We start from the raw sequence: 144,179 nt of genomic DNA on the forward strand, positions 1-144,179 counted from the left end.
GTATATAAACTCGGCCCGCCCGTGGCTCGCCACAGATGCACGCTGAGAGACATTAGGGAAAGTGCTGTCTTGCTGTAGCTGCTATAGGGAGAGTGTTAGGCTGTTATATTTGTCTTCAAGAACCCTAACGGTCCTTCTTAGGGCCACATCTGACCGTGAGCAGTACTGTTGAGGCTGCTTTTAGCAATTTTGCTTATTTTTTTTTTTTTTGTATATCGGGCGTGCAGACCATAGTGTCCTCAGTCTGCAGTCATTTTACTGAGTATAGGGGCAGTACTGGTGAGGCAGGGACAGTGGTAGAGGGAAAGAGGTATACTGGCTATATAGGCAGTGGTCTTTTTCAAAAAAATTGGAAAAAAAATCTTTGGGCTGCCTGTGACTGTGTTCAGTTTACTGCGTGTCTGCTGGGGGTAGTAGTCGCTCACTTATTACCCAGCTAGGTGTTACTGCAGCCTTGCGCATAATTTTTTCTGGCTGCACTGTGCTTTCAATAACCACAGTCATCCTCCAACAGGGAAATCCATATACAGGCTATATAGGCAGTGGGATTTTTCCCAAAAATTGGGAAAAAATACTATATTTGGGCTGCCTATGACCGTCTTCAGTTTACTGCGTGTCTGCTGGGGGTAGTAGTTGCTAATTAATACCCAGCCAAGCCTGTGACCGTGAACAGTTTACTGCATGTCTGCTGGGGGTAGTAGTCGCTCATTATTACCCAGCTAAGCGTTACAGCAGGCTTGCGCATAATTGTTTCCTGGCTCTGCTGTGTCCGTTACATGATCGCCATCATCCCACCAGAGGGAAAGAGTATACATATATACGCTGCATACGGTGTCTGTCTGGTTTTTCACCTCACCATTTTAAAAAATTAAAGCAAAATACTTAAGGCCTACCACTGGCCTTTGGCCACTTGACTGGTTCTGCGCTATGAATTCCAGTAGCTCAGTCATACGCACCTAGGTCTCACTACAGGCTTGCACATAATTGTTTCCTGCTCTGCTGTGCATTCTGTAAGCGAAGTCAGCCTCCAACCACAGGCCAATAAGCGGCACATTTAATTACAGCGTTCCATTTTCTGCTCTACTCGTAATACACTATGCTGAGGGGTAGGGGTAGGCCTAGAGGACGTGGACGGCGGCGAGGACATGGAGGCCCAAGTCAGGGTGTGGGCACAGGCCGAGCTCCTGGTCCAGGTGTATCACAGCCGACTGCTGCGGGATTAGGAGAGAGGCAAGTTTTTGGGGTCCCCAGATTCATCTCACAATTAATGGGTCCACGCGGTAGACCTTTATTAGAAACTGAGCAGTGTGAGCAGGTCCTGTTGTGGATGGCAGAAAGTGCATCCAGCAATCTATCGACCACCCAGTCTTCTACGCCGTCCACAGCTGCAACTCTGAATCCTCTGGCTGCTGCTCCTCCTTCCTCCCAGCCTCCTCACTCCATGAAAATGACACATTCTGAGGAGCAGGCAGACTCCCAGGAACTGTTCTCGGGCCCCTGCCGAGATTGGGCAGCAATGGTTCCTCTCCCACCGGAGGAGTTTGTCGTGACCGATGCCCAACCTTTGAAAAGTTCCCGGGGTCCGGGGGATGAGGCTGGGGACTTCCGGCAACTGTCTCAAGAGCTTTCAGTGGGCGAGGAGGATGATGTTGATGAGACACAGTTGTCTATCAGTGAGGTAGTAGTAAGGGCAGTAAGTCAGAGGGAGGAGCGCACAGAGGATTCGGAGGAAGAGCAGCTGGACGATGAGGTGACTGACCCCACCTGGTTTGCTAAGCCTACTGAGGACAGGTCTTCAGAGGGGGAGTCAAGTGCAGCAGCAGGGCAGGTTGGAAGAGGCAGTGCGGTGGCGAGGAGGAGAGGCAGGGCCAGACCGAGTAATCCACCAACTGTTTCCCAAAGCGCCCCCTCGCGCCATGCCACCCTGCAGAGGCCGAGGTGCTCAAAGGTGTAGCAGTTTTTCACTGAGAGTGCAGACGACCGATGAACTGTGGTGTGCAACCTTTGTCGCGCCAAGATCAGCCGGGGAGCCACCGCAACCAGCCTCACCACCACCAGCATGCGCAGGCATATGATGGCCAAGAACCCCACAAGGTGGGACGAAGGCCGTTCACCGCCTCCGATTTGCACCACTGCCTCTCCCCCTGTGCCCCCACCTGCCGCTGAAATCCAACCCCCCATTCAGGACACAGGCACGACCGTCTCCCGGCCTGCACCCACACCCTCACCTCCGCTGTCCTCGGCCCCATCCAGCAATGTCTCTCAGCGCTGCGTCCAGCGGTCACTAGCGCAACTGTTTGAGCGCAAGTGCAAGTACGCCGCCACGCACCCGCACGCTCAAGCGTTAAACGTGCACATAGCCAAATTGATCAGCCTGGAGATGCTGCCGTATAGGCTTGTGGAAACGGAGGCTCTCAAAAACATGATGGCGGCGGCGGCACCGCGCTACTCAGTTCCCAGTCGCCACTACTTTTCTCGATGTGCCGTCCCAGCCCTGCACGACCACGTCTCCCGCAACATTGTACGCGCCCTCACCAACGCGGTTACTGCCAAGGTCCACTTATCAACGGACACGTGGACAAGCACAGGCGGGCAGGGCCCTATATCTCCCTGACGGCACATTGGGTGAATTTAGTGGAGGCTGGGACCAAGTCAGAGCCTGGGACCGCTCACGTGCTCGCAGCCCCCAGAATTGCGGGCCCCAGCTCGGTGGTGGTATCTGCGGCGGTGTATGCTTCCTCCACTAAACCACCCTCCTCCTCCTCCAACGCCTCCTCCCCCTACGCAACCTCTGTCTCACAATCAAGATGTGTCAGCAGCAGCACGTCGACAGCAGTCGGTGTCACGCGGCGTGGCAGCACAGCGGTGGGCAAGCGTCAGGAGGCCGTGCTGAAACTACTCAGCTTAGGAATGAAGAGGCCCACGAACTGCTGCATGGTCTGACAGAGCAGACCGACCGCTGGCTTTCGCCGCTGAGCCTCCAACCGGGCATGGTCGTGTGTGACAACGGCCGTAACCAGGTGGGAGGAGTCTACCCAGATGGTGAGCGGCGATGCTGCAATCATTAGCGTCACCATTCCTCTGCTATGCCTCTTGAGAAGTTTCCTGCAAAGCATAAAGGCAGACGCTTGGCGCTCGGAAACGGAGGCGGGGGAAGACAGTATGTCAGTGGATAGTCAGAGCACCCTCATGTCTATATCTCAGCGCGTTTTGGAGGAGGAGGAGGAGGAGGAGGGGGAGGAGCATGAGGAGGAGGGGGAAGAGACAGCCGGGCCCACTGCTAAGGGTACCCATGCTGCTTGCCTGTCATCCTTTCAGCGTGTATGGCCTGAGGAGGAGGATCCTGAAAGTGATTTTCCTAGTGAGGACAGCCATGTGTTGCGTACAGGTACCCTGGCACACATGGCTGACTTCATGTTAGGATGCCTTTCTCGTGACCCTTGCGTTACACGCATTCTGGCCACTACGGATTACTGAGTGTACACACTGCTCGACCCATGGTATAAGGAGAACCTTTCCACTTTCATATCCGAAGAGGAAAGGGGTTCGAGAGTGATGCTATACCACAGGACTCTGGCGGACAAACTGATGGTAAAATTCCCATCTGACAGCGCTAGTGACAGAAGGCGCAGTTCCGAGGGCCAGGTAGCAGGGGAGGTGCAGAGATCAGGCAGCATGTACAGCACAGGCAGGGGAGCACTCTCCAAGGCCTTTGACAGCTTTCTGGTTCCCCAGCAAGACTGTGTCATCACTCCCCAGTCAAGGCTGAGTCGGCAGGAGCACTGTAAAAGGATGATGAGGGAGTACGTAGCCGATCGCACGACCGTCCTCCATGACTCCTCTGCTCCGTACAACTACTGGGTGTCGAAGCTGGACACGTGGCCCGAACTCGCGCTGTATGCCCTGGAGGTGCTTGCTTGCCCGGCGGCTAGCGTCTTGTCAGAGAGGGTGTTTAGTGCGGCTAGCGGAATCATCACGGATAAGCGTACCCGCCTGTCAACTGACAGTGCCGACAGGCTTACACTCATAAAGATGAACAAAGCCTGGATTTCCCCAGACTTCCCTTCTCCACCAGCGGACAGCAGCGGTACGTAAACAATACGTAGGCTGCACCCGCGGATGGAAGCATAGTTCTCTATCACCATCAAAAACGGGGACTTTTTAGCTTCATCAATCTGTGTATTCTATTCATCCTCCTCCTCCTGCTCCTCCTCCTGAAACCTCACGTAATCACACCCAACGGGCAATTTTTCTTAGGCCCACAAGGCTCAGTCATATTACTTTTGTAAACCATGTTTATACGTTTCAATTCTCATTAAAGCGTTGAAACTTGCACCTGAACCATTTTTTATTTTAACTGGGCTGCCTCCAGGCCTAGTTTCAAATTAAGCCACAGTAACCAAAGTGATTAATGGGTTTCAGCTGCCCTCTTTGTAGGGCATGGGCAATTTTCTGAGGTACATTAGTACTGTTGGTACACCAATTTTTTTGGGCCCTTGCCTACAGTGTAATCCTAGTAATTTTTATGGGCTTCGCCTTCACTCATGGTACAGCAAGGTGTGTGGGGTTGGCTTACACTTTTGCTACATAAATGTAACTGGGGCCTTGTCTATACTGCAGCTACTGAAATGTTATCTCCCTAAACTGCTGCAACGGGAATGTTACTGGGGCCTGTCTAGACTGCAACTACTACTGAAATGGAATTAATACTGTGCTCCCCCTATACTGCTGCTAGTGATATGTTACTGGGGCCTGTCCAGACTGCTACTACTACTGAAATGGAACTAATACTGTGCTCCCCCTATACTGCTGCTAGTGATATGTTACTGGGGCCTGTCTAGACTGCTACTACTACTGAAATGGAACTAATACTGTGCTCTCCCTATACTGCTGCTTTGGAATTGTTACTGGGACCTGTCTTGACTGCTAGCCGGCTAGGCCTCGGAGAACTTTTAAATGAGGCGAGTGTGTCCGCGATTCTGCCTGCAGTCCTGTCCACGAACATTCTACGGGCAAGACTGGTGCCACGGTTGCTACCCTATGGTGGAGAGGAGCCATCTCTCCCCTGGATTATAATTAATCAGGCCAACAGGGTGGCCCACGCTGTTATACCCCCAGGGTTGCATCCTTTCATACAGGATTTTGAAGACCCCAGGGTAAAGTCTTTTTCCAGGCCCGTGAACATTTCTCCCGTTTGAGGGAACTGCACCCTCCAAGGTTGACTGCCATGTTAGATACTGACAGACTTTTTTCACTACGCAACTGCATACGAGCCCCCATTGCTTCCAGGTTCTTCTGTACTTCTTTCCATACCCCCTGCAGTGTATCTGTGGTGGCAACAGTTGCAGGACAGGCCGACGCAGTAGAAATAGCTGTTAGGAAGTGAGGATACTGACCATATACGCAAAAGAATGGAGGCACCCCAGTGAAAGAACAAGTACGGTTGTTCAATGCAAACTCTGCCAGCGGCAGGTATTCTGCCCACTGATGAGCCTTTTTGCTAGCAAACAACCGTAAATATTGCACTAAATCCTGTTTTTTCCACTCAATCTGACCATTAGTTTGCCGGTGGAATGCAGATGAGAAGGAAAGCGAAATTCCCAGGTTTCTACAGAAGGCTCGACAAAATTGCGCAACAAACTGAACCCCACGATCAGATACAATGTTCTCGGGAACCCAATGTAGACGAATGATTTCTTTTGCAAAAATCTTGGAAAATTCTATCACAGAAGGTAGCTTCTTTAACACCACAAAATGGGCCATCTTTGAGAAACGGTGTACAACAACTAGGATAGTGTTGAACTTCTGAGACTCAGGTAAATCAGTGATAAAATCCACCGGTAAATGAGACCACGGATGAAAAGGCACCGGTAATGGTCTCAGAGGCCCCTCCGGACGCCGACGGCTACTTTTACCATGTACACAGACAGATCATCCCTTAACAAAGTCGTGGATCTCCCGAGACATGCCTGGCCACCAGTAGTTTCTAGTACAAAGATCCAGAATCCCCTGAGCCCCCGGATGGCCTGCGAGACCAGATGAGTGAGACTCTTCAATGACTCTGAGACGCAAGGTCTCTGGCACAAACCATCGGCCCTCTGGCACCCCCGAGGGAACGTTCTGCTGACAATTTTGTAGATGAGGAACAAGATCAAATTCTGCAGCTGCCGCCACCACCCCAGGTGCCAAGATATTCTCGGGAGCCACTATCTCACTTTCCGGCGAACTGAAACTCCGTGACAGGGCATCTGCCTTCATGTTCTTCTCCCCTGGAATATATGTAACGACGAGGTTAAACCTGGTAAAAAACAACGCCCACCTGGCCTGACCAGTCGTGAGTCTCTTAGCATTGGTGAGATATACCAAGTTTCTATGATCAGTACACATGGTAATGGGATTCCTTACCCCCTCAAGATGGTGACGCCACTCTTCTAGAGACAACTTAATCGCGAATAACACACGATAACCCACATCGTAGTTACGCTCCACCAAACTGAACGTTTGCGAGAAGAATGCTCATGGACTATACCCATGTCTCCTGCTGACTTCCTGAGACAGTACAGCCCCGCCCCCACCTCAGACGCATCGACCTCAATGAAGAATGGTCACCGCGTGTCAGGCTCTACTAGCATCAGGGCAGCAGTAAACACACTTTTGAGATGACTAAACGCCTCTAGGGCCTCAGGCACCCTTCTTGGTTAGATCGGTCAGGGGTAGAGCAATAACAGAATAATTCTTAATGAATCTACGGTAGAAATTTGGGAAACCTAAAAACCGCTGGAGAGCTTTCAGGTTATCTGGTCTGACCCATTGGGGGATTGCTGCCACTTTACCAGACTCCATTTGAATCTCCGTGTGTGAAATCATATAACCAAGAAAAGACACTTGTTTACTACCAAAAATGCATTTCTCCAATTTGACAAAAAGTTGGTACTCACGCAAACGGGTCAGAACCAGCCTCAGGTGCTGCACATGTGAGTCCTAGTCTGGGGAGTACACCAGAATGTAACTGAGACATATGACCAAAAATACCCACAGAAAGTCTTGAAGGACCGCGTTCATATATCCCTGGAACTCAGCGGGGACATTACAAAGTACGAAGTGCATGACTAAACATTCAAAAGGTCCCAACGAGTTGTTGAAGGTGGTTTTCCACTAATCTCCCTCTCAAATGTGAATTAGATTGTAAGCACCCCTTAATTCCAATTTGGAAAACCAGTGGGCTCCTACAACCTAATTCAATAAGTCAGGAATCAGGGGCAAGGAGCACTGGTTCTTCACTGTAATTTTATTTAAAGCCTGATAATCCACACAAGGCCTCAATGTCCTATCCTTCTTCTCCACAAAGAAGAGACCTGCCCCGGCAGGGAACTTGGACGGCCTGACATGTGGTTTTGCCAGAGACTCTGAGATATAGGACTTAAGGGCTTCGTGCTCACGCCCAGACAAATTGAAAATGGCTCTCTTAGGGATGGGACTGTTGGGGATCAAATCAATACCACAGGTCCACTCCCTATGGGGAGGTAAAGTCTAAGACAGTGTTTGGGAAAATACATAATGAAAATCAGACAAATACTCAGGAATAAGTATGGTATCTGCTGAAGACCCAGAAATAGTAGCTAAGTGACTATGACAGGACAACTCCTAATGTGTCAATTCCCGAGTGGACCAATCAAATCAGGGATTGTGCAGTGCCAACCAGGGGATACCAAGCACTACATGAACAAACATCCTTCCCATTACCAAGAACAACAGATTCTCAGAATAGAGAACACCCACAGTGATCTGTAACATAGGAGTCCTCCATTGTACAACCCCTGCAGATAGAGGGGTAGAATCAATACTAGTGAAGCGTATGGGAATTTTTAACGCTGAAAATTCAGTCATCAGAGTTCTGACAAAACTTAAACTAATCAAATTGGCGGCAGCACCCGAATTAATAAAGGCTGGACCGGACCGAGTGAAATTCCGGAAGCCAATCTGACAAGACACCAACAATTTAGGGAGTACCTGTGATCCTAGGCGATCCTCCCAAAGATCGCCTAGGATCTGAAGTTTTCCGTTGGTTCAGACTGATGTTATGGATGTTTCTGAGGACAGGTCACTACCCGATGTCCGGCTTTCCCACAATAGAGGTAGAGGCAATGAGTCATCCTGAACCGTCGCTCTTCCTCAGGACTTAGCTGATCCACATCTATAGGCTCGGCACCATAAGTTGACATGGGAGAAGGAGGACGAGCCTGCCGGATTCCATAGCCTTATGGGCCTGACATTCCTCTTTTCTAGATCTCAGCCTCCTGTCAGGGTTGATCACCAGTTTCATTGTATCATTGAATGTCATGGGGGCGGGATGAGAAATGAGTAGATCCTTGACAGCGTTAGAAAGACCCAACAAGAACACATCTTTAAGGGCGCTTTCATTCCAAGACGTTTCACCTGCATACAGTCTAAATTTAGAGCAATAGTCCTCTACCCACTGCTGCCCCTGACAGAGAGACATGAGATGAGATACCGCCAACCCCGCACAGTCTGGCTCATCAAAACTACCTCCAAGTTCCTGAAAAAAACAAGTCAACTGACTGCAGGCAAGCTGATCTTTCCGGCAAGGAGTAGGCCCATGTCTGGGTGGGACTCCGAAGTAAGGACATAATCAATCCAATTTTCTGGGATTCTGAGCTGGAGGAGCGGGGCTGCATCCTAAAATACAATCTACACGGCTGCTGAAAAACAAAAAAACTGCTCGTCTCCCTGAAAATACCTCAGGAGGAGGACACTTGGGCTCAGGAATAGAAGGGGCAGTAGAAACATGCACTAACTCCCACTGCTCCTGGGCCATCATACGACCGGACAGATCTTGGATCATGACCACTAAATCCTGCAACTGACTTGCGAGGGTACTCATGGCCTCCATTGGAGAGCAATTTTAAGGGCCAGTTATTATGTTATGGTATACTATCCTTGATATGCCAGCCCGGGTGCCCTAGATCTCACCCGCAACCCCTGTCCCTACCTGCTTACCTCCACCCCTGGCTACCTCCAGGCGGGCAACTGGGCGGCAGTCCCTACTTTCACTAGGGAATGAAAAGGGACATTGGCGTACCTGGATGGAAAGGGTAGAATAGTGACAGAAAAGGCAGATGTAAACAACCAACACAAACAATACTAAGCAGAGCTGAGGCAGATGGAAGAACCTTGCGGACAATAGCAAAGTATAGCAAAGAAGATGTCAGAGGCTGTAGATCAACAGAGGCAGACTAGCTAGCACTCTGAGGGAAACCAATAACTGCCAGTGATTGCAAATTTCTGCCCGACCTTTAAACAAAAGCCTCCACCCGGAGGCAGAGAGAGGGAGACTGCCAACTCCCAACAGAAAATAATAAAAGGGAGCTCGTGCACGGCAGCTGCACTTACAGGTGCACGCGTGCACGGTGCCGCGCACCACGCCGGCCGGGCACCTGCACCCCCGGCAGCTGGACAACAACCTGAGGGGACGCGCCTCGACCACGGGACCCCACATACCGCCGCTCCGGGAGGACCAGCAACCGCCCAATGGTAACAATTAAAGTAATGTGCAGGAGGATGTTTAACACAGCACTTATTGTTTATTGCACCTGCTAAAGTCTAATTCAAAGTAATATATTCTCCTATAAATTTAATGTACTAATGTAGAAATGTTTAGCTTAGATATGCCACCATGTGCATGAGACTGTATGTATGGTATGTATGATTTATGTGTATGACTGGAGCTTTCTTAGGTCCCCTATGTCATGTCATAGTGCTGGCTGTCCCGCAGACAAAAGTAGAAAAAGCAGCAGCACCTCCCTGTGTAACACCGCTGGTGCAAGGTATTCGTTCAGATGCAAAGCCCAGAGAAGGAACCGGACTCCAGGTATCAAATAGATCACAAGTGGGCAGCATCAATATGTAAAAGAAGTTCCTTTAACCCCTTGAGTGGCACACCCGGAAATTTTCCGGGACGAGCTCCACTGCTCATAGCGACATAGCCCGGAAGATTTCCGGGCTATGTATCACTATGGGAGCTGCAGAGCACACTACCACAAGTTGTGGCAGTGTGCTCTGCCTGCACAGACCCACACAGAGCAGTGCAAGGGCTTTGAAAAACCAGCAGAAGATATTGCCGATATGCCGGGTATCTCCTGCTTTGTTTACAGGTTGCCATAGAGACCATCGGCTTGTCAGAAGCAAGCCGATTGTCTCTGTGGCAGGGAGAACTTGGTGCTTGGCTGTCAGAGGACAGCTAGGTACTAGCTCTTACAGCAGAGATCAAAGAAAACCTCCGATCCCTGCTGTGTTAACCTTTTACATGCTGCAGTCTATGTGACTGCAGAATGTAAAGGGCTGTCACTGCAGCATGTAAAGGGCTGTCACCATCGGACCCCCGGAATGTGATCAGGGGTCCTGATGGGTCCCTGTGGAAGTCCCCTAAAGGGACAAAAAAAAAAAAAAGTAAAAAAAATTATAGACACTTGTCTCCCTTTACTTTGTAAAAAATCAAAAATACAATCACACATGTGGTATCCATGCGTCGTAATGACCCAGAGAAGGAAGTTAATGCATTATTTAACCCCTTAATGACATGGCCCCTTTTTTTCTTTTTTCCCCATTTCTTTTTTTCCTCCCCCGTTTAAAAAATCACAACTTGTCCCGCAAAAAACAAGCCCTTATATGGCCATGTCAATGGAAAAATGAAAAAGTTATGGCTCTTGAGAAGCAACTGCAAAATTAGTTGAAATTCAATGATTAGACCATTTTAAAAAACCTGCCCTGGTGGGCACGACAGGGTGGAAGGAAACCCGCCACTCAAGGGGTTAATCGTCCATGATAGGAGGGGATGTACAAGCCATATATCAACCCCACACGGGTCTTTGTGAAGCTCATCACTACTAACCCCCACCCATCCTTGAATATGGCACACAACCAATCACATAAAAGCACAGACATATAAAACAGGTGTAGAGAAACACTCACCCATCGGTCTGCTGTAGAGGCAGACTGTTCTGGTCTCTACAGCAGACCGATGGGTGAGTGTTTCTCTACACCTGTTTATATTGATGCTGCCCAGCTGTGATCTAGTTGATAACAGTGCTGGCTGTCCGTCTGGTCTGTTCCAGCTAGCAGGGCCTTCCTTTCTCCTAGTTCTACTTTTTCATGGAGAATGATGGTCATTCCACTCGTCTCTTGTTTCTCTTTACTGCCAGTTGCCCCCCTCATATTTTTGTAGTTTGTTTTATTCTTCAAAAGAGAAAGTGATGTTTATTCCACTTGTCTCAATTCTTTTGTCTTTAGGGGAAAGAGTAATGAATAACCCTCATAGCTATACTAGTATTCCTGAATTCTGTTCAGCCTAGTAGAAATTCCTTAATGTACTTGCAAGTCATATTCCTGACATGCTGTCATAATAGAAAAGCCATACACAGAAATTACACTTCTAGTAGTCTCTGTACACCTGGAGTGGGTTGATCCTTAACATTAGTAACTGGGGGTAGGACATGTGTTTATCGGTTTAGCCTTGCACACTCCATGACTGTGCAGAGGTAAATAGGAAGTCAAACACTGAAGATGACCGGACTCTGGATTCACACACTCTGTTAAGAATAAGCCGCCCCTGCGCCTCCTAAAGTATGTGGGAAAACTGTAGTGGCCCAGTACATCATCCTGTCATCTCCGTAAATGTCATACATGTCATGTCTTATGTTGATGCACTGTGCAAGCCTGTCTTGTCATTCAGTTATGTGTATTGCACAGCTGCAGCAAATGTAGAGTTAAAGTCTGCAAAGTGTGAGCTGACTGTGAATGTAACAAATTCTATCCTGTCAAGTGGCATGAGTGAAGATATAAATGAGTGCCTGAGAGCAGGAAAGGGTCTGGTCCATGTCTCCTGGGTTTCTGCTTAAGAATGCCAGCTACACGGGTGTACCTTTATCCCTCGTGTAGTGAAAAATGGAAGAGGTAGAGAGTAGAGATAAGCGAGCACCAAAATGCTCGGGTGCTCGTTATTCGGGACAAAATTTTTGCGATGCTCGAGGCCTCGTTTCGAGTAACGAACCCCATTGAAGTCAATGGGCGACCCGAGCATTTTTGTATATCGCCGATGCTCGCTAAGGTTTCCATTTGTGAAAATCTGGGCAATTCAAGAAAGTGATGGGAACGACACAGCAACGGATAGGGCAGGCGAGGGGCTACATGTTGGGCTGCATCTCAAGTTCCCAGGTCCCACTATTAAGCCACAATAGCGGCAAGAGTGGGCCCCCCCTCTCCCAACAACTTTTACTTGTGAAAAGCCCTCATTAGCAATGCATACCTTAGCTAAGCACCACACTACCTCCAACAAAGCACAATCAGTGCCTGCATGACACTCCGCTGCCACTTCTCCTGGGTTACATGCTGCCCAACCCCCCCCCCCCCCCCCGCCCGCACGACCCAGTGTCCACAGCGCACACCAAAGTGTCCCTGGGCAGCCTTCAGCTGCCCTCATGCCACACTGCCCTCATGTCTATTTATAAGTGCGTCTGCCATGAGGAGGAACCGCAGGCACACACTGCAGAGGGTTGGCACGGCTAGTCAGCGACCCTCTTTAAAAGGGGCGGGGCGATAGCCCACAATGCTGTACAGAAGCAATGAGAAATATAATCCTGTGCCACCGCCATCAGGAGCTGCACACATGGGCATAGCAATGGGTAACCTATGTGCCACACACTATTCATTCTGTCAGGGTGTCTGCATGCCCCAGTCAGACCGCGTTTTTTTATAAATTGTCACAGGCAGGTACAACTTCGCAATGGGAATTCTGTGTGCACCCACAGCATGGGTGGCTCCCTGGAACCCACCGGCTGTACATAAATGTATCCCATTGCAGTGCCCTGGACATCAGAGCTAACGTCAGATTAAATGCAGGTGGGTTTCGGCCCACACTGCATGCCCCAGTCAGACTGGGGTTCTTTAGAAGTGGACACATGCAGTTACAACTCCGTGTGGACCGACAGCATGGGTGGCTCCCTGGAAGCCACAGGCGGTACATTAATATATCCCATTGCAGTGCCCTGGACAGCAAAGCTAACGTCAGGTTTAATGCAGGTGGGCTTAGGCCCACACTGCATGCCCCAGTCAGACTGGGGTTCTTTAGAAGTGGACACATGCAGTTAAATCTCCGTGTGGACCGACAGCATGGGTGGCTCCCTGGAACCCACCGGCGGTACATAAATATATCCCATTGCAGTGCCCAGCACAGCTGAGGTAATGTCAGGTTTAATGCAGGTGGGCTAAAAATGACTAGGATTACACTGTAGGCGAGGGCCCAAAAAAATTGGTGTACCAACAGTACTAATGTACCTCAGAAAAATTGCCCATGCCCTACAAAGAGGGCAGGTGAAACCCATTAATCGCTTTGGTTAATGTGGCTTAATTTGTAACTAGGCCTGTAGGCAGCCCAGTTAAAATAAAAATTGTTTCAGGTGCAAGTTTCAACGCTTTAATGAGCATTGAAACGTATAAACACTGTTTGCAAGAGTTATATGACTGAGCCTTGTGGGCCTAAGAAAAATTGCCCGTTCGGCGTGATTACGTGAGGTTTCAGGAGGAGTAGCAGGAGGAGGAGGATGAATATAATACACAGATTGATGAAGCTAAAAGGTCCCCGTTTTTGATGGTGATAGAGAACGATGCTTCCATTCGCGGGTGCAGCCTACGTTTTGTTTAGGTATCGCTGCTGTCCGCTGGTGGAGAAGAGAAGTCTGGGGAAATCCAGGCTTTGTTCATCTTTATGAGTGTAAGCCTGTCGGTACTGTCGGTTGACAGTCGGGTACGCTTATCCGTGATGATTTCCCCAGCCGCACTAAACACCCTCTCTGACAAGACGCCAGCCGCAGGACAAGCAAGCACCTCCAGGGCATACAGCGCGAGTTCAGGCCACGTGTCCAGCTTCGACACCCAGTAGTTGTAGGGGGCAGGGGCGTCATGGAGGACGGTCGTGCGATCGGCTACGTACTCCCTCACCATCCTTTTACAATGCTCCCGCCGACTCAGTCTTGACTGGGGAGCGGTGACACAGTCTTGCTGGGGAGCCATAAAGCTGGCAAAGGCCTTGGAGAATGTTCCCCTGCCTGCGCTGTAAATGCTGCCTGATCTCCGCGCCTCCCCTGCTACCTGGCCCTCGGAACTGCGCCTTCTGCCACTAGCACTGTCGGATGGGAATGTTACCATCAGTTTGTCCGCCAGGGTCCTGTGGTATAGCATCACTCTCGAACCCCTTTCCTCTTCGGGTATGAGAGTGGAAAGGTTCTCCTTTTACCATGGGTCAAGCAGTGTGTACACCCAGTAATCCGTAGTGGCCAGAATGCGTGTAACGCGAGGGTCACGAGAAAGGCATCCTAACATGAAGTCAGCCATGTGTGCCAGGGTACCTGAACGCAACACATGGCTATCCTCACTAGGAAGATTACTTTCAGGATCCTCCTCCTCCTCCTCCGCCTCCTCAGGCCATACACGCTGAAAGGATGACAGGCAAGCAGCATGGGTACCCTCAGCAGTGGGCCAAACTGTCTCTTCCCCCTCCTCCTCATGCTCCTCCTCCCCCTCCTCCTCCTCCTCCTAGTCAGAGGGTGCTCTGACTATCCAGCGACATACTGCCTTCACCCGCCTCCGTTTCCGAGCGCAAAGCGTCTGCCTTTATGCTTTGCAGGGAACTTCTCAAGAGGCATAGCAGAGGAATGGTGACGCTAATGATTGCAGCATCCCCGCTCACCATCTGGGTAGACTCCTCAAAGTTTCCAAGGACCTGGCAGATGTTTGCCAACCAGGCCCACTCTTCTGTAAAGAATTGAGGAGGCTGACTCCCACTACGCCGCCCATGTTGGAGTTGGTATTCCACTACAGCTCTACGCTGCTCATAGAGTCTGGCCAACATGTGGAGCGTAGAGTTCCACCGTGTGGGCACGTCGCACAGCAGTCGGTGCACTGGCAGATTAAACCGATGTTGCCTGGTCCGCAGGGTGGCAGCGTCCAACTTGGACTTGCGGAAATGTGCGCTGTGCCGGCGCACCTTTCCGAGCAGGTCTGACAAGTGTGGGTAGCTTTTCAGAAAGCGCTGAACCACCAAATTAAAGACATGGGCCAGGCATGGCACGTGCGTGAGGCTGCCGAGCTGCAGAGCCGCCACCAGGTTACGGTTGTTGTTACACACGACCATGCCCGGTCTGCTCTGTCAGACCCTGCAGCAGTTCGTGGGCCATGTGCCTCTTCTCTCCTAAGCTGAGTAGTTTCAGCACGGCCTGCTGACGCTTGCCCACCGCTGTGCTGCCATGCCGCGCGACACCGACTGCTGGCGACGTGCTGCTGCTGACACATCTTGATTGCGAGACAGAGGTTGCGTTGGAGGAGGAGGAGGAGGGTGCTTTAGTGGAGGAAGCATACACCGCCGCAGATACCACCACCGAGCTGGGGCCCGCAATTCTGGGGGTCGGTAAGGTGAGCGGTCCCAGGCTCTGACTCGGTCCCAGCCTCCACTAAATTCACCCAATGTGCCGTCAGGGAGATGTAGTGGCCCTGCCCGCCTGTGCTTGTCCACGTGTCCGTTGTTAAGTGGACCTTGACAGTAACCAAGTTGGTGAGGGCGCGTACAATGTTGCGGGAGACGTGGTCGTGCAGGGCTGGGACGGCACATCGGGAAACGTAGTGGCGACTGGGAACCGAGTAGCGCGGTGCCGCCGTCGCCATCATGCTTTTGAAAGCCTCCGTTTCCACAAGCCTATATGGCAGCATCTCCAGGCTGATCAATTTGGCTATGTGCACGTTTAACGCTTGAGCGTGCGGTTGCGTGGCGGCGTACTTGCGCTTGCGCTCAAACACTTGCGCTAGCGACGGCTGGACGGTGCGCTGAGAGACATTGGTGGATGGGGCCGAGGACAGCGGAGGTGAGGGTGTGGGTGCAGGCCAGGAGACGGTAGTGCCTGGGGGGTTGGATATAAGTGGTATGTTGGGGCACAGGGGAAGAGGCAGTGGTGCAAACCGGAGGCGGTGAACGGCCTTCGTCCCACCTTGTGGGGTGCTTGGCCATCATATGCCTGCGCATGCTGGTGGTATTACGAGTAGAGCAGAAACAGAACGCTGTAATTAAATGTGCCGCTTATTGGCCTGTGGTTGGAGGCTGACTTCGCTTATGGAACGCACAGCAGAGCCAGGAAAGAATTTTGCGCAAGCCTGCTGTAACACTTAGCTGGCTGCGTATTAATTAGGACTACTACCCCCAGCACAGATGTAGTACACTAAGGATGGTCACAGGCAGCCCAAATAGAAAGTTTTTTCCCAATTTTTTTAGGAAAAGCCCACGGCCTATATAGACAGTATATCTCTTTCAGCTTTTTCACTGCCCCTGCCTCACCACTACTTGCCCCATACTATGTAAAATTACTGCAGACTGAGGACGCAATGCTCTGCATGGCCAATATACAAAAAAAAAAAGTGCAACACTGCAAAAAGCAGCCTCAACAGTACTGCACACGGTCAGATGTGGTCCTAAGAAGGACCGTTGGGGTTCTTGAAGCCTAAAATCACTCCTAACACTCTCCCTATAGCAGCTCCAGCATCAGCAGCACTTTCCCTGAGCTATGTCAGAATGCATCTGTGGCGAGCTGCGGGAGGGGCCGATTTATATACTCGGGTGACACCTGATCTCGCCAGCCACTCACTGCAGGGGGGTGGTATAGGGTTGGAACATCACAGGAGGAAGTTGTAATGCCTTCCCTGTCTATTGGCCAGAAAAGCGCGCTAACGTCTCAGAGACGAAAGTGAAAGTAACTCGAACATCGCGTGGTGCTCGCCTCTAGTAACGAGCATCTCGAACACGCTAATACTCGAACGAGCATCAAGCTTGGACGAGTACGTTCGCTCATCTCTAGTAGAGAGGTTTCCCGGAGTGCTTGTGTTGGTAATGATGGTGGAGTGAGGCGCCCCCCAAGAGAGAGAAAGTGAGCAACAAGTGAGTGCATTCTTCCAAAGCCTGGTGCAGAGGTGGTTGGGTAGGTAGGAGAACATTCATAATTATTTCAGACCCGTGCGTCCTGAAGTCTGGGACCGCCAGGTGGAGGTATTCTACTTTCATTGCTCATCCTCAAGCGTCCTGAAGTCTGGGTCTTGCTATGTGGAGGTGCGCGTCCTTTTTAGGTCAATGTGTGATTGTTCTCAGTGAGAGAAACCCAGTAATCTTGTAAATATGATACATTTCAATGGCTTACAAAAATGCATGATGTTACAACAAGTTTTCAGGGATATCTTGCCCCCTTCGTCAGGCTATTGAATGAAACTAGTTTGGATGACACATAACTATAACATACAGCTGCAGAGGGTGTCGTAGAATTCCTTTGCGGAATCACGGCTTACTCAAGTTGGAATGTTTACACCCTTCCATATTATTTCTGAATTGATAATGCGCATAAGAAGTTTCCACACTGACACGAGGTTCAGCATGCATAGCTTCCTCAATTCTAACTTTAATGATCGGCGTGTAGCCTATTTTAAGAGTTTAACAACTCCACCCATCTGGGCAGGTCAAAGATTACATAGATACAACGTATTGTTTAATTATTGGATAAGCATCTTGCAATTCTTCCATCCTCCGGTCATCTGTGATTGGCCATCAGGTGGTGGATGAAATGAGTGGGTTGTCTTGGAGCCACGTGTGGTTCCTTCGATATGATTGGATGTTACATCATGAACTATAATTTGCACAAACCTCCCATGTTATTTGCATACGTTTCCAGTAAAAGTGCTTGGGTAATTTCTGCGGTAGTTGTTTCAGACTGTGGTTGTCCGTCTGAGTTAACTGTCCTCCAAAATTGCAAAACAGATGGAAAATGAAACATGTTTATACTATATATTATCTTGTCAGCGTTTTGAGTACAGAAGTTTCATGTTGCCTTCCCCATGTCAGCAGAGTTATAAAACAGATATTTTCATATGAGCGGAAGTACCTATTGCATAACTGTAAGAATATTATATTTGTAGCAAGACAGAAAGCAAATATGTATACCGAATGTTAAATTGACAACTGTCTACTGCCAAGGCCCACCGATCCAAAATATAGAAATACTGGACTTCCACCACAAGGGGAGGAGAACAAATAGCTATTGATCTAAATAAATGTTCACACATAGAAATTTAAGACTGTTTTGCACTCAAAACTGAAAACATTAGACAAACAGAGCTGAGAAATAAATCGTAAATCAGTCCACTGAGCTCAGGACAGTTTTATGATGTGTCTTATCTCTCCTTCAACCTGCACACTGAAGGAGATGCAGCACCACCTATTGGATGGCAACATTATTACAAGTCAAGTTCTGAATTTTTGGAATTTTTAAAGAGAAAAGAAAAAAAAGTAAACAATTATTAGGTCACGCACACACAGCCTAAAGTCTGGGTCTCCCACTTTGAGATACTCTGGCTTATGTAATTCCTGCACTTTCCAACCCTGACATTTGTGCCTTGTCTATTGCTAAAGTTACCATTAAGTAAAGTTATTCCAGGACTTCATCGTTCCTGGTGACCTGAGGTATGATATCACTGTCTGTGGCTCCATTACTTCCCCGCCGATGTTCATGCCAGTAGGTACCAGAACTGTGGCGTCATCCGTGACAGCCCTTGCACCTTTTCCACAATCTATTGGGCATCCCTATGTCGGGGGTGCCCGAAAGAGGCCCAACGCTGCCCTGGCCAAGGGTACATGTGTCCCACTGGGAGGGAGCCTGGTAAGTGCCGCTGTAACAAGCCAGCATCTAACCCTCCCTTCTAAACATTTGCCCCATGTCCAGGGTCACTCTATGGGACACTGTACAGAGGATACAACTGACAAAACTTAACTTATCTCCTATTTTTCGGAGAGAATGGTGTCATCCCTATTGCCGCAGAGTGAGCAGATCCAGGAATTAAGAGACGAGATGCGTTTCCGCTGTCAGGGTTGTGGAATGTGTAAGGGGCACCGTGTAACCCAGCAATTAGTCTGATGGGGTGGGAAGTGGCGAGGTGCCATGCTCCTGAAGAGCTGCTGATACTGGCACAGAAAACACTGATTTTATGGGAAGTAATGAAAGAAAACCAGTAATTTGTCATTATCGGAGTTTCTGCCACTAGTTTTTGCAGCTCTCCAATCCGGCACCATAAGTCTAGTGACAGATTCCTTTTACATATATTGTGTGTGATGTAATTTATTATACTAGAGGTAAGTAGTAACATTAATGGTACTGTGAGTGGTGCCTTTTATACTGGAGGTAAGTGGTGACATAAATTGTACCATATGTGGAACCATTTATTATACAGAAGGTAGGTGGTGGCATTGAATGTACTGTAAATGATACCATTCATTGTACTGCAGGTAAGTGGTGACATTAATTGTACCGTGAGTGGCTAAATTTATTATACTTGAGGTAAGTGGAGACATTAATGGTACTGTGAGTGGTGCCATTTATACTGGAGGTAAGCGGTGACATGAATTGTACTGTGAGTGGCTCCATTTATTATACTGGAGGTAAATGGTGACATTAAATATACTGTATGTGGCGCCTTTTATTGTACTGCAGGTAAGTGGTGACTTTAATTGTATCACGAGTGGTGCTATTTTTTATACTGGAGGTAAGTGGCCATCTGTGATGACTGACAGACCCCTTGTGTGCAGGGAGGTAAAGGAATGATTTAGGTCTGTATGTAACGTGATTTCTTTTTTTTTTCAGGTTACCTTAGATAGCCCGGCATTCGCTGATGTTCCAGGATGTTTGCACATCTACTTGAATCTTCTCCTCTATCTGTTTGCACAGTAAATATTTACAGTAGTAAAAATATTATTAGAAACCTTAAGGACGCCTCATCCAGATTGTAACGACAGAATCAAGACCTTTTACTTCTGTAACCTTTCATGACCGAGGTATTTTTTTTTTCTGTTAGTGTGCTCCTCGCCTTTGTTCGGCCTTAAGGCCTCATGTCCATGAGGAATATACAGCCCGAGCGGATATTTAATGCAGATTTCTGAAGCAGATGCACTGTGGATAATCTTTAAATTTTATGCTGCGAATTTCGAACCGTAGTGAGTAGTCACCCTAAAAATGACAGGTCATTACCAGTTTGTTTGGTAAAGTTCGTGTATATATGTAACTAGCTGATATACCCGGCTTCGCCCGAGTTAATTTGGTACTGGTGTTTATCTGGTGTTCACACGGAAAATCTTATGAAGTCGTCGTTACTTTAGAGATACCAAGGAAAAAAATATGTTCACCATTTTGCATGGTTCTTTGTGTTAACCAGGAAACACCACGTGGAGGCAACCATGCGACATTTCCTTTACATAAAATGACATCAGGAAGTGAGAGAATTAGATTCCGTACATGAAATTTGGATATTAATTCTTTTGCACTTAGAATTAAATTATCGAGTTGGGTCCCATTAGCTTTTCCTATTTATGACATAATCTATGCTCGTGCCAAATTTCATCTTTCTATGACATCGGGAAGTGAATTAGATTACGTGCGTAAAATTTGTACGCTAATTCTTTTGCGCAAAAATTGAATAATCGAGTTGGGACCCAATAACTTTTCCTATTTTGGACATAATCGATGCTCGTGCCAAATTTCATGTTTCTACTACATCGGGAAGTTGGAGAATTAGTGGCCAGTCAGTCAGTGAGGGCTTTCGTCTTTACACACACACACACACACACACACACACACACACACACACACACACACACACACACACACACACACACACACACACACACACACGCCAACATTGTCTATCACTACCGCGCCATCCTGAACCTGTGTCACACATGACGCTTGCTTCACTCTCTCCTTTCCCATCTTTTCCACTCCTGCCTTTGGCTTATTCTTTACCACACTTAGGGCTCATGTCCACGACTGTGTTCTCACCACATATTAGGCATGTGGTGCAGGCATGAAACTTGGTGAATGGAGGAAATGAATGTGAATGGACTTACATTGATCCATGCACCCTGGCGGTGGACACTGCTTATCAATACACAAGAGAAATAAATGGCAGTGTGAGCCCTATACACTTGTATAGGCTGTGTATGATATGTTCTCCATACTCAATAAATGGACAGTCTTCTCATACACATCCAGGTCTGAAACAGCAAGGTATTAAATAAAAAAAAAAGAATCACAATGCTCATGTCCGTGTGATACCTGTGCATGTGATATGTGGGCATGCGTAATGCCATATGCAGCCGTACGGGGTCGCTGCCAGTTCTCTGCTGGCAAAGCATATATTTGTCAAGTGGGCAAAATGCTGTGCGGAGACCCGCAGTACATTACACATACACCCGTGGGCATGAGCCCTTACTTTGCTGCTTGCTCGGACCTGCTGCCTGATTTTACAGTTATGCAAGATTTCCACCTGCTGTGTCCTCGGCTCTGTCTTATGACTATCCATGACAGGAGGTGAAAGTTTACCTTTTCTTTACTTATGCCATTGGATAGCGACTATCACGTGACCATGAAACGTGTACTGCGGCCCCAGGTCAAATCTTCAGGCTCTTGACTACGTTTGGTAGCCAGAAGCAGGGTAATCCGTGGCTTTTGTGTATGCGGCCGCCATTTTGGTGACATGCGCAGAAGCTGGGGTAAGGTCTGCGAATAAATCCAGGGGCCTTAGGTACGTAATTTCATCCCCCCTCACAGATTTTTTTCCTTTTTTTTTTTTACTTTACATGATCATTGTTATCCATTGTGACCAGGAACCGCCTGCAGCATATGATGGCTGGGAATAGAGAGATTTAAAAAAATTTCCTGGGGCGCGAGCCCTTCTGTGCAGAAGGCGACGCAAGGGCCTGGAAGGACCATATCGCCGCGGGACATCACTGAGGGTAGAGGTGAGTATTTTTACCTCCCCTCATGGATCTAATCCATGAGGGAAGATGTATTTTTAAACTTTATTTTACTTTTTATAACTTTTCCGGCAGCGCCGGCTCCATTGAAATGGAGAACATCTCGTTATTTTGGCACAGGGGTGGCAGGGGATTTTTTAATGCAGTGAATGCTCGAGCTTCATTGGTGGCATTAAAGGATGAAAACCAGAGAACACCGGGGGCTGCCCCTCAATTTTATCCAAGGCTAAATTGGTTTTGTGGCCCAGCAGACCCACATCCAGTGTCTGAGCTGAGTTAATCTGGAATTCACATCAGCATTTGGTGGCTCCTCTGGTAACACCTTAATATATGTAAATGGGAGCAGGGATGAGAAGGAAGGAATTATATTTTCGTTTGAGTGCCGCCCAATAGCTAATGATCAGCACCTAAATGAGAGGATTATCCAGAGAGATTATCTAGGAAGACATGGATTATTTTGAACTGCCGACTGCCATTTGGTTAAAGCAACCCTCCAGTTTCAGGACAAAATTTTGTCCAGGGCCCAAAGGGCGGAGGGGTATTTTACCCGTACTTTATCTTCTGTCCCTGAGAAACTGACCAGATTATTTAGGCTTGTAAGTAATAGGTATATGGGATTCTTATGTAAGTTTACATTTCCTGCCATACTGACAGCACATGTGATCTCCAAAAAGATCTCCCTTGACCCCTTCCAATCCACTGTCTGACCTCTGAAGACATTATGATTTAAGGCTATACAGCTCCGATGTTGGAAGACATCCATCAGGGTTCTCTTACTGTATATTGCCCGCCTCTCTGCTGTTAGAGCCTATCCAATGTGTTACCTCATGCAGTACTGGCTTTAGCCAGCATATAGCGCCATTGTATAACAGCAGAAAAAAAGAGTAAGCCCTCTAGAAAAACCAGGATACAAATTGGGTCGGAAAGGGTTAAAAATAAGCCTTTCCCTGATTATTTGGGTTTTTTGAAAGGCTTGAAATATAAGTCCTACCCTGGAAATAAAAGCCCTAGCTGCATTACATAGAAAAAGGGAATACTTACCTAGCTGGCTAAGTCCAGGTCCGCCTGCTGCTGTCCGGAGCTCCGCCATGTGTCCTGCAGTCCTTGTTCACCCACAGATCACTTCCTGGTTACAGGATTCATAAATCCCACCTCCAAGAAGTGATGGCTCTGAATGGCTGAGCAGCGCTCAAGAACCAATCAATGCAGCGCTATCCAGTGCTGCTTTGATTGGCTAAGCATCGGTCGAAGAACTAATTACGACTATCGTGCTGTGGAGGCGGGATTTTTAAATTGGCCAATCAATGCCGCTGCTCAGCACATCAGAGCTCCGGAGAGCAGCGGGAGGGACCTGGACCAAGCATGCTAGGTAAGTATGATAAGACATCCCCTGAAAATAAGACCTAGTGCCTCTTTTGGGGTAAAATAACATAAGACAGGACTTTATTTTCAGGGAAACACTGTATAAGTACACGTGGCCATAAAGCTTCACGTTTTTCTGTTTGCCCAGTACGTACATAGCCAAGAAATCTATAGACTTTAGTAAATGGATGAGGAGGCTGGATGCAGCTTGTGACAGTAAGCTCCGGGGCGTTTACCTTCTTCCTCATCATATATCTTTGCGACGTGTGACTGAGGGAACTATATATGTCCCATCTACACCCAGCATTCTTCAGTCTCCCTGTCTGCTTGCTGGCTCGCTGGGTAAACGCTCCAATCTTCTGCTGCAGCTTCCATCACTACAGATATGGCACAGCATAGCATTATGTCCATCTTGCTGTTTGTGTGCCTATCGCTCTGCTTTGAGGTCGCACAGTCTCAATTTCGGGTAAAGTGAATTCTTTATATCAGATTATGTATTTTCTATGTTGTGTATTTTTTTATTTCTGTAGATATTTCAGGCTTCTATATGCAGCTTCTCTCTGTTAACAATAGGGGATATTTCTTGCAAAAACTAAAAAAGCTATTTTTCATTGCTCTAATTTACCAGCTATAAACCTTCCTGAGCAGATTACCATTTCTGCATGGAGCAGATCCCTCCACTTGTAGCTGCAGGACATTACATTTGCTAATATGGTTTCAGGCAATGCTATGCAGTCTCTGGTGGAAACGTCCACTTACTGCAAGCCGTCTGCTGGTAACACTATATTATATGCTTCATCCTGTCATCCTATTCATGTGTGTAATAGTGTCCCAGTGGGAGAATTGCTGCGTGACAAGCAAAATTGTTCCTCTGATTTGGCTTACCAGATGGAGGAACAATAAGTTATGGAGAGATTACAGCATCACAATTACCCACAATGGATGTTTTGGGGCCCAAAAATTTCTTCTGAAAAAAATTATACTGGCTTGTTGAGAGTTAAACCACATCCATGGGGGGCATGATGATCTATTCACCCCCATATAGTGTAGAATATCCCTCTATCTGTCAGATTATGCAGAAATATCTTCCTTTATTGCATGCTGATGGGGATTTTGCCAGAATTCTTGATTTCGGCTGTAAATTTGTAGCTATACAAGCCCACAGTTGTCACTGGGGGCAAGTAAAGTCCAAAATGCTATGTGCAACTCTTCACTGTTAGGACTTTAAAACATAACCTTTAATAAAGCAATTAAAATTTAAAATAGTACTCACAAAGACTGACACACATAATACATAAAGAAAAATATTAATAACTCTGGAAGTGTATCTCAGAGGGTTCTTGAAAATGTAGATGCCATATATCGTGTTTTCTAGGTATAGTGCGATGCCTTAACTGGTATCTATTCGAGGCAACGAATAACCGTTTTAGGGTGATAATACACCCCCACAACGGTAGTATCTACAGTCTTGGGAAACTGATAGTGCCCAAGACTGAGATTATTTGTGCTTGGTATTAGCACCAAGAAGGCTTAATCAATATCTGGTCCTTGGTCCGACGCGTTTCGCTCAACTTGAGCACCTCAGGGACCTCTTGTGAATATTTAATATGCCTCTCAGGATCTTAACAGCAATTGCATAATAACCAAATAGTGAGCATTCAGTTGGTCGCAGGTAAATATATATCTTGCAGATCAGATGTTATCTGCAATGAAGTATATAATACCTCTTAATATGGTAAAGAAAATTAAAAAAAAAAAAAATTTTCTTTAAAAAAATTTTTTCTGAAAAGTTCAGAGTAAGCCATGTATCAGAGTCTCGCGTTGTGCATGGGACAGTGCTGCATGGACTTTACACACCCATGCCTTGCATCTACCTTGATAGCTTGCTGGCCCCTATATATTTACTAATTCCTATCTACCAGTGGTAACGATGTTGCCTAATAGTTTTTAGGTCACACACTGGAGAATTTCTAAGTACTATCTCTCTCCGCTAATTAGATTCTATTAGTGCCTTATTCCTAATGCTTCTCTGATTACAAGATAGCCTAAAGTATCGCACTAAGTAGCAGGTAGATCAGTAAAACAAAAAAGGATAGAGCAACAGCAAGCCAACCACCCTGATGGTGAGTGATTGGTATCAATGAGCAAAGTGAAAGGAGCTCTCTTAAATAGGAGCTAAAGTGCCCGCCTTAGAGAGGGTGTGTGTCTCCAAACTCCAATCAGGGTGCAGAGCTTGATTACTATAGGAAATGTTACCAAGGCAACCTACAATGTTTTCCTACACTGATGGTTCAATCACGATCGTGGTTACTTAGAAGTGGATCAATCATTCCCTTTATTAAGGGTGTGTTGACAGATTATGCCTCATCCAATTGCATCATCTTAGGGACTATAGATATGGTAGAATCACTTGTTCAATAAGGCCGAAGTGAGGCCGCCGGCTCCAAGGGGGAGCGTCACCAATGACGCGTTTAATCCCGCCCCTACGTGATGACAGCACTGTGATACGGCGTTGTTCTATCTGCCGGTATCCCCGCAGGCGCATTAATATATTAATCTGGAACGCAGCGTCGGCCCTGCGTGTCGCCGCTGCGTCTTCACGTTAGTCCGCGTCATTGACGTGCTTGCGCATGCGCTGTGGAGTCGATTCGATCCGTAATAGGATATCTCCCTACGCAGGCGTACTGATCTGAGTTTGCATTCATATGAGCGGCACTTCCTCAGGCATGTATATTGGATTAACCCCATCAGGGCACAAGCGTCTATGAGGATGTAAATATAGTACTGTCCCAGGTATCATTGGCACATAAAGCCCACATAGTATACATCAATTTTATTTATATACTATATTAGTAAGGATACATATAATACATCCCATTTCTCCTCACTTGTGCTGTATGAGCCTCGTGTGGTGCTGAGTGTAAGCTCTCGCCTACGACCTGAAGGTTGCAAGTTCGATCCCCGCATGACTTAGGCAGCCGGCTCAGGGTCGACTCAGCCCTCCATCCCTCAGAGGTCGGCAAAATGAGCACCCAGCTTGGTGTGGGGTAATAAGCAATAATCACCTGAAAGTGCTGCGTAATAAGTTGGCGCTGTACAAATACCAAGATTATTATAGTTAATATATAGAATTGGAGCATGTTAAATGAGGTTTGTATATAAACGCATGATGATCCACACAAGTAAATCGGTTAGTGTATCAAATCTATGACAATAGTGTCGATGGTAATGATGCTACCCAAGTTATATTGGGAAAGGAACGGTTCCTTACGAATGGTCTCTTCAAATAAAACAGTTGAATGACAGGTTTTCGTTAAGTCCAGTCGGGTGAATTGAATCAAATCTGTAAATCCAGTTCGCTTCTTTTTGGAGAAGTCGTCTATCGATGTTACCTTTACGGCCAAAGGTGCGAATGGTCTCAATTCCTTGGAATTTCAGTTGAGTCTCGTCTCCCTGATGTTTTTCCCACATGTGATTGGCGACCGGAGTGTTTTCCTTCCTCCGTATTGTACCAATATGCCCTAAAATACTTTAATTTAATGGGCAACTGCAGGTAGCCAAATATACAACGTTTGTACTCCTACAATTGATAAATTCGCGGTTTGTGTATATTTTTGATGTTGATACACACTTAAAGGAGGAGCTCTTGAGTATAAATGGGCAAGCCATGCAGTTAGAATATGGATACGTATCGGTGAAGTTATGTCGCCCTAGCCACATCGTGTCAAAGAGGAATATATCTGTCCAAACACAATTCCTTTGTACTGGAACTCTTATCTTACATACTTACCCATAACTATTTTCTTTTCAACGGTCAGTACTTCCACCAGCTCAGGGGGACTACTCCAGACACGTAAACGAACAGACACAGAAAAAATGAGAATTATAGGCACATATGACTCAGGTGCCAGTGAAATTCGTAAAATTGTTGGACAACATTGGGATCTTCTTATTGAGGACCCTGATGTTAAGGGATATCTATCAGAATATCCAACTTTCACATTCAGACGTGGACGTAATTTACGTGACAGACTTGTAAAAAGCAATCTCCAACCAACACTTCCAGACACGATGTGGCTAGGGCGACATAACTTCACCGATACGTATCCATGTTCTAACTGCATGGCTTGCCCATTTATACTCAAGAGCTCCTCCTTTAAGTGTGTATCAACATCAAAAATATACACAAACCGCGAATTTATCAATTGTAGGAGTACAAACGTTGTATATTTGGCTACCTGCAGTTGCCCATTAAATTACGTCGGAAAGACGGTACAACAATTCCGCCGACGTATTTTAGGGCATATTGGTACAATACGGAGGAAGGAAAACACTCCGGTCGCCAATCACATGTGGGAAAAACATCAGGGAGACGAGACTCAACTGAAATTCCAAGGAATTGAGACCATTCGCACCTTTGGCCGTAAAGGTAACATCGATAGACGACTTCTCCAAAAAGAAGCGAACTGGATTTACAGATTTGATTCAATTCACCCGACTGGACTTAACGAAAACCTGTCATTCAACTGTTTTATTTGAAGAGACCATTCGTAAGGAACCATTCCTTTCCCAATATAACTTGGGTAGCATCATTACCATCGACACTATTGTCATAGATTTGATACACTAACCGATTTACTTGTGTGGATCATCATGCGTTTATATACAAACCTCATTTAACATGCTCCAATTCTATATATTAACTATAATAATCTTGGTATTTGTACAGCGCCAACTTATTACACAGCACTTTCAGGTGATTATTGCTTATTACCCCACACCAAGCTGGGTGCTCATTTTGCCGACCTCTGAGGGATGGAGGGCTGAGTCGACCCTGAGCCGGCTGCCTAAGTCATGCGGGGATCGAACTTGCAACCTTCAGGTCGTAGGCGAGAGCTTACACTCAGCACCACACGAGGCTCATACAGCACAAGTGAGGAGAAATGGGATGTATTATATGTATCCTTACTAATATAGTATATAAATAAAATTGATGTATACTATGTGGGCTTTATGTGCCAATGATACCTGGGACAGTACTATATTTACATCCTCATAGACGCTTGTGCCCTGATGGGGTTAATCCAATATACATGCCTGAGGAAGTGCCGCTCATATGAATGCAAACTCACAGCAGTACGCCTGCGTAGGGAGATATCCTATTACGGATCAAATCGACTCCACAGCGCATGCGCAAGCACGTCAATGACGCGGACTAACGTGAAGACGCAGCGGCGACACGCAGGGCCGACGCTGCGTTCCAGATTAATATATTAATGCGCCTGCGGGGATACCGGCAGATAGGACAACGCCGTATCACAGTGCTGTCATCACGTAGGGGCGGGATTAAACGCGTCATTGGTGACGCTCCCCCTTGGAGCCGGCGGCCTCACTTCGGCCTTATTGAACAAGTGATTCTACCATATCTATAGTCCCTAAGATGATGCAATTGGATGAGGCATAATCTGTCAACACACCCTTAATAAAGGGAATGATTGATCCACTTCTAAGTAACCACGATCGTGATTGAACCATCAGTGTAGGAAAACATTGTAGGTTGCCTTGGTAACATTTCCTATAGTAATCAAGCTCTGCACCCTGATTGGAGTTTGGAGACACACACCCTCTCTAAGGCGGGCACTTTAGCTCCTATTTAAGAGAGCTCCTTTCACTTTGCTCATTGATACCAATCACTCACCATCAGGGTGGTTGGCTTGCTGTTGCTCTATCCTTTTTTGTTTTACTGATCTACCTGCTACTTAGTGCGATACTTTTTGCTATCTTGTAATCAGAGAAGCATTAGGAATAAGGCGCTAATAGAATCTAATTAGCGGAGAGAGATAGTACTTAGAAATTCTCCAGTGTGTGACCTAAAAACTATTAGGCAACATCGTTACCACTGGTAGATAGGAATTAGTAAATATATAGGGGCCAGCAAGCTATCAAGGTAGATGCAAGGCATGGGTGTGTAAAGTCCATGCAGCACTGTCCCATGCACAACGCGAGACTCTGATACATGGCTTACTCTGAACTTTTCAGAAAAAAAAAATTTTAAAGAAAATTTTTTTTTTTTTTTAAATTTTCTTTACCATATTAAGAGGTATTATATACTTCATTGCAGATAACATCTGATCTGCAAGATATATATTTACCTGCGACCAACTGAATGCTCACTATTTGGTTATTATGCAATTGCTGTTAAGATCCTGAGAGGCATATTAAATATTCACAAGAGGTCCCTGAGGAGCTCAAGTTGAGCGAAATGCGTCGGACCAAGGACCAGATATTGATTAAGCCTTCTTGGTGCTAATACCAAGCACAAATTATCTCAGTCTTGGGCACTATCAGTTTCCCAAGACTATAGATACTACCGTTGTGGGGGTGTATTATCACCCTAAAACGGTTATTCGTTGCCTCGAATAGATACCAGTTAAGGCATCGCACTATACCTAGAAAACACGATATATGGCATCTACATTTTCAAGAACCCTCTGAGATACACTTCCAGAGTTATTAATATTTTTCTTTATGTATTATGTGTGTCAGTCTTTGTGAGTACTATTTTAAATTTTAATTGCTTTATTAAAGGTTATGTTTTAAAGTCCTAACAGTGAAGAGTTATAAAAGCCCACAGCATGCGATATTTATCATCAATCAGTATGATTATTGACCATCAGTTTGAACCGTCCTCCAGGCTTCACTATTCAGGGTTGTTCACACGCGCGTGTTTTTTGTGCGTTCATACGCACGCACAAAAACACGCTTGTATTTACAACAATGCATTCCCTATGGTGTGTTCTCATGTTCGTACTTTGCAGTTGCGTGCCTGCAAAGATAGGACATGCATGCACCATTGGAAATGCACGCATTGTTTTCAATGGAGGCACGGCTGCTGCCGCCGGCTCCATTAAAAACAATGGTCTGCCGGCTCCCTGCATTCTTTTTCAGGGAAGGGCTTTACATATAAGCTTTTCCCTGAAAATGAAACATTTTTGTGTAAAAAAAAACAAACAACAAAAACAAAACTTACCTCTCCGCTGCTGCCGTGACCCCTGTGGGCATGAAGAACACATCTGTGGCAGATGCAGCAGAGGAATTCTTCAATTCTCAACAGCACATGACAGCTGCGGTAGAGAATCCTGCTGCCGGCATCCCCGTCAATGGCTTTTCAGGGAAGGGATTCAGAAGCTCTTCCTTGAAAAGCGATTTAAAAAAGTGTATTAAAAAAAAAAAAAATCAATACTCACCTCTCTTCAGCTGCCGGGGCTCAGTCGCAACTTCTGGCGCTGTCCCCGACTCTGTAGTTCTAAGCTATCAGCAGCTGGGAATTTAAAATCCCCAACAGCTGGTAGCTCTGATTGTGATTGGCTGAGCAGTTCAGCCAATCACAATCAGAGCTACCAGCAGGCAGAGATTTTAAATCCCCGTCTGCTGATAGCTCAAAACAGCAGTGCAGAGTCTGGGACAGTGGCAGAAGCCGCGGCTGAGCCCCGACAGTGGAGTATTATTATTTTTTTTTTTTACAGTATTCATAAGCCCTTCCCTAAAAAGCCATTGAAGGCTATCGGGGCTCAGCGGCAACTTCTGCCGCTGTCCTTTACTCTATAGTTCTCAGCTATCACTGCTGTTTTGAGCTATCAGCAGCCGAGGATTTAAAATCCCTGCCTGCTGGTAGCTCTAATTGTGATTGGCTGAGCGTTTCTGTGGTTTATCTCATCACGTCTGTCCTGCCAAGTGCAACATGTGCAAAACTAAAAACTAGGATAAGGAGACACAGATCTGATAGTGAACACGCTGGAAGGAAGAATGTATCTGCCGTTTCATCACATTTCTTTTTGGTTCATAAAGGAGATTTTTCCTCTCTACAAGTCTGCAGTATTGAAAGAGTTAACCGCCCATTATGGGTTGGAGATCATCTTCCCAAGCTTCTTGTCAGAGAGGCATATGGATGCATATTTGAACCGCCGACTGGACTTTTCATTGTTACTTTTTTTCCTTCTAATTGTATTTTGCCTCTGGGGTCATGTGTTCTTGTTCCGAGCACCCCATTGGCTGTCTATTGTGACATAAGCATTACTCTCATGTGCCTTGATGGCAACATGTCTTTATACGTCACTGTATGCGATTCCCAGTCACATGATCGGCATTATTCATCATTAGTGATGAGTGAGTATACTCGCTAAGGCACATTACTCGAGGGAGTAGTGCCTTAGCAGAGTATCTCCCCGTTCGTCCCTAAAGATTCGGGGGCCGGTTGGGAGCGGCGAGAGAGAGCGGGGAGGAACGGAGGGGAGATCTCTCCCTCTCCCCCCTGCTGCCCCCTGCTCCTCGCCGCAACTCACCTGTCACCCGCGGCGGCCCCCAACTCTTTACTCGAGCGAGCAGTACCTTGGCCAAGTATCTCCCCGCTTGTCTCTAATGTGCCTTAGTGAGTATACTCGCTCGTCTCTATTCATCATGTAAAAGTAAAGAAAAAAGTGTAAATGCAGAAAAAAAAAGTTTAAGTTTCCTCTTCCGTTACGGATCATATCCATAAGGGGAGATGAAATTCCCCACTTAAGACCCTCAGATTTATCCACGGACCTTAACTTGGCATGTGCAAAAGCCGTGAATTGCCGGAGTAATTTAAAATCTCCCTGCTCATGGTTACCAAACGTATCCAAAAGCCTGAAGATTTCATGCGGGGCCGCATTAGGCAGTAGGAAACCCTTGGTCATGTGATCGTCGCTATCCAATTGATAACAGCGGTCACGTAAAATTAAAAGAAGCTAAAGTTTCATCTCCCGACACAGATACAAACCGTGAGGAGAGGTGAAATTACTTACCCCAGGCCTCTGGTGATGTCCCCTGATGGGATCCTTATTAGAGATGAGCAAGCAGACTAGCTAAGGCTAACTACTCGAGCGAGTAGTGCCTTATTCGAGTATCTGCCCGCTCGTCTCTAAAGATTCGTCTGCCGGCGGAGGAAGGGGAGCGGCGGCGGAGAGCGGAGAAGAACAGAGGGGAGATCTCTCTCTCCCTCTCCCCCCCCCCCCGTTCCCCCCTGGTCACCGCCGCAACTCACCTCTCACCTGCGCCGGCAGACGAATCTTTAGCGATGAGCGGGCAGATACTCGAATAAGGCATTACTCGCTCGAGTAGTTAGCCTTAGCGAGTATGCTTACTCATCTCTAATCCTTTTCAACAAACCTCTCCCCAGCTTGGATGCGACCCATTTACCCATCTGCAAAATGGCAGATGCAAGCGCAGAAGCTGGCGAGGACTCGTGAAATTTAAAATGTCCTGGCTACTGGGCCCTGGGGCAGTGACCAAGGACTGCTGTGAGTGGTCTCTGATCACGTGATCGCCATTATCCAATAGATAACTAACTAATCCCCCATTCATAGTATGAGGAGGAAAATAAACCATCCTGTTTGCCATGCCCATAGACATGACCCGGGTATAACAGACTGGTTCCTTTACTTGCTGTAGCTTGAATTCATAACAATGCACCTTTCTTTGGATAAGCAGACAATTTTATTACAAGACAAAAATATTTATTTACTCATTACTAATAATCATAACCCTGAATTAATCTTCCCCTCCAATATGAGGGGAGGTCCTTGGAGTCCAGACATCTGTCACCTTCTCATTCCAACACCAAAAAGATACACAGATTAGAAATATATAAAAAATCTTTATTTACCAGTCATTTAATAATATTTCCTCGGAGGCTACAGACCCAATATTAACCAGAGATAAACCAAGGGGGATGGTGGCTATCCAGCCCCTACCCCCCCCCCATCCCAACCAATAATTTGTGACTAAATCCAAGGACCCGCTACTGCAAACACGATCTGACCACCTCAGATCTGCGCTGCCCACCTCATTTAGGTGAACACCATCAATCTCCCAAAAATTGCCTTGGCCTTTTTCTAAATCCACATACCCCCATTTCTTGCCACAAAACTGGAAACTTCCCTATTCAGTTTAATTCACACTTTATTTAACCTGACCAAATAACCACCGACCCTGGAAATGTAGGATATCATACCGGAATTCTCAAGATACCTAGCGAAAAGGCCTCTTACCTAAATTGTTCCTGCCTGCATGCAGCACCAGATTATTTGTTGCCCTGTCCAAATCCACAAAATGATGAAACTCGTGCAAAACCCTCCATCACAACACTCCTTGTATTCCTATTCATCGCAACACCGCCGATCTTTCTTCAAAACCCAACTGTCTCCTTTTTGATCATACTTTTGCTCTCTCCCCACCCCAATTCACATACGAATGCCCCAGAATCTCTACTAGGGCCTGTTGCTGATCTGAAAGGGAAAACAAAGGCAACCATAGCAACATTAAAAATTCCTCTGCCCCTAAATAAACCTTACTCATTAAATTCCCAGACCACTTCATAACCACCGTGGTCTAAATATAAGATTTAAACCTTTCCGACTGCCATCTCTCACTCCTGTTAATTACATCAACACTCAGATCCCCTCTTGCAGCCTCTGTCGCCACCCCAATCCAAAAAGAATGGGGCCCAAAACTAGTACTGTCCCAGCCGAGGTGCTATGGGGCCTTTTGAAAAACCACCACAAACTGAAACCTGGATAGGAAAGACCTATGTCCTAAAAAACTGCCCCATCCTCACCCTGGCCAACTCGTCATAGTGCTTTCAACATGCAACAAGGCTCATCTATACCCTATGAACCTGTCAAATCAATACCCTTCTTCCTTTTTCTTTTAGGTCTGTCTTAGACCTTCATATAAAAGACTCGAGCTGTTCTTCCCCAACTCTCACATCCTCTGTTAGTAGTCTCCTCCCTTTTTTCTTGCTAGGCAAAACCAATTCGCCCAACCTTAATGCTCAAAAAAATGCTAACATAAAAGCCAAATAGAACAAGGCCCCCTCGAAACGCCCCGCACAGATTATTTCCAATGCAACCATCACCTCTTTCAAAAACTGAAAACGACACAGGCCTACGTTTATCCTGGCTCACTTTTTTCTTTTGAAAGCCTTCTAAGGCCTATCACATCCCAAAACATCGTAAGCTTAAAACCAAGAGACAGGCTAGCCAAAAATTGATTTACCATAGCCACAGATACACCCAACATATGCACAATCCCAAACCACTGCAAAACCGCACCTTCTTTATCCTTATTGGTCCTTATGTCACTTCACATCTCGACCCGCTGTTTCTACTCCCTCCACGCAACTTTGTATGCTCCCCTTGTACTCTGTCCTTTCTTCATTACTTGCTGGTCCTTTTCCCTTTCTTCACTTAAAGCATCTGGCTGCACCATGTGATGTGCCACTGCAATGCCAGCATATATGCTTGAATTTGCAGATCCCTTTTAATTTTCACTGACTCTCATTGAATTTCCAGCAGATGCCCAATTTATTCCCTCCCACTTGTCCATATTGACCCACTCACTAAGACGTGCTGCTTTGTAACAAACATAAACACTGTCACACACCATCTTTTCCTCTGCCACTGGAACATCTCCCATCTGGACTTCGAAACAGCTGCAACCTATTCTCCTCCTGGAACTGTCATCAAACTCCCTGCAGATGGAACCGATCTCTGCACTGCTGGACTGTCAAGCTTTCGTCCAGATGCTGCAAACTCGTCCCCTGGATCCTCTCTCTCTGGACTTTCATTCCCAGCATCGTTCTCAGATAGTGTACCACCGCAGCGAGGATGCTCACCGAATGGTGTATTGCCAGGTAAGCACCACCCCACACCTAATACTCCTCTCTGGTGTCAGCTCCCAGTAAATCCCCACCACTTTTAACGAGCGAGCTCTGGACCGCAGCCCAGGGCCCTGCCATCTAGTGGGATTCTTCCCAGGCATGCCTGCAGCGCTGGAAGGTGGACCAGTAGAAGGCTGGCCTGGAGGGACCGAGGATGGGCTCCCTAGATGGCATCCGTGCCTGGAAACGGTGTCAGGGCTCAACCGCAAGGTGCCAAAATCTCCTGCCTCTTCTCTCCCTCACTGCCAGCATCTTGGATGCTGTCTGTGGTCCTGAAAGGGCTTTCCCTATCTCTCTCCCCACTCTACTCTCACTCCTCTCCATCCATCTTCCATCTCCTCCTGTTCTTCTTCTCAGCTGTCTGTGATGTTACTTAACTGCTCTTCCATTTTCCTCCTCTTCTTTTAACCCCTCCTTATTTTCCTCATTAATCCCCTTACATTCCCTCCCTGTTAAACCTGTCATGTCTGGCCTCCACTTACAGCCCTGCAGTCTTAGTTACGGCCCTTACTTTACATGAAGCTTACCTATTGGCCATGGCCAAATATCTAGGATGCCAGACAGCTGTCATCTAAAACTCAGGAGATCCTACATCGTGGCCCAATTTTCTACCATGTTATGTTGTCCCACACAATGATAGCATGCATGATACACTAAGGTCCTACGGTTCACTGGCCCTGAGTGAACATTCATGATTAGAGATGAGCGAGCGTACTCATCCGAGCTTGATGCTCGTTCGAGTATTAGGGTACTCGAGATGCTTGTTACTCGTGACGAGCACCACGCGGTGTTCGAGTCAATTCTATTTCCTTCCCTGAAAGATTTGCACCATTTTCTGGCCAATAGACATGCAGGGAAGGCATTACAACTTCCTCCTGTGACGTTCCAGCCCTATCCCACCCCCCTGCAGTGAGTGTGGGCGAGATGAAGTGACTGCCGAGTATATAAAGTGGGGCCGCCCGTGGCTCGCCACAGACTCAAGCTGGCAAAGATTAGGGACAGTGCTGCTGCTATAGGGAGAGTGTTAGTGTCTACAAGAACCCCAACGGTCTTTCTTAGGGCCACAGCTCACCTAGTGCACTAATGTTGTGGCTGCTGGGAGCAGTTTTGCACTTTTTTTTTTTTGTATATCGGGCGTGCAGCCCCATTACAGCTATAGCGTTCTCAGGCTGTACTACGTAGTATAGGGGAAGTATTGGTGAGGCAGGGACAGTGGTAGTGTGGAATCCTGTCTACAACAACCCCGATGGTCCATGTTAGGGCTACCTGTGACCGTGTGCATTTAACTCCATGGTTGCTGGGAGTTGTAGTACCTCAGTATTGCACAGCAAGGCCTGCATTCAGCCTTCAGTAAAAAAAAATTCTGGGTGCAGTTAGCATAACATAAGCGCTGTCTGCCTCCAAGTGCACGCCAAGAAACCACACATTTTTTACACCGCTCTGTGTTACCCGTCAGCTGCCTGCACAGTGTACGGTGACAGACACCCATAGAGGGAAATTCCAATACACGCTCTATAGCCTGCATTGCATTTAAAAAAAAACACATTTTAAAAAGGAAATCCTTTTTACGGCTACCTGTGACCCAGTGTATTTCACTGCGTGGCCTGTGGGACTTCAGGTGCATCACAATTGCATATTGCACAGCTAGTCCTGATTGCATCCTTCCTTATAATTTATCTCTGGCTTCATTTTGCGTTATATAACCGCTGGCAGCCACCAACTGCCCGGCAATAATTCACAAACATTTTTACACAGCTCAGTGTCTGCTTGATTCTTAATCCACCATGCTGAGGGGTAGGGGTAGAGGACGTGGACGCGGTCGAGGACGCGGAGTTCCACGTGAGGGTGTGGGCATAGGCCCAGTTCCTGGTCCAGGTGAATTGCAGCCGGCTGCTGCGGGATTCGGAGAAAGGCACGTTTCTCCGGCCCCCAGCTTCATATCACAACTTTTGGGTCCACGTGGTAGACCTTTTATTAAAAAATGAGCAGTGTAAGCAGGTCCTGTCGTTGATGGCAGAAAGTGCATCCAGCAATCTATCGACCACCCAGTCTTCTATGCCGTCCACTGCTGCAACTCTGAATCCTCTGGCTACAGCTCCTCCTTCCTCCCAGCTTCCTCACTCCATGAAAATGACACATTCTGAGGAGCAGGTAGACTCCCAGGAACTGTTCTCGGGCCCCAGCCCAGATTGGGCAACAATGGTTCCTCTCCCACCTGAGGAGTTTGTCGTGACCGATGCCCAACCTTTGGAAAGTTCCCGGGGTCTGAGGGATGAGGCTGGGGACTTCCAGCAACTGTTTCAATAGCTTTCAGTGGGTGAGGAGGACAATGACGATAAGACACAGTTGTCTATCAGTGAGGCAGTAGGAAGGGCAGTAAGTCCGAGGGAGGAGCGCACAGAGGATTTGGAGGAAGAGCCGCTGAATGATGAGGTGACTGACCCACATGGTGTGATAAGCCAACTGAGGACAGGTCTTCAGAGGGGGAGGCAATTGCAGCCACAGGACAGGTTGGAAGAAGCAGTGGGGTAGCCAGGGGTAGAGGCAGGGCCAGAGCGAATAATCCACCTGCTGTTTCCCAAAGCACCCCCTCGCGCCAAGCCACCGTGCAGAGGCCAAGGTGCTCAAAGGTTTGGCAGTTTTTCACTGAGACCACGGACGACCGATGAACAGTGGTGTGCAACCTTTGTCGTGCCAAGATCAGCCGGGGAGCCACCACCACCAGCATGCGCAGACATATGATGGCCAAGCACCCCACAAGGTGGGACAAAGGCCGTTCACCGCCTCCGGGTTGAACCACTGCCTCTCCCCCTGGGCCCCAACCTGCCACTGAGATCCAACCCACCCCCACAACACAGGCACGAGCGTCTCCTGGCCTGGACCCACACTCTCACCTCCGCTGTCCTCGGCCCCATCCAGCAATGTGTCTCAGCACAGCGTCCAGCTGTCACTAAGAGAATCGTTGAAGCGAAAGCGCAAATACGCCGCCACGCACCCGCATGCTCAAGCTTTAAATGTCCACATAGCCAAATTGATCAGCCTGGAGATGCTCCCGTACAGGCTTGTGGAAACTGAGGCTTTCCAAAACGTGTTGGCGGTGGCCCCGCACTACTCTGTCCTCAGTCGCCACCATTTTTCACGGTGTACCCTCCCAGCCCTGCACGACCACGTCTCCCGCAACATTGTTTGCGCCCTCACCAATGCGGTTACTGGGAAGGTCAACTTAACAACAGACACGTGGACAAGCATAGCCGGGCAAGGCCACTATATCTCCCTGATGGCACATTGGGTGAATTTAGTGGCGGCTGGGACCGAGTCAAAGCCTGGGACCACTCACGTCCTACCCACCCCCAGAATTGCGGGCCCCAGATCGGTGCTGGTATCTGCGGCGGTGTATGCCACCTCCACTAAACCTTCCTCCTCCTCCTACACAACCTCTGTCTCGCAATCCAGATGTGTCAGGTCCTGAAAGTGATCTTCCTAGTGAGGACAGCCATGTGTTGCGTACAGGTACCCTGGCACACATGGCTGACTTCATGTTAGGATGCCTTTCTCGTGACCCTCGCGTTAGATGCATTCTGGCCACAACGGATTACTGAGTTTACACACTGCTCAACCCACGGTATAAGGAAAACCTTTTCACTCTTATTCCCGAAGAGGAAAGGGCTTCGAGAGTGATGCTATACCACAGGGCCTGGTGGACAAACTGATGGTAAACTTCCCATCTGACAGCGCTAGTGGCAGAAGGCGCAGTTCCAAGGGCCAAGTAGCAGGGGAGGCGCAGAGATTAGATCAGCGCAGGCAGGGGAATACTCTCCAAGGCCTTTGCCAGCTTTATGGCTCCCCAGCAAGACTGTGTCACCACTCCCCAGTCAAGGCTGAGTTGGAGGGAGCACTGTAAAAGGATGGTGAGGGAGTACGTAGCCGATCGTACGACCTTCCTCCATGACGACTCTGCTCCGTACAACTACTGGGTGTCAAGCTGGACACGTGGCACAAACTCGCGCTGTATGCCCTGGAGGTGCTTGCTTGCCCTGCGTTTTGTCAGAGAGGGTGTTTAGTGCAGCTTGGGGAATCATCACAGATAAGCCTTACCCGCCTGTCAACTGACAGTGCCGACAGGCTTACACTCATAAAGATGAACAAAGCCTGGATTTCCCCAGACTTCTCTTCTCCACTAGCGGACAGCAGCGGTACCTAAAGATTATTTTCGCAGCAACCGCAGATAAAAGCACTCTTCTCTATCACCGGAAAAAATGGGGACCTTTACCTTTGTCAATCTGTGTATAATATTCGTCGTCCTCCTCCACCTACTCCTCCTGAAACCTCACATAATCACCCCGAATGGGCAATTTTTCTGTGGCCCAAAAGGCTCATATAACTTTTGTAAACAATATTTATACGTTTCAATTCTCATTAAAGCATCCAATTTTTATTTTAACTGGGCTGCCTCCATGCCTAGTTACAAATTAAGCCACAGTAAGCTAAGTGATTAATGGGTTTCACCTGCCCTCTGGGTTGGACATGGGCAATTTTTCTGGGGAACATTTGTACTGTTGGTACACCAATTTTTTGGGCCCTCGCCTACAATGTAATCTAAGTAATTTTTATGAGCTTTGCCTGCACTCATGTTACACCAATGTGTCAGGGGTTGGCCTACACTTTTTCTACAGAAATGTAACTCTGTTCGGCCTACCTATACTTCTGCCACAGTAATGCTAGAGGGGTCTGCCTATACTTCTGCAACAGAAACGTAATTTCGGTCTGCCGATACTTCTGCTTCTGAAATGTTACCTTGGTTTGTGTATACTGTTACTACTGTAATGTTACTAATACTGGCCTCTGCCTATACTGCTGCAACGGAAATGTTACTGGGGTCTGTCTATACTGCTACTACTACTGAAATGTTACTAACACTGGGCTCTGCCCATATTGCTTCTACGGAAATGTTACTGGGGCTTGTCTATACTGCTACTACAGAAATGTAACTAATACTCTGCTCTGCCCATACTGCTGCTACGGAAATGTTACTGGGGCCTGTCTATACTGCTACTACTAATGTTGATGAAGTAGTGGAAACAGCAGATCAAGGTGCAAAGCAATGAAGTTTCTTTATTTCTTTCCTCCCAGACAGAAAAACACGACGTTTCGACTACAAGAGTCTTTGTCAAGTATGGACAACAAGTGAACAACATACAAATATATAGTGTGTCTAATATCACATTTCCCAATCACAATAGATCACATGATAAAATTCACCTGCATTCATTGATGTCATTATGGCACACACATGCTGCGGAGTTTGTAGCTATGGTGGAGCGTTGTAGCAACCTTTCACTTCCTCTTGTGGCTATGTCGCCATGGAGACGTGTTATGCAAGACTCCTACTGGCTGGAATCTGTATGAGTCTCCTCCCATCCACCGTGACATCATCACATCACGTCTGTATAGCGTGGTCACATGACTGGAGCGTGCAGCGTCATTGGGCACATATCCTGTTCACACCCTGCTCCATAGAGCTACTACTAGACATAAACGTGTGGGCTCCTCCCCAAGGGGTGTGGCCTCCATGTGAAAAATACCATTGCATATTTTAAAACGCACAGAAAAGAGTACCGCATATCTATACATCAGAATATATTGTATAGTTGCAGTGTCATAGCTGCACGTGTGGGCTCCTCCCCAAGGGGTGTGGCCTCCACGTAAAAAATACCATAGCATATTCTTTAACTTTTAACGCACAGAAAAGAATACCGCATATCTATACATCAGAATATATTGTATAGTTGCAGTGTCATAGCCGCACGTGTGGGCTCCTCCCCAAGGGGTGTGGCCTCCACGTGAAAAATACCATTGCATATTCTTTAACTTTTAAATATCACTATCCAGAAAAAAAAAATAGATATTTGGAGGGCATCATGAATTGGCATGAGATAATCAGGTAAAAAAATCAGATATAGCATATCGTGCATATATAATCATGTTAATAGGCCAGTAATGATATTCATAATACACATAGATGTCAAAGTGGCTCATCATGCATTCATCAATATTCACATGATGCTATAACCTCCATACAAGACTACCACCAGTAATTGCATATAAATAATACACAAAAATTGGCTATTTGTTCGCATAACACTCCGATGCAGTATAGATTTCTTTAGTGCCATAACGACATCATAAATGCACTGTGAAGACATAAAAATACAAATAAGTGAGTGAATTAAAATCCATATAAATGGCATAACCAATGCAGAGAAAGCAGAATAACTACAGGAACATATGGGTATCGTATTCGTGATTTAGACCCTTTGGGGTCATTGTATCAAGTGTAAAAATCCAATATAATTCTTTCTTTAATAACATTCGTGTTCTATCACCCCCCTTAGATGTTTTGGGTACAGAATCAATGATGCAGAATTTTAATTGGCATACCGAGTGTCCACTGTCATAAAAATGGCGTGGTACTGGCTGATCTAATTTTTTGGTGCATATCGCGCTCTTGTGGCTCGAAATTCTACTCCTCACCTCCTGTGTTGTTTGGCCGACATATTGTAGGCCACATGGGCAGGTGAGTAAGTAGATGACATGTGTCGATGAACATGTGTGACGTCCCTTGATATGAAAACTTTTCCCGGTCTGTGAATGAAAAAATTGACTACCCTTGATCATGTTTGAGCAACTGGAACAACCCAAACATGGATAACTGCCTGTCCCGAGCGATAAAAAGGTTCTAGATGTCCGAGAGATAGTTTTTCATAAGTTGACCGTACCAATTTGTCGCGCAGACTAGGGCAGCGTTTATATGACATAATTGGCCGTTCACGGAATGCATTCGCCTGTGGAGCTAGCTGCAATAATGGCCAATGTTTACGTAGAATGGAAGATACCTGTCTACTTCTGGTGGTAAAAGTAGAAACAAAAGCAATGCGTTCATTTTTATTAGTTCTACCTTTAGAGATTAATAGTTCATCCTGTGTGAGTACTCTTGCTCATTCCATTTTCTCAGTCACTAGCTTTGTGGGATATCCACGATCAAGAAATTTTTTACACAGGTGTGTAATAGGCATCATTGGTGACTCGCATAGGCGTGTCTCCACATATGCATCATTGGTGACTCGCCTAACCCGTAGGAATTGACTCCACGGAAGCGAGTCAATTGTGGTTTTAGGATGGAAACTTCTGTACTCAAGAAGATTTTTTCGGTCAGTTGGTTTGACATAGAGATCAGAGGAGAAGCCAGTACTGGTTTTAATAATTGTTACATCCAAGAATTCTATGCTGCTGTTAGAATATTTAAGAGTAAATTGCAGCTCTGGCCTGATGCTGTTGAGTTCCTGATGAAACAGTAATTCCTCAACAGAACCAGATCAGACAACAAATATGTCATCGATGTATCGCAGCCAGGAGACCGCCCGGGGCCAATATGCAGATGTATAGACAAACAGATCTTCAAATATGTCCATATAAATATTTGCATAACTTGGGGCCATATTGGCCCCCATGGCGGTCCCCTGGCGCTGACGATAGAACCTCCCACAAAACGAAAAATAACTCTTGGTGAGTACAAATTCCAAAAGGGTCAGAACTACATGTTCACATTCAATAGATACCAATGCTGATGACATTTTTTGTCTGACTGCCTCTAAACCAAGTTCGTGAGAAATTGATGTGTAGAGAGCAGTGACATCAAGTGTGGCCAATATTGTATTCTCATGGCAAGGGATGGATCTCAATTTGGTTAGAAAATCGCTGGTATCCTTAACATAAGAGCAATTACTTGTAAAGTACTCACGCAGGATGTAATCCAAAAAGATGGAAATATGGTTAAACATGGAATTCCGTCCTGACACAATTGGACGTCCGGGAGGCTCAGTGAGATGTTTGTGTATTTTAGGTAATACATATATGGTAGGTATATTTGGATGTTGTATATACAGATATTTAGATAGAGCTAAATCAATATTACCTTCACAGAGGGCCTCATTCAAAATGCTTCTCAATTCTGTCTGGTAATTATCAGTAGGATTACATGTCAATAATTCATATACAGTTGTATCATTTACCTGTCTATAGATCTCTTGTTCATACTTGACAGAATCCATCACTACCACCGCGCCGCCCTTGTCGGCCGATTTGATAGTGATGGATCTGTCAAGTGAAAGCCCTGAAAGAGCTTGACGCTCCGCATAATTCAAATTGCTGTAGTATCGTGCATTAGTGTATGATGATCTTATTTTCTGTATATCCCGATTTACAAGATCTACGTATGTCTCAATGGCATGTAAATTGTTCGGTGGCTGAAACATGCTTTTGTTACGTAGACCTGTGTCTTGTAATGTGAATGCTGCCTTGTCTGTAACTGATACAGTGGGTGCATCAACACTACATGACGTCACATTAGAAAAATATGCTTTCAATCTTAATTTCCTATAAAACCTCCTTAAATCAAGGTCCAAAGAGAACCAATTTGTCATAGGAGTAGGGCAGAATGATAGACCTTTACATAATACCTTCATCTCAAGGGTAGTCAGAGTCCTTGATGAAATGTTCACAACCGTATTTATGTCATCGCTTGTGGAGATGGCCTCTTGTTGGTAGATCGCGTCATCATTGATTGTGGTCCTTTTGCGGGATCAGTGATGTTTATGGCCCCATCGCCGTTGGTGCCATGGCCGTCTCTTCTTGGTTTGGAGGGTCTCGTATGGCGTGTGTTACCATACAGTGCGGCATGGGGTCCCGCGGTCGGCGCGCGTCACTCCGGCGTCGGCTCCAGCAGCCTGGAGCCCTGTGTCGAGGTCATCCCAGCAGCTTGGGTTGGCCAGTGGGCGGCGGCGTGGGCGTGCCCGCCCGTACGGTGCCGCCCGCACTCCTCTGTGCTTCTTATACAGCAGTGGGTGGAGTTGCCTCCTCCCACTCTCCGCCCCTGGGCGGAACCTTGTGGTTAAAAGACTGGCAGTGAACTGAGCTCATTGCCAGTTATTGGTTCTGCATGCACCTAGCCAGTCTGTCTGCGGTTCTCCTCAGTCAGTCCCTAGTTGTCGGTCAGCTCCCTCTGGTCCCCTGTTACTCAGTCTGTTTTTGTTGGTTCTGTTTGCCTCTAATCTAGTCTGGCCAGTCAGCACTAGTTGCTATCCAGCACCCTGCCAGTTGGCCTGCGAGTTCCATCTCCAGCCTTGTCAGTTTTGTTGGTCTGATTCATCTGCCTCCTCTGTCGGCACTCTGTTCCCCCCATTAGGTAGGTTCCTGCTTGTCAGTCGCCAGGTCCCTAGCCAGGGCAGGGACCGCCGTCCAGTTGTCCGCCTGGGGTTAGCCAGGGCCGAGGCAAGTAGGCAGGGACAGCGGGGGTGCGGGAGATCAGGGCACCCCAACTGGCGCTCGGGGGGCAGAGTGCCGTAACATAATAACTGTCCCTTAAAATACTGTTTTTCTTTTCATGGCGGCGATCAGCGCCCTCGCAAACCAGCTGCAAGACCTGGTGCCGGTGATCCGGGATTTGTCAGCTCGCATGGTGGCCCAGGAGCAGTGGGCATTGTCGCAGGAGCAGAATGCCGTTACCAGTCCCGAACCCAAGTGCCCTCTTCCCGAGGTGTTCTCTGGGGAGAGGAACAAGTTTTTTGTTTTTCAACAGGCGTGTCGCCTGTTTTTTCGGATGCGTCCCCGCTCTTCCGGCTCGGAGGTCCAGAGGGTCGGGCTCAATGTCCCTGCTGCGGGGCTCTGCCCAGACTTGGGCCTTTTCCATTCCCGAGGGTTCCCCCTCCCTGCATTCGGTGGACTCCTTTTTTCAGGAACTTGGGGGCATCTTCGATGAACCGGACAGAGTGGGGTTGGCGGTTTCTCGGTTGCTGGCGCTGCATCAGGGGTCGCTTTGTGTGGAGGATTATTGCTCCAATTTCAGACGCTATGCGGGTGATACTGCATGGAACGATAGTGCCCTGAAAGACGTTTTTATGCAAGGTCTCTCAGACGCGGTCAAAGAACTGTTGATCTCCCATCCCGTTCCCGGGTCCTTAAAGGAGGCTATGGAGTTAGCAGTGAAGGCAGATAGGAGGCTCAGGGCTGGGAAGCAAGATAGACCGACCCATAGAGTCAGGGAGGTCATTTGTCCTGTTCCCTCCCCGTCCGTACCAGTCTCTGTTCCCGAACCTATGGAACTGGACCCGCTGGACCCCAAGGAGCGACGCCGGATTCGGTTATTACATAATCTCTGTCTCTACTGCGGGAAAGCTGGACATCGGGTGATAACTTGCCCCTGGAGGCCCCAGCGTCCACAGTCTGAATCGGCAGAAAGACTTCCAGTCCTAGGCGACTGCAGGGAGGGTCGCCTAGGACCTCAGGTACGTCCTAGACTTCTGATACCCTGCCAGGTTAGATTCCGGAACTTCTCCCGCCTAGGGCAGGCGTTTATTGATTCCGGAGCAGCTGCTAACTTGATAAGCATGCGTCTCGTTGAGCCCCTGAGGGCTGAATTTGTGGCGCTGAAGACGCCAATTCGTTTTGCTACCATTGATGCTACTCCTCTTGCTTCGGGCTTGGTTCGATGGAGGACCCCAGTGTTACAACTCATGGTGGGGAGTCGCCATTTGGAAGGTCTATCATTCCTGGTGATGGAGAAAATGTCGGTAGACATGGTACTAGGGATGCCGTGGCTGGCGTTGCACAACCCCCAATTCGATTGGGCCACTGGGGAGCTAACCCAGTGGGGGCCGTCCTGCCATAGCCATCGTGCTCCCCCTCCCCCCTGCTCAGTCGAACAGAAGGGGTACCGGTCCTCTGGAAATCGCAAAAGGAGGGGTCGCACGGGGTGCCATAAGTCTTTGTCGAAACCTGTTGTCTCTTCGGTGATGCTGTGCTGCCACGCCGCACGACACCGACTGCTGGCGACATGCTGCTGCTGACACATCTTGATTGCGAGACAGAGGTTGCGTAGGAGGAGGGTGGTTTAGTGGAGGAAGCATACACCCCCCGCAATTCGGGGGGTGGGTAGGACGTGAGCGGTCCCAGGCTCTGACTCTGTCCCAGCCTCCACTAAATTCACCCAATGTGCCGTCAGGGAGATATAGTGGCCCTGCCCGCCTGTGTTTGTCCACGTGTCTGTTGTTAAGTGGACCTTCTCAGTAACCGCGTTGGTGAGGGAGCGTACAATGTTGCGGGAGACGTGGTCGTGCAGGCCTGGGACGGCACATCGGGAAAAGTAGTGGCGACTGGGAGCCGAGTAGCGCGGGGCCGCCGCCGCCATCATGCTTTTGAAAGCCTCCGTTTCCAAAAGCCTATACGGCAGCATCTTCAGGCTGATCAATTTGGCAATGTGCATGTTTAACGCTTGAGCGTGCGGGTGCGTGGCGGCGTACTTGCACTCGCGCTCACACAGTGGCGCTAGCGACGTCTGGACGCTGCGCTGAGAGACATTGCTGGATGGGGCCGAGGACAGCGGAGGTGAGGGTGTGGGTGCAGGCCAGGAGACGGTAGCGCCTGTGTCCTCAGAGGGGGGTTGGATCTCAGTGGCAGGTTGGGGCACAGGGGGAGAGGCAGTGGTGCAAACCGGAGGCGGTGAACGGCCTTCGTCCCACCTTGTGGGGTGCTTGGCCATCATATGCCTGCGCATGCTGGTGGTGGTGCCTCCCCAGCTGATCTTGGCACGACAAAGGTTGCACACCACTGTTCGTCGGTCGTCAGGCGTCTCTGTGAAAAACTGCCACACTGTAGAGCACCTTGACCTCTGCAGGGTGGCATGGCGCGAGGGGGCGCTTTGGGAAACAGTTGGTGGATTATTCGGTCTGGCCCTGCCTCTACCCCGGGCTACCGCACTGGCTCGGCCTGTGCCCACACCCTGACTTAGGCCTCTGCGTCCTCGCCCGCGTCCACGTCCTCTAGGCCTACCCCTACCCCTCAGCATGCTGTATTACCAGTAGTGCAGAAACAGAACGCTGTAATTAAATGTGCCACTTATTGGCCTGTGGTTGGAGGCTGACTTCGCTTACGGAACGCCAGGAAATAATTTTGCGCAAGCCTGCTGTAACACTTAGCTGGCTGCGTATGAATTTGGAGAACTACTACACCCAGCACAGACCCAGAACACTGAGGACACTCACAGGCAGCCCAAATAGATTTTTTTCCACAAATTTTTTTACAAAGGCCCACTGCCTATATTCAATCAATATGTCTTCTGTCCCTGCCTAAGCGCTTCTGGCCCTGGAGTATTACTGCAGGGCGCAATGCTCTGCACGGCCGATATACCAAAAAAAAAAAAAAAAAAAGTGCAACACTGCAAAAAGCAGCCTCCACAGTACTGCACACGGTTAGATGTGGCCCTAAGAAAGACCGTTGGAGTTCTTGAAGCCTAAAATACTCCTAACACTCTCCCTATAGCAGCTCCACCAAGATACTACTTTCCCTCCTCTATGTCAGAACGCATCTGTGGCGAGCCGCGGGAGGGGCCGATTTTTATACTCGGGTGACACCTGATCTCTCTAGCCACTCACTGCCGGGGGGTGGTATAGGGCTTGAACGTCGCAGGGGGAAGTTGTAATGCCTTCCCTGTCTTTCTATTGGCCAGAAAAGCGCGCTAACGTCTCAGAGATGAAAGTGAAAGTAACCCTAACATCGCGTGGTACTCGTTACGAGTAACGAGCATCTCGAACACGCTAATACTCGAACGAGTATCAAGCTCGGACGAGTACGTTCGCTCATCTCTAGATATGGTCTATTTTGGCCATGAGGACGCAAGGATTTTTTGGGGATTTTTATCTCCACTTTTCATAAGCCGTAACTTTATTTGCCCATCGATATGGCCCTATAAGGGCTTGTTTTTTGTGATGCAAACTATAGTTTTTTATTAGTACCAATTTTGAGAAATCACTTCATTTCTGCCATTGTTTCAAAAACATTTTTTAGTGCGTTAATCAAGCAACATAAATGACACGATACATTTTTTCTGCAGGTTGGTACAATTATGATGATACAAAAATATTACAATTTTTTTAGGTTTTCCCACTTTTGTTTCTCATGAATTTTATTAGATTTTGGGTAGAGTAAAAATATACATTGAAACATCTATAAACAATCCAGTCATTATTCAATGAACATCGGATATAGAATGCCTCACGGAAAATTAGACTCCTGATAGAAAGTCATTCACATCTGATAAAACTGTAAGAGCAAACTACTTCCTTTTACCAATTCAAAAGTGGTATTGAGATATGACTGCCGAAACATAAACGGGATGGAGTGGGGGGGGAGGGGGTTGTCGGGTCAAGACACAAGGGTTGTAGGGAGGGGGAGATCGTTTACAGTTGGGCGTCTTCATGTCTGAAATATGGAATTCTTTCAATCTTATGGTTTCTCTTGAGCCGCTTCCTGTTAAACAGGAGGTGTAGAGGAAACACTAAGAGTCGGTTTTTCCACTTTTGCACTATAAAAAAAAAATATATATTATTTTTCAAACTGAGCTCCTTGAAGTCTTGTTTTTTGCGTGACCAGCTGAAGTTTTTAATTGTACCATTTTAGGGTAAATACGGCTTTTTGATCACTTTTATTGTGTTTTTTTGTGAGGTAAAACGAACAAAATAAGCATTTTGCTGTCCATGATAAAAAATGTGTTCAATTTATAGAACAGGTGATTAGGAACATCATAATACCAAATATGTGGGGTTTTTCTTAAATGTAAATTTTTTTTACAACCAGGGAAAATGAGCAAAAAAAGTTTAGTTTTTTTGTTTCTTTTACATGGTTTTTTTAACACTATGTTCCTGTAGTGGACCAGAACCATAGCAGCTATGATCACTGTGATAAGGCATTGCAGGATTTCTGTTCTGCAATGCCTTATCGCTTGTAATAGCGATTATAGGCAATGGCAAGCAGGGACGCTAGTATCTAGTGTCCTGTTGCCATGGCAACCCATCAGCCCTCTGCGATTATACCACTAGTGTCCATTGATGCGGCATATGTGGGGTTAACAGCGGGCATCGCTGTCTTCATGTGCAGTGGGAAGCTGGCTATTAGTAACAGCCAGCTCCCGTGGCGGGATGGCACAGGCTCAGCTCCTGAACCAGGGAGTAAGTTTACGTCCTGTTGTGTTAAGTACCTCACGGCCAGGACGTAAGCATATGCCCTGTGGCATTAAGGGGTTAATATCTGCTCTTACCACCCTTACCTTTCCTCTCACTTTTCGCAATTCAGCGGAAGGAATGAAGCTGTATTTAGCACTATTGTGATTGTGATGGAAGGGTGATAGCGGGGCGGTCTTATACTTAGTAACATAGTAACATAGTATGCAAGGCTGAATGAAGACAATGTCCATCTAGTCCAGCCTGTCCATCCTACTGTGTTGATCCAGAGGAAGGCAAAAAACCCACAAGGCCAGAAGCCAATTAGCCCTTTTGGGGAAAAAATTCCTTCCTGACTCCCTAATGGCAATCAGACTGTTTCCTGGATCAACCCCTAATAGTTCCTACCTGCCTGTATACCCGGATTGACAATTAACCTAAGATTTATATCCTGTAATGTCCTTCTCCAGAAAGACATCAAGTCCCCTTTTAAACTCCTCTATGGATTTTGCCATCACCACGTCCTCAGGCAGAGAGTTCCACAGTCTCACTGTTCTCACAGTATAGAACCCCCTTCTATGTTGGTGATGAAACCTACTTTCCTCTAATTGTAGTGGATGTCCTCTTGTTACCATCGTGGTCCTGGGTGTAAACAGATCCTGGGAGAGATCCTTGTATTGTCCCCTCATTTACCGTATACATGGTTATTTGATCGCCTCTTAACCTTTTTTCTAGAGCAAATAGTCCCAATTTGGATAGCCTCTCTGGGTATTTCAGTCCCGTCATTCCATGTATCAGTTTAGTTGCCCTTCTTTGAACCCCCTCAAGCACTGTGACATCTTTCCTGAGCACCGGTGACCAGAACTGTGCGCAGTATTCCATGTGAGGCCTGACAAGTGCCTTATATAACAGAAGGATAATGTTCTCATCCTTCACCCCTATACCTCTTTTAATGCACCCCAAGACTTTATTTGCCTTTGCAGCAGCTGACTGGCATTGGTTACTCCAGTTTAGTCTATTATCCACTAATACCCCCAAATCCTTCTCCATATCACTTTTCCCTAGTGGTACCCCATTAAGTGAATCTGGTAGCTGAGGGATTTTTAATTTGTTCTCAATGCAGAGTATCCATGCATTCCATGACATTAAGGCCTCATTCAGACGAGCGTGTATGATTTAACGCTGGCCGTACGCAGCCAATCATAATAAAGAAGAATAGCCACAATCTAATCCTGAAATTAATCTCTCTCTGAGTGTCTGAGAAGCAAGGAAACTATTAACACTCTCTAGTCAGGGCTCTATACAAGACTGTATTTCCACCCATTTTTGCAAATATACACTTATTCATTCTTAGACAAAAAAAACATGGTCATCTGCAAAGTTCTCATGAAGGAAATTGTCAAAAATATGACAGACCGATGTATACAATATAGAGGATAGATACAAAATGGATACATATCTGTTGCTCTTCCCTCCCTTTCCTTACATTATCTAGCTCCACCCCTTGGAGTTTGGCTAATTGTTTAAGCATATTGTTCATACTTCCGATCAAGAGCTCCCACAGTACACATCTCATATATATATATACATATACACACACTAGGGTCCCTTCACACTAACGCACACAAAGTCACGAAACTAACTATTACATCCTAATCGTCTTGTGCAGCAAAAAGCACACATTTTCAATTCCCATTGTTTATATACGGACAACTTTTAAATTACTGTACATAAACATCCTTTCAATTCCATTTCCTTGTAGCCTCCATCATACACATGCTGACACTTTAATTCACTGTCTTTTCTCAAACATGCCTCTTTCTTCACCTGATTCATTGTACACCATAAGCTCCCGCTTTTTTGAAATTCTTATGAATTCATTGCAGATTTAGACGGGTTAAGACAAATTCTCCCATGCTTAGTTATAACCTCAAGATATAGACAGAGTAGGGTGTGGTTATGGAAATAATGTAAGAGGGTTCGCAGGGGGGTCCGGAGTGAATATAGACATACAACAACCAGACACAATTGTAACCATAGAATGTCTGTGTTGATAACCCAAGAACAACAGATGTTCCTTATTGCTATGAGAACACACGACAAAATAGGAAGACAAACATATCTCTTCTACATAGAAATAACAGTCTTATTATTACATTAGTGTTTAAGCATTAAACCACCACAAGTAACTCAATACACTGCACAGCTCTATTCAACTTAAGCAAGCAGTGTGTAGTTCCCACGGGAGACTCGTACATCACACACTCACCACAACATTACTCTTTCCCCTCCCTTAAAGGGGTGGTCTCGCGAAACCAAGTGGGGGTATACACTTCCGTATGGCCATATTAATGCACTTTATAATATACATCGTGCATTAAATATGAGCCATACAGAAGTTATTCACTTACCTGTTCCGTTGCTAGCGTCCTCGTCTCCATGGTTCCGTCTAAATTCGCTGGCAGCTTGCTTTTTTAGACGCGCTTGCGCAGTCCGGTCTTCTCCTTTCAGCACGAGCCGCTTCAGTGTGCTCCCCGCTACAGCTCTTCTGCGCATGCGCAGATGAGCTGTCACTGCTCTGGAGCGGCCATTCTGTACCTTCCTCTGTTAGAGGAAGGTGCAGAAACTGGAGCTGCCGTCCGGAGAAGCCGCCCAGCTGTCCTGCCGTCCAGGTAAGTGATGGGCCGGGGGGGGGGGGGCTGTCGTCGCTGTGATGCGCCGGGGGGGGGGGCTGCCGCTGCGATGGGGGGTCTGTCGCTAGGCCGGGGGGGGGGGCTGTCGCTGCGATGGGGGGGCTGTCGCTAGGCCGGAGGGGCTGTCGCTGCGATGGGGGGGTCTGTCGCTAGGCCGGGGGGGTCTGTCGCTAGGCCGGGGGGGGGGGCTGTCGCTGCGATGGGGGGGCTGTCGCTGCGATGGGGGGGTCTGTCGCTAGGCCGGGGGGGGGCTGTCGCTGCGATGGGGGGGCTGTCACTAGGCCGGGGGGGGCTGTCGCTGCGATGGGGGGGCTGTCGCTAGGCCGGGGGGAACTAGCGCTGGGCCAGGGGGGTAAGTGATGGGTCGGGGGTGATGTTCACTGACAGGTGAAGGCCCCGGAGCCTAGCGCTGGGCTCCGGGGCCTTCACCTGGGCTGAGGGTCTAGCGCTGGGGAGCCGGGAGCGTAGCGCTGGGGAGCCGGGGGCTAGCGCCGGTTACCTGCTGCCTGGCGGTGGGTGACTGGTCGGCGGCTGCGGGGCGTCTGGTCGGCGGCTGCGCGGCGTCTGGTCGGCGGCTGCAGGGCGTCCGGTTGCCATGGAGACACAGCTGGCAGCGTCTCGGGAGCGCGCACGTCGGGCTGCAGCGAGCGACGGGGAAAGAGCCGGCGGCCATCTTGGGGAAACTTTTATAAGTTGCTGAAACGCTGGAACGGTAAGTACAAACCAGCTAGGAAAGTCATTTACAGGGGTAATTAGTAATGTATGTTTAATTAGGGGGATTGGGCAAAAAAAAAAAATCACTGCTTCCTCGAGACATCTCCTTTAAGAATGTGGAGTCCAGTGTTTCACCAGTGGCAGTGTAGTAAAATGTAGATGCATTGTAGGAACTTTTAACTATCTACATACAATAGCCTTTTCAGCACTGCTACATCTGCACAAGCAATTAGAGAGGACACAGAACTGATACAGCAAAAAACATTACATGCCATATAACAAATGCAATGACAATGCCAGTTAAAACACATATATATGTACTTGTACACACATATGACTCTGCTCTATCAGTTATTCCAAGTTACTAATTCCAACCCTACCAACCTTACCATACAGAACAAGGCTTCGCCAATGAAGGTTACTAAGAGAAGTCAGTTTTTAAAAGATGATCGGTCTCTTACTTCTGCCGTACCAAACAGTAGGTCCCCTACCTTACAATTTGAATTCCCACCTGTTCGTCTATGATTTCCGTGCCTCTGACGGTTCCTATACGTCGCAGTTACAGTCTGAATCTTTGGGAGTGTGTTTTCCCGCTATGAAGCCAATATCTCCTTGGCACCCAAGTGGATCTTCACTCTCAGTCAATAAGTCTTAAAACCTATGAGATAGCAGGAGGTGAAATCACCCTCTTCTGACCCTCCAAATTCCGGATGATCCCCCAGAAATGTTGTAGAGTCCAATGACACCAGGCTGTTTCTTCAGGAGGCATAGACACTAGAGATGAGCGAGCACCAAAATGCTCGGGTGCTCGTTACTCGGGACGAAATTATCGCGATGCTCGAGGGTTCGTTTCGAGTAACGAACCCCATTGAAGTCAATGGGCGACTCGAGCATTTTTGTATTTCGCCGATGCTCGCTAAGGTTTTCATGTGTGAAAATCTGGGCAATTCAAGAAAGTGATGGGAACGACACAGCAACGGATAGGGCAGGCGAGGGGCTACATGTTGGGCTGCATCTCAAGTTCACAGGTCCCACTATTAAGCCACAATACCGGCAAGAGTGGGCCCCCCCCCCCCACCTACCAACAACTTTTACTTCTGAAAAGCCCTCATTAGCAATGCATACCTTAGCTAAGCACCACACTACCTCCAACAAAGCACAATCACTGCCTGCATGACACTCCGCTGCCACTTCTCCTGGGTTACATGCTGCCCAACCCCCCCACACGACCCAGTGTCCACAGCGCACACCAAATTGTCCCTGCGCAGCCTTCAGCTGCCCTCATGCCACGCCACACTCATGTCTATTTATAAGTGCGTCTGCCATGAGGAGGAACCGCAGGCACACACTGCAGAGGGTTGGCATGGCTAGGCAGCAACCCTCTTTAAAAGGGGTGGGGTGATAGCCCACAATGCTGTACAGAAGCAATGAGAAATATAATCCTGTGCCACCGCCATCAGGAGCTGCACACGTGGGCATAGCAATGGGGAACCTACGTGCCACACACTATTCATTCTGTCAAGGTGTCTGCACGCCCCAGTCAGACCGGGCTTTTTAATTCATAGACACAGGCAGGTACAACTCCCTATTGTGAAGTCCCTGTGGACCCACAGCATGGGTGGCTCCCTGGAACCCACCGGCGGTACACAGAAATATCCCATTGCATTGCCCAACACAGCTGAGGTAGTAATGTCGTGCTTAATGCAGGTGGGCTTCGGCCCACACTGCATGCCCCAGTCAGACTGGGGTTCTTTACAAGTGGAAACAGATGCATTTATAATTCCCTGTGGACCCACAGCATGGGTGGGTGCCAGGAAGCCACCGGCGGTACATAGAAATATCCCATTGCATTGCCCAACACATTTGAGGTAGTAATGTTGTGCTTAATGCAGGTGGGCTTCGGCCCACACTGCATGCCCCAGTCTGACTGGGGTTCTTTACAAGTGGAAACAGATGCATTTATAATTCCCTGTGGACCCACAGCATGGGTGGGTGCCAGGAAGCCACCGGCGGTACATAGAAATATCCCATTGCATTGCCCAACACAGCTGAGGTAGTAATGTCGTGCTTAATGCAGGTGGGCTTCGGCCCACACTGCATTCCCCAGTCTGACTGGGGTTCTTTACAAGTGGAATCAGATGGATTTATAATTCCCTGTGGACCCACAGCATGGGTGGGTGCCAGAAAGCCACCGGCGGTACACAGAAATATCACATTGCATTGCCCAACACAGCGGATGTAACGTCAGCTGTAATGCAGGTGGGCTAAAAATTCATTTGATTACACTGTAGGCGAGGGCCCACAAATTGCTGTATCAACAGTACTAATATACATCAAAAAAATTGGCCATGGCCAACCAAGAGGGCAGGTGAAACCCATTAATCGCTTTGGTTAATGTGGCTTAAGTGGTAACTAGGCCACGAGGCAGCCCAGTTTAACTAAAAATTGGTTCAAGTTAAAGTTTCAACGCTTTTAAGAGCATTGAAACATATAAAAATTGTTTAGAAAAATTATGAGTGAGCCTTGTGGCCCTAAGAAAAATTGCCCGTTCAGCGTGATTACGTGAGGTTTCAGGAGGAGGAGCAGGAGGAGGAGGAGGAATATTAGACACAGATTGATGAAGCAGAAATGTCCCCGTTTTGGATGGTGAGAGAGAACGTAGCTTCCATCCGCGGGTGCAGCCTACGTATTGCTTACGCATCGCTGCTGTGCGCTGGTGGAGAAGAGAAGTCTGGGGAAATCCAGGCTTTGTTCATCTTGATGAGTGTTAGCCTGTCGGCACTGTCGGTTGACAGGCGGGTACGCTTATCTGTGATGATTCCCCCAGCCACACTAAACACCCTTTCCGACAAGACGCTAGCCGCAGGACAAGCAAGCACCTCCAGGGCATACAGCGCTAGTTCAGGCCACGTGTCCAGCTTCGACACCCAGTAGTTGTAGGGGGCAGAGGCGTCACCGAGGATGGTCGTGCGATTGGCTACGTACTCCCTCACCATCCTTTTACAGTGCTCCCGCCGACTCAGCCTTGACTGGGGAACGGTGACACAGTCTTGCTGGGGAGCCATAAAGCTGGCCAGGCCCTTAATGACTGTTGCACTGCCTGGGCTGTACATGCTGCTCGATCTCCGCACCTCCCCTGTTACCTGGCCCTCAGAACTGCGCCTTCTGCCACTACCGCTGTCGGATGGGAATTTTACCATCAGCTTGTCCGCCAGGGTCCTGTCGTATAGCAACACTCTCGAACCCCTTTCCTCTTCGGGAATGAGAGTGGGAAGGTTCTCCTTATAGCGTGGGTCGAGCAGTGTGTACACCGAGTAATCCGTAGTGGCCAGAATGCGTTGAATGCGAGGGTCACGAGAAAGGCATCCTAACATGAAGTCAGCCATGTGTGCCAGGGTACCTGTACGCAACACATGGCTGTCCGCACTAGGAAGATCACTTTCAGGATCCTCCTCCTCCTCCTCCTCAGGCCATACACGCTGAAATGATGACAGGCAAGAAGCATGGGTACCGTCAGCAGTGGGCCAAGCTGTCTCTTCCCCCTCCTCCTCCTCCTCATGCTCCTCCTCCTCCTCCTGAACGCGCTGAGATATAGACAGGAGGGTGCTCTGACTATCCAGCGACATACTGTCTTCCCCCGACTCTGTTTCCGAGCGCAAAGCGGCTGCCTTTATGGTTTGCAGGGAACTTCTCAAGATGCATATTAGAGGAATGGTGACGCTAATGATTGCAGCATCGCCGCTCACCACCTGGGTAGACTGCTCAAAGTTTCGAAGGACCTGGCAGATGTCTGCCAACCAGGCCCACTCTTCTGAAAAGAATTGAGGAGGCTGACTCCCACTGCGCCGCCCATGTTGGAGTTGGTATTCCACTATAGCTCTACGCTGCTCATAGAGCCTGGCCAACATGTGGAGCGTAGAGTTCTACCGTGTGGGCACGTTGCACAGCAGTCGGTGCACTGGCAGATTAAACCGATGTTGCAGGGTGCGCAGGGTGGCAGCGTCCGTGTGGGACTTGCGGAAATGTGCGCAGAGCCGGCGCACCTTTACGAGCAGGTCTGACAAGCGTGGGTAGCTTTTCAGAAAGCGCTGAACCACCAAATTAAAGACGTGGGCCAGGCATGGCACGTGCGTGAGGCTGCCGAGCTGCAGAGCCGCCACCAGGTTACGGCCGTTGTCACACACGACCATGCCCGGTTGGAGGCTCAGCGGCGCAAGCCAACGGTCGGTCTGCTCTGTCAGACCCTGCAGCAGTTCGTGGGCCGTGTGCCTCCTATCTCCTAAGCTGAGTAGTTTCAGCACGGCCTGCTGACGCTTGCCCACCGCTGTGCTGCCACGGCGCGCGACACCGACTGCTGGCGACGTCCTGCTGCTGCTGACACATCTAGATTGCGAGACAGAGGTTGAGGAGGAGGAGGAGGAGGGTGCTTTAGTGGAAGAAGCATACACCGCCGAACATACCACCACCGAGCTGGGGCCCGCAATTCTGGGGGTGGGTAGGACGTGAGCGGTCCCAGGCTCTGACTCTGTCCCAGCCTCCACTAAATTCACCCAATGTGCCGTCAGGGAGATGTAGTGGCCCTGCCCGCCTGTGCTTGTCCACGTGTCCGTAGTTAAGTGGACCTTGCCACTACCCGCATTGGTGAGGGCGCGTACAATGTTGCGGGAGACGTGGTCGTGCAGGGCTGGGACGGCACATCGGGAAAAGTAGTGGCGACTGGGAACTGAGTAGCGCAGGGCCGCCGCCGCCATCATAGCTTTGAAGGACTCCGTTTCCACAACCCTATACGGCAGCATCTCAAGGCTGATAAATTTGGCTATGTGGACGGTTAACGATTGAGCGTGCGGGTGCGTGGTGGCGTACTTGCGCTTGCGCTCCAACAGTTGCGCTAGCGACGGCTGGACTGTGCGGTGCGAGACATTGGTGGATGGGGCCGAGGACAGCGGAGGTGAGGGTGTGGGTGCAGGCCATGAGACGGTCGTGCCTGTGTCCTGAGAGGGGGGTTGGATCTCAGTGGCAGGTTGGGGCACAGGGGGAGAGGCAGCGGTGCAAACCGGAGGCGGTGAACGGCCTTCGTCCCACCTTGTGGGGTGCTTGGCCATCATATGTCTGCGCATGCTGGTGGTGGTGAGGCTGTTGGTGGTGGCTCCCCGGCTGATCTTGGCGCGACAAAGTTTGCACACCACTGTTCGTCGGTCGTCAGGCGTCTCGGTGAAAAACTGCAGAGTGGCATGGCGCGAGGGGGCGCTTTGGGAAACACTTGGTGGATTATTCGGTCTGGCCCTGCCTCTACCTCTGGCCACCGCACTGCCTCTTGCAACCTGCCCTGCTGCTGCCCGTGCCTCCCCCTCTGAAGACCTGTCCTGTGTAGGCGTTGCACACCAGGTGGGGTCAGTCACCTCATCGTCCTGCTGCTCTTCCTCCGAATCCTCTGTGCGCTCCTCCCTCGGACTTACTGCCCTTACTACTACCTCACTGCAAGACTTTAGAGCACCTCGGCCTCTGCAGGGTGGCATGGCGCGAGGGGGCGCTTTGGGAAACACTTGGTGGATTATTCGGTCTGGCCCTGCCTCTACCTCTGGCCACCGCACTGCCTCTTGCAACCTGCCCTGCTGCTGCCCGTGCCTCCCCCTCTGAAGACCTGTCCTGTGTAGGCGTTGCACACCAGGTGGGGTCAGTCACCTCATCGTCCTGCTGCTCTTCCTCCGAATCCTCTGTGCGCTCCTCCCTCGGACTTACTGCCCTTACTACTACCTCACTGCAAGACAACTGTGTCTCATCGTCATCGTCCTCCTCACCCACTGAAAGGTCTTGAGACAGTTGCCGGAAGTCCCCAGCCTCATCCCCCGGACCCTGGGAACTTTCCAATGGTTGGGCATCAGTGACGATAAACTCCTCTGGTGGGAGAGGAACCACTCCTGCCCAATCTAAGCAGGGGCCCGAGAACAGTTCCTGGGAGTGTTCCCGCTCCTGAGCAGGTGTTATTGTAGTGGAGTGAGGAGGCTGGGAGGAAGGAGGAGCAGCAGACAGAGGATTCGGATTGGCAGCAGTGGACGGCGCAGAACTGCGGGTAGACGATAGGTTGCTCGAAGCACTTTCTGCCATCCAGGACAGGACCTGCTCACACTGCTCATTTTCTAATAACCGTCTCCCGCGTGGACCCATTAATTGGGCGATGAATGTGGGGACGCCAGAAACGTGCCTCTCTCCTAATCGCGCAGCAGTCGGCTGCGACACACCTGGATCAGGAGCTCGGCCTGTGCCCACACCCTCACTTGGCCCTCCGCGTCCTCGGCCGAGTCCACGTCCTCTAGGCTTACCCCTACCCCTCAGCATGCTGTATTACCAGTGATTTGATTTCCCAGGCAGGAAATAAATTGGCGCAAGCCTGCAGGCCAAATATAATTTTTTCGCTTTTTTGCAAAGGGAAGGACCCAGTGCGTATATTCAATGAACAATACGTTTAATAACTGTGGTGTGGCCCTGAAAAAGTGTTACACAACTTTAGTGTAGCAGAGTTATTAACTCTGGCAGAGCAGGTATTTGCCAGTCAGGAAAGACAATGGCGCAAGCCTGCAGTAAACCGTAGCTGGTTGCGTCTGATTTTTGTACGTTCTCCACGCAGCACACACGTACACGGAGACCTTAGGACTGACACAGGCAGGCCAAATATAATTTTTTCGCTTTTTTGCAAAGGGAAGGCCCCACTGCGTATATTCAATGAACAATACGTTTAATAACTGTGGTGTGGCCCTGAAAAGGTGTCACACAACTTTAGTGTAGCAGAGTTATTAACTCTGGCAGAGCAGGTATTTGCCAGTCAGGAAAGACAATGGCGCAAGCCTGCAGTAAACCGTAGCTGGTTGCGTCTGATTTTTGTACGTTCTCCACGCAGCACACACGTACACGGAGACCTTAGGACTGACACAGGCAGGCCAAATATAATTTTTTTCGCTTTTTTGCAAAGGGAAGGCCCCACTGCGTATATTCAATGAACAATAACTGTGTTGTGGCCCTGCCTACACAATTCTGTCCCTGTAGTATCAATGGAGGGTGCAATGCTCTGCACAGACGATTTTTAGAAAAAAAAAAAATGCAACACTGCTAACAGCAGCCTGCACAGTACTCCACACAGTTAAATGTGGCCCTAGAAAGGACCGTTGAGGTTCTTGAAGGCTACACTCACTCCTAACACTCTCCCTGCCTAAGCACCACTTCTGTCCCTAATGCCGGGTGCAATGCTCTGCACTGCCGATTTTGAGGAAAAAAAAAAAAAAACACTGCTAGCAGCAGCCTGCACACAGGTAGATGTGGCCCTAAGAAGGACCTTTGGGGTTCTTGAAGCCTACACTAACTCCTAACGCTCTCCCTACAGCAGCTCAGGCACCAGCAGCACTGTCCCTCACTAACTCACAAGACATCTGAGGCGAGCCGCGGGAGGGGCCGACTTTTATACTCGGGTGACATCTGATCGCCCCAGCCACTCACAGCAGGGGGGTGGTATAGGGCTTGAACGTCGCAGGGGGAAGTTGTAATGCCTTCCCTGTCTTTCAATTGGCCAGAAAAGCGCGCTAACGTCTCAGAGAGGAAACTGAAAGTAACCAGAACACCGCGTGGTACTCGTTACGAGTAACGAGCATCCCGAACACCCTAATATTCGCACGAATATCAAGCTTGTACGAGTACGTTCGCTCATCTCTAATAGACACTTTATTGCATCCATATATATGTGTCCAGTTGGAATAGTTTCCAAAAGACTGAACCAAAACAGAAGGAATCCACGCAGAGACATTCTTCCATCTAAAAGCAAACTAATTGGTTACATTTCACTACAGTGTTAAACAGGCGCAGTAATTCTTTAACTATACAATTGCTGTCATCTCCTACTCTAAAATAGACATACTTCTGCCCTCCTTTTTACAACAACCCAGCTTACTTGCATTAACTCTGAGCCGCCGTAGCTCAGTCCATCAGAAGTGGCGCAGGCCGCTCAATGCCGCCAGATGGAGAATGGAGGTTGTGCTGTAAATGTCACCAGCAGCTGCAGAGTGTGAGAGAAAACAAACAGGGCGCCTCCGCTATAGGAGGCCGAGCTCCATGGTCAGGACTCTGAGGGGGCTCGGTCTCTCGTGTTAGTGTTGGGGAATCAGTCGACCAGGATGGGGAGCAGTCAGAGAGCCGAGTGGGATCACAGCAGAGAGAGGCAGAGGAGCTTGGTGAGGTCACTTCAGAGTAAAAGACGCCACCACTTCTAGTCCAGAAAATACAGTATATGTCACACACGCATGTATACATATCGCACACTGTATATACCATCTAAACACATATACCAAATAGATGTTGTTAAACAGCACTAAAATAGTATGAAAATGAAACTTTAGAGAAATGCACACGTTTCATAGCAGTCATTTACAGTGTTTAACCCTTTCCTGACATTTACCCTAATGAAAAATGTCAGATTAAAAAAAACAAACTGTGCTGTCAATAAGATCAAAGCAAGCTGCGAGAGGATGGAGTTAAAAGCTAAAAAGAAAAACCTGCAAGAGCGAATAGGCAGCGTCACACACCCTTTTTGGAAGCATTTTTGACCCTAAAAACATAACTAAAAAAGCTTGAAATTTCCTCACTTGTGTTTTTTATGACGGCTTTTTTGGGTGTCTTTTTAAGGTCACATTTTTACTTGTTTTTTTTTTTTTTTCTACAAAGAAGCCTACACGAAAAAAGACCAGAAAAATTCTTAAACCTGCAGCCTGCCATGATTGCAAAAAATGCTTCTGACCCCTAAATTAGAAATGAATGGTCACAAAACATGTAGTGTTTGTATTAAATTTCAATATTGACCTTACAACTAACAGGTACTGCTGTATCTTGTCTCCACTTGAAATACGGATGAAGATATGGGTTGGGTGACAGGGAATGGGCAGGTAACGCAGATGTGCTTCCCGCCCTTGTCAAGCCTCCCCGCCCATGTTCTGTGTTTCTCTAGCCGGCTTTGCAATCTCCAGTGGCGAGGCCGCTGGCAATTTGCCTGGTGATACAGCAGAATATCGCCCTTTCCGGAATCTGTGACTGTCCCCGGCCTAGGTATAGCATAATCTCTGTTCCCGACTCCTGTAAATCTTACTGTCCTGTCCTACTACCATAATTTCCCCTCCCGATTCCTGTCATTCATGCCACCGATCTGCCTTGTGCAGTTGTAGCTCCTGCGATGTTACTGTCCCCATTGCTCTGCGCTGTGCCATTGCGCTCCTGTGCACTCGCTGTCCTCGCCGCTGTGGTCTGGTCACTCTGCAGTGCCCCTTGAGCCTGCCCCGCTGTCACCATTGTTGGATGGATAAACGGCTCCACCGATGTAAACTGCAGGAAGATTAGCGGCACTGCGGTCCCCCACTGTGAATCTCCGCGCCGGCCTCCCTTCTCCCCTGCAATGTGTCCTGCTGCCATTCCCCACTGTCACTCTTGCTGTAACTGTCTAGCTTCCCCTGGACCAGATTACCTTCAAACTCTGGCAGAGCTGTGATCTGACATACTGCCACAGGAAGAGACACAGCCACAAACAGGTTGGGAGCTGAGGGGGGCATTATCAGGGCAGTAACAAGGCATTATCTCTCACTAGGCAGTTCTCCACCCATATTTGTGGTGGAGACAAGATACAACAGTACCCAACTGACTGCAGCAAAATGGGGCATTTGACAGCCCGTTTCACCAAAACACACTAAAAATGTGGCATTTGATATCCCGGTTGATGAAGCGACGCGCACACGCTGTACAATTATTGTAATTATTGCTGCTCTATGCAAAAAAAGTAATATTGTTCAACTGGAAGCACCCTAAAAACCGCCACTAGAGCATCCCGATAACCAGTGTCACCCCTCTATATAAACTGACATACATGGTTAGAGGTTGCCCGGCTAAATTTCATAAGATATGGGAGGGGTGGATTGAACGCCCTAACACTGCATCAAATATGTCTGATTCCTCTAGGGTACGTTAAGGTTTTTTTTTCCTTCTCTTCTTGACTTTTTAATCAAGGTGGGGTAAAGTTATGTTGTATTTTTTTATTTTAATAAAGACAAGAGGGTATTATAAGCTTTAAGGGATTGACACAAATATGATGATTCAACACTGAAATATTACTGTTGAATCTCTTTCTGCTCTTTTTGTATTGTTATGTATAAAACACCCAATAACATAAATGTGGCATTTTTCATAAAATACCATTTGTAGGATAACCCTCTCCCATGTTTTTGGTGGTGTTTTGGATGGTGTTTTCTGTCTTTTCTCAGTAGCTTTCTCTATAGAACTTCAAAAATGGCAAGTAATGCAGAAAATGACTCTAGATAAAAAAAAGCACCATAGAAACGCCTGAAACCTCAGATAGTGTTTCATGTGTTTGAGGCCTCGGTCACACGGGTGTTTTTTCCCGCGATTTGCGGATCGCATAACGGATGCGCATCCGCAAATCGCGTGACTGGGGCCGACGATATACTGAAAAAGCTGCACCTAGCAGCGTTTTCAGTGAAACCGGCCCGCACTGCCCTCTATCCTCTGCCACAGCTGTGCCACAGCTGTGGCAGAGAACGATGTTTGCCCATTGAATTCAATGGAGCCGGCAATACAGCCGGCTCCATTGAAAGCAATGGGCTGCCGGTGAGTGCGGGATGAATTTTCGGGAAGGGCTTAAAAATATAAGCTATATCTTAGCTATTCATGAATGAATAGCTAAGAGCTATGTGTGATTGGCTGAGCGCTCAGCCAATAGCTAAGCAGTAGCTGCTATTGGCTGAGCCCTCAGCCAATCTGCACAGCCCTTTCAGAAGGGGGGGATTTTTAAATCCCCGACTGCTGAAAGAGCTCAGTAGCAGTGGCAGAGAGCCAGCAGGAGGACGCGGCTGAGAGCAGGAGAGGTGAGTATAATTTATAAAAAAAAAATTTCACACTTAATGATGATTATTGGGGAAGGGCTTATATTTCAAGCCCTTCCCCGATAATCATTCCACAGGATTTGCTGAAACCATTGATTTCAATGGGATCGGCAGCAGTGCCGATCCCATTGAAAGCAATAGAATAGAATGCTGCGGACTTCTGCCACAGCTGTGGCAGCTGTGTCAGAGGATTCCTTCATCCCTGCGGTCCCCACGGGGATGAAGGAAACTCCTGCCACAGCTGTCACAGCTGTCGCTAGCCCCATTGAAACCATTTGCGATATGCCGGTTCTATACCAGCCTCTTTCTTGTGCTGCGAGATTTTTCTCGTGCTCTCGCAGCGCAAGAAAGAAAATATCACCAGTGGGTGGGAGCCCTTACAGGGGAATCATACATCTTGTGAGATGGAGGCCTAATAGCCCAAACCCTTTCAGAACGCTTGGCAATTCTCCGGGGAGTCTGATAGGTCTCCTTTTTTCCAAAGAGCCTCCTGGGTTTTCTGGTAGAGTTGGCGTCTACAGATGTAGCAAAGTTTAACTTGTCTGTAATAACTTTCTGCTACAAGTTATGTTGTTTTCAGCCATTAAAAAGCTATTGTTCTCTTATAGACACCGGCACTTGTGTCAGTTATTATATGTGGCAGCAGCAGCTTCTGTATTGTGTTGTTATGGAATGTAATGACCACTTGTCTGTTTGTATGAGTGCGAGTGCTTGGCTCCCTAGCGATTTCATAGCCCCACCCCTGGTGACATCATAGCCTTGCTCCTGGCTACGTCATAGCTTCGCTCGCTGGCGCCATTACGGCAGGTCCTAAAACACTGAGAATACAACTAAGCCACTATTATGTCAGACACAACTCAGCGGTCTTGACAGAACACACTGACCTACCTCCACCACAGAGATCCGGTAGGCTGAAGGACCTGTGGGGATGTCCCTGCTGTGTTTGTTCCAGCTGTGTTTGTCTTGTGTGGTAATCAAGCTGCTGTGTGTGTGATGTGCGACCAGAAACACTGCTGCTATAATGTCCTAATAATTACTAGTCTTCTATAAAAGGCTTCCTTCCAAGATACTTCAGCAGCATGCGGTAGAATTGACAACTGCGAATCCCAGAGATCTCCCCTAATCCTGAAAATCTTAAGGATATTCCGGGGTGACAAGTATGAATCGTCTTTACTTCCTCATGTGAAATAAATGTGAAAACTTATAAACAAATTCACTAAATATTAATTTTCTCTGTTTTACATTTAGCCCTTCGCAGATGCTTGTACGAGAAGTTCTCAATGTAGGAGCCGATGTTGCACCAGATATCAGGGCGTCGCTCTATGTGTTTCACGCGGCTCGCCAGATATCAGCTGTTACGGCCTGGTGAGTACCTGTTCCCGGTTGTTATACGGTGCGCAGAGGACAGACTAGTACGATTCCCCGTTCATGCCGGCCTTAGGCCACTCTCACACACGTGCTTTATACTGTTATTAATGCAGCGTTTTGAACGCCCCGATAATTGAGATACAACACTCCCCTTGATTTCAATGGGGCCCTTCAGACCTGCGCTCGAATACATTTTCTAAAACATGATTTTTGTGTGCTGACTGCTCTATTTTGACGCGTTTTCAAACTTTTTGGTTCAACTGGTTTTATTGAGAAATAATATGCAAATTATTATGAGCTGTTCAGCTAGAAAATTCCCCTCGCAGGGGGTGCAATAAAGAAATATCACTGTGAAAACAAAACAATTAAACAATTAACTTCCACAGGTCAGTTTATAGGAAATCTAAACTATTTCCGTCACATTTTTTTAGAAAATTAGAAAACCTTAATCTTTCAGTATTTAACCCCTTCCCGCTCCAGGACGTACTGGTACATCCTGGGAGCCTGGTACTTCCCGCAACAGGACGTAGCGGTACGTCCTGGGGATAGCGCGAGATCACATATGATCCCGCGCTATCCCGCAGCGGGAGCCGGCTGTCAGTCACAGCCGGCGTCCCGCTGCAACAGCGGGGGGACATCGGAGATGCGCCCCCCGCTGTTAACCTCTTCCCTGCCGCGATCTAAGTAGATCGCGGCAGGGAAAGAGTTCACAGAGGTAGCGCGCTCTCTCTGTGTCTCCGGCCGGCTCTCGCGATGACATCGCGAGAGCCCGGCCTGTCACTTTGCCAACAGGACGCCAGACACTGGCGTCCTGTATTGCCTATGCCTATGCTTGCTGTATAAGCGATAAGGCATGGCAGAGCAGTAGCTCTGCCATGCCTTATGACAGCGATCATAGGCACAGTGCTGCAAGTCCCTCAGAGGGACTCAAATAGTGTAAAAAAAAGAAAATAAAAATGTAAAAAAAAGGTAAAAAAAAATGTAAAAAACACCCTTTTTTTAGGATTTTTCTAATATAAGCATAAAAAAGGTTAAAAAAATTTAAAACTCCACATATTGGGTATTGACGCGTCTGTAACGACGTGTACAAAAAGTTGAACACTTTTTTTTATTTTGTACGGCCAAAAGCTAAGCAAAAAACGCTAAAAAGCAGAGGCAAAAGGCTAATTTTTAGCATTTTGCCTCCCAAAAAATGCAATAAAAGTGATCAAAAAAGCCATACATTCCCCAAAATGGAACCAGCATAAACTACAGCTCGTCTCGCAAAAAATAAGCCCTTATAGAGCTCCATACATAGAAAAATAAAAAAGTTACAGGACTTTGAATGCAGCTATAGATAGAAAAAAAGATTTTAAAAAAAAGGGGTTTTATTGCAAAAAAAGTGTAAAAACCTAAAAAAAATATAAGAATTTTGGTGTCGTTGTAACTGTACCGACCCGCAGAAAAAAAATTAGTGTGTCATGTATGCTGGACGATTAACGCTGTAAAAAAAAAATCTATGGCAGAATTGATGCGTTTTCTCTCCCTGTTATCATAAGAAAATAATAAAAGTTTTACGATATAGTCTATGTACCCAAAAGTGGCACCGATAAAAACTGCAGCTCGCCACGCAAAAAACAAGCCCTTATACGACCGCGTCTACAGAAAAATAAAAAAGTTATGGCTTTTGAAAAATGGAGATGGAAAAATACCAAAAATGGCTTGGTCCTCAACGCCAAAATAGGCCATGTCATTAAGGGGTTAAACAAAGTCTGTTCATACATATCTTGTTTCAGAGGTTCTGGTTGCGTTGCAGTGGAACTGGCTTATTTCAGCGTGGTCTTTTGACTTTTGTCCAGGTGCAGGTTGGCCGTTGAGGGCTAGGCGGTGGGTTACTGCCAGGATCGTAGGGAATTCCTTCCTCTTCTAGCATGCATTTCCCTTCCTCCAGGATGATGCGAACAGATAGTGCAAACGGGAAGTTCCATCTATACTTTATGTTCACCTGTTGTAGTGCTGAGGTGATGGGTTTCAGGATCTTCCTTTTTGCAAGGGTAGAGGAAGCAATGTCGGCGTACAGCTGGATCGAAGGTGGAACGCCTGGAAGCGAGGGTGCGTTGCGAGCGGCGGATGGGATTTGGTCCTTCATCTCGGAGTACTGGAGCTTCAAGATAATGTCTCTTGGGAGGTCAGAGTTGGCAGGCTTAGTAAGGAAATGATGAATTCTGTCCATATGGAGGGTTTCCTTGTCAGACGGCGGAGGAAGTGCAGAGAAGAGGTTGGTGGCCACTTCTTTTAAGTTAGTGATGCTCTCGGGGACGCCTCGAATCCTTAAATTTGAACTTCTGCTCCTGTTTTCGAGGTCTTCACATTTCAGCTCAAAAGCTTCAACCCTTGTTGATTGTTCATACCATTTGGCTTGCTCTTGGTCCAATGCATCGATTATCTCATCCATTTTTTGTTCAAGGTCATTTGTACGATGGCCTAGGTCAGAGATTTGCTTAGAGATATCATGAAATGCTGATTGCAGCTCGCCCTGAAACATTTTTTTTTTATGTGGTTAAAGAGCGTTGAGTCTGCAGTGAAGAGGTCTGTAATTTGGGTGTTTTTCACTGGTTCACTAGCTTGGAATCAGAGTTTTGAGGAAATAGGCTGAGATCATAAGAACATTTCTGGAAGGGTACTTTCAGCTGACATTGTAAGCAATTTTTTCTGTTCGCTGTTTTTGTCATTCTGAAGCCATAACCTGGAGGGAATAGCTTGGGGAGTGATGATTGAAATATTCCAGTCAGCTGTCTAGGACAGAGTCAGGGCACAGCTCAAGGGAGGATGGCAGTAATCCCAAAGGCCATGTATGAGCTCATCCCACGGGGTGATGGAGGGGCTCAGGCCAATTACAGCATGGTTTCCTCTATTATTTACAAGATTTTTACTTGTTGCTTTACTGAGTGATGAGCGGAGGCGGGAGCCTGATATGTCCATGGTGGTTATTGGATTATTTTTCTGGAGAGTAAGGGAGGGGGGGTCCCACTGCTTTTTCAGGTGGCAGTCCTGCACTGATTTATTTATTTATGTCCTCTCCTGTACATGTTCGTGTGTGTTGCCGATGATGGGGGTCTATTCTTGCAGGCCACTTCAGTCTAGCAAGAGTATATTGTAAGATGTTGTTCCCTTAGTTGGCCACTAGGTGGTAGCAGAGAACAACAAAGTCCTGCCAGCTGAAGACCGGGTTTCTATTTCTCCCCTCACTATTAAGGGGAGGCCAGACAGCTTCACCCCTCTGGGCTATGGGTGTTGTATACTTAGGCGCACTTCACTGAGGACTGCCCACCTTCCCTAGTTCCTCTCCCTGCTACTTCCTTTCACTTTTTGTGCCCTCTCTATACCCCCTGCAGCTGCAGGGGTACAACAGGAGGGATGCTGTCCCCCGGCTCAAGATTGCGGCCGCCTGACGGGGAGGGGGTGGGGAGTGTCTGATCGCCCCACGGTCAGACTCTTCCTGGGGATGCAGCGATTTAAGGAAAGCTGGTCCCGCTGCAGCAGGGGGCTCACACTAGATGGTGTCTGCTCGGCTGGTGATGATCATCTTAGCTTCCTGGCGTACAGGGTTGTCCAGGAGGATGCAGTGAGCTGCACAGGGGGCCCGCGGTGGCCGAGGGCTCACAGGGCAGAAGCTGTCGGATGGAGCTGCCGCTGGCGGCAGTGTCACCCGGCCATGAGGAGCTAGGAGCAGGCTGCAGCATCAGCAATCTAGGAGCCTCTAGCTGGTCCCCACTCTGGACCACCTGATGAGGAAGGCTTAGGCTGGGTTCTCCTCGGGTGTTAGCACCCGGTGCTCGCCCTTGCGGGGATGTTCGGGCCTTGCGGGCGCAGTCGATCTCCGATCTGTTTGGTCTCTAAATGTTCCCCTAAGGCCTCATGCCCACGGCCAGGTCAGATCTCGCTGCGAGATTCATGCAGTAGGAGGCGACTCATGCCCTGGCATTGACCTCAAACTCACTCGTCCGGCATCTTCTCCTCCGCTCTGCAGAGCGGAGCCGGCGCATCATCAGTGACATTTTTGTGTGGGCTTCTGCGAGGCCCGCACAGAAACAGAACATGCCTCCATTTGTTTACCGCACGGATTTTCATGCGGTCAAATCGGGGCAGTGAGCATAGGATGGCATTAAACTAATGCCATCCTATGTACAGCGTGCCATGGCGAGATTTCAGTGGGAAAAAATGCTGCAGAATTTCTGTCCATGGGCATTGGGCCTAACGCTGGAGGGTAAGATGCAGGGCTTTGGGAGCCTGGCTCAGGTCCAGCAGAGGCAGGATGCTGATAGATCTTGTAAGGCAGGGACAGAGCTCTTGGAAGCCCAACTGTTCACCATTCAGACTAGGCCACGCCCCCGTTCGTTTTCACAATTTTTAGCATACCTCATCAGCCTCACAATGGTGGGGTGCATTCAGAGATCATGGTAAAATATCCAATGCCGTGTGTGAGAGTGACCTTAAACTGTCAGATTGGTGCCATATTTTCCTGATGCGACTCTGACAATCTAACCCACGAAAGATCTCTGAGACTGAGCTCTAGAATTCTGCTGCAGATTCTTGTGTGCATTCGCACGTGGATGTAACCTCTGTTACGGGACAGATCCATGTGCCGCCGCCTGACGTGGTTTCATCATCAAGAAATGACGGGTCAATTATTTTTCCCGCAGTGCAGACTTGAAAATTTGCACAAGGAAACATCTGAATGATCCGCCTCCTGACTGTCTGTTTAACAACTAGTTAAATTGTCCATAGAATGTAAATCCAGGAGCGTCTTATCTTATAACCCTACAGCTGTTCCTCCTTTACTCCTCCTGGAACTGTATGATAAATACATCCTCGGTGCTGATACACATAGCAGTAGTGCGCCGCTCTTTACTGCTAATCATGTTTTGGGACGCACGGGTTCCACAGATAACCTTTACCGCCTTGTGTTTTATCTGTATGAGCCTCACCGACAAACTGAATTAAACAACTGATACAAATTGAGGTAAAACAGCGTGCGGCGGGAGATGTAGCATCAGACGGGACATTCTCGGACCCTGAACCTCCAGCCTCACGCTGCGTCTATTTACAGATAATTTACTGAAAAGGAATGAAATCCATAAAGATCCTGGTGTCAGTGATTATACACTTCCATTATAGGAATCCCTACTGCTCCCCACAGAAGTAACTACTGGATGACAAGAATTCTCCCCCCTTCTCTGTCTTGGAGATGATACTCCAGCCGGGGATCAGCTGATGCCTTCACTTAATGATAGGTTTATGCCCAAACATGGAATGAAAAAGACACACTTCTACTGCACCTCCGGGCACACAGCACCGCTTACTGAGGGCCTCTGCCTCACTCATCATGATGTACTGGTGTTTCTATGGGATCTGCCTGCAGGGGCGCCACTGATCTCCAAAGGGAGGGCAGGATTATGTGCAAACAAGGTCAGCAGGGCATCAGCATGTCCCTGGCTACCTGCCATACATCCATCGGTCCGGGGGAGAGGAATATTTTTGTATAGGGTCCCTTCCGAGAGACTTCAGTGACGTACGGCAGATTTGACAACTATTCCGGTAATCAGGTCTCCCTTCTGCCTGGGAGTCTCCCGGATGTTACTGGAGAGTTGGCAAGTCTGTAACAGTCTTTACTTCCTCCTGTGATGTAAATGTGACGCCTTAGAAACAAATTCACTAATCATTTATTTCCTCTTTTACATTAAGGACATCGGAGATGAATGTTCTAACAACAGTGAATGTAAAAGCGGGTGTTGTGGAATTCGGATTCAGGATTCCATAGCCAAATGTATACCAAAAAGAGGACCGAATACGAAATGCATCGGCCCGGTGAGTACCTGCGTGCCGCTGCTGTCCTGGTTTCTCCTCCGCATACAGTACAAGGTCTCATTCGCACGGTCTATAATCCGTCAGATCCGGGTCAGATTTATCCACGTAGATCTGACAGTTTAACCCTCGGTGGAATATTGCGGCTGAGCTTTGGGGTTCTGTAATCTTTTTGCATACAGATGGAATTATCTCCTGGCGGTGGGACAAATCCGTATGCGCCAGCAGATCTCGTCTCTGCGGTAATTGTCAGGACAATTATTTTTGCCGCATTACGGATTTGATGATCTGCATGAAGAAAAATCTACTATATGAGCTACAGCACAGATCTGCGGAGCAGCGATAGAACACTAAAATGACGCATTTCACTGCAAAATTGGGTGCGGAATCTGTGCTCAATTCAGTGGCAAAATTCTGCCATGAGAAGGAGACCCGAGAGCCGTCCGTCCGTCTGCAGACAGATCTAAGTAACTATTTGTATTGGCCATAAAATAATAATCCGGGAGGATCGTAGATGATGATGATCCTCTATTACTCCTCCAGGAAGTGGATGAATAAGTACACACTCTGGGTACTTGTACACATAACAATGGTGTATGACGCTTTTTTTGCTGCATTTTCAATGCAGTTTTTGGGCACACGGGTATCACAGATAAAACAACTTATAACCGCGTGTTTCATCTGTACAAGCAATAAGCCTTAGTGTTAGCCAGTAGAGATGAGCGAACGTACTCGTCCGAGCTTGATATTCGTGCGAATATTAGGGTGTTCGGGATGCTCGTTACTCGTAACGAGTACCACGCGGTGTTCTGGTTACTTTCAGTTTCCTCTCTGAGACGTTAGCGCGCTTTTTTGGCCAATTGAAAGACAGGGAAGGCATTACAACTTCCCCCTGTGACGTTCAAGCCGTATACCACCCCCCTGCTGTGAGTGGCTGGGGAGATCTGATGTCACCCGAGTATAAAAATCGGCCCCTCCCGCGGCTCGGCTCAGATGCCTTGTGAGTTAGCTGAGGGACAGTGCTGCTGGTACCGGAGCTGCTGTAGGGAGAGCGTTAGGAGTCAGTGTAGGCTTCAAGAACCCCAACGGCCCTTCTCAGGGCCACATCTAATAGTGTGCAGTACTGTGTTAGCACTGTATTTTTTTTTTTTTTTTCAAAATTGGATCTGCAGAGCATTGCGCCCTGCAATAGGGACAGAAGTGGGGGTTAGGCAGGGAGAGTGTTAGCAGTGAGTGTAGGCTTCAAGAACCCCAACGGTCCTTTCTAGGGCCACATCTATCCGTGTGCAGTACTGTCCAGGCTGCTGTTAGCAGTGTTGCATTTTATTTATTTTTTCTCAAAACTGGCTGTGCAGACCATTGCACCCGGCATTAATACTACAGGGATAGAATTGTGTAGGCAGGGCCAGAAGACATACATTATTCATTGAATAGACGCAGTGTGGCTTTTCCTTTGAAAAACAAGGGAAAAAAATCTATTTCGCCTGCCTGTGACAGTCCTCAGGGCTCTGGGTACGTGTGTGCTGCGTGCAGAACATTAAAAAAAATCAGACGCAGCCAGCTACGTTTTACTGCAGGCTTGCACCAATTTCTTTCCTGCATGGGAAATCCCTGATCTGCTGGAGCGAATAACTTTGCATCACTGCAGTTCTGTGACACATTTGCAGGGCCACAACACAGTTATTAAACTTAGTAGTATTCATTGAATACACGCAGTGTGGCTTGTCCTTTGAAAAACACGGGAAAAAATTCTATTTTGGCTGCAGGCTTGCGCCACTTTCTTTCCTGCCTGGGAAATCAAATCACTGGTAATACACCATGCTGAGGGGTAGGGGTAGGCCTATAGGACGTGGACGCGGGTGAGGACGCGGAGGCCCAAGTCAGGGTGTGGGCACAGGCCGAGCCAGTGCGGTGGCCAGGGGTAGAGGCAGGGCCTGACCGAATAATCCACCAACTGTTTCCCAAAGCGCCCCCTCGCGCCATGCCACCCTGCACAGGTCAAGGTGCTCTATGGTGTGGCAGTTTTTCACAGAGACGCCTGACGACCGACGAACAGTGGTGTGCAACCTTTGTCGCGCCAAGATCAGCTGGGGAGGCACCACCAACAGCATGCGCAGGCATATGATGGCCAAGCACCCCACAAGGTGGGACGATGCCCGTTCACCGCCTCCGGTTTGCACCGCTGCCTCTCCCCCTGTGCCCCAACCTGCCACTGAGATCCAACCCCCCTCTGAGGACACAGGCACTACCGTCTCCTGGCCTGCACCCACACCCTGACCTCCGCTGTCCTCGGCCCCATCCAGCAATGTCTCTCAGCGTAGCGTCCAGACGTCGCTAGCGCCACAGTTTGAGGGCAAGCGCAAGTACGACGCCAGGCACCCGCACGCCCAAGCGTTAAACGTGCACATTGCAAAATTGATCAGCCTAGAGATGCTGCCGTATAGGCTTGTGGAAACGGAGGCTTTCAAAAGCATGATGGCGGCGGCTGCCCCGCGCTACTCAGTTCCCAGTCGCCACTACTTTTCCCGATGTGCCGTCCCAGGCCTGCACGACCACGTCTCCCGCAACATTGTACGCGCCCTCACCAACGCGGTTACTGCCAAGGTCCACTTAACAACAGACACGTGGACAAGCACAGGCGGGCAGGGCCACTATATCTCCCTGACGGCACATTGGGTGAATTTAGTGGAGGCTGGGACAGAGTCAGAGCCTGGGACCGCTCACGTCCTACCCACCCCCCGAATTGCGTGCCCCAGCTCGGTGGTGGTATCTGCGGGGGTGTATGCTTCCTCCACTAAACCACCCTCCTCCTCCTCCTCCTACGCAACCTCTGTCTCGCAATCAAGATGTGTCAGCAGCAGCACGTCGCCAGCAGTCGGTGTCACGCGGCGTGGCAGCACAGCGGTGGGAAAGCGTCAGCAGGCCGTGCCGAAACTACTCAGCTTAGGAGAGAAGAGGCCCACGGCCCACGAACTGCTGCAGGGTCTGACAGAGCAGACCGACCGCTGGCTTGCGCCGCTGAGCCTCCAACCAGGCATGGTCGTGTGTGACAACGGCCGTAAGCTGGTGGTGGCTCTGCAGCTCGGCAGCCTCACGCACGTGCCATGCCTGGCCCATGTCTTTAATTTGGTGGTTCAGCGCTTTCTGAAAAGCTACCCCCACTTATCATACCTTCTCGGAAAGGTGCGCCAGCTCTGTGCACATTTCCGCAAATCCCACACGCACGCTGCCACCCTGCGCACCCTGCAACATCGGTTTAATCTGCCAGTGCACCGGCTGCTGTGCGACGTGCCCACACGGTGGAACTCTACGCTCCACATGTTGGCCAGGCTCTATGAGCAGCGTAGAGCTATAGTGGAATACCAACTCCAACTTGCGCGGCGCAGTGTGAGTCAGCCTCCTCAATTATTTACAGAAGAGTGGCCCTGGTTGGCAGCCATCTGCCAGGTCCTTGGAAAATTTGAGGAGTCTACCCTGGTGGTGAGCGGCGATGCTGCAATCATTAGCGTCACCATTCCTCTGCTATGCATCTTGAGAAGTTCCCTGCAAAGCATAAAGGCAGACGCTTTGCGCTCGGAAACAGAGCCGGGGGAAGACAGTATGTCGCTGGATAGTCAGAGCACCCTCCTGTCTATATCTCAGCGCGTTCAGGAGGAGGAGGAGGAGGAGCAGCATGAGGAGGAGGGGGAAGAGACAGCTTGGCCCACTGATGACGGTACCCATGCTGCTTGCCTGTTATCCTTTCAGCGTGTATGGCCTGAGGAGGAGGAAGAGGTGGAGGAGGAGGATCCTGAAAGTGATCTTCCTAGTGAAGACAGCCATGTGTTGCGTACAGGTACCCTGGCACACATGGCTGACTTCATGTTAGGATGCCTTTCTCGTGACCCTCGCGTTACACGCATTCTGGCCACTACGGATTATTGGGTCTACACACTGCTCGACCCACGGTATAAGGAGAGCCTTTGCACTCTCATTCCCAAAGAGGAAAGGGGTTCGAGAATGATGCTATACCACAGGACGCTGGTGGAAAAACTGATGGTAAAATTCCAGCCGACAGCGCTAGTGGCAGAAGGCGCAGTTCCGAGGGCCAGGTAGCAGGGGAGGCGCAGAGATCATGCAGCATGTACAGCGCAGGCAGGGGAACATTCTCCAAGGCCTTTGCCAGCTTTATGGCTCCCCAGCAAGACTGTGTCACCGCTCCCCAGTCAAGGCTGAGTCGGTGGGAGCACTGTAAAAGGATGGTGAGGGAGTACGTAGCCGATCGCACAACCATCCTCCGTGACGCCTCTGCCACCTACAACTACTGGGTGTCGAAGCTGGACACGTGGCCTGAACTCGCGCTGTATGCCCTGGAGGTGCTTGCTTGTCCTGCGGCTAGCGTCTTGTCAGAGAGTGTGTTTAGTGTGGCTGGGGGAATCATCACGGATAAGCGTACCCACCTGTCAACCGACAGTGCCGACAGGCTTACACTCATCAAGATGAACAAAGCCTGGATTTCCCCAGACTTCTCTTCTCCACCAGCGGACAGCAGCGATACCTAAGCAATACGTATTATGCACCCACGGATGGAAGCATCGTTCTCTCTCACCATCCAAAACGGGGACATTTCTGCTTCATCAATCTGTGTCTAATATTCCTCCTCCTCCTCCTCCTGCTCCTCCTCCTGAAACCTCACGTAATCACGCCGAACGGGCAATTTTTCTTAGGGCCACAAGGCTCACTCATATAATTTTTCTAAACAATTTTTATACGTTTCAATGCTCTTAAAAGTGTTGAAACTTTAACTTGAACCAATTTTTCGTTAAACTGGGCTGCCTCCAGGCCTAGTTACCACTTAAGCCACATTAACCAAAGCGATTAATAGGTTTCACCTGCCCTCTTGGTTGGCCATGGCCAATTTTTTGGATGTACATTAGTACTGTTGATACAGCAATTTTTGTGGCCCTTCGCCTACAGTGTAATCATAGCAATTTCTATGTTCTTCGCCTGCACTCATGGTACAGAAAGGTGTGTGGGGTTGGCCTACACTTTAGCTACATAAATTTAACTTGTGCCTTGTCTATACTGCAGGTACTGAAATGGAACGAAGACTGCGCTCCCACTATACTGCTGCTTCGGAATTGTTACTGGGGCCTGTCTTGATTGCTACTATTACTGAAATGGAACGCATACTGTGCTCCCCCTATAATGCTGCTAGTGATATGTTAGTGGGGCCTGTCCTAATGCTACGACTGAAATGTTACAAATTATGGGCTCTGCCTATACCGCTGCTAATGGTATGTCTCTGGGGTGTGGAAACAGAGGCTTCCCAAAGACATGATGGCGGCGAGGCCATTTCCCACCAACGCTGTTACTGTTAAGGTGCATATAACCACGGACACGTGGAGAGGACACGTAGTGCCTCAAAAACATCCCCCGCCACAGCCCACTTAATCCTGGCCACATTCCGAAAACCAACAAAATAAAACCGCACTACTAGGTCCGCAGTCACCAACACATTACCACCAACGCGGTTACTGTTAAGGTACATATTACCAGTCTGACTGGGGCATGCAGTGTGGGCCGAAGCCCACCTGCATTAAGCACGACATTAGTACCTCAGCTGTGTTGGGCAATGTAATGGGATATTTCTATGTACCACCGGTGGCTTCCTGGCACCCACCCATGCTGTGGGTCCACAGGGAATTATAAATGCATCTGTTTCCACTTGTAAAGAACCCCAGTCAGACTGGGGCATGCAGTGTGGGCCGAAGCCCACCTGCATTTAGCACGACATTACTACCTCAGCTGTGTTGGGCAATGCAATGGGATATTTTTGTGTATCGCCGGTGGGTTCCAGGGAGCCACCCATGCTGTCGGTCGACAGGGACTTCACAATAGGGAGTTGTACCTGCCTGTGTCTATGAATTAAAAAACCCAGTCTGACTGGGGCATGCAGAGACACCTTGACAGAATGAATAGTGTGTGGCACATAGGTTCCCCATTGCTATGCCCACGTGTGCAGCTCCTGATGGAGGAGGCACAGGATTCTATTTCTCATTGCTTCTGTACAGCATTGTGGGCTATCGCCCCGCCCCTTTTAAAGAGGGTCGCTGCCTAGCCGTGCCAACCCTCTGCAGTGTGTGCCTGCGGTTCCTCGTCATGGCAGACACACTTCTAATTAGACATGAGGGTGGTGTGGCATGAGGGCAGCTGAAGGCTGCGCAGGGACACTTTGGTGTGCGCTGTGGGGGGGAGGGGGGGGCGGTTGGGCAGCATGTAACCCAGGAGAAGTGGCAGTGGAGTGTCATGCAGGCAGTGATTGTGCTTTGTTGGAGGTAGTGTGGTGCTTAGCAAAGGTATGCCATGCTAATGAGGGCTTTTCAGAAGTAAAAGTTTTTGGGAGGGGGGGGGGCACTCTTGCCGCTATTGTGGCTTAATAGTGGGACCTGTGAACTTGAGATGCAGCCCAACATGTAGCCCCTCGCCTGCCCTATCCGTTGCTGTGTCGTTCCCATCACTTTCTTGAATTGCCCAGATTTTCACACAAGGAAACCTTAGCGAGCATCGGCGAAATACAAAAATGCTCGTCGCCCATTGATTTCAATGGGGTTCGTTACTCGAAACGAACCCTCGAGCATCGCGAAAAGTTCGTCCCGAGTAACGAGCACCCGAGCATTTTGGTGCTCGCTCATCTCTATTACAGATGAAACATAGAATTAAAATTAGGAATATAAAAAGAGGTTTTTTATCATTGGCCCCAATAATCGTTATCTAATGAGCCAAGTAATATTAATTTGCTCGCATGCTCTCCCTTCACAATGCTCCTTCGAGGAGACAGAATTTCACCAGCTTGACCGGGAGTGCAGAAAGATGATGGCGGTAAACACACTGAAACCAGGTCCTGCCAGCGACAAGGAAGCCAGAAGCGGGCCGCTGGACCTGACGGGATGTGAGCATGATCTCTGTGTGTTTGTGGGGCTGCGTGCCCTGCATTTTTTCAAGTTGCCGCTGAGGGACCAACGGTCTCCATGGCAACTTGCAAGCAATGCAGGGCCTGGTAAGGCAAAGGCAGTGCCCCGAATGCAATTGTGATTGCGCTAGACGGGCCTCCTATCTTTTCTATGGGCACTGCGTTGGCGTTAGACGCTGAGCGCACGACATGTCGCGTCTCCTTTTCTGGACGCAACCTTTGCACGTTCAGCGCAGCCCTCCATCTGCATGTGGAAATGCTTTCATTTAGAAAGCTTTGCCCACAGCCATCGTGTTAGACGCAAGCGTTCAGAGCCTGCGTCTAACGCAATGAACAAACGCTTGTGGAAAAGGGGCCGAAGACCCCACTATTCTGAGAGTCGTTTTGCCTGGAGCAAACCTTATTGGTGACAGTCACCTCACACTTTCCAGAAGTTTCTAGAACTTGTTTAGAAGTTCATTAGTGCCGACAGCAAAACTACATCCTGTGCCAACACAAAGGGGGCAGAATGTAAAGAAAGATAACATGGTCACCGGACCACAAGACATGTTTCTTCTTTACAAAAATTGATATCGCCATAAACGATCGATGTTACCGATATATCGGACATACCAATATCAATGAAAAGTATCGCCAAAGCATTAGTGATATTTCGATATATCGGTTTTTGATGTCCCAACCTTACCTGAAGGAGCTTTCTGAACGTTGTTTGCACAATTGGATCTTTAAGCGATTAATGGTGTGGAGAGAGGCTGCATAACTGATACAGACATACTATGCCATCAGGAAACACATTTAAACAAAGAAGATGTATTTAAGCTAACACACAAGTGGTTTCCCCATGTTTTTCCTCTTCTGCAATACATAGTGAATGTGGAGTGTCCATAGCTATCAAGGATACAATTGTATTTTCTGTCCATTTAGTGATCTTGGATATCAATCGGCGTTACGCTATACTGATATGCTCTATTAACAGCACTAAGTACACTCTAGCCTCAATATATGACCCTAATTCTAAGCAGCATACTATCATTAAAAACTATAGACCAGGTTAAAGTTAGTCCATTAGGACTATTGGGTGACTTCAATAAAACTCTATGCCCCTTAGTGGACACATCATCCACTACTCAAATTACAGACCAACCTACTTCCATTGTTCCCCTACTAAACAGTAAGAATCTATTTGATATTGGGCATCTACAGCATCCAACTAAGTACAATTATACCTTATTTAATTTCAATAAATCTTTGGTATGTTGTTGGGTAGCGTAGCATAGTAACAGTTTTACATTGTCATAGAGTTGTAGGCCTAAACATCACATTTTCCTCGTTTTCCATACCTTAACATAAACATATCAAACAACATAAGGAGCAGGGAAGTAGAAAAGAGGGGTGGGGCAAGGAGGTATGTACGTTCGGAAAACTGCATACATTCTAACCCAAGAAAGCTCTCCAATTGCCAAACCTATATAGAAGCGTATTGTAACAAGTCGTGGTTGACTCGCGTCTGGATCGGCGTCCACACGGTTAGGAAGTGGCGCACCTCACACGAAAATAGGCTCCAGCCGTCTGAAATTTCTTTAAATCTGGCTCCTGCCAGCCTTTATTCGCAGCACATCACAAATCATAAACAGTCCATATAGGCCTTTTCCCCAGTCTCTGCTACCTTAGTGGCCTGCTCTGCTTCAGCAGTTTCACCTTCTGCCTTCTCGTTGGCCTCTTGTAATTCAGAGGATTGCTCACCCTCCATCTGTAGCTCAGCTCTCACTTTCTCAATGACTTTCCAGTTGGACACCATCTGCCATTGATAACCAAGCTCCACACTAATGTCTTCTACTTCCTGCTGAAGACTCACTGTAAATGTTTCAATTTCATCATAGATATCAGTTTGAAGAAAAAACAACTGATTTATCACTTTCACTTCTTCTAGGATTTCACTGTCTTGCTCTTCAACCGTGACCCAGCATGCAGGGTTCTCATCCAGTTTCTTTTCCAGAACTGACACCTGCGCCTGAAGTGATGCAATCTGTTGTGACAGATTCCTCTTAGTTTCTGCATCTTTCTCTTACTGCTTGAGGAACACATCTCTCTCATCTTGCATAGTCTTCAGGCGTGCACTAAGACCAAGCCTCTGCTGAGTCTCCTCTTGCACCAGCCTCTGAGACTTCTCAGTCTGAGCTTTCAACTCCACCTGCAGTCTATTCACCTTCTCAGACAGCTCTATCTGCACTTGGTCACTTTCAGTAACTTTTACTTGTAGCTCTTGAAGCAGCTTCTCTACTGCATTTTTCTTGCATTCAAATTCATGTTTGTCTTCCAACAATCCCTTCCCCTTTTCGGTCAGCTTAGAACACTCGCTTTCCCTTCGTCATCATGACAGCATACGCTTGGAGGTTGCTCACCTGCTGACCTGATGGGACAGGAAAAGGCAGAGCATAAAAGAAACCTCCCCTCCACCAAACACCAGTGTTTTTCCTGTCCCTTCAGGACAGGAGTGGCAGAGCTCCAGCGATGCTGTCCCATGCCGGAGGTTCCAGGGCTTACCGGTGAGCGGCGGCATCTCTCCTGGCAGGCCCCGGCACCCCAGTGGGAAGTACCTCATCTGGGAGCTTACCGGGGACTGCGTGGGCCTGGGTCCAAGTACGGGCTTTCCGGCACCACTGCGGCCGTCATTTCGGCGGCGGCCGCCATCTCTGGGTCCAGGGCCGAGCAGCAGCGTTCCTCAAGGGGGCGTGGCCTCAGCGGAGCTCCGGGAGTGACGCGGTGACGTCAGACGCTCCACAAGGGGGCGTGGCCTAGCGTGAAAGTGGGCGTGGCTTAGCGCGGCTGGCGCCGGATTCAAATTTTTAAAGCTCCTCCACACCAGGGAAGCAGCTGGTGTTTCTTTACGCCGGGAATCGATCCTAAGTACAGGAGTTGATCCCACAAGCAAGCGCAGGATGTCGGCCAGAGAGGACCCAGAGAATCTCCAAACTGTAAGTGGTCCAGTGGGCCAACCTACAGACACCTGCACTACATACACTTCCTTACTAACAGAGTTCTCCCATGTCATTTCAGGACAGGGATACTCAAAAACCTAGGGAGACTAGGAGGAGGAGTAAAAAGTGTCCAGTGTGCTTGGCCAAACTCGACGACTTCTACACCAAAACATTATGTGCCGTTTGTTCTGCAAAAGTTCTGCAGGAGGAAAAATCTTCCCTCATGTCCGAAATTCAGTCGGTCGTCCGGGAAGAAGTTCAGTCCTCCCTCTCGGACCTCCAACCTGGGCCCTCAGGGGTTACACGAAGGTCTGCTCCGGCTGTGTCAGAGTCCGACTCTGACATGGCGGAAGATTTGGAGTTTGGTAATCTTGGGGAAGTGTTGCAGGAGGAGAAAAAGTACCTTTTTTCCACCGCTGACATAGATCAACTTTTAAAAGCTGTACGTAGAACCATGCAGGTGGAGGAAGATGTGCAGCAACCCCGCACAGCACAAAACGAATATGTTTGCGGGATTGCTTCCACAACGGAAATCTTCGTTTCCTGTAAATGCCACACTTAAACAACTAATCCTGAACGAGTGGGATTGTGTGGATCAGACTCCGCTAATCCCTAGGGAGTTCAAGGAGCGCCTTTTATTTGCGGGAGACGAGGTGACGTTTCTGGACGAAATGCCGAAAGTAGATGCGGCTATCGCTATGGTGTCCAGGAAGTCTGGATTACCATTTGAAGATACGTCCCACTTAAAGGACTCCTTGGATAATAAAGTGGACATGACCATGCGCAAGGCCTGGTCCACGTCCAGCCTTATTATAAAATCCAATATCGCGGCCACTTCGGTGGCTCGCTCCATGGCAGTCTGGCTGGATCAGCTTGTGTCCCTAATCGACCAAAAAGCCTCCAGGGAAGAGTTGGCGAGCGGCATCCCTCTGCTACAGATCGCAACGGGGTTTCTGGCGGATGCCTCTATGGAAACGGTCCGCTTCGGAGCTCGCACGGCAGCCCTATCCAACACCGCCAGAAGGGCAGTCTGGGTAAAGGAGTGGTCGGGGGACTTAACATCCAAAAACAAGCTGTGTGCCCTACCCTTTCGGGGTGCACGCATTTTTGGACCGGACCTGGGACAAGAACCAGGGACTGCCAGCCATCAGACCGCCCAAAAGACCCTTCACTCCACGTCCCTCGTCTACATACGCTGGGAAAGGGAAGACCGGAAGATGGTCTTATCCGAAGGGTGGAAGGGGTAAGACTCTTATTATCGTCCCTCAGCCCGCATCTTCGTGCCCGGTGGGCGGTAGACTGGCTCGTTTTGCCACTAGTTGGCATAATATAACGACTAACGAGTGGGTGCTACACCTGGTGGCGGAGGGGTACAAGAACTAGAATCTCGCCCCCCTGACAGATTTATTGTAACCCCAATCTAGTCTCCAGCCCTAGAGCAGGCTCTGTTGAGAGGTGTACAGAACCTGCTGGATCTCGGCGCGGTTATCCCCGTCCCCAAAAAGGAACAGGGGAAGGGATTTTATTCCCCCCCTTTTTCTGGTTCCCAAGCCAGATGGCTCCCACCGCACAATAATTAACCTCAAAGAATTGAATAAATTCATTGAGTATAGAAAATTTAAAATGGAGACTATCAGAACTGCAACTCCCCTAATAGCCAGGGATAATGTAATGGCTACAATTGACCTAAAGGATGCTTACTTTCACATCCCTATTTACACCAACGCGCAAAAGTTCCTGAGGTTTGCGCTGAGAATGGAAGGGGAAATCTGTCACTTTCAGTTTATTTGCCTCCCATTTGGAATTTCCTCCGCTCCGCAAATTTTTTCCAAGGTGGTGATAGAAATGGTTGCCTTTTTGCGCAATCGTGGGACTATTATTGTCCCCTACTTGGACGACTTCCTGTTGGTGGCAGATTCCCCGACTATTCTGAGGTCACACTTGGGTTCCACACTTCAACTGTTTAAGAACCTGGGTTGGATTATTAATGATCTAAAATCCAACATGGAACCAGAAACCAGGAAAAAATTCCTGGGAGTCATTCTGGATTCCAGTCTCCAAAATTCACCCCTTCCTCCTCTAAGGAAACAGCATATTTTAGAGGAATGCTCCACTCTCTATAAAAAATCTAGAGTAACAGTAAGAGACGCAATGCGGATCCTGGGGCTAATAACTTCGTGTATTGGCGTAGTTCCCTGGGCTCAGTTCCATAGTCGCGGTCTCCAGTCACTAATCCTTCAGAATAGGGACAAGTTACAGTCCTCACTCGACCAGACAATCGAGAGATCTGGTTCGTCTAATTTTAGAGAACTTAATGCGGTGTGGAAATCCCTATGTAGCCTGCAATCGCTCTTAGGGATGAAGCATGTGAGGATCTTTTCAGATAATATGACAACAGCGTCACTCATTCGCCACCATGGTACCACCAGGAATCCTCTACTGCAGCAGTTGGCGGGAAGGATCCTTCAGTGGGCGGAACTCACAACCAAGTCACTGTCGGCCTTTCACATAAAAGGAGCCGAGAATTCAGCCGCGCACTTTCTAAGCAGGAAGAAAGTGGACCCAGGAGAGTGGGAACTCCATCCCGAGGTGTTCAGCCTGCTTGTGACGAAATGGGGGTTACCGGAAATAGACCTATTTGCGTCAAGCGCAAATACCAAGTGCCGGCTTTTCTTTTCCCGAGGCGCGGAGAAACAGGCCTTGGGCACGGAGGCTCTCTCTCACCCCTGGGTTTGGGACTTGGCGTACGCTTTTCCCCCTTACCATTAATTCCGCTCCTACTAAGGAAATTACTGCGGTCAAGCATGTCAGTAATTCTGGTAGCACCTTATTGGCCCAAAAGACCTTGGTTTCCCCTCCTGAGATCTCTGTCAGTAGGAGAGCCTTTCCACCTTCCACCAAGACCCGACCTATTGCTGCAGGGCCCTCTTCTTTACCCGGAGGTTCACAGGTTCAGGCTTACGGCCTGGATCTTGAACGGGTAAAATTCTTGGGGAAGGGTCTTTCTCCTAACGTAATTTCCACTATTAGTGAGAGCCTTAAACCCTCGACAAAAAAGATCTATTCCAAAGTCTGGGAAAATTCTCAGAGTGGATAGGCCAGGACATCCAGCAGTTAGATCAGCCAGACATCCGTAAAATCCTAGATTTTCTCCAGGCGGGCCTGGATAAAGGGTTGAGTCCGAATTCCCTCAAAGTCCAAGTTGCGGCTTTGGGGGCATTTATTGATCTCGCGCTTGCGGAGCACAGGTGGATTAGGAGATTTCTTAGAGGGGCAAGTAGATTGCATCCATTTACAAGGCTTACGGCACCCCCCTGGGATCTGACCATAGTCCTTCAGGCCTTCTGCGATCCCCCTTTTGAACCTATTAGAGATCTATCCATCGCCTTGCTGACGTATAAGGTAGCCCTCCTTGCGGCAGTCACGTCGGCCAGACGCGTGGGTGAAATCCAGGCCCTCTCACGAAGGGCCCCATATATGACTATTCACCCAGACAAAATAGTATTTTCTTTAGACCCGTCCTTTCAGCCTAAAGTCTTGTCAGATTTCCACAGAGGCCAGCCAATAGTTATTCCAGCCTTCTGCCAAAATTTCAAAAACGAAAAGGAGCAGAAGCTCCATAATCTAGATGTCAAAAGAGCTATACTAGCGTACCTTGAGGCAACGGAAAGTTTCAGGAAGACCGATAAACTTTTCGTTCAATTTCAGGGGCAGGCCAAAGGAAGGGCCGCTTCTAAAGATGCGATCGCCCGGTGGCTCAGGAGAGCGGTCCAGGAAGCTTACAAGGCCAAGGGCATCCCTCCTCCAGAAGGATTGAAGGCCCACTCGACGAGAGCGGTGGCATCTTCTTGGGCAGAAAGAGCGCATGCGTCAATCGAGCAGATTTGTAACGCAGCCACGTGGACTTCTGGCCATACTTTTATTAAACATTACAGGCTGGACTTTAAATGTAGTCAGGATGCAACCTTCAGTAGGAAGGTGCTCCAAGCGGTAATCCCTCCCTAAAAAAGTCCATGCCAGTTATTTGGTATTCCTCCAAGCATATGCTGTCATGATGACGAAGGGAAAACGGGAATTTTTCTTACCAATAATTCCCTTTCTTGAAGGCATCATGACAGCATACGGGCTTTTTCCCCCCCTACCGACATGGTTACCCTTATTTTGTCCAACACATGAGGTAATGTGTATGCTTATGTTTCTTTGTCTGAGGTGTGTGATGTCAATAAAAACACACCTTCTGCTTAAGTATTCTGTCACTGTGGTTATTTGGAACACACTGGTGTTTGGTGGAGGGGAGGTTTCTTTTATGCTCTGCCTTTTCCTGTCCCATCAGGTCAGCAGATGAGCAACCTCCAAGCGTATGCTGTCATGATGCCTTCAAGAAAGGGAATTATCGGTAAGAAAAATTCCCGTTTTTCAATGTTTCTTTCACTTTTTCAGTTTGCTCCAACTGCTTGGACACTGCCCCCATAACTAGAGCATGACTCCGTTCCAGCTCCCGGATCTGGGTTTCCTGTAGTTCAGCTTTCTCATCCAAGCTCATCTGTAGCTGCGACACCAGTCTCTCATGGAGCGCTTCCTGGTTTTCTTTGTAACCCAATCTGTCTTTCAAGATCTCTGCTTGCTTCTCTGCCTGACTGCAAGCAGCTTACTCTATTTCCAGCTTTTTCTTGAGCTTTTTCTTTTTCCTGAATATTAAGCAAGCGTTCTATTTCTATCTCACTCTGGACCTCAAGAACTGCACTGAGAACCTCACCTGTCCCATTAGGAGCAGCCCTTTTTTTTTTCTTTTTTGCACCTTTAGTACGTGCGTAGAGCCGATTAAAAGCTTCCGCTATATCTGTTGGGTTGCAAAGCTTATGCTCTGAGCCTGGTTCTTTTATAAATGGAATCTTGGATTTGATCCTTATTTGTTTTACTCTCCGAGCCATATAGCTATTAAATTTGTTGTTAGCTGTATAGTAGGTAGTTTTTATAGGCTTTGAGTTGTTTTTCATGTTCCAATAGTAAGTGGTCCCTCAGTTGTTGTCTTACACAGAGTAGTTTCCTATGTATGCTATCTGTCGGATCTTTCTGTACCTTTAGTTCTAGATTTTTTAATTGTGATAGCAGGTCGTTTAGGATTTTATTTTTTGTATCGGGACCCTTGTTGGATCATCAGTCCCCTAATTACTGATTTATGAGCATTCCACACAGTAAAAGGTAGATCATTAATTGCAAAATATTCTTGGATAGCTGTACACAATTGAGTTTTGCAAGGGTCAACCTTCATTAAATAGGAGTTAATCCTCCAAACTTTTTGTATATACTCAGAGTGAGACAATCCCAAGGATAGAAATCTGGTGCGTAATCAGACCAGGAGGTGGTTCCAATCCAAAAATGTGGATAGGATCCTTCATAAATATTGGTATATCCTACTTAAGGATAAGGACTCGGCGGATTGCCCGGGAAGTAGGCCTTCTATCACATACTGAAGAGGTAGAAATCTCAAGGACCATCTGGTTCATAGTCATTTCACCCCTGAGTCCCCTAAGAAAACATGGTTAAACTCCAAAAAAATTAAGGGGTCGTACCCTTGCTCCGACTGTGCAGCGTGCCAATTTATAAGGAAAGGCACTACATTTGCAGGTTCCAATACAAAAAGACGTATGAGATCAGTGATTTCATAAACTGCAAAACGTCAGGGGTGGTATATCTGGCCACCTGGCCATGCCCCATGGAATATGTAGGCAAAATGAAACAACAATTGAGAAGAAGAATACTGGCTCATGTGGGAAATGTGCAGAGAAATGAGCATACCAGTTTAGCGAACTATGTGAGAGACCACCATGATAACAACCCTAGTGTCCTGAAGTTTCAGGGCATAGAGCTGATCAGGTGCAATGGAAGAAGAGGGAATATTAATAGAAAATTACTACAAAAAGAGTGCATGTGGATCCATAGATTACAGACCTGCTCCCCCAAAGGCTTGAACGAACAAGTTTCTTATACGTCATTTATCAGACTAATTCCAGTGGGAATAATCATGTGACAAAAAGAAGTATAAAGCTTCCTATCTCCCACTAAGATCTGGAGGAGAATGAGATTAAAGGAAAAGAAAAAGAAGCAGGAAGAAGAAAAGAAGGAAAAAGAGAAAAGTTCAAGATCAAAGAAAAAGAGAAATTCCTGAATGAAAAATGACTTCCTCTAATTGATCTCCACCTCTTATAAATTTTGAAATTTTGGATTTGGTGTACATGCTGGGTTTGACCAAAAATTAAAAGACACACATAGACTTTTATGCTTCCAGTGTTACTAACTCAAACAATCCCTCTAGAGTATTTAAATAGCCCCCACCATCTAATGATCCTGATGAGAGAATTTATGGCATCATAAAAAAACTTCTTAAAAACCCCTGAAGCATGGGAAGGTGCTCATTATGCCTATACATTGCATTTTGAGTGTGGGAGCTGTCCAGAACTGATTATTAAGCACTACCACCCTGTTGTCTGATATCGTAACAGCAGGGGAGCTGTCCAGTGCTGAACTTCTGTCAGAGAACACACTCCCTGCAATATATCGCGAGGGAGCAAAAGAGGGGAGTGTTTCAGATCTCAATCAGGATAGGGGATAGATGGAAAAAGGGGAGTAACTCTGGGAATGAGGGAAGGAGGGGTGTTTCACATATAAGCGCTGTCAGTTCCTGACGCGTGGCACTCACTATTGGGAAAGCCGCCGTTCATCACGGCCGCTCAAGCTAATGAATTTAAACACATCCTGATGACACAGTCTGCCGTAGCAGAGTGTAGAAACGCGTTGATGTTATAAGAGTAGTGAGTCAGTTCATCTCCAAAGCGAGTTAGCTAGTACAGTGTTAGCCGGCTGCCCGGTACCTTTCATCGGGCGGCTACAACAATGCCCAGACAGTCAGCTATCTCTTATTACGGCAATTAATGCCAGAATACTTAGCAGGGAGTTCCATTTAGCAATTTGGGTGAATTTATGCATCAAAACCCATTTACTGCAAGGAATGGAATACACTGCTTGAGATCGGAGAAGCTGATTCACATTCAGATACATAGGGGAACTTTAACCCATTGTGCACTGGACCCTCTTTTTTTCTTTTAAGAAAACATACACTTTGCAATATATTGATGGCACTGTGTTTGGACTGTGGGGCAACATATGTACAATCCTAAAAGGACTATATGTGTGCCTGCTATAGCTGTCCTGCTTATAATTAACCCCGTCCTTTCCACTACTACATGCCATTTAAGGGAATCATTAGGAGTGTTTTATTTTCTATCTAGCACACCTTGATTCCCTAATTCTGGGTCACACTTGCTCAGTGGGCCGTATCTGTGGACATAGAGGGGTCAATATTATGCATCTCTTTCCCCGTTTTGCAATATCATATACAGAGGTAATGAAGTATTAAAGAGGTGCATTTTTTAATGTATCTAAGAGTGTACATATTCAGTAGTCATCACACACTATCTTAACTCCCTTTTGTGACTATTACTAATCTAGGAGACCGCAAAGAGGCTCTTAGATAAACTTTAAAAGGGAATGACCTTCCCGATCTGTTGATCTTACTGAATTAACACCTAGGGGGTGTCTCCACCTGTGGTACAAACACTAATAATAAAGTGGATTGATACTCTGTATTTGGAACAATAGTACGATCAAAGAGAATGGGTTTCTTTTTGGGGTAGGGGAATTTTCTGGCCACAAATTATCAATAAATTCCCCTCATTTTTGAAAAATATATGTTTCAGTCTGTCCATTAATAAGTTTTTAAGAATTTTCCATAAAGTCAGTAGTTTTAATTAAATTTTTTCTTCGGTGAGTGGTTCCAATCGAGGCCTCCTTCACTCTTGGTAACAAAAAAAAAATCCACTAAGATCATGTCAGTCTTAGTCCAGGTTCTATGTCTTGTGGAGTAGGAGTACTTTTTTGCGTTTGCGTTGTATCATAGAGTTCCTCTTTTAGCAGCCATGGTGCTAGTGTAGGTGCTACCGTTCTGCCTCTGCTGTTGGTGTCTATACTTCTATCAGAAATTAAAACCTTTCTCATCACCATATTAAGAAATCGTATTTGAGCATTGTTCAGTACATACATGTTTACCAATGTTACAGGAAACCCATTACCATCACAAATTAGTATTATATATCTCCCCTTTTCATCTATTTTGGATTTAACAAGTTTGAAATCAATAGAATCTCTAATTGCTATAAGAACACCTGCTTTTTTCTTTTCCGTATTTTTTATTTTTTTTTCAAATCCAATTTTTTTATTAATTTTAACACAGCCAAACATACAATAACAAATTGCCTGAAACCTTAATTACATCACATGTGATCCTGGCAAGGACGGCGCCACACAGGCAGTAATGCAAACCGTAACAAAGGTCTATCTAGCATAGTGTGGTGACATCCTACTAACAAAAGAAGACGGGGGATACATACATCGGTTCGTGGGTGTGGTGGGGAGGGGGGGGGGGGAAAGGACAAGAAGGGGGAGGGGTCCAAGTGAGCTCAGCCACGGCGCTGCCGAGCCAGCCAGCCTTTTGAGGTGCTCAGTGGCCTACCTGATCACGTACCTCCCTCCACAGACCCCAGACCTCCACGAATTTTTCATGGGAGCCAGTGGCCCAGCCAGAGAGCTCCTCCAAGTTGTAAGTCAGGTCCATTCTGTCCCTCCACTGACTCAGGAGGGGGGGAAACTTTTGCAACCAGAGAAGAGGGATAAGTGCCTTGGCCGCATCAATTGCGTGGGCCAGCAATTTATGCTTGCGAGGATTAAAGCTACTCGTGGGCCTCCACAGAAACAAAACCTCAGGTGAGAGTGTAAAGCCTGGCGAAATCTTTTGTAACGACACCGTGGTCTCCTGCCAAAAAGCCTCCAGTACCGGACAACTCCACCAAATGTGTAAAAAGGTGCCCGTGTCGCCCCCACATCTCCAGCACTTATTGTCAGGGGAAAGTTTGTGGTCAGCGAGCCACTGGGGTGTCCTATACCACCTGGCAAGGAGCTTATAATGGGCTTCCTGCGAGGTGATGCAGGGGGAAACCCCGTAGGCAAATTTCAAGATTATGTGTGTTTCGTGGGGTGACAGTGTGATATGTAGCTCTTTTTCCCAGGAGTATAGAAAAGCTGGCTTTGCAATTTGTAAGGAAGAAGAACAGGATTTGCGAATGAACGCAATTTTCTTGCTGCCTGTTCTACTGTCTTTCACTGCCCTCTCAAATGCGGTAAGAGGTCTGGAAGACGTGAAGGTCTGGTTAAATTTCTTAATCACTCCCTCAATCTGAGCCCGTTGGAGGAATGACAGTGGCTGGGCGGGCAGCAGGGACTCCACTATCTCTCTCGGTCCCAAGTGTCTCATAGCCTGGAGCTCGCTGAGAGGTCTATTGCTAAGTGTCATCCAGAGTCTCTTCGTACAGGGATCCGGCGGCAGTCCCAAGAGAGCTGGGATAGAGCCTATGGGAGTAATGGGAGAGGGCGTGGGCGCCAGTGTCTCCCTCCGCAGGTCCCACGCCTCACAGGGTCCTCTCAGCAAAGGATTGAACCCTTTGCTCCTATATGTATTCTTCCTAGTGAACCACAGATCCGCCAATGCAGAGGTCCCATACAATTCTGCTACCAACTGATATAGGAGAGGGTCCTCTCCAGTCAGGGTGAGTCTCTGCCAGTTACTAATGTAGGAGGCTATGTAGTAATCATATACGTTCGGCATTCCTATTCCCCCCTCATCTCTTCCTCTGATCAGGAGACTATACGCCAACCGGGGGCTCCTCTGTCTCCAAATAAACTTTATGAACAAGGATCTAAGGGTGTCAAAGAAGCTGGCGGGCAAGTGAACCGGAAGGGATCTAATCTGGTATAGGACGATGGGGAGTATGTAGGTCTTTATGAGGTTTTTCCTCCCAAACCAGGAGATGTACGGTACATCATAGTTCTGGAGCAGGGACTTTATTTTAGCTAGCAGCGGGGGAAAATTTGCAGGGTAGAGATCCTCTATCCTCCCAGTTAGCTTTACTCCCAGAAAAGTTATTGATGAGCTGGACCAGGAGAACAGGGAGCCCACCCTCAGCCTTTCATACCTAGCTTTTGGAATCGCGACGCCCAGGACTGTTGATTTGTTGAAATTAATTTTGAAGTTCGAGAGTGCTCCAAATTGCTCTAGGCAGGTGTTCAGTCTCAGTAGCCCACTCTCCGGATTCGTAATTGTAAAAATAACATCATCTGCGAACGCCGTCGCCGATAATTCACAGTCTCCTACTCTTAGTCCCCGAATCTCCTGGTCCAGTCTCACTTCCTGCAGGAGGGGTTCCAGGGCTAATATAAACAGGGAGGGGGACAACGGACACCGCTGGCGCGTGCCATTACTTATTTCAAATGGAGGGGAAAGGGTGTTATTAATTTTTAGCCTAGCATGAGGCTCAGCATATAGAGTAAAGATGGCTTCTACAAAGGAGGGAGGGAAGTTGAAATGTAGCAAGACAGATCTCATATATCCCCAATCAACTCTGTCAAAAGCCTTTTCGGCATCAGTACTGACCAGAGCGAGGGGGATTTTCTTTGCATTAGCATACTGGATTGCATGGAGAATACGTGTGCTATTGTCCCTTCCCTCCCTGCCCCTCACGAAGCCAGCCTGTTCTCTATTTACCAAGAGCGGGATATAGTTCTCCATTCTCCTGGCGAGAAGTTTAGCCCACATCTTGACGACCAAGTTTATCAAAGAAATGGGCCTATAGCTGCCACACATCTCCGGGTCCTTGCCCTCTTTATGAATCAACGTGATGTGGGCTTCCTGGGCCTGCCTTGGTAAAGAGCCGCCATTCATGAGATTATTAAACAGTTCTGTTAGTCTCGGGACAAGAATGGGACGTAGGGATTTATAATATATGAGGGGGAGGCCATCTGGATCGGGGCTTTTACCCGGAGGGGATGAATCAAGGGTTTCGTTTACTTCCTTTTCTGTTACTGGGGCAAGGAGAGAGTTAGCTGATTCCCTCTCCAATCCGGGGAGTTTAAGTTTTTGTAAATAGTTTGCGATCTGGGTGTTAGATTTAAGGATCTCTTCCAGATTCCTCCGAGGTCGCAAATTGTATAGCTGGGAGTAGAAATGTTGGAATTCAACCGCAATGTCAGTGGAAGAGGTGACTTTAGTTCCCGAACGGGCCTTTATTATATCAATCTGGTTTTTTGCGCAGGCTTTCTTTATCTGTGATGACATATATTTACTTCCTCTGTTGCCTTGGACGTACACTATATGTTTTAGATGAAGACATCTTTTGTTAAATCTAGACCTCAGGCATAAATTTAGTTCCTTCCTGAGCGCCGTCAGCTTATTCGGGTTTTCTTTACATTGCTTAAGTTTAGTGGAGTGCTCTAGTTTCGCGATTTGCCCCAGCAAGTTGTCTATTTCCCTTTGTTGTAACTTCTTTTTTCTGGAACCTAAAGCTATTAAATGGCCTCTGATAAACGCTTTATGCGTTTCCCACACAAGGGCCGCCGACTGGTCTCTTCCAGAGTTAAATCTGAAAAATTCCTCCAGTTGTTTGGAGAGCATCATCCTGTCGTCCTCAGAGTCTAAAAGGGCAGGATTTAACCGCCACCTCCACTCCTTAGGGGTGTTGGAGAGCATTGTAAGGTTCACATGTAACGGAGCGTGGTCAGAAATAGTGGTGGTAGCAATCACTGAATCTACCAAAAAAGGCAGGAGTTCAGAGGCTATTAGGACATAATCGAGCCTCTGAAAAGAAGCATGGACCTGAGAAAAATAAGTGTAATCCCTTGCGGAGGGGGAACACTGGCGCCAGGCGTCCACCAAGCCCAACTCAGAAAGGGCTCGATGTAGCCTCTTCAGTTTAATTTGTGAGATCTGCGAACGTCCAGTTGACGAGTCTACTAAAGGGTTCATCGTCAAATTTAGGTCACCCCCTAAGATGATGGGGCCCACAGCGAATTCCTTAAGGGTCTCTAACTGCCAGACCAGCCAGGGAACCTGACCCGAATTCGGGGCGTAAAAATTGGCCAGGGTAATCTTAAAGTTTTGGATGTGTCCCCTCAAGAGAATCACCCTACCCTCCTCGTCGGTGTGTTGTGCTTCGCATGTGAAGGGGACAGAGCTATGGAAAAAGATAGAGACCCCCTTAGAAGCTGAGGTTGTGTGTGAACTGTGGAAGCCCAATGAGAACTGTCTGCCTGGAAGGGCCAAGCACTTACCCCTCTTGTAATGCGTTTCCTGAAGAAAGGCGATTTTTGTGCCATATTTTCGAAGAAGCTGAGCCACACTGTAACGCTTGAATGGGGAGTTGATCCCTCTCACGTTAAATGAGGAGACGCGGAGGAGCTCATTCGTCTTCGGCTGTTGAGAGAGAGGCATGGCAGACTAAAAGGGTGACCTAGAGTAGAGAAGGCTGACACGTGAGTAATTCCTTAGTATTTTATATGAGCTTTCTGTATCGTAAGGAAAGCGAGATAGGGGGGGGGAGGATACACAAGGAGGGGGAAAGAAACACAAGGAAAGAGTAATACGAACTCTGAATATGTGAACAAGTGATCAACAAGACCAGTCAGTCCAAGGACGGTCAGTGGAGGCGGTGTGCAGTACGATAAACTCCTCCAGGGGAGCGATACCGGCAACAAACGCCACCAGGCAGAGAAGCCGCACTGCACCAAGCCTTCCCTGACAGACATCCCTGGAGGTCAGAAACTTAAAACGAAAGCAAGCATTTAAACTTTCAAAGGGTATGGTTATCATGAGTCGAAACGAGAGGGTCAACCGCGATCCCTGCGAGCCGCACGAGCGGCTGGACAACTATAAGTCCAAACAAGTCCACCCGATACTCTTTACGGAACCTCAAGTCCAAACACAAAGACTTCCCGGCCTGATCCTAAGCCTGTCGTAGATACAAAACGTTTTCAAGCATTTTGGGATAGCTTAGAGAGGGTGAATCACCAAACTCTCCCTAAGGGCTCTGGGTAAAAGCATCCAACTGAAAGACTGCTGCTTAAGGTTCAGTCACCCGCGGGTGTGTTGTCACGACTCTTCTTTTTTTTGTTTCTGGGAGATTCAGCGGGTCCAACTGATGTCCAAGCAGACGGGGAGGGAAGCTTTGGTAGGTCAGGCAGCCCCGGGAGTGGCAACCAACTCGGGAGATCCAGCGGCTCTATTTCAAGTAGTCGCCAGCACGCCTGCAGGTCTCCAGGGTCTCTGATATTTATCCTGTGACCCCTGTGGGAGAAACCCAGGCCGAATGGAAACAGCCAAGCATACTTAATACCCTTTTCCTTGAGTATCTCCAGCAGTGGCCGAAGCAGGCGACGTTTGGTTAGGGTGGTAGGGGCAAGGTCCTGAAAAATCTGCAGAGGAGCCTCGGCATATTTTAAATTTTTGTAATTTCTGGCGGCTCTCAAAATGGCGAACGCGTCCTGAAAAGACAACAAACTGCAAATTATGTCCCTTGGCGGGTCAGCGTTCGCCGGGAGGGGCCTGAGGGCTCTGTGAATCCGTTCTATTGATATTGGGGCGGCCCTCTCTGGGCCAAGCAGGGAAGAGAAGATTTCTTTAGCTACCTTAGAAAGACTTTCCGTGGCCCAAGACTCCGGAAGCCCCTTGATGCGAATATTACATCTCCTATTCCTATTTTCCAAGTCCTCCTGCATCAAGAGGGCTCTGTTAAGGTGATCCTGATGCAGCTGCAGAATCTGGGCCATTTCAGAAGCGTGGCTTGTTAAAGAGGACGTGGATGTCTCCAGTTCCTCTACTCTTCTCCCCAGGTGTCTTATGTCTTCTTTTATCTCCCCCAGCTCAGACATTATCGGTTGCAGGGCTTTCATGATTAAATCCTTCATGAATCCCTTTGAGACTGTTTCCCCATCTTCATTATCGGAGCTAGCTCCCTCCTCCCCCTCCTTACTGTGCGCTGCAGCCGGCGCCATCTTGGCTGAGAACAGCGGTGAACGGGGGCTTTTTTCTTTAAGGAAGCGCTGCATACCGGCTTGTCCTCCGCTTCCCCTCGGCGTCCCAGCGTGTTCCGCGGCTCTCTTCCTCCCGACTCTTCTCATTTCGTTGCTTTAAGAAGCTGCTGTGACCTCCAGAAGGTGTATTGCCGCCGGAGCTCTGCTCTCAAGCGGCCATTAAGCACAGCGGTCAGGCTCCGCCTTCTTTTCCGTATTTGACATAAACATCATTGGAAACTTGGGGTGGGACAACCTTAGGTGTCTCTCTTTTGTAAAGTCAGTCTCTTGCAAACAAATGATGTCTGCCCAAGCTGCTTAAGCATCTTTCTATAGGAAGGCTCGTTTGTATGGAGAATTAAGCCCCTTCTCATTAAAGGACATAAGTTTCATACTCATGATGGCAGGTCTGTTTACTGTTTTATATATGGGTTTTTATTACCTAGTTCCAAACAGTTCCAAATGGTCCGGCGGGAAGAAACTCTCTCAGGTTCCCATTCCAGAATGTGCTCCAGTATTACTGAGGAAAAATTAGCGGTCAGAATATACCTCAAAAATAGGGGAAATTGACAGGATAGGGGAGAATCACCTGACCAGGTGGGGAACCACAAACTTTGGAGAATCTTAGCTACAATGTCCTTCTCTGAATGCTCAAACGTCATCAAAAAAGGACACCCTTCTTTGTTTTAGGGGGAAAAATGTCCAGCCATTGCAAGACTCAGGACCTTCTTAAATCAAACCTTAAAGAAAGGAACCTTAATATTTTCAACAGGCGACTCCTCATAGTGAGAGACCATGAAGCAAGGAGCACATTGAAAGGCTCTCCTATTAATAAAGCGGTTAAGGATTTTGACCCAATCTGGATTAAGGCGTGACAGAGCGCTCAGGTTTTACAATTGAATTTTCCACTTTTGCAAGAGTTGTTGTCCGTCTTCAGGATTTTGTATAAAATGAACTCTTTGGCTATAATCATTTTAGGTGGGAATCTCCATTTGTAAGGGATCTTGTTGTCCCGCAGGGCCAGGGTGATATTGCAGAACTTTTTCCTAGTTTTAATAGTCATCTGGGAAAGATCTGTAAAAAGTTTTATTTGCTTATATAGTACAGGCAGGGATGCATTCTTCCTAACTGCGAACAGTATGGTTTCCTTGATATGGAAAAAATGAATCCTCACTATAACGTCTCTAGGTAGATGATCAGGCTGATTTTGGATGTGGCAGTCTATGCGCTCTGTCGATTATTCTTTCCTCTGAGGGGGTGCCTGGCAGCAGATGTTTTATGAGCTGCTGGATAAATTCTTTTAACTCAGATCGCGGGATTGACCACGCAATTCCTCTGATTTTTAGATTGCTGTGCCTGTTCCTGTCTTCTATATCTGCCACTTTGCACTTTAATGCTTCTAACTCTCCCACCACATTATAGTGTGCATCAATAAGATCGTTGTGTGATTTGCACCATTTTACTTTCCAGGTGTTCTACTCTATTTCCTAGCTCTGCCATGTAAGAGTTTAGTAATGTTGAGATAGATGATAAATCTCTTTGAAGCGCCCCCCCCTCAGGGCTAGGATCATTTCTTTTATAAACAGTTCTGATGCTGCTTGTTCAGAGCAAGAAATACTTAGAATGGGGTCTTCAGGGTCTCCTGGGACTGCATCAGAGTCTCTTTCCTGCAGCTCCGGGTTTTGGGTGGTTTGCAGGAGACCCCATCGCTGTGGAGTGTCGCTGCTGTAATTAAAGGGCGGGAGTTTTACTTGCATCAGAGAAAGCAGGCACCATTTTAGAAGTTCCTGCCTGCGCCTCTCTGCTGTGACCTGATCCCCAATTTTCCGCTGCAGCCGCATTATGGGATCCCGAAAGTGGGGGAATGGGAGAAGGTCTCCTACCCTTGTTTTTCTTCAAGATGTCCTCCGGTCCACTTCTCCTGTGTGCCGGCAGTCTATTCTTCTCCTCCGCTTGTACGAGTGGTGCAGAACGATGTGAGCCCCTGCAGTCCGGTTTTCATTCTCCTCCTTGCAGCCATCGCCAAAGGGAGTCTCTGTAAGCTTTCCCTTTCTCAGGTCTCCTTCTTCTTGTCGCTTAGCAGGGCCGAATCTCACAGAGCTCAGAGACCTGCGACTGCTCCGGTCTCCATCCAGGCCACTAATACATTATATATTTAAAAATTATACATTTTTTTCCACATCCTCAAAAAGTACACAGCAGAATTGATTTTACTCTAATAGACATAAACCCTTATAAAAAAAATGTTATATTTACGACAGTAGCGACCATAACCTGGCTAAAGCATGCTGGGGTAGCATGGACACTTTAAGAATAATTTAATCAACCACCCACTGCTACTTGGTGCCTGAATAATTACATATTACAGCACCAAAAATATATACCTTAAGGTGCATTTACACTGTAAGATGATCGCTCAGATGACAGTTTCAGTGACAGTTTTGAGCGATCATCTTTGCATAACTCTTAAGTAGCTAATTAGCTACTTAAAGAGTTAAATGCAGGTGGAGCAGGACACCGCTGATACTCTGAGAACAGCAGCTGCTTTGTATATGCAAATATCTGCTTTGCTCTCTGAGTTATCAGCGGTATCCCGCTGAGCTGATAGCTCTAAGAAGCAGCGGGAGTGCTGACAGCAGCTTAGTTCTCAGAGCTTGCAGCTGGTATTCTGCTGAGAAGTCCCAGCGGGATATCAGCTGAAAGAATGGTATCAGCGCTGCCTGCTAAGAAAATCAGCGTGCAGCACTGATAAGAGTTATTGGTGATTTCTAGCTTGCTAGAAATCACCGATGAATGAATTGTGCACGAACAGTGCATAATGGCCGCGTGTTTAGACACAGCGATTATTGCTTAAAAGATCGCCTTTGAGTTAATTTTGGCCGATAATCGTTTTGTCTGAATGGGCTTTCAGTCACTGCAGGACCTCCTGGATTACTTAAATCTCAATGGCAATGCTGAGGTTTCTAACCCAACTCTGGTGCGCACATAAAGCTACTATCAAGGGTCATTTTATCAAGCAAGCATCTTACGATAAAAAACATAGCAATGACTTATTACTGTCCTCACAACTATGCACATTGCACTGATTAAACAAAGCATCCTACTCCTTGGATAGAGCTAGAGAGATATTGGCCCTACACCAGCAACTCCAGGAGCTTCATGTCTATGAATATGACCTAGCTCTAGGAGAATTACTATTAATAGAGATCAACGAACATACTCGTTTAGGGCAATTTCGAGCATCGCTTTTTTCAAGTAACTGACTACTCGGGTGAAAAGATTCGGGGGGCGGCGTCGTGGAGTGGGGGTTAGTGGTCAACAGGGGGGAGCTCTCTCTCTCTCTCCTCCCCCCACTCCCCTCTGCAACCCCCCGCTCACCCCCGGCGCCCCCCGAATCTTTTCGCCCGAGTAGTCAGTTACTTGAAAAAAAGCGATGCTTGATTGCGAAGTCGCCCTAAACAAGTACGTTTGCTCATCTCTAACTATTAACATACTACTGGCAAGGCAATAAAACTGGATCTACATTAGTGAAACAAGCAAAAACTCGTACAGCTAAAACATGCAAACTCTTTCTTCATGATGCTCAGGTTAAGACATCTGACCCTCAAGGCATTGTTGATGTATATAACTTAACCCCTTAATGCTCCAGGATGTACATTTACGTCCTGCAGCGTTGGGGTAAGTATGAAGAGAGATCGCAGGGTGACCTCTCTTCATACAGAGTGGACTACAGCTGTTTATTACAGCTGACAACTGCGGGCAATAGCTGCAATTAGCCGAGTGAATGATCAGCACTATTAACCCCTTTAAATGCTCTGCACTTTAAAGAGTTAGTAGGAGAATTAGGCTAAATGACTTACATGAAGAGGAGGGGGTACAGACCCTAGCTTAAGAATATCCCCCCCCCCCCGATTCCCCACCCCCTTTTCTTAGACCAAACACATCAGGGAGAAGTCTAAATGATCAGTGATAAAATTCTGTAATCCGGTAACAAGGAGTGGGGTAAGGAGCACAAGGTTAGATGCAACACGTTCTGGTGCTAACATGCACCTTTATCATGAAGAATTTGACATAAAGGAGAGAGAGATATTTATAAAGACTCACCACAATGGTGGAACCATCAGGTGGCACGCCCCACCGAATGACACCGGTGGACATGGACAAGTTATCAAAGGCAGCCACACGGAGCATGGATGCTAGTGTCTAGCACACCATGGCACCGCAGACTAATTGTGTTCCATCTGGGGGCAAGTGCCCAGTGTGCGCAGCTGTGTGAGGTCCAAGAGCGTGATGATGTCACCGCAGCACCACGCAGGGTCATAATACATCATGGGTGCATGAAAGGAGTCATGTAAAAGATACAAAAAACATAATATTGATAGAAATATATAAATATATCGGGAACATGATAAAAATAACAATAAATTACTATTTCTCTAGGACTTCATTAAGAAATTTGGAACAAAAGTATAAAGTCTGAAAATCCAGGATATTTCTTTTGACTTTAATTGTGAGACTAACCTTGACTTTACATATTTCATTGGGGTGACACAGAGTTCTGTCACGTATCTGTCGAGGACATGTAAAAAATATCGAGAAGCACTATCTTTTATATATCCGTTAGAAATGATAAATGTGTTCTTAAAGCATTTATAGTTCTTCGGATATACTTAAGGCCACAGGGGGCTCAACAAGATAAATGACATCGCTTACTCCACAGTTTAAAAACTGCCATAATTTAATTGGGTCCTGATCCGGGTTTATAGGAATCTCCTTTCTTCCATGTTGCACATACGGACAGCAGTTGCACCTTTACAAGCCACATCTAAGGAGCCTATGAAGGGTTTCAGAAATGTGTTTTTCAAAGTAGGTAGATTAATGTGAGAACACAAAGTGTCAAGGAACCGGGATACTGGAGGTCCCTGAAAACCGCCCGCAACCCCTGTCCCTACCTACTTGCCCCCTGGGCTAAGCCCCAGGGCGACAACTGGGCGATGGTCCCTACACTCACTAGGGAAGTGGGACATGGGGACAGACAACAGACAGACACTGGAACAAACGAAACACTCAGGCAAGCCAAGCTATCCAGGTCGGCAACAGGAGGGTACGCAGTACAAAGGGTCAGGCAAAGGCAAGTTGGGTCCAGAAAGCAGAGAATCAAAACGGGAGTCAAATACAAGGAAACACAGGTACAGCGGGAAGACCACACTAACACTGGCAAGGTCAGGAGCACACAGACGTTTAAATGCTGGGTGACAGGATCGGAGATGTGGGCACGGAGACCCGCGAGCCGCGGATCCTGACACAAAGTTGCAAGGATGTTTTTAGGGTTCTTTTTGTGGAAAACAACTTTAGGGTTATCTGGGGTATCGTGAAGTAAAAAGGGGTCTCCTTTTAGGATTCCACATTGCTTAAAAAGCATGTATTTTATAGAGGCATGCTGGGAGTTGTAGCGGGTAATGAACAGAGTTTTCAAACTAAAGTCATTTTTCTTCGGAATCATGTCTTTTCTATTTTTGTCACTATGGTGATCTTCTTCCAGGACTTTTGTATATGCCCATGCAATAAGTGTTTTAGGATACCCCTTATTCTTAAATCTTGTTTTCCTGATTTTCGCCTGTTCACTGTATGTTCGGGTAGAAGAACAGTTTCTCTTAATCCATTTAAACAGTCCATACTGGATATTAGTTTTCCAGTTCTTCGCTGCAAGAGTTTCGGTAACTATTTAAATCAATGGTCTTAAAATGGGGTTTAGTTTGGATGTTACCTTTAGGAATAAATAATTCCAAGTCTAAGAAGGCCGCACTAACAGGGTTCATAGTACCAGAAAACTCGAGGTCAGTTGTTTTTATTCAAATTAACAATAAAAGATGCTAAATCCTCCAAGTCCCCATTCCTGGTCAATAAGATATTGTCAATAAATCCCCTAAAAAATACAATGCAGGAATCATTAAAATGACTTTCTTCAGATGCACCCAGAAAAAGGTTGGCATAGCTGGGTGCAAACTTGGTAAATAAAAAGTTTTTGTTGGTGCGATGTTAGAAAATCTCCACTCAGAAAGTGTTCAACTGCCTTAATCCCTAGATCATTTGGGATAGTAGAGTAGAGAGACTTAAGGTCTAGTTTGCATCATATATAGGAGTCTTGCCAAGGGACTGGGTTGATCAGGGTAATTAGGTGCCCTGTATCTTTACCCCTTAGTGACCAGTTGAGAAAAGTAGAAGTGGAGAGGAGCTGCTACCATTAAAAAATATGTCCTTTATTGAATAGAAAGCATACAGCTCACAGGTCCGCGCTGAACGCATTTCGGCTACGATAGCCTTTGTCAACAGCTCTGAGGTATGAGATACGCAAAACATTTATAGACAGAATACAAAGTAAAGTCAAAAAAGCAACACCTGTGTGTGCTAGCTTGTGAAGAGGGGAACGGCTGGGGAATGGTGTGGTAGGTGTGTTCAGAAGTTAATTGCATCACGTTATGACTAGCAAGCAGAGGTTTGTTACAAAAAAGTTAAAACAGACAGAAGGAAAGGCAAATAATTACAATAAAGTAACTGTATTACACGTATCTACATGGAGATTATATGATGGGTTTATGGTAACTGATTATCTGACTCTGCTCCTTATACAATACATTTTTCCTCTCCTATATACTTTTCAATCATAATACAATTACTTTACTATAATTATTTGCCTTTCCTTCTGTCTGTTTTAACTCTTTTGTAACAAACCTCTGCTTGCTAGTCATAATTTAGCCAATTAGAGCAATCTCTTACTGGGAGGCGGGGTGTGTTTTCTGGAATGTCTAGAACAAATTAATTGGATTTACATTGATTGCTATGGAAACAATTACCTCGACTTTCATTGGTTTCATGTTTGGCTGATTGCTTTCAGACGGATTACCAACAAATCTAGAGATTTAACTGTAATTGGTTTTGCAGTGACCGACTGACCCGATTTAAAAAAAATAATTGCCAAATTGAGACTCCCTCTTCCAACCTTCATTAAAATCAAAGGCAGCAAAAATCGGGTTCTCTAATTTGGCCTTCAAAATGTCCCTGGAACAACAGTGGAGGTGGTGGTGGCCCAGTGGGCAGCACTGCTGATGGAAATCTAGATCTCCAGCACTGCAAGGCAGCCACACGGCACCAGCACACCCGTCCCCTCTCCTCTAAGTAGGAAGTTAATAGTTTGGCAATTTTTGCAAAAATTAGATCAGGATGATCCAATCCAATTTAGCAAAACTGGACCCAATTTTATCGCCCAGCCAATCACGATGATTAACACAAGTTATAAAGAGCATTCCTAAATCACAGTGTGTGCCTGTCAGCTCTGCCCACTATCAGCTGGGCTGAGTGGTAATTAGGGGATGTTTACACATAGCGGCTCACACAGTTCTCCCTCTCACCTCGCACTTCCTTGCACTGCAGCGTACCCCTTCATTCGGCGGTCTCTAGTGGGCTCAGCGCCGCTGGTCAGGTGATGCAGCATTTCCGCTATGTGTATATGTACCCTCAATGTGCAAAATAGTTCCCCTGGATGCGAATACTCTTCAGCGATGTGAGGGCCCATTCACACCGGCGTTTAGGGCTTCAGTCACAATTCTGTTTTAAGAGCAGAAAAACAGATTGAAAATGTAAATAAAAGTTCCCTTTTTTTCTCTTTGATTTCAATTGGTTTTCAAAAAACGGAAAGCTTTCTATCTGCTTCTGTTTCGTTGTTTTTTTTCTCCCACTGGCACGTCTGCAGCGCTATTTGTTAATTTTACAAAAATGTAAACCTAATGATATGGAGGTAACATCGAGTTTTCCGTTTGTTTTCCTTTAATTTGAAAACCCAATAAAATCAATAAGAAAAAAATGGAAATGATTATTTCCATTTTAATTTCACTTTTCCGCTCCAAAAATGAAAGAGAAACAGAATTGTGGCTGAAGCCCTAAATGCAGGTGTGAATGGGGTCTAAATGTGATTTCATATAGTTTTGTCATTACATATGGACTTGTCAAAGGTTTCTGTACACTGGGGGTCTGAGTGCCGAGACCCCAACCCATCACTAGAACAAGCCAGCTAAAGCGCTCATCAGTGCTGTCCCTGCTATCTGGCTGAAGACGGGCTCAATATAAAGACTAAGGCCCATCCTCAGCGAACCAGCAGTGACAGCGCTGGGATGAGGCTTCAGCTGCTTCATTCTAGCAATCAGTGGGGTCTCAGCATCTGCACCCCCAGCGATCAAACCTTTTTGTGTGTCCCTATGATGTGTCAGTAATTTTTAGAAGAAAGAGAGAAAAAACAAACCGTCAGAAAAAAGAGATCCGCGCTCACAGGTAAAATGCACTGAGGACAAATTCACGTGTAGACAGTGGTGAGGTGAAACACTTACTTGGAAGGAGGGGGGTATGATGTACAAATGCCCCCTCCTCAGAGTGTCCACCACAAGGTATAGAGCTGAGCTCCAAGTAGCAGGATGATTCTCCAGTTGTTGTAATCAAACAGAACTTTTAATACGGCAACGCGTTTCGGTGCAGAATAAGGCACCTTTCTCAAGCCATTAACAAGGTGCCTTATTCTGCACCGAAACGCGTTGCCGTATTAAAAGTTCTGTTTGATTACAACAACTGGAGAATCATCCTGCTACTTGGAGCTCAGCTCTATACCTTGTGGTGGACACTCTGAGGAGGGGGCATTTGTACATCATACCCCCCTCCTTCCAAGTAAGTGTTTCACCTCACCACTGTCTACACGTGAATTTGTCCTCAGTGCATTTTACCTGTGAGCGCGGATCTCTTTTTTCTGACGGTTTGTTTTTTCTCTCTTTCTTTATTACATCTGGGGGAGTTCTTCTTCTAGAACCCCCAGCCTGTATCTGCAGCTCTCCTTACATTGAAGGATTGGAGCACTGAGGAAAAGACACTTTGTGACCGCATCCACACAGCGTAACTTGTGTGGATTGGATCCACCTGTGGCGCTCTCCACTTTTTTTCTATTTCCAGTAATTTTTAGAAAGCGCACTTCTTTATGTGACATAAATGTGAAACCTTATAAATGGATTCCTAAAACTTTTCTTCCCCTGTTTTATATTTAGAACGATGGAGATGCATGTTATTCTAGTGACCTGTGTAATAGCGGGTGTTGCTTCAGGAGTACCATTCGCCGGGCAGTTGATGAATGTGGACCAAAACGACGACCTCAGGAATGTCTCGGCCCGGTGAGTACCTGTTACCAGCTGCAGTCCTGGTTTCCCCTCCACATATTCAGTATAAGGTCTCATTCACACGGGCTTTGAATTGTTACATTTTACACCATATATTTCCTATATGGATTTCACAGCTTAATGCTTAAAACAACAAAATGAAAAAATGAAAAACTTGAGCTTCTTCTATCAAGAAAGGCACAGGGTGGCGCTTTGCCCCAGAACAATGCCTGGGGAACACTTCATGGCCTATGTTCTAGCTGTGGCTAACGCTCTAACTTGGCATCTGGGACACAGACTGGCTCTATCATACATGACACATGGATGTAAAAGTTTTGTTTAATAGTTTAAAACACAAAAAGCAAATAAAATAAGAGAGTGTTCACTGCTGAGCGGTGGTGAAAGTAAGTAAGTACAGGGCCGGATCGGGGGCCCAATGGGGAGGTCCTACATAACAGGGATCAGGAGTAGATCATCTTCTACACCTATATCTTCTTGTAGCCTCGACAACCGCAGGGATAACCCGCAGAAACGCGTAGCGGACGAATCAATAAATTATTTAAAGTTATTCACGGACATTGTGTCCTCTATTTCTGCTGGAACCGACGAGCGCCGGGGAAATTTTTCCATTTGACACGAGAGGTATGCAAACAGCCTGTCACGGCTGTAAACCCCAGAGACGCTCTCCGGTAATCGGATCCGGGACTCCAGAGACGTTACAAGCCAACTTGGATATAAGGTGCCGGTCAATCTCCTGGACAGGAGTTTTGGCCGAGCACCAGGTGAGTACTTAAAAGTAACTCACATTCTTTTGAAAATCGTTGTGTGTGAGTAGGCGCTGATTTTTGTTTTCTTGTATTAAGTAGGATTTAACATACAAACATCCCCTCCCCCCTTTCTTGTTCCCATGGTCACTTCTGAAGAGATTGTAACCCTGTAAATTGACCGCCCAATCACACTTATCATCAGGCCATGTTTCTGTTATTTCTACTATGTCTTAATTTTCATCAGACATTCTCGCTTAACACTCACCCGCTTTACTAATAAATAACCCCCCATATAGCTTCTAATATCACCATATGGGGACTAAATAACCCCCCATATAGCTCCTAATATCACCATATGGGGACTAAATAACCCCCCATATAGCTTCTAATATCACCATATGGGGACTAAATAACCCCCCATATAGCTTCTAATATCCCCATATGGGGACTAAATAACCCCCCATATAGCTTCTAATATCACCATATGGGGACAAAATAACCCCCCATATAGCTTCTAATATTACCATATGGGGACTAAATAACCCCCCATATAGCTTCTAATATCCCCATATGGGGACTAAATAACCCCCCATATAGCTTCTAATATCACCATATGGGGACTAAATAACCCCCCATATAGCTTCCAATATCACCATATGGGGACTAAATAACCCCCCATATAGCTCCTAATATCACCATATGGAAACTAAATAACCCCCTATATAGCTTCCAATATCACCATATGGGGACTAAATAACCCCCATATAGCTTCTAATATCACCATATGGGGACTAAATAACCCCCCATATAGCTTCTAATATCACCATATTGGGACTAAATAACCCCCCATATAGCTTCTAATATCACGGGGACAGAATAACCCCCTATATAGCTTCTAATATCACCATATTGGGATTAAATAACTCTCCATATAGCTTCCATTATCACTATATGGGGACAAAATAATCTCCCATATAGCTTCTAATATCACCATATGGGGACTAAATAACCCCCCATATAGTTTCGGAGTGACCTCCCATATAGCTTCCAATATCACCATATGTCTAGAGATGAGCGAGCGTACTCGGATAAGCCCTACTCGTCCGAGTAATTGGCTTTATCCGAGTACCGCTGTGCTCGGGGCTAAAGATTCGGGTGCCGGCACGGAGCGGGGAGCTGCAGGGGAGAGCGGGGAGGAACGGAGGTAAGATCTTTCTCTCCTTCTCTCCCGCCCGCTCTCCCCTGCTCCCCGCTGCGACTCACCTGTCAGCCGCAGCGGCACCCGAATCTTTAGCCCCGAGCACAGCGATACTCGGATAAAGCCAATTACTCGAGCGAGTAGGGCTTATCCGAGTACGCTCGCTCATCTCTACATATGGGGACTAAATAACCCCCCATATAGCTTCCAATATCACTATATGGGGACTGAATAATGCCCCATATATCTTCTAATATCACCATATGGGGACTAAATAACCCCCATATAGCTTCTAATATCCCCATATGGGGACTAAATAACCCCCATATAGCTTCCAATATCACCATATGGGGACTAAATAACCCCCCATATAGCTTCTAATATCACCATATGGGGACGAAATAACCCCACATATAGTTTCGGAGTGACCCCCCATATAGCTTCCAATATCACCATATGGGGACGAAATAATCTCCTTAGGACCATCCACCCATGTAGCACCGCCATCTCTCATCAGGGTCCGGCCCCCAAGTATTTCTCTTATGTTTTACAATGGCGGAGGAGCAGCTGGAGGGAAGCATTACTCCATGACCCCCATATACAGGCATCTCTCCTCCAATCCCATTATGTTATAACTATGCACCGAATGCCCCTTTATTAGAGACCCCCATCTAGCAACAGTAGAGCTATAAGCCCTGACAAAATAATCCGGGTACCGTTCTCATACAGCTCTTAGTGGGGTTTCTCATGGGCGATAAAATCGCACGATTTCAGTGCAACGCGGAGGGAGTAAAATAGCAGAATTATGAAATCAATGATTCTCAATGGTTTCCTTCATATCGGTAAGGTTTTCACTCTGCGATGTTGCATTAAAAAAAATATTTCTTGTTTTTTTCAATCTCCCGTGTTTCCCTATGGAGCCTCCTTTTTATTGCATCGCAAAGCACAAAACTGTTATTTTCATGCGATGTGTTTTTAACATTAAAAGGTACTATTGACTTTTGCGCTATTAAAAAATCGCCACAAAGCCCGTGTGATCGCGCCTTATTCCTGTTTATGGAGGCGTTGTTCCCAACAGAACCTCTATAGGAAAAGAAGGGCCATAACACTAAATGATAGAGGTCTAAGTGTGCGCTCAGACGGATGCTTGTGAGGTATCCCATGTAGTAATCAGCGAGTGGCGGCATACATGGAGCTCGGCAAAGACCAAGGCCGCCGAATCGGCGCAATTTTAGTGGAGGAATAAAGATAGTTTTAAAATTTGCACCAATCATGCTGCCACTCGCTGATCACCGCATTGGATGACCCCTACAGAGGTTCGGGGTTCTGTCCTCCTGCTGGCTTTTGCATACTTTTATTATTGCCTCAGCCTATTTGGCATTTACGCTTTTGGTGTGCTGCAGACCCTGCTACATATATTGGTAGGATGTTTGTGAGTTGTGTGTGAGAATCTAGGGCCCAACTCGCAGCGGACCGCACGCGGATGTACGTCCATGTGATGTCTGAGCGGCGGGTAGCGGACATTACATATCCTGCTCATCCATGACACGGACCGGAACAGGACAGGATCCACGTGAAATAACACTCATGTGAAGAGCCTGATTGTCATATATGGGTCCGTGTGCCGTGAAATACACGGACAGCACAGATGGGGAAACAACCGCCTGAACTGTCCCTAACAGCCTCTCCTTCCTGGTGTGAAGTAATAATTGTGGCCGATCTCAGGAAGGAGAACAACGAGACAAACAAAGAGAATTCCAATCACATCACATTTATGTCTCTCTTTTATATTTAGAGAAATGGAGATTTCTGTACTCTAAGTGCAGCATGTGACAGTGGGTGTTGTCGTAGGACATCCACAGGGTTCCGTGTTCCTACAAATAGATGTGCACCAAAAGCAGCAGTAAATGCGACCTGTAACCCTCTGGTGAGTATCTGTAAGCAGCTGATCTATTTGCTTCTCCTTTCCTTGTGTACAGAATTCCTGGGTGCCGCTCCCATCACATGGGCGCCCCATCCGTGTGTTGTATGATGTGCGGGCACCACAGATTACATGTCCTGTTCTCATGCGACACATAAATAGAACATGTGGTGATTCTTCAGCCCCCACTCCTAATAGTACAAATACGGTTATTTCCCTTCATTGTCGGTTTTACTAAATATTTGCATCGCCCACAAAATACCCATCCTGCAGCCTCTTATCTTAGAGCTCTACATGCTGCGGTTCCTCTGTTACTCCTCCTGGCAGTGTATGAATACCTACACACTCAGGTACTTGTACCCGCAGCAGTGAGGTGACAGGAGCCTCTACTACAAATTACCACAATCTTTGTCGCCCCCTAAATCCTCGTGTTCCGTCTCTACAAGCTGCGCAGCCAAAACCTGCGCTGAGGAGCCGCGATATTATTCACACGGAGGAGGTTAATGCTCAAGTGTGAAACGGACAGAATTTGGACAAAACTTGGAGCAATCAGGGCCCATTCACACCGCCGTATCCCCTGTCCGCACAACACGGCTGATCTGCATGGGTGGAGTCAGATGTAGATATGTGATGCGGATGTCCTGCTGTCACCCCGATTTACAGACCAAAATCACCAGGAAAGAGCGTTTTTTAAACTTGTTGCAAGGAAGTGCGGAAAAAATGACATCAGTTCATCTTTCTTGCGTTTTGTTTTTTTGCGCATCTGGAAACCACAGTGAATACAGACGCAATATGCAAGCAGAGAAACGTGCAAACATCCAACATACACGGGCGGAAACAACGGTGCGCTCTTCATGGGCTAATACTGCGTGCGCCCGCGGGAGTCCTTAAAGGCGATGAGTTTATTTATGTGCGTTTTTTTTTATATTCATTTTAACAGGTTGAATGTCTTATTTTTTGATTCTATGTAACAAAAAGAAAGTCCCCCAGCACCCCTCCGTATGCACAAAAAAGAGGCCACGGAAGAGATGTGATGCAACAGCCACTTAAGGGACCTCGGATCCTTAGTCCCCAGCGTAGTACATCCAGTGGAGAAGCAAATGGCAGCATCAATGGTGGAGCAAAGGAATATAAAGTGTTATTGCTCCATACAGCAGGCGACGCTCCGACTTTAGCAGTCTTTATCAAGTCTTTATTTTTGGATTCTCGGACCAGAATCGCACATTAATATCAATGAATGTATTTAAAATAAACGCCCCTGTACGGCGAGGGAGTAACTTCTGTTTTATTTACGCACCCATTGACTTTAATGGGAGGTTTAAATTACATGATTTCGTTTGGCTTCCGTTTTTTCTCCCCCATAAAAAACACTGATTGCAATCAGATGACATTTGTGCGTTAAAAACACAAACTCTGATGTAAGACGCCCCACAGCGACATCAGTCCGTCTACATGGACTAAAGACTAGCGGATGTGGTTAGGAGTCACAAGTGTCTTCATTAACCCTATCATCTCTTTCTTCAGATTAATAATGGGCTCTACCCGGATTACTGCCCGTGTGCGAGAGGACTTATATGTCAGAGGGACGGGAATACCCGTTACTTCTGCAAGTAGCCAAACAGCAAATAACTAAGTCTAGGATGAGAAAGTATCCGGCGGTATCTACACGGATCTACAAGAAGTTGTGAATCTTATGGAAATAAAGCTTTTACAACTTCCTGATATGTTTTGTCTTTCTTCACTGATTTCAAGATCTCTGCTTGCTGTCAGTTAATGAAAACATTGACATTCAGAGGCTGAGAAGCCGTCCTCTTGTCTGGCTCACACAGCAGCAGTTTGTTACAATGTAGCAGTCAGGAGTCTAGAACAGAAGTAATAGGAGGACTGCTGATGTATGGAGCTCATAGAGGAGTCTATAAAGGGCTTACCCAGACGGACTGGTTCTCACATCCGTGTGCTCTGCGTGTTTACAACTGACTTCATACTTACATTACACTGACCTGTTACAGTCAATGTGACTCTGCAGACAGGTAGGATTTATTATGCTGTTCTCCTTTCCTGTAGCCCTGACAGCAGCACATATAGACATGGGGATTTATTCCCCAACCACATGCTTTGGAGAGTTAATTCAAATTTTGTACAAACCCTATAAGAAGAAGGACTTTAGCTCCTCCCCCTTGTCTGTTTTTAAAGACTACAAAGAGATGTAGAGAAAAATACTTTATTGGTTGGGTAGATATGTGCTGCTGTTAGATCACCAGGAAAGAAGTATAGCATAATAACTTCTGGCTTCCTTGGGTATCCTCACACAGCAGCCATATACATACGGGGGGAGAGCAGGATTTATTAGGGGTGGCAAGGACCAGAAATAAAAACTGAAGGACAGGAGGAAAAGTCTTCTCCATAGAGAGGTTCTTCTTACATAGAAGGTATGTTGTGTGCTCCATGTGCTGATGCTCTCAGCCAGATACCGCACCTTCTGCCCTTGATGTTGCTGTGACTCTAGTATAGCGAGTCTGACATCTTCTAGACGGAGACCTTCACTTTTGTATGAAGTGATAATAGGGTCTCTCGGTCACCTAGATATGGTGGGCTGGGGGGATTTCTCCCTTTCTTTGGGATCTGTGTGAGCACAGACAACTGATCTGTCCAAACTCTCAGCTGTGATAGGTCTATTCTCAGACACTGCCCCACATCTGGTGTCTACGAGCACCTTTCCTCCTCCCAGGTAGGTTCAGCACAGAAGGCCGGCAGGACAATTACCTGATTCATATTGAGAAAAAATAACCAATTGGGCCTGAAAAAAAAACAGAGTCCTTAAAGGGGTTGTCCCGCGGCAGCAAGTGGGTCTATACACTTCTGTATGGCCATAATAATGCACTTTGTAATATACATTGTGCATTAATTATGAGCCATACAGAAGTTATAAAAAGTTTTATACTTACCTGCTCCGTTGCTGGCGTCCTCGTCTCCATGGTGCCGACTAATTTTCGCCCTCCGATGGCCAAATTAGCCGCGCTTGCGCAGTCCGGGTCTTCTCCTGTTCTCTATGGGGCTCCGTGTAGCTCCGCCCCATCACGTGCCGATTCCAGCCAATCAGGAGGCTGGAATCGGCAATGGACCGCACAGAAGAGCTGCGGTCCACGGAGGAACAGGATCCCGGCGGCCATCTTCACCGGTAAGTATAGAAGTCACCGGAGCGTGGGGATTAAGGTAAGCGCTCCGGTAAGCTTTCTTTAGGTCCCTGCATCGGGGTTGTCTCGCGCCGAACGGGGGGGGTGGGGGGGGGGGTGAAAAAAAAAAACCGTTTCGGCGCGGGACAACCCCTTTAATATCACTTTATCCTCATGGAAGGATAAATAAGGCTCTTTGACAGTCAAGGCCCATAGATCAGTGATCCGTTTGGCTGATGTAAGTGACACCAGGATCTCCACCTTTCCTGATAGGAATAGCAAGTCCGTTTCCTATAAAGGTTAGGAGTGCTCACATAGCTTTTAATTTTGGGAAAGGGTTGATTTAGCTGTCTTCAGTCTCTGAATAGCCATTATGAACCACTTTGTCAAAGGGTCTTTAGCTAAAGTCTTACCTTAGGCTTTCTCAAATCCATCCTGTGGAATATAGAGCATCACTCCTCAATATGGGTCTTCTCTGCTAAAAGCCTTCCTCCCTCACACTATTTACGAAGATGGACACTATACAGCAGTGTTTCTCAACTCCAGTCCTCAGGACCCCCAAACAGGTCATGTTTTCAGGATTTCCTCAGTATTGTACAGGTGATCTAATTATCAGTTCCTCAGACATTGCCACATGTGTTCTTCCTATAGGATACCGTGAAAACATGACCTGTTTGGGGGTCCTGAGGACTAGAGTTACGAAACACTGCTATACAGGTATAGGCACCTTTTGTTCAGGTGTCTACCTCTGATTGTTATATCTGTGCAAGCCATGGGAACAATGACCTAGATGAACGTAACCCAAATAAAACAGGAGGGAAAGAATATGCACTCTAACACCAATAACATACAAAAATCAAACATGCATACAAACAACAACAGACACCAAAACATTTACCTATAGTACAAACCCACATAGGCAGCTGGAATTGCTAATAAGTACGAGATATTGGTTTGTATTTTGGCCAGAATATGTAACCTCACAAGCCCACATCATGGGTCTTCGGTGTCTTGTGAGTCCCTAGGGAACCTTGCCTGAAAATGGGGCGATTGTCTTAATCGGGGAGATTGTCTCAATAAGAGCCTCATGTGGTGCAGAGTGTAAGCTCTCGCCTACGACCTGAAGTTCAATCCCCGCATGATTCAGGTAGCCGGCTCAAGGTTGACTCAGCCTTCCATCCTTCCAAGGTCGGTAAAATGAGAATCCAGCTTGGTGGGGAGTAATAAGTAATAATCACCCGAAAGCGCTGTGAAATAAGTTGGTGCTATACAAATACCAAGATTTATTTATTTTTTTATTTTAGGGATGGCTCCACATTGGAACCTAGGGGCTCAGCTCATCCAAGATGGTAACAGACAGGAACACCAGGCAGGGGAGATACAACAAAACACACACTGAGCAGGACAATTCACACCAAGTGTAGTCAACACCTACAGACATACACAGAACACGACCTTGTTCACACCAAGTGACTGCAACACAGAGGGAACACCACACAGAACATGTCATTGTACACACCAAGAGCAGTCCACTCCTTCAGACCACACTGAAGAAGTGATTATTACCACATGAACTCTGCTCACCTCACAGAGGAAAACCCCACTGAGAACATCATGCATGCAGAAATATGTTATGGACAATGAGTGTGGACCCACTGTGCCAACCAACCGGTTTGGCCTTGGCCTGGGCTAAGCCTAAGGGCATTATCCTGATGGTTCCCCGGTATTCACTCTTTAACCACTGTACAGGGATCTAGAATTTACTGTAGGAAACCGAGCAGACTGCTACTTCCTGGAGTAGTCCTGGTGTGGTTGGTAGCTGATCCATGGAGGTCAGAGGCACCGGTGCAAAGCTCCTCAAAACAGGCCAAACTGTAAACAGAATCTTGTGCAATGTCTGGGCAGGCAGAGAACAAACACCCTGGTAAAAGGAATCAGGGCGAACACAGAAGTCATAGACACCAACACTCAGGCAAAGGAGGAGAATCTCCAGCTTCACTAAATAGGTGGGCAATAGCCTGTTACCCTGCAGCTGGGCTGGGAGCGCTGGGGAGGATTACCTCCTGCAGTGCCAATGGAAAGTACACAGCTAAGAATCCATTCATATAGAAGGAGCAGAGCAAAGCCTGCATCTGCCCAAAATAGCAAGAGGGCGGCAGACACGGGTAGCTGGCCTAACAAATAAAACAGGAGTTAGTTTAAGTGTTCACACATCAAGAAAGGGGCAAGAGCGTCAGACACCAAACTGACGTAAGAGGAACATTTCAGATATCACCCACCACACAATGTATAGGACATCAGATGTCTGGAGGCCACATCTGATAAAAGGGAAGGGAGGAGGGGCCACAGAACCTGCAGATAGAAGATCAGGTGTGCAGACCATCTTCAGTGAAAGCAACTCAAAATAGCAACATGCATAACACCAAGCACTGAATTAGAAAAGGATAGTGGATAAATAACCAGCACCCGCTAGTAAGAGGCTGATATTTATGTGTGCATCATGATGGTGATTGGCTGGCTGGAGAGCTCCACACCATCAGCCAGCCAAATCACCTATACCTACAGCAGTGTGATTCTGGAAACCCAAAGTACTACAGGTCCCAGGAGCACAATGTGACACAGATAAACCTATTTTTCTTAGCAAGTACCTTATAAATCACGCTTCCTTAGGTTAGAATGGTATGATTGATTTTAAGTAGGCTTAGGTAAGTCCCAACTGTAGGTTGAGCAAACATCTTTGGATGAAGAATTGTCTGGAAATGGCTGAAATGATCTACCCACAAGTTTCTCTGACATTTTTGAGGAAACTCTCACACGACTTGAAGTACGGTAAGTTGTCTTGTAGGACAGGCAGACAGCATATTAGAGGCTAACCCGTTCTCTCTGCTATTGAGTCTTGGCATCAGAATTTACCTACTTTCTTCCTGGTTCATCTGTATAAATTGCCCTGGAAAGGAGTTAGGTTATTATTAGAGATGAGCGAACAAACTCTGATAAGCACTACTCGTCCGAGTAATGTGCTTTATCTGAGTACCGCTGTACTCGTCTTGAAAGATTCGGGGCGCTCCGCTGCTGACAGGTGAGTCGCAGCGGGGAGCGGGGCAGAGCTGGCGGGAGAGAAGGAGAGAAAGATCTCCCCTCCGTTCTTCCCCGCTCTCCCCTGCAGCTCCCCGCTCCGCAGCGCGTCCCGAATCTTTCAGGACGAGCAGAGAGGTACTCGGATAAAGCACATTACTCGGACGAGTAGTGCTTATCCGAGTACGTTCGCTCATCTCTAGTTATTATTATTAGAGATGAGCGAGCACACTTGTCCGAGCTTGATGCTCGTTCGAGCATTAGGGTGCTCGAGATGCTCGTTACTCGAGACGAGCACCACTACTCGATTCAATTCCATTTCCTTCCCCGCATGTTTAGCGCCATTTTCTAGCCAATAGGCATGCAGGGAAGGCATTACAACTTCCTCCTGTGACGTGCCAGCCCTATCCCACCCCCCTGCAGTGAGTGGCTGGCGAGATCAAGTGACCACGGAGTACTAAGAGCGGTCCCGCCCGCGGCTCACCTCAGACACATGCTGGCAGAGGTTAGGGAAAGTGCTGCTGACGAGATAGGGAAAGTGTTAGTGTAGGATCCTGTCTTCAAGAACCCCAATGGTCCTTCTTAGGGCCTCATCTCCCCATGTGCATTACTGTTGTGGCTGTCTGGGAGCAGTTTTGCACAATTTTTTTTTTTTCATCTCAGGCTGTGCAGGCTATTACAGCTATAGCGTTCTCAGTCTGCAGTCTGTAATACAGAGTATAGGGAAAGTGCTGCTGAGATAGGAACAGTGGTAGTGTAGGATCCTGTCTACAAGAACCCCAACGGTCTTTCTTAGGGCTACCTCTGACCGTGGTCATTTTACTGGGTGGCTGCTGGGAGTTGTAGTGCTTCAGTATTACGCAGCTAAGCCTGTTTGCAGCCTTCCATACAATTTGTTTCTGGGTGGAGTTTGCGTTACAATACCGCTCTCAGCGTGAAAGTGTACGCAAATAATTCCATAATTATTTACACCGCTCTGTGTCTGCAGTGAATTATACGAAGAGCGTAGGGCCAACACAGCCACTTATAGAGGGAAAGTGATATACACTATACAGCCTGTATTCTTTTTTTTTTAAAAAAACAAAAGCTCCTTCATTGGGCTGCATCTGACCGTGTGCATTTTACAGGATGGCTGCTGGGAGTTGTAGTGCTTCAGTATTACGCAGCTAGGCCTGATTGCAGCCTTCCATATAATTTTTTTCTGGCTAGAGTTTGCGTTACAATACCGCTCTCAGCGTGAAAGTGAACGGAAATAATTCCATAATTATTTATACCGTTCTCCGGCTGCAATGAATTAGACCGCGATCTCACCACTAAACAGTACTGTAATATTACCGGGGCCACTGCTGAGAATTTCAGCTCAGACGCTGTGCAGAGCGTCCCACAATAACATTTCCGTTGGTGGGGTTGAGATCGCCGCAGTTACCAGCACTATCCACTGCCTTTACAGTCTTCTCCCAATCCACACAGCCTCTATAATCTACAAGTCTCTACGAGCAGTAAATTACCCCTAGGTAGCAGCGCGAGACAGCAGGTTACTTTTTTCCTAGTCACAGCATAGAGCCTCCGCTATCTACAATTCTCTGTGTACGGTGAATTAAGGCCCAGTTGTCAGTGCTGTACAGTGGGGTAATTTATTTGGCCCCTGCTCTATTCGTAATTCGCCATGATGAGGGGTAGGGGTAGGAGTCGTGGACGTGGAAGAGGACGTGGAGGTCCAAGTGAGGGTGTGGGCACAGGCTGAGTTCCTGGTGCAGGTGAATCACAGCCGGCTGCTGCGGGATTAGGAGAGAGGCAAGTTTCTGGGGTCCCCTGCTTCATATCACAATTTATGGGTCCACGTGGTAGACCTTTATTACAAACAGAGCAGTGGGAGCAGGTCCTGTCGTGGATGGCAGAAAATGCATTCAGCAATGTATCGGCCACCCAATCTTCTATGCAGTCCACTGCTGCAATTCTGAATCCACTGGCTGCTGCTCCTCCTTTCTCCCAGCCTCCTCACTCCATGAAAATGACATATTCTGATGAGCAGGCAGACTCCCAGGAACTGTTCTCGGATCCCTGCCTTGAGTGGGAAAAAATGGTTCCTCTCTCACCTGAAGAGTTTGTCGTGACCGATGCCCAACCTTTGGAAAGTTCCCAGGGTCCGGGTGATGAGGCTGGGGACTTCCGGCAACTGTCTCACGAGCTTTCAGTGGGTGAGGAGGATGATGATGATGAGACACTGTTGTCTATCAGTGAGGTAGTAGTAAGGGCAGTAAGTCCGAGGGAGGAGCACACGGAGGACTTGGAGGAAGAGCAGCTGGACGATGAGGTGACTGACCCCACCTGGTTTGCTAAGCCTACTGAGGACAAGTCTTCAGAGGGGGAGGCAAGTGCAGCAGCAGGACAGGTTGGAAGAGGCAGTGGGGTGGCTAGGGGTAGAGGCAGGGCCAGAACGAAGAATCCCCAAACTGTTTCCCAAAGCACCCCCTCGCGCCAAGCCTCCGTGCAGAGGGCTAGGTGTTCAAAGGTGTGGATGTTTTTCAGTGAGAGTGCGGACGACCGACGAACAGTGGTGTGCAACCTGTGTCACACCAAGATCAGCCGGGGAGCCACCACTACCAGCCTCACCACAACCAGCATGCGCAGGCATATGATGGCCAAGCACCCCACAAGGTGGGACGAAGGCCGTTCACCGCCTCCGGGTCACACCACTGCCTCCTTCCCTGTGCCCCAACCTGCCACTCAGATCCAACCCCCTCTCAGGACACAGGCACGAGTGCCTCCCGGCCTGCACCCACACCCTCACCTCCACTGTCCTCAACCCCATCCAGCAATGTCTCTCAGCGCAGCGTTCAGCTGTCGCTAGCACAAGCGTTAGAGCAAAAGCGCAAATACGCTGCCACGCACCCGCACGTACAAGCGTTAAACGTGCACATTACCAAATTAATCAGCCTGGAGATGCTGCCATACAAGCTTGTGGAAACGGAGGCTTTCAAAAACATGATGGCGGCGGCGGTCCCGCGCTACTCGGTCCCCAGTCGCAACTATTTTTCCCGGTGTGCCATCCCAGCCCTACACCAGCACGTCTCCCGCAAAATAAATCGTGCCCTCAACGCGGTTACTGGGAAGGTCCACTTAACCACAGACATGTGGACAAGTACTGGCGGGCAGGGCCACTATATCTCCCTGACGGCACATTGGGTTAATTTAGTGGAGGCTGGGACCAAGTCAGAGCCTGGGCCTGCTCACGTCCTACCCACACCCAGAATAGCGGGTCCTAGCTCGGTGCTGGTATCTGCGGCGGTCTATGCCACCTCCTCTAAACCCTCCCCCTACTCCTACGCAACCTCTACCTCTCAATTAAGTGTGAGCAGCACGTCGCCAGCGGTCGGTGTGGCGCGGCAGCACAGCGGTGGGCAAGCGTCAGCAGGCTGTGCTGAAACTACTCAGCTTAGGTGACAAGAGACACACGGCCCCTGAACTGTTGCAGGGTCTGACAGAGCAGACCGACCTCTGGCATTCGCCGCTGAGCCTCCAACCTGGCATGGTCGTGTGTGACAACGGCCGTAACCTGGTGGCGGCTCTGCAGCTCGGCAGCCTCACACATGTGCCATGCCTGGCCCACGTCTTCAATCTGGTGGTTCAGCAGTTTCTGAAAAAAGGTAGGATTATACCTACCCGATAATCAGGTTTCCAGGAGTCTCCACGACAGCACCACCTGAGATCGCCTCCTCCTGATAGGACAGGAGCACACCGAGAGGTTAAAGTTCCCCCCCCCCCCCCCCCATCCTCCCCTCCTCAGTGTATTATAACGAAACTGCCGGGGTAGGAGCTAACTTACATTTTTTCCTATCTGGTATATTTTTTATTTTATTATTTTTTATTTATTTAATTATTTTTATATACATATATACATTATTCTTTCTTTGGGAGGGAATGTACGGGTGCTGTCGTGGAGACTCCTGGAAACCTGATTATCGGGTAGGTATAATCCTACCTTTCCCAGGGAGACTCCACGACAGCACCACCTGAGACGTATCAACTAAAGTAATTCTAGGGTGGGATTGCCGCTGAGAGGACCTTACGACCGAAGGACATGTCCTCATCTAGCTGCACCTTTACCCTGTAGTGTTTGACGAAAGTATGGGGCTTTTTCCATACTGCTGCCTTACATATTTGCTCTACTGATGCCGAGCCATGCTCGGCCCATGAGGTCGCTACTGCCCTTGTGGAATGGGCTTTAAGAGCCGAGGGGGCCTCCTTCCCCAAAGCCTTATATGACTCGCTAATGGCCAGGCGAATCCACCTGGCTATAGAGCTTTTGGCTGCTTTCTTTCCCTTATTAGGGCCTGAATATTGGACGAACAGGTTGTCGTCCTGCCTCCATGGGCCTGTGGCCTCGATGTACGTCAAGACTGCCCTTCTGACGTCCAAACAGCTTAGGGTTCGTTCGCTCTCGTCTTTTGGGTGATTATAGAATGAGGGTATTATTATGTCATGGGCCCTATGGAATGGAGATACCACCTTAGGCAAAAAGGTCGGGTCTGTTTTAAAGACTAACTTGGTATCTGTAATCCTGAGGAGCGGGTGGCGTATGGATAGGGCCTGGCTGAGGAAATTGCCACTAGGAAGATAGTTTTTACTGTGAGCATTTTTAATGAGAGCCCCTCCATTGGTTCGAAGGGTTCCCCTGTCATGGCCCTCAAGACTAAATTAAGGTTCCAGTCTGGGCATATATTGGTGGACCTGGGTCGTAGCCTATCTGCCGCTGCCAGGAATCTATTGATCCACCTGTCCCCGGATAACTTAGTGTCAAATAGGGCGCTAAGGGCTGCCGTTTGGACTCTTAGGGTGCTTGGGGCGAGGCCCATATCCAGGCCGTCCTGTAGAAAGTCCAGGATCAGAGGGACGTCCGCACTGCTGCCTGAGGAGCCTCTCTCTTGTCTCCAAGAGGTAAACCTCCTCCAGATTCTCTGGTATATGCGGTTGGTAGTCTCTTTTCTGCTTGCCATTAGCGTTCTGACTACCTTGCTTGAGAATCCCCTGCCCCTCAGTATGGATTCTTCAGTAACCAAGCTGTTAGATGAAGTCTGCTTACGTCGGGGTAGTTCAGGGGTCCCTGCGTTAGGAGATTCTCTTGAGCCGGAAGGGTAACTGGCTCCTGGATGCTCAAGTTTCTTAGGAGGCTGAACCAGCTCCTTCTTGGCCAAAAGGGAGCCACCAGGATCAGGGTGCACGGTTGTGACCTGAAGTGCTGTAGTACCCTTGGGATTAGTGGGATCGGGGGAAATGCGTACGCCAGTTCTCCTCCCCAGTCCTGGCTCAGGGCGTCCACCGCTGTCGGTCGGTCTTCCCGTCTGAGGGAGAAGAAGTTTGTCACCTTGGCGTTTTGTTTTGACGCGAATAGGTCTAGTTGCGGGAGACCCCATTTGTCCGTCACTATCCGGAATGCCTCCTGGGATAAGGACCATTCCCCTGGGTCTAAGCGCCCCCGGCTGAGGAAGTCTGCTCTTTGATTCAGAGATCCCTTTAAGTGTACCGCTGACAGTGAGATGATGCGGCCCTCCGCCCAGCAAAATATCCTTTGCGCGATACTTTGCAGAGCTGGTGACCTCGTGCCCCCCTGGTGTCGGATATGGGCCACTGCCGTGGTGTTGTCCGACAGTACTCGTATATGTTGGTTTCTTACCGTCTCTCCCAGGTGCTGCAGGGCCTTCCAGATTGCTTGCAGCTCCCTGTAGTTTGAGGATTGATGCTTCGTCTGCGGTGGCCATGGGCCCTGTAGGAGCTGGTCTCCGACGTGCGCCCCCCACCCCCAGGAGCTTGCATCTGTCGTGATCTGTACTGCCGGGTGCAATATCCAGTGGACTCCTTTTCTTAGATTTCTTGGGGACGTCCACCAGCGTAAGGATACCTTTACCGAGTTCCTGATCTGTATTCTGTTTTCTAACGAAGCCTGCCTGCCGTCCCATGCTGCGAGGACTGCTGCTTGCAGGGGTCTGGTATGTGCCTGTGCCCATGCTACCCCCGGGATGCATGATGTTAGACTTCCCAGGAGGGACATAGCCTCCCGGATTGTGCATGACCGTCTCTGCATAAAGGATTCTACCATGTGCCAAATTTTCTGCCCCTTTGCCTCGGGGAGGAAGGAGCATTGGGCCTCTGAGTCGAGTGTTATGCCCAAAAACACCTTCTCCGTGCTGGGGTTTAGGCTGGACTTCTCCCAATTTATGATCCAACCTAGGAACTGTAGCAGGTTGAGCACTGTTGCCAAGTTCTCTACTAGGCGTTTCCTGGACTCGGCTATGATTAGTATGTCGTCCAGGTATGGGATTATTAGGATCGACCTCTGCCTTAGGTAGGCTGCAACCTCCGCCATGATCTTCGTGAAGATGCGGGGTGCTGAGGAGATTCCAAAGGGCAGGCATCTGAATTGAAGATGCCTTGTCTTCCTGCCCATTTCCAACGCGAACCTTAGGTACTTCCTTGAGTCCCTGTGGATCGGTACATGCAGATAGGCGTCTTTCAGGTCGATCGAGGCCATGTAGGCCCCCCTGGGGATCAACTTTACCGCTGATGTGATGGACTCCATCCTGAATTTTCGATATTTTATGAAAACGTTCAGGGGTTTTAGATTTATTATCAGGCGTGAACCTCCCCCGGGTTTTTTTACTAGAAAGAGTCTGGAGTAATGCCCCCAGGTCTCCTCTTCCTGTGGCACGAGGGACACTGCCTTTAGACGTCTTAGGTCCTGTACCGCCTGCTGAAGCGGGTACAGTTGTTGTACTGGACCTCGCGTGATAATATATTTTCTCCTGGGGGGGGGGATACTAACTCGATTCTGTATCCCTGCTGCAGGATCTCCGGGATCCACGGGCTCCTGCAAATCGAGGCCCACCGATCCGCAAAGCCCTGCAGCCTCGCCCCCACTGGGATGGCGTCAGGGCTTCTGCTTGGCTGGGTCCCCCTGGTGCGGGTTGAAGAGGAAGTTTCTCCCTCTGCCTCCCTTGGGGTAACTCCATCGGCCCATCTTGCCTTTGCCTTTATAGGGTTCCGATTGTTGTGCTGGGGTTCGGAAGAAGGTCCTCACCTTACGTTGTTTTTCTTCCGGGAATCCCTTCTTCTTATCCGACGCTTTCTCTAGTATTTTATCTAGATCCGGACCAAAGAGGAATTGGCCGTGAAAGGGTAGCGAGCACAGTTTATTCTTGGATGTTAGGTCGCCCGACCATGACTTCAGCCAGAGGACCCTCCTGGCCGAGTTGGTTAGGGCCGTTGCTTTTGCCGAAAGCTTCACTGACTCCGCTGCTGCGTCTGCCAGGAAGTTAGTGGCCATCTTTAACATAGGGAGGGAATCTATGATCTGCTCCCTTGGTGTTTTGCTCGAGATGTGCAGCTCCAGTTGTTCGAGCCACACACCCAGGGTTCTGGCGACGCACGTGGCTGCCACACCTGGCCTGAGCATACTGGCCGCTGCCTCCCAGGATCTTCTTAGTAGGCCCTCCGCCTTGCGATCCATTGGGTCTCTAAGCTGTGTGGCGTCTTCGAAGGGCAATGTTGTCCTCCTAGCCACCTTAGCCACTGGGACGTCTACCTTGGGTATTTCCTCCCAATTCGCACATACCCCCTCCTCAAACGGGTAGCGCCTCTTCACCCCCTTAGACGAGAAGGATCCCGTGTCGGGCTTCTCCCACTCCCTAAGTATTAATTTTGTTACGTTGCTATGGACCGGGAAGGTATGTTTCTTCCTCTCTCCTAAACCCCCAAAGATCTCGTCCTGCATTGAACGGGGTTCCTTGGGTTCCTCCATTTTCAGTGTAGCTCTAATGGATTTAATCAGCTCCGTTAAATCTTCTCTATGGAAGAGGTACTTTTGGTATTCCTCTTCCTCTGAGGACTCCTCAAGCATCAGCTCTTCCGGTTCAGATCCCAAACTCTCCTCAGAGTCTGAGAGCTCCTGCGGGGTATGCGCCTTTCTTCGGCGCTTTGTCCCCGATGCCCCTCTGGGTGGAGTTTTTGGGGTCGACAGCGCTGACCGCACTTCCTCTTGGACGAGTTTTCTGATGTCCTCGAGGAATCCCCCCGATTCCTCCTTGACCAACTTGGCTATGCATGCTTTGCATAATGGCCTGGCATGCGAAGCCGATAGTCTTGCGCCGCATTCTGCGCACTTTTTAGTTTTGGCTCTGGGAGGGGCAACTCTTCTATCCCCCTGGCAGACAACAAAATTTGCGTGTAAGGATGCAACATTCATTAACAACATATACGAATATGCATGCCTTGTTTGCCCCACTGGCTACTTACGGTTGCCGCCGCGGTGGAGCATTCCACGACCTCTGGTGCTGGAGCACTCATTGCTTTATTACTGGTGCTGCAGACACTCTTGGGGCGTTTAAGCCAATACTCACTGAGTGGCTTCCTTGCTCGGCGCCATCTTCTCTCAGGTTCCTTTTGAATCCTTTCTCTTTCTTTTTTTTTTTTTTCTTTTTTGAATTTTGGCGCCTTTAAATTTTAGCCCCGCCCCCTCCGAGCGCCGGCCGTGCTGCGCGATGACGTCATCACGCTCGCCGCTTGCCGCGGCGCCCCGCCCCCTCCCCTGCTCGTTAAGGGGAAGCCGGAGGCGCCACGCACGTTCCTAAGCCGGCGCGTGGGAGAGCTGGAGCCCCGCATTGCACCCCCCATGGGCCACCGCGGGAGGAACCTGGCCCGGGGGGACCACCCCATGTGGCGTCCCGGGAGTCGCTCTGCAAGAAGGGAGGACAGGCTGGACCACTGCCCTCCGATCTGCCGGTATGCTTCTTCTTTCCGGGCTGGCGTCTCCACCAGCCCCTCTCGGTGACCCTGCCTTCTGACCCCGCCAGGTCCTCGGAAACTTTGAGTCTACCCAGATGGTGAGCGGCGATGCTGCAATCATTAGCGTTACCATCCCGCTGCTATGCCTGCTGATAAGTCCGCTGCAAGGCATAAAGGCTGATGGTTTGCGGTTGGAACAGGAGCCGGGGATGACAGTATGTCGCTTGATAGCCAGACCACCCTCATGTCTATATCTCAGCGTGTTTTGGAGGAGGAGGGGGAGGAGCAGGAGGAGGAGCAGGCAGAGGGGGAAGAGACAGCTGAGCACACTGCAGAGGGTACCCATGCTGCTTGCCTCTCATCTGTTCAGCGTGTATGGGCTGTGGAGGAGGATCCTGAAAGTCATCTTCCTAGTGAGGACAGCGATGTCTTGCGTACTGGCACCCTGGCACACATGGCTGACTTCATGTTAGGCTGCCTTTGTTGTGACCCTCGCGTTAGACGCATTCTGGCCAACACGGAATACTGGGTGTACACCCTTCTCGACCCATGGTATAAGGAGAACCTTTCCATTCTCATTCACGAAGAGGAAAGGGGTACGAGAGTGATGCAATACCACAGGGCCCTGGTGGACAAAGTGATGCTAAACTTCCCATCTGACAGCGCTAGTGGCAGAAGGCGCAGATCCGAGGGCCAAGTAGCAGGGGAGGCACGGAGATCAGGCAGCATGTTTAGCGCAGGCAGGGGGACACTCTCCAAGGTCTTTGCCAGCTTTATGGCTCCCCAGCAAGACTGCGTCACCACTCCCCAGTCAAGGCTAAGTCGGAGGGAGTACGTAGCCGATCCTACCACCGTCCTCCATGATACCTCTGTTCCATACAACTATTGGGTGTCAAAGCTGGACACGTGGCATGAACTTGCGCTGCATGCCCTGGAGGTGCTGGCTTGCCCTGCCGCTAGCGTCTTGTCAGAGAGTGTGTTTAGTGCAGCTTGGGGAATCATCACGGATAAGCGTACCCGCCTGTCAACTGCCTGTACCGACATGCTTACACTCATAAAGATGAACAAAGCCTGAATTTCCCCAGACTTCTCTTCTCCACCGGCGGAGAGCAGCGGAACCTAAAGATTCTTTTCGCTGCAACCGTAGATAAAAGCATTCTTCTCTATCACCAGAAAAAAAGGGGCATTTAGCTTTGTCAATCTGTCTCTGATATTAGTCCTCCTACTCCTCCTCCTGAAACATCATGTCATTACGCTGAACAGCCAATTTTTCTGCGGCCCAAAAATCTCATCTAACAATTTTTTCCAATTTTTCAGTTTCAAAAGTATTGATACTTTAACACGAACCAATTTTTTTTGAACAGGGCTGCCTCCAGGCTGTGTTACAAATTAAGCAACAGCGAGCTATATCTTTCATAAAATATTTATGGGTTTCACCTGCCCTCTCGGTTGACCAATTTTTCAGGGGTACATTTGTACTCTTGGTACACTAATTTTACTGGGGTCTGCCTAAACTTTTGCTACATAAATGTTAAGGGGTCTGCCTATACTTCTGCCACATAAATGTTACAGGGGTCTGCTATATTCCTACTACAGAAAGGTTACTGGGGTCTGTTTATACTGTTACTGAAAAAATGTTACAGGGGTCTGCCTATACTTCTGCTACAAAAATGTTACTGGGTGTGCCTATACTTCTGCCACATAAATGTTACAGGGGTCTGCCTATACTTCTGCTACAGAAATGTTACTGGGGTCTGTCTATACTGTTACTACAGAAATGTTACTGGGTCTGCCTATACTTCTGCTACAGAAATGTTACAGGGGTCTGTCTATACTGTTACTACAGAAATGTCACTGGGGTCTGTCTATATGTTTACTACAGAAATGTTACAGGGATCTGCCTATACTTCTGCTACAGAAATGTTACAGGGGTCTGTCTATACTGTTAGTACAGAAATGTTACTGGGGTCTGCCTATACTTCTGCTACAGAAATGTTACAGGGGTCTGTCTATACGTTTACTACAGAAATGTTACAGGGGTCTGCCTATACTTGTGCTACAGAAATGTTACAGGGGTCTGCCTATACTTGTGCTACAGAAATGTTACTGGGGTCTGTTTATACCTTTACTACAGGAATGTTACAGGGGTCTGTCTATACTATGGGTGCACTAAGTCTTCCCATCGCGGTGTTTTACCTATCTGGCACAATTAATACAGTGATTGACTAGGCCAGAATTGTGGGCTGAGGCCAAGTTCCTTCGCGGGGTGAAACTCTCGCATGGTTGGGCACTCTGATTTCTTCCTGTTGAATACCATCTTTGTGCACTTACAGCATAGGCGAGCCCAAGGAACTCAAAGACTTCCCCTTGTAGTGTTGAGCTTTCTGTGTTGGGACACATGGATTTCCCATTGCTATGTAACTCAGGGCACCTTGGGTCACACAAGGTGGAGGCTGGGACCGAGCCTGACCCTGGGCCCGCTAACATGCTTCCCACATAGACTATAGCGGGTCCTGGTTATGGTTTCTTGGTCTTGTATTGCCACCTCGTCCTCCTGCTTGGGGTCAGGGGATCAGCACTGGGCATCATGTATTTTCTCCCGTGTTACCACAGTTATCTGAGACACTGGTTCGGGCCAAAGAAGAGGAGCGTTACTGCATTAATGAGACATTCACAGCTGTACTAGCATCGGAGTCCGCTCTATGCCCACAATTGCTGAGGGTGTGTGCAGAGGCCTATGTCCTCGGTGCAGTGAAAGTCTGCCATGTTTGGGCACTGTCATTTCTTCATGTTTATTACTGTCTTTGTGTTCCTTCAGCTCGCCTATGCTGAGGGTGCACAAAGACTTCACATCGCGGTGTTTTACCTGTCTGGCACAAAGACACTGACTGACTTTGGTAGGGTGCAGAGTGCAGATGGCTTTCCCCTTGGGGTGTCGATTGAGCTATCAAACACCTACACACAATGAATAGTGTGTGAGCACATGGATTTTCCCATTGTTATGTCAGTCGCGGCACCTTGGGTCACACAAGGTGTTTGCTGGGACCGAGCCTGACCAAGGGCCCACTCACATACTTCCCACACAGGTTACTGCGGGTCCTGGTCATTTTTTCTTGGCCTTCTGAGGCCACCTCCTCCTCCTGCTTGGGGTCAGGGGATCAGCACTGGGCATCAGGTATTTTCTCTCGTGTTACCACAGTTTTCTGAGAAACTCATTTGGGCCAAAGGAGAGGAGCGTTACTGCATTAATAAGATGTTCACAGCTGTACTAGCATCGGAGTCCGCTCTATGTCCGTGCATTGCCGATGAGGTATCCGACACCCAAACAGAATGACCAGTGTGTGGACACATGGATTCCCCATTGCTATGTCAATCGCGGCACCTTGGGCCACACAAGGTGTTTGCTGGGACCGAGCCTGGCCAAGGACCCGCTCACATACTTCCCACACAGGCTACAGCGGGTCCTGGTCATGGTTTCTTGGCCTTGTAAGGCCACCTCCTCCTCCTGCTTGGGGTCAGGGGGATCAGCACTGGGCATCATGTATTGGCTCTCGTGTTACCACACTTATCTGAGACACTGGTTTGGGCCAAAGAAGACGAGCGTTACTGCATTAATGAGACGTTCACTGCTGTACTAGCATCGGAGTCCGTTTCATGCCCGCGATTGCTGAGGTTGTGGGCCGAGGCCTATGTCCTGGGGGAAATGTAACTGCGCCAGGTTGGGCCTGTGGAACTTGTTCCTGGTTAATCCAGTCATTGGAGCGGTAAAAGCAACCGCAACTAATTTAATGAGACGTTCACAGCTGTGCTAGCATCGAAGTCCGCTTTATGCCCACGATTGCTGAGGGTGTGGGCCGAGGCCCTTGGCGGGGTGAAACTTTGCCATGTTCGGGCGCTGTAATTTCTTTATGCGTAATACCATCTTTAAGTTCCTGGGTGCATGTATGATCTACATCCCCAGCCGTGTTACATATCAGATACACGGATACAGCAATGGGCTGTAACAGGATGAGATACAAATACTCTGCAGTGTCTGGAGGACAGCACACTGTATATGACGGGTGGCTATGGGGGGGTGTAGGAGGACGGCGCAGCGGCCACAAGCTGTCAGTGCGAATGCATCTAACCAGTAATTCCATTTGTAATGATCAGCAATCATAATATCAGTCAGCAGCTTTGTTATAGACAATACAAGGATACAGCGACGGCTCTAACAGGCTGAGGGCAGGGATAGAGGAAACCTACTTACTGTGCAGTAGTTACTTCTCAGCTGCCGCAAGCTGTAGGGGCTGCACCAATGATGTCACACAACCAACCACTGCCGGTAGCGTCCAGCCATAGAACACTGCAGACCAGGGAAACTCAAAAGGAGTTACAGCTGAGCAGCCGTGTCTGTGTGTCGGTGCTGTGTGTACAGGAGCTGCACAAGCGTTCATGGGACAATCACCTACATAAAGGCTGCTTTATAGATATGTATGCACAATTGCACATGCTTAAGCACAACACATCGGCACATTTTACTGTAGTTTTTGGGCACGCAGGGCATGTTCACATCACACAGGATCTTCCAGCTACTGAATATTACAGATAGTAGACTCTATATCCCTTCCATAATGTTCAGTGATATATACATATAAGAGGCGGATACCGGACTGTACAGGGATTATATGTGATACATGAAGTGGCTGAAGGTATAACTGAGTAATACTGGTGTCAGAGCGCCATCTGCTGGCTATATAATCCAAGACAATGAACATGCTACAAGTTATAATGACGGATCCGGCACTGAATGTAAGACCTTGAACACACTGAAGGTTTGTGTGGATTCAGTACCAAAATCCACATTGGAATCCAAGTCACTTTTACATCCCATAGAAGTCCTTGGGATCGGTGACGTAGTTCATGTGACGCGGGTTTCTACACAACGATTTATAATCCGCGTTGTGGAATAAAAACCTGCATGGAATCTGCATCAGAAGATCTGTACGAGGGTAAGCTCCATGGAATGGGGGTAATCTGTGAGCGGATGTGCAGAGGGGTGCGCCTGCCCCTCCTGCAACCTGAAGCGAACAGCTAAATGGCGCCACCCCATATATGGTATACACATACAATCTTACTGAGGTGTTGCTGCTTGTGCTTTTTCAGCTCACTCTGGAGTCATTTTCTTACCTCCCGATGGCTTCTTGCTGAAGGTTTTGTGTGCAACCAAGTAAGAACACAGAGTCAAGGGAGCGCTCCATAGCCTACGAGTGTTCTAACTTCTAGATTCAGCGCTGCCTGGTAAAGTTGTTGTCCAGTAGTTTAAAAAAGATGTCACTAAGAACAGCAGGTGACTCTTCCATTCGGCGACTAGCTGTAGCACGTGCTGTTATTCCCTTTTGCCCTATAACCTGTACAGCTGACAGTCATTGTAATAATTCCTTCTGTTCCACCTATTTAGCTGGTCCCACACTCTACTCAGATCATACCACTGACGAAGGCTCTGTGCAGCCGATACGCGTCTGGTTTAGAGATGTGTATATCTGGCAATTTTAAATATGTCTAAATAAAGGAAGATTATATATTTTATTCTGCAAGCAAGCGTGGATGACCCTTTTTCCTGCATGGAATTCTCTGCTGTTATAGCACATCATCGCTGGCCGACTGTATGCACAGACCACCGGGGCATCTATGCTGGATCAGGGAGACTGAGGAGGCGAGGGTGGCTTTTTTTACTCTAGGATATTATCTGCTCTTTAACCCCTTAAAGCTACAGGACGTACGGTTACATACTGCAGGTTCGGGGTATGTATGAAGGGAAATTGCGGGCCTATCACGCTCCATACAATGTGAGTGTCAGCCGTTTTTTACAACCAACACCCTCCCGAAAATGCTCTGATAAGCCACGCCACTGATCGGAGCTGTTAACCCTTTAAATGCTGCCATCAATTCTAACAGCGGCATTTAAATGCTCCGACCAATGTTCAGAGGTCTCGTACAGGCTAGAGATGAGCGAACGTACTCGTCCGAGCTTGATGCTCGCTCGAGTATTAGCATATTACTCGGCCCGCCACAGATCCTTTTCCAGGATATACTTATGCCTTGTAAATAGAGCACTATTATCCGCTGTGTCATCTTCTAAATTAGGAACAGCATGTGGTCTGACCAAGCTCCCAGTGTTACCACCCTTTGTCTGGGACCTCAGTATTCACATCCTAAACCTTGGAGAATAAATACATTCCTGATGAAAATACCCAAATATAGAGAATAGAGATGAGCGAACGTACTTGTCCGAGCTTGATGCTCGCTCGAGCATTAGGGTACTCGAGATGCTCGTTACTTGAGACGAGCACCACGCTGTACTCGAGTCAATTCCATTTCCTTCCCTGCATGTTTTGCGCCATTTTCTGGCCAATAGAAATGCAGGAAAGGCATTGCATCTTCTTCCTGTGACGTGCCAGCCCTATCCCACCCCCCTGCAGTGAGTGGCTGGCGAGATCAAGTGACTGCCAAGTATATAAGGCAATCCCGCCCGCTGCTCGCCTCAGACACAAGCTGGCAGAGATTAGGAAGAGTGCTGCTGGTGCTATAGGGAAAGTGTTAAGCTACTGTTTGCGTCTGCAAGAACCCCATTGGTCCTTCTTAGGGCCACATCTTACCGTGTGCATTACTGTTGTGGCTGCTAGGAGCAGTTAGCACCAAATTTTTTTTTCTTCTTGGGCTCTGCAGACTATTGCGTTCTCAGTCTGCAGCCAATTATACAGAGTATAGGGGCAGTACTGGTGAGGCAGGGACAGTGGTAGTGTAGAATCCTGTCAACAAGTACCCCAAAAAAGCTCCTGCTTACGGCTACCTGTCACCGTGTGCATTACTGTTCTGGCTGCTGTGAGTTCTAGTGGCTCACTATTAGCCAGCTTGGCCTTTCTGCAGGCAAGCGTAGAATTTTTTTGGCCTGCAGTGTGCGTTACAGTTCCGCAGTCAGCCTCCAAGTGCAGGCCAATAATTGCCTAATTTTTTACACCGCTCCGTTCGACCCGTCAACTTCACGCACAGCGTACAGCCACAGCCGCTGATAGAGGGAAAGACATATACAGGCTATCTAGGCTGCTGTTTTTTTAAAAAAAAATCCTGCTTAGGGCTACCTGTGACCATGTGCATTACTGTTGTGGCTGCTGGGAGTTGTAGTGGCTCACTATTAGACAGCTAGGCCTTGCTGCAGGCCAGCGTATAATTTTTTCGGCCTACAGTGTGCGTTACAGTACTGCTGTCAGCCTCCAAGTGCAGGCCAATAATTGCCTAATTTTTTACACCGCTCTGTGTCTGCTGTATTCAAAATACACCATGCTGAGGGGTAGGGGTAGGCCTAGAGGACGTGGCCGTGGACACGGGCGAGGACGCGGAGGTCCAAGTGAGGTTGTGGGCACAGGCCGAGTTCCTGGTCCAGGTGAATCGCAGCCAGCAGCTGCGGGATTAAGAGAGAGGCAAGTTTCTGGGGTCCCCAGCTTCATATCACAATTTTGGGGTTCCAAGTGGTAGACCTTTATTACAAAATAAGCAGTGTGAACAGGTGCTGGATAGCAGAAAATGCATCCAGCAATGTATCGGCCACCCAGTCTTCTACGCCATCCACTGCTGCAACTCTGAATCCTCTCGCTGCTGATCCTCCTTCCTCCCAGCCTCCTCACTCCATGAAAAGGACACATTCTGATGAGCAGCAGACTCCGCTGTCCTCGGCCCCATCCAGCAATGTCTCTCAGCGCAGCGTTCAGCTGTCGCTAGCGCAAGCGCAAATACGCCGCCACGCACCCGCACGCTCAAGCTTTAAACGTGCACATTGCCAAATTGATCAGCCTGGAGATGCTGCCGTACAGGCTTGTGGAAACAGAAGCTTTCAAAAACATGATGGCAGCGGCGGTCTCACGCTACGCGGTCCCCAGTCACCACTATCTTTCCCGGTGTTCCGTTCCAGCCCTACACCAGCACGTCTCCCGCAACATCAATTGTGCCCTCACTAACGCGGTTACTGGGAATGTCCACTTAACCACGGACACGTGGACAAGTACTGGCGGGCAGGGCCACCATATCTCCCTGACGGCACATTGGGTGAATTTGGTGGAGGCTGGGACCGAGTCAGAGCCTGGGACCGCACACGTCCTACCTATACCCAGAATTGTGGGTCCTTCCTCGGTTGTGGTATCTGTGGCGGTCTATGCGACCTCCTCTAAACCCTCCCCCTCCTCCTCCTCCAACAATGAAAACATTCTTGGTAAATGCTTTCGCTTTGGTCCGTCTTGCGCCGGTCCAAGAATTTCACCTCTACCGACACAATACGAATGACCCCGGCCGTCCCTCTTAATCATGGCCCCAGTTCCGAAAACCAACAAAATACAACCGGGGGCCTATTCCATTATTCCTTGCTGAATCATTCCACCGACCGGTAGAGCAATAGTAGAATACCAACTCCAACATGGGCCGCGTAGTGGGAGTAAGCCTCCCCAATTCTTTACCAAGGAGTGAGCCTGGATGGCAGACATCTGCCAGGTCCTCGGAAACTTTGAGAAGTCTACCTAGATGGTGAGCGGCGATGCTGCAATCATTAGCGTCACCATTCCTCTGCTATGCCTGCTGAGAAGTTCGCTGCAAAGCATAAAGTCGGACGCAGATAAAAGCACTCTTCTCTATCACCAGATAAACGGGGCATTTAGCTTTGTCAATCTGTCTCTGACATAAGTCCTCCTCCTGCTACTCCTCCTTCTCCAGAAACATGTCATTGCGCTGAACGGCCAATTTGCTCTGCAGCCCAAAAGGCTCATCTAGCAATGTTTTTACAATTTTTCAAAGTTTCAAAAGTATTGATAATTTATAACATGAACCAATTTTTTCAACATGCCTCCAGGCTCTGTTACAAATTAAGCACCAGCAAGCTGTATCTTTCAAAAAATATTTATGGCTTTCACCTGCCCTCTTGGTTGATAAATTTTTCAGAGGTACACTTGTACTCTTGGTACACTTATTTTTTGGGCCCACACCTACACTCTTATCCAACTAATTTTTACGGCCTTCGCCTACGCTCATGGTACCCCAATGTTTCAGGGTTTGGCCTATACTATTACTACAGAAATTTTACTGGGGTCTGACTGCCTATACTTCTTCTACAAGATTGTTACTGGGGTCTGCCTATACTTCTGCCTCGTACATGTTACAGGGGTCTGCCTATACTGCTGCTCCATAAATGTAACAGAGGTCTGCCTATACTGCTGCCACTTAAATGTTACAGGGGTCTGCCTATACTTCTACTGCAGAAATGGTGCTGGGGTCTGCCTATACTGCTGCTACATAAATGTTACTGGGGTCTGCCTATACTTCTGCCACGTGAATGTTACTGGGGTCTGCCTATACTGCTGTACATAAATGTTACAGGGGTCTGCCTGTACTTGTACAGAAATGGTACTACTGGGGTCTGCCTTTACTCCTGCTACCGAAAAGTTAGACGGGTCTGCCTATACTTATGTCAGGGTAATAAAATATTCTAAGTACAGCACCAATCGGGCCCACCCCACTTGCCCCGTTGCCGGCGGTAAGAAGAGACACCACACAGAGGTCTGGTATAATTCCTCACACGGGACATGGCTCTCGGCTGTGCCAACGTGCTTTATTACCGATTACATGAGATCTTATACCCTTTTGTCCCATCCCCACCAGGGGGTGATGGGCTCATAACCATATATGGGAAGTCCGGATTTCCGCCTTAGACAGTGAGGCGCCTCTGGCTTGTACAGAAAATCACGTATTTAATTAACTCCAGTGCAAAGAATCACCCACTCAATTCTAAGAAGTCCGGATTTCGGGCCTGAGACAGTGAAAATTATGTACATGGTTGAACATCTTGATATAGGCTTCTGGGAAAATGGCCAAGTACATGCGTCCTTCATGTCTGGTTCGGTATCATCTCTGAATTTCTAGAACATCTCTCTCAGCCTTCTAAAGCCTTGGAATATCTGATGTAAGGCGACATATAAGTTTTTTCCATTTGGAATTGAATAAAACTTGCATATAGGTATAAAAGTATAAAGAACATATGGCAATATATATATATATACCCTCACAAACCCCCCTAAAAAAACTTAATATGGAGATCAAGCATCAGACCTTGCACTCTTCCTCGGTCGTCTCTCCCTTGCGTCAGGGTTTCTCCACTGCCCGTAAGTCCCTACTCCTAAAAGGGAGGGATCCCTACCTCACCTCAGAAGGAGGCCATGGATTCCCTGGGCTTATTTCCGGGCATCCATACCCTATACTGTACGAGTTAACACCCCACAGGGTGTGCCCTCGCCGGAACCTAAGGTCTTCTGCACTTTCCCTAGGCAAATGGGAAGTCCACTGACAGTCCATCTTATGAGACTGAGGCAGGCGCAGTACTAGTCCATTTCTCCATTCTTCTGGTAACGTACGTGGTTGGCATTATCGGAACTGGCTCTTCCTCTTTTTCAAACAAGGGAAACATTGGTCACATTATCCAGTCCCTTACTCATACTCTTTTTGATCAAAGGGAAAATACACATACAGGAAATTACATACCCCACCTCTTTCTGCTAAAATCATATCCAGGGCCACTCTATTTTGGAACGCCATGGATGCAGTGGGCCCTAACTGGTCAGCTAACCCTTGCAAAGCATCTCTGGTGTAGTTTACGAACCTCTGCTGATTGTAATAGATATAATTCATCCAATCTACATTATTATTAACAGTGACAAAAGCAAATAAGGACTCAAAACCTGCTTTAACCTGATCTCTAGAATTAAATTCATCTGGCACCCCCCTTGGCACTCCTATTACATCTATGTATACATGTGGATCAAAGTTACCACCTGGAGCGTCAACTTATCTCTTAGCACGATGCGGTGTTGGATTCTCACCCTCAGTGTAGTCTACATATTGCACATTTGATTATATTAATTTGCTCTGAAACAGGGGGCTAGTGTACAGTAGTCAAAGGTGTGTGTTAGAGGAATTGTACCACATTATAGCATGTAAAGGATATACAGGATCATGAGTTTTTTCAGTGCGAAGTGTGGATCCAAGTGGGCTTTCCTTCAAGCTTGAGTGCAGTTGGGGTGGTGAACAACATCTGGTAGGGATATTCAAACCGGGTTTGTCTCTCAAACTTTTTCACATAGACCCTGTCACCTGGTTTCAGATTGTGACACTCATCTGTAGGACCTGGGAGAAAAGCAGAGACTGCAGAATGCATTACTAACAATTCCTTGGAGAAACCTATGACAAAATTAACAAGAAAATCATTCACCAAACTCTGATACTGAGGCATGTACCCTCCTAGAAAAAGAAAAACTAATAGAAGACACTCAATTCAAGATTTACCCATTTTCTCTATTGGCTTTTGGATCTACTTTCCCCCTACTCCGCGGATGGTAGGGTGTGTGAAAAGCCTGGAATATACCCAAAGCAGACATGATGTGTTGCATTATTTCACCTGTGAAGTGTGTACCTTTGTTTGACTCAATCACTTCCGGTACCCCATATCTGCGGATTACCTCATTCATGAGCTTCTGTGCGGTTACCTGCTTATTTACTTTGGTAACAGAGTAGGTCTCCAACCTGAAAAGAAATCAACAACAAGCACATATTCATGCTTCCCAACAAGTAGGAGCTGAGTGTAGCCAATTTGCAATCCCTGAAATGGGTAGAGTGGTCTAGGCAAGTGTGGTGTGGCAAATTTACTTCTGCCCTGTTGCTTACGGCAAAGATCATGCAAAATTGGACAAATGATGCAGCAGCTACAGAAAACCAAGGAGCCACCCGTCCTCCTTCAAGCGTCGACATCATTACTGCTTTGAGAGGTGCGTCTTTTCGTGCGTCAGCTGGGCCATCATGGGTCACAGGGACTATGGTGGGCAAGTGCTGTTGACTGTTCACCATACGCCGTCCCTTTTTAGTCCATTTGTCTTTTTCTTAACTGTAAAGTCTTTTCTTTAGCAAATCAAAGTCCAAGTTCAAATCAAAGTCCAAATTTATTCAAAGTCCAAGTTTTTAGTCAAAGTCCTCTTTTCTTCTTTCTTCCACGGCTTGAGGGCCGCTGCCTTTGCTGTGTGGTCTGTGATGGCGTTGCCTCTTGCTTCTCCGGTGTAGGAATTGGTGTGAGCTTTCCACCTTGTCAGGTAGAAGTAGGGTCTCCATGAGACTCTGCACCACTGCATCATTCTTAATTGGCTGTCCTGCTGTGGTAAAAAACTGTCTGGCCTTCCATGTTGGGCCGTAATCATGAGCTATGCCAAATGCATACCGGGAGTCAGTGTAAATGTTTGCCGTCTTACCTTCCTCCACTCTACACGCCTCCGTGAGTGCTTTTAGATCCGCTTCTTGTACTGCAACATGCGGAGACATTCTGCTTTTAGGACATCTTGTTGTGTTACGACTGCATATCCAGTGTGGAGTCGTCAATCACCCTGGGTACCATCTATAAAAAACAACTCAAAATATGCATTATTAACAAGGGCTTTCAGTAACTTTTTTAAAACTTAAATTTTCTTGTTACATCACTGCTAGACAATCAGGCTGGTATTCTATTTCAAAAGATCAGAATCTTGTTGCAAAAAATTAAAAAATTAAAAAAATGGCTTGCAAAAAATTTAAAAATGGCTGAATTTAAAAATGGCTGACTTGCAATACCTAGATCACCTATGCCTTCTCCTCCCCCCCTTTAAACCAGGGTACTCAATTGGAACAATAGTAGCCGGGTTTAAGTTAGTACAACATTGTAAAAAGATTTGATGGATGCAGATAAGGCCTGTAAAATGTTAACAGAGACATGAGTTACACCGGGGAAGAATAACCTACAAAACATCTATTCATATTTGAAATGTGAGATCCCTTTAAGTGAATTCATTATTAGTCTGTTCCTGGATGCAATATCTTATCAAAAGTTGAGACGGGAGACAAAACAAAACAATAACTTTTACTAGCTGCTCAAAATCCTCACCCCCTCCCTTGGACAAGAAGGATGAAACATTACGTACTATTACATCATCTAGCTCCACCCCTTCGATATTGGCTCCGTGCGCCTTTCTTCCCAGCTCCATTTCAGCGTAACAGTCCACACGTCCACATCTCAACCAAGCAAAGTCCCATGCATGGGGAGGACTTTTATCCCCAGTCAATTATCCACATCACACATTCCACCACAGCTTGAACACGGGTCACTAACTCTCATCCATCCATGCTCTCAAGTCTGCTCCGTCACCCCTCTTGAAGGTGTACCAGTCCATACAGATGCACAGAAAAAAAAGTTTGACAAACAAACATACATCAGTTGAAAAACACCGAGGTGAGTGCTATAATTTTATAAAGTACATAATTCTATTGAGATGAGATTGTGAATGAGCGCTATCTTTGACAAATTATGTGAAAAAGTTTGCTGATACATTCTATATTTCTTATTTACTGAAGCTATTATATGCTGTATTAAACGCTGAAGTGTTTTAGATTCTGTGACCCTGAATTTGGAGTGAATTCTGAAAGCCCCCACCCTTTTTTAAAACATGTCTTATCTCTCCGCGAATATGAAACACAGAATGAATTGTTTTTAGCTTAACTATTCCCTGTATTTTGAAATCATAATTACAGCGCAACATGTTCTTCATTTTCAACCCCTGTATAAGTAAGAATATAACTTAGAAATTGCTATATTTCCTGTCTACTAAGACAGTATAATTAATTAAATTCATTTCAATTCATTGTAAGCAAGCCAAGATATTAACCAAGGTTGTTATTGCATTTTCTCTCTCGCTGTTATCTTCCGACCTTGGAAAGCTTACACAGACTCGCAGCTACATGTCAACAAACTCTTCTCCCCTTATTTCTCTCCCCTACCTAACTGCCAATATAACCTTTAATAGACACTCTCCTGACACCCTCTTGATCACTTACTGTACTTTTCAACATTTCACTTACGGATACTTCCTTAAACAAATAATGTGTACATACCTAACTTACTCTGACTATCTCTCTCTCTCTCTCTCTCTCTCTCCTGCACTTTCTAGAAAACCTTGGTCTTCCAAGGCACCTCTCGGTCCTAAAGACCTCCTTCCCAGACACCATTTTGTAATCTGCCGTGCGGGTCGGTGTCACATATTTTCATTAGAGTTTTCTTACATTCTACAAATTCATCCACACGGCGGCAGCCCTTGAGGGGCTCTATCTTCTTTAATAAGCTCTTACGCATATTACAACAACAACAACAATAATAATAACACGCTCCATAGAGTGCATCCTTCTGACCCGAATTGTCAGCCCCTTATATACCGGCAAGACAACCGAAGGCATCTTCTTCCATGGAACCAATCTCATAGAGTGCGTCTCCTCCTCAGCTAAACTATTAACTCTTAACTAAACTAAACCCGAGGGTCCCTTCTTCTATGAGACAAAATAAAAAGTAAGAGAGAAAAAAAAAACTTCTGCAGATACAACAATCTCCACTATTATTAAAACGTTAAAACTTCAAAGTACAAATAGACTACAGACTAGTTTCTGGGTGAGCCATTGGTGCGCATATCACGGTCAGTGGTCCATGACGGCAAACCCGGAGCCCACACGAGTTACCGTGTAGAACTCTTAACCCAACCCGTCCGGTCACAAACCACAGATAGTCAGTCCCGCTGCAAGACTCGCAGTGTAAAACACAACATAAATATATGTTTGTCTTACCTGGAGTTCTAAGTGAGTTGATCAGGCTCGGTTTGCAGCAGGACGGCTTCTCAGTAGCGTGGATCCGGGTGAATTGCGCTGTAAGCTCCTGGTTTTACCGCCCCACAGTTGAGCGCCATTTGTCAGGGTAATAAAATATTCTAAGTACAGCACCAATCGGGCCCACCCCACTTGCCCCGTTGCCGGCGGTAAGAAGAGACACCACACAGAGGTCTGGTATAATTCCTCACACGGGACATGGCTCTCGGCTGTGCCAACGTGCTTTATTACCGATTACATGAGATCTTATACCCTTTTGTCCCATCCCCACCAGGGGGTGATGGGCTCATAACCATATATGGGAAGTCCGGATTTCCGCCTTAGACAGTGAGGCGCCTCTGGCTTGTACAGAAAATCACGTATTTAATTAACTCCAGTGCAAAGAATCACCCACTCAATTCTAAGAAGTCCGGATTTCGGGCCTGAGACAGTGAAAATTATGTACATGGTTGAACATCTTGATATGGGCTTCTGGGAAAACGGCCAAGTACATGCGTCCTTCATGTCTGGTTCGGTATCATCTCTGAATTTCTAGAACGTCTCTCTCAGCCTTCTAAAGCCTTGGAATATCTGATGTAAGGCAACATATAAGTTTTTTCCATTTGGAATTTAATAAAACTTGCATATAGGTATAAAAGTATAAAGAACATATGGCAATATATATATATATATATACCCTCACACTTATGCTACCAAAATGTTACAGGGGTCTGCCTATACTTCTACTAAAGAAATGGTACTGGGGTCCGCCTATACTACTGCAACCGAAATGTTACTGGGGTCTGCTTATACCTTTTCTACTGGAATGTTATAGGGGTCTGTTTATACTATGGGTGCACGCAGACTTCCCATCGCAGTGTTTTACCTATCTGGCCCAAAAACACTCACTGACTAGGGCATGAATTGTGGGCCGAGGCCAATATGTATTTTCTCTCGTGTTACCACAGCTGTCTGTGAAACTCGTTTGGGCCACTGAAGAGGAGCGTTACTGCCTTCATGAGACATGCACAGCTGTACTAGCATCGGAGTCTGCTCTATGCCCGCCTTTGCTGAGGGTGTGTGCAGTACCCTATGTCCTCGGCGGAGTGAAAGTCTGCCATGTCTGGGCACTGTCATTTCTTCATGTTTATTACTTTCTTTTGGTTCCTTCTGCTCGCCTATGCTGTGGGTGCACAAAGACTTCCCATTGCAGTGTTTCACCTGTCAGGCACAAAGTCACTGGCTGACTTGGGTAGGGTGCAGAGTGCAGATGGCTTTCCCCTTGCAGTGTCGATTGAGCTATCCAACACCAACACAGAATGAATAGTGTGAGGGGACCCGGATTGCCCATTGCTATGTAACTCGCGGCACCTTGGGTACCACAGTGTGTTTGCTTGAACCAAGCCATACCAAGGGCCCACTCACATACTTCCCACACAGGCTACAGTGGGTCCTGGTCATGGTTTCTTGGCCTTGTAAGGCCACCTCCTCCTCCTGCTTGGGGTCAGGGGATCAGCACTGGGCATCATGTATTTGCTCTCGTGTTACCACAGTTATCTGATACACTGGTTTGGGCCAAAGAAGAGGAGCGTTACTCCATTAATGAGACGTTCAATGCTGTGCTAGCATCGAAGTCCGCTTCATGCCTACGATTGCTGAAGCTGTTGGCCGAAGCCTATGTCCCGGGGGAACTGCAACTGCGCCAGGTTGGACCTGTGGAACTTTTTCCTGGCTAATCCAGTCATTGGAGCGGTGAAAGAAAAGGTAACTGGTTTAATTTTGGTGCTCGCTCATCTCTAGGCCCCTGTGATGAGATTGCAGGTTGCCATGCGGTTGTCATGGCAGCTGGGGCCTTGGGCAGCCATTGCAGAGTGTCTATCAAGCCACGCCTGTGGCATGGCTTAATAGAATGCCTGTTTGATTGCAAAATAATATAATGCTATGGCATTACACAATACTACAGGAGAAATCAAAGTATTGCAAGTTCTTGTCCCCTATGAGGACTAAAGAAAAATGTAAAAAAAAGTTTTATAAAGTTTTACTAATTCTGAAAATGAAAGGTAATAAAAGTAAAAAAAAAAAACACCTTTTGCCATATCTATCTATCTATCTATCTATCTATCTATCTATCTATCTATCTATCTATCTATCTAGGTGAAAGCCCTCACTCACTAAGTCCCTGACTGACTGACTGGCTGACTTACTGACTGACTGACTGGCCACTAGTTCTCTAACTTACCAATGTCGTACAAACATGAAATTTGGCAGGTGCATTCTTTACGTCCTAAAAAGGAAAAGTAAAGAAGTCAGAACTTAAAAATTCAATGCTAAGTGCAAAAGCATTGACGCCCCTGTGTAATGTACCAAATCTAATTCTCTAACTTCCCAATGTTGTACAAACATGAAATTTGGCAGGAGCATTCTTTAGGTCCTAAATAGGAAAAGTAAAGGGGTCACAACTCAAAAATCCAATGCTAAGTGCAAAAGTATTGGCAAAACTTTCCATGCAAACACCTGTATCAAATTAACTCGGGTGAGGCCCGGGTGTCACGTCCGTGCGGCTCACAAGCACCACATTCAGCACGGATGCAGGATGATGTTCACAACTACTGTAGTAGATAGATATGCACCAAAGAACAGTGCGCACAACAACTGAAAAACGTAACCCAGATGACAAGTCTGTGCAACACTAGAGTACAACACTCAGCATGGCAACAGGGAACGTACACACTGTAGGAACTAGCTGCACACCATGCCATGCTGAGCGGTAGCACCACTCCAGGGAGGAGGAAGCTTGACCCTAACCTAGCAGGGGGGGTGAAAGGTCCCTGCCTAGAAGCGGAGTATTCGTCTCATTAGAGACGGCCCACGATCTTCATCCTGGGCCCTGACTGTCCCTGAAATGACCCCTGGAGAGATGAACTGAACGGCAAAGCAAAATGGAAATGAAAAGGAGAAATGCATCTGAAAAGGAACCCGCAACAACTTATCTGCAAGTAGAAATACACCCAGCACAGAAGAGCTCTAAACTCTAGGGTCTCCACTATGGAACAGATTAAGAAGAACTGAGCAAAGGGAGGGGTAAGAATATATAGCACCTGGGAACTGGCAGAGTGAATGGAAAACCACATCTCCACCCTAATTCCAGGCATGACTAATCCAGCATGCATCCATGCAACAAAGACAGGCAGCACCAGCAGTCTCTGCACATGGTGCATTAACCCTTGTCCTGCATAACAAGGTGACAGATCTTGACCTGTGTTGATGCCACCATGTCATAATGCTGTCGTGACTGACAAGCTACAACAGTGGGTATATCAGCTAGTCTTTAATAATGTGTAAGAATGGGTTTCATATTTGTGCGTCTCACAACGCACAAATCTCGCACGATTTTCTCGGCTGTCTGAGTCCCTGAGTCACGCAGCCTGGAATTTCATCACCGATGTCAGCCCGTGAGAGGTGCTGGAAAGCTGGAGGGCTGTGATGAAATGCTGCATTACTCGAGGCTTGGGTGGTCCACCTCCGTGGCTTATAAGAGGGAGTTATTAAAAGTGAGTTTTCACTAAAATACAATGCTTGTACTAATAAACATGCAGATTTTATGTAATCTGCCAGAGAGCTATGGGGCTCATGTAAATTATTCTTAACCCCTTCAGGATGTGGCCCAGTTTGGTACGTTGGTGCAAAGACCAATTCCCAGCATGCAGGAGGAAAATACTGTAGCAGGGGACATAACAGGGGCAAAATACTGCTGAACAACCACTAATAGAGCTTGTATAGGGGCCACTGCCACAAGTACATGGAGGGCTCTGTACAGGCTTACAGCACCATTAGCTTCACCCATACTATTAGATAAAAGGACATTCCTCCATTGGTTTTTGTATTTCATTGTTACGTCATTCAGCATGCAGAATAAACAATGTGATAACCTTATTCTTGGGGTCCGCAGGATTCCAGCGATACCAAGTTTGTGTAGTTTATGTTTTGCTATTTGTGTGCACTAAAAAATATATTTTTTAAAGATTTGCTTTTGTGTCGCTGCATCACAAGAGATAGAACATTGCTCTTCTCCCATCGACGGAGCGCTAGGAGGGCTTATTTTTTGCAGGATGAGCCCTAGTCTACATTGATGCCATTTTTAGGAACATAAAACATTTCTTCACTTTTCAATCAGAGGCAGCTATTAACATAGCTCGGTTCGAGTCCGGCCCAGAGTTTACCGCCGGAGAGATGAGTTAGCGCAGTAATTCAGGCTCAGTGTAAAACACCTCAATGGGAAGTCTGTATGCACCCACAGCATGGGTGGCCCCCCAGGAACCCACAGACGGTACAGAAAGAAATCCCTTTGCAGTGCCCCGGATAGTTGCGGTTGCGTGAGAGGAAATACATGTTGGCTGCGGCCCACACGCCATGCCCTAGACATTCGTTGTTTTTTTAACAGAGCCAGGCAGGTACAACTCCGCTATGACAAGTCTGTGTGCACCCACAGCATGGGTGGCTAGCAGGAACACACAGACGGTACAGAAGGAAATCCCATTGCAGTGCCCCGGATAGCTGTGGTTGCGTGAAAGGAAATACATGTTGGCTGCGGCCCACATGCCATGCCCTAGACATTCGTGGTTTCTTTAAAAGTGCCAGGCAGGTACAACTCCACTATGGCAAGTCTGTGTGCACCCGCAGCATGGGTGACTAGCAGGAACACACAGACGGTACAGAAGGAAATCCCATTGCAGTGCCCCGGATAGCTGCGGTGCATGAGAGGAAATACATGTTGGCTGCGGCCCACATGCCATGCCCTAGACATTCGTGGTTTCTTTAAAAGTGCCAGGCAGGTACAACTCCGCTATGGCAAGTCTGTGTGCACCCGCAGCATGGGTGGCTAGCAGGAACACACAGACGGTACAGAAGGAAATCCCATTGCAGTGCCCCGGATAGCTGCGGTGCGTGAGAGGAAATACATGTTGGCTGCTGCCCACACGCCATGCCCTAGTCAGTCTGGGTTGTTTTTCGGGCCAGATAGGTAGAATACCACGATTGAAAGACTCAGTGCACCCATAGTATACACAGAACCCTGTAATATTCCTGTAGCAAAGGTATAAGCTGACACCAGTATCATTTGTGTTGCAGAAGTCTAGGGAGACCCCATTAACATTTCTGTAGTAAGAGTATAGACAGACCCCAGTAACATTTCATTAGCAGCAGTATAGGCAGACCCCTGTAACATTTATGTAGCTGCAGTATTGCCAGACCCCTGTAACATTTGTGTAGCAGCAGTATATGCAGACCCCATGTAACATTTATGTGGCAGAAGTGTAGACAGACCCCAGTAACATTCTTGTAGCAGAAGTATAGGCAGACTCCTGTAACATTCAAGTGGCAGCAGTAGAGGCAGACCCCTGTAACATGTAAGTGGCAGCAGTATAGGCAGACCCCTGTAACTTTCTTGTAGCAGAAGTATAGGCAGGCAGACCCCAGTAAAATTTCTGTAGTAATAGTATAGGCCAACCTCTGAAACATTGGAATACCATGAGCGTAGGCGAAGGCCGGTAAAATTAGTTGGATAAGAGTGTAGGCGTGGGCCCCAAAAATTAGTGTACCAAGAGTACAAGTGTACCTCTGAAAAATTTATCAACCAAGAGAGCAGGTGAAACTCATAGACATTTTTTTAAAGATACAGCTCACTGCTGCTTAATTTGTAACAGAGCCTGGTGGCAGCCCTGTCTAAAAAATTGGTTCATGTTACAGTCTCAATACTTTTGAAACTTAAAAAAATTGATAGATGTAGATAAGCCTTTTGGGCCGCAGAAAAATTGACCAGCGTGATGACATGTTGTTTCTCGAGGAGGAGTGGCAGGAGGAGGACTAATGTCAGAGACAGATTGGCAAAGCTAAATGCCCCATTTTACCGGTGACAGAGAAGAGTGCTCTTATCTGCGGTTGCAGCGAAAAGAATCTTTAGGTTCCGCTGCTCTCCGCCGGTGTAGAAGAGAAGTCTTAGGAAATCCAGCCTTTGTTCATCTTTATGAATGTAAGCATGTTGGCACTGTCAGTTGACATGCGGGTACGCTTGTCCATGATGATTCCTCCAGATGCACTAAACACCCTCTCTGACAAGACGCTAGCGGCAGGGCAAGCCAGAACCTCCAGGGCATACAGCGCAAGTTTGTGCCATGTGTCTAGCTTTTATCACCCAATAGTTGTATGGAGCAGAGGCATCACGGAGGACGGTGGTGCAATCGGCTGCGTACTCCTTCTCCATCTTTTTACAGTGCTCCCTCCGACTCAGCCTTGACTGGGGAGTGGTGACACAGTCTTGCTGGGGAGCCATAAAGCTGGTAAAGGCCTTGGACAGTGTTCCCCTGCCTGCACTGAACATGCTGCCTGATCTTCGCGCCTCCCCTGCTACTTGGCCCTCAGATCTGCGCCTTCTGCCGCTAGCGCTGTCAGATGGGAAGTTTACAATCAGTTTGTCCACCAGGGCCCTGTGGTATTGCATCACTCTTGAACCCCTTTCCTCTTCAGGAATGAGAGTGGAAAGGTTCTCCTTATACCAGGGGTCGAGAAGGGTGTACACCCAGTAATCCACGACATACATGCTGAACAGATGGGAGGCAAGCAGCATGGGTACCCTCTACAGTGGGCCCAGCTGTCTCTTTCCCCTCCTCCTCCTCCTGCTCCTCCCGCTCCTCCTCCAAAACGCGCTGAGATATAGACATGAGGGTGCTCTGACTATCAAGCGACATACTCTCTTCCCCTGTCTCCTGTTCCGACTGAAAAGCTTTAGCCTTTATGCTTTGGAGCGAATTTCTCAGCAGGCATAGCAGAGGAATGGTGACGCTAATGATTGCAGCATCGCCGCTCACCATCTAGGTAGACT

General features: G+C 47.6%; 1 protein-coding gene across 1 annotated transcript; it reads left to right on the forward strand.

Annotated features, from left to right (window-relative positions):
* Window positions 1-23,542: 23,542 nt before the first annotated feature.
* LOC136614094 (prestalk protein-like) lies at window positions 23,543-109,280 on the forward strand. The gene is made up of 6 exons (XM_066594098.1): window positions 23,543-23,732; window positions 64,635-64,751; window positions 70,479-70,601; window positions 103,565-103,687; window positions 107,433-107,564; window positions 109,083-109,280. Exons 1-6 carry the CDS (start codon window positions 23,652-23,654, stop codon window positions 109,170-109,172), a joined length of 666 nt encoding a protein of 221 aa, XP_066450195.1. The 5' UTR covers window positions 23,543-23,651; the 3' UTR covers window positions 109,173-109,280.
* The last annotated feature ends 34,899 nt before the right edge of the window (window positions 109,281-144,179 follow it).

The sequence above is a fragment of the Eleutherodactylus coqui genome, chromosome 1 (assembly GCF_035609145.1).
Source record: "Eleutherodactylus coqui strain aEleCoq1 chromosome 1, aEleCoq1.hap1, whole genome shotgun sequence".
NCBI classification, from domain to species: Eukaryota; Metazoa; Chordata; class Amphibia; order Anura; family Eleutherodactylidae; genus Eleutherodactylus; species Eleutherodactylus coqui.

Bases quoted from the DNA above. Each gene is read 5' to 3' on its own strand.
- LOC136614094 (XM_066594098.1), top strand. From the start codon at position 23,652: ATGGCACAGCATAGCATTATGTCCATCTTGCTGTTTGTGTGCCTATCG. The intron at 23,733-64,634 runs GTAAAGTGAATT...TTTTACATTTAG, and splicing joins TCGCACAGTCTCAATTTCGG to CCCTTCGCAGATGCTTGTAC. The intron at 70,602-103,564 runs GTGAGTACCTGC...TTTTATATTTAG, and splicing joins ATACGAAATGCATCGGCCCG to AACGATGGAGATGCATGTTA.